General features: G+C 44.9%; 7 protein-coding genes across 13 annotated transcripts in view; 3 read left to right on the top strand and 4 right to left on the bottom strand.

Annotated features, from left to right (window-relative positions):
* LOC135549555 (sorting nexin-13-like) overlaps positions 1–752 on the top strand; it is a 71,421-nt gene extending 70,669 nt beyond the window's left edge. For all 6 annotated transcript variants that reach the window (XM_064979626.1, XM_064979622.1, XM_064979620.1 and 3 more), the window contains one exon: positions 1–752. This exon is cut by the window's left edge and continues 2,853 nt beyond it. The gene's annotated coding sequence lies outside the window, so the exon portion shown is untranslated.
* A 10,909-nt stretch (positions 753–11,661) lies between these two features.
* LOC135549554 (biotinidase-like) lies at positions 11,662–30,241 on the bottom strand. The gene is made up of 7 exons (XM_064979619.1): positions 29,680–30,241; positions 29,303–29,452; positions 22,998–23,143; positions 22,364–22,541; positions 21,048–21,371; positions 19,986–20,294; positions 11,662–12,776 (listed from the first exon to the last, which is right to left on the bottom strand). The coding sequence occupies exons 1-7, from the start codon at positions 29,923–29,925 to the stop codon at positions 12,510–12,512; spliced, it is 1,620 nt and encodes a 539-aa protein (XP_064835691.1). The 5' UTR covers positions 29,926–30,241; the 3' UTR covers positions 11,662–12,509.
* Positions 30,242–38,288: 8,047 nt separating this feature from the next.
* Positions 38,289–74,610, bottom strand: LOC135549553 (SH3 domain-binding protein 5-like). 2 transcript variants are annotated; one of them, XM_064979617.1, is made up of 9 exons: positions 74,217–74,610; positions 67,472–67,534; positions 56,589–56,717; positions 45,312–45,476; positions 44,987–45,117; positions 43,993–44,035; positions 43,697–43,913; positions 42,577–42,888; positions 38,289–41,833 (listed from the first exon to the last, which is right to left on the bottom strand). In XM_064979617.1, the coding sequence occupies exons 1-9, from the start codon at positions 74,295–74,297 to the stop codon at positions 41,694–41,696; spliced, it is 1,281 nt and encodes a 426-aa protein (XP_064835689.1). In that variant the 5' UTR covers positions 74,298–74,610; the 3' UTR covers positions 38,289–41,693. The 2 variants fall into 2 exon arrangements, with proteins under 2 accessions (XP_064835689.1, XP_064835690.1); XM_064979618.1 differs by lacking the exon at positions 67,472–67,534.
* A 7,898-nt stretch (positions 74,611–82,508) lies between these two features.
* Positions 82,509–87,154, top strand: LOC135549032 (maturin-like). Its single transcript, XM_064979102.1, has 3 exons — positions 82,509–83,032; positions 84,958–85,080; positions 85,515–87,154. The coding sequence occupies exons 1-3, from the start codon at positions 82,862–82,864 to the stop codon at positions 85,620–85,622; spliced, it is 402 nt and encodes a 133-aa protein (XP_064835174.1). The 5' UTR covers positions 82,509–82,861; the 3' UTR covers positions 85,623–87,154.
* A 2,225-nt stretch (positions 87,155–89,379) lies between these two features.
* On the top strand, positions 89,380–93,746 carry LOC135549552 (E3 ubiquitin-protein ligase znrf2-like). Its single transcript, XM_064979616.1, has 5 exons — positions 89,380–90,284; positions 90,661–90,802; positions 92,140–92,235; positions 92,363–92,468; positions 92,549–93,746. Exons 1-5 carry the CDS (start codon positions 89,892–89,894, stop codon positions 92,604–92,606), a joined length of 795 nt encoding a protein of 264 aa, XP_064835688.1. The 5' UTR covers positions 89,380–89,891; the 3' UTR covers positions 92,607–93,746.
* Positions 93,747–97,041: 3,295 nt separating this feature from the next.
* Positions 97,042–103,393, bottom strand: LOC135549551 (small nuclear ribonucleoprotein Sm D1). Its single transcript, XM_064979615.1, has 4 exons — positions 103,262–103,393; positions 102,290–102,366; positions 101,801–101,992; positions 97,042–97,276 (listed from the first exon to the last, which is right to left on the bottom strand). Exons 1-4 carry the CDS (start codon positions 103,273–103,275, stop codon positions 97,200–97,202), a joined length of 360 nt encoding a protein of 119 aa, XP_064835687.1. The 5' UTR covers positions 103,276–103,393; the 3' UTR covers positions 97,042–97,199.
* A 6,490-nt stretch (positions 103,394–109,883) lies between these two features.
* LOC135549031 (receptor-transporting protein 3-like) overlaps positions 109,884–110,000 on the bottom strand; it is a 1,878-nt gene continuing 1,761 nt past the window's right edge. Inside the window, exon 3 of the mRNA XM_064979101.1 lies at positions 109,884–110,000. This exon is cut by the window's right edge and continues 592 nt beyond it. The gene's annotated coding sequence lies outside the window, so the exon portion shown is untranslated.

The raw sequence follows: 110,000 nt of genomic DNA, 5'->3' as shown, positions 1-110,000 counted from the left end.
AACTCTCAAGGCTCTGGAGCCAGAGAACTCTCAAGGCTCTGGAGCCAGAGAACTCTCAAGGCTCTGGAGCCAGAGAACTCTCAAGGCTCTGGAGCCAGAGAACTCTCAAGGCTCTGGAGCCAGAGAACTCTCAAGGCTCTGGAGCCAGAGAACTCTCAAGGCTCTGGAGCCAGAGAACTCTAAATGCTCTGGAGCCAGAGAACTCTCAAGGCTCTGGAGCCAGAGAACTCTCAAGGCTCTGGAGCCAGAGAACTCTCAAGGCTCTGGAGCCAGAGAACTCTAAAGACTCTGGAGCCAGAGAACTCTAAAGACTCTGGAGCCAGAGAACTCTAAATGCTCTGGAGCCAGAGAACTCTAAATGCTCTGGAGCCAGAGAACTCTAAATGCTCTGGAGCCAGAGAACTCTAAATGCTCTGGAGCCAGAGAACTCTCAAGGCTCTGGAGCCAGAGAACTCTCAAGGCTCAAGAAGCTGGGGTGGTCAACCCTCCTTCTGGAGAACTTTTTCTCCAACCCTGCTCTATTCTAACACACCCAATTTAACCAATCAAGGTGTTGAGGAGGAGGAGCAGCAGCTGTTTAGCAGGACCAGGTGTGTTAGAGCAGAATCCTGCTCAGGATGGGTAGCTCTCCAGTTGGAGACTCCTGTTCTGGGGTCTTTTTTTTTTTTTTTTTGCATCATGGTTATCAAACTATTCATTTGGAAACGCTGAACTCAGATCAGTATAACACTAATAATAAAATGGTAACTGACCACTGTGTGGTGTGTGGCGCATGTTGTTCTTCAGCAATCTCTCTCTCTCTTTCACCAGTCTCTCTTTTCAATTTCAATTGAAGGGCTTTAATGGCATGGGAAACATATGTAAACATTGCCAAAGCAAGTGAGGTAGATAATGAACAGTAAAAACAAAAGAATACAGACAAAATACAGACAAAAGAATAAAAACTATTTAAATGTCAAATTTGCCCCTTCCTCAGTCTTCATCTCCCTCTCTCCAGTTAGCGTCAGCAGGGGCTTCTGTTAGCAGCTTTAACATGGTTTAGGACAGGGTTCCCCAACTGGTGGCTCACGGGCCATTTTTATTTGCCCTCCCCCAAGTTTTTTGAACAAAACATTAGTTATATGTTTTATTGTTGGACATACGACTGTAAAAACACCAGCAAAACAGCTCCAAGTTATTTTAATTGTGAATGTCTGTTTCAAAGTATTGCTAAAAGAGCAATACACTGTATGTGATCGAATACAAACGTAAGCAAGATTTGAAAATGTTTTAGTAAAATATTTTAGGGATTTTTGTGGTCCATTTGCAGTCTACAAATGTGCAATTATGTTCCGGCCCCCTGACCATCCGCGGCTGAATCTAGTTGATGATCCCTGGCTTTGGAGATGTATACCCACATTAACTCTCCCACGCCACCTAATACCAGCCTAGCCATTAATACTCCCACACCACCTAATACCAGCCTAGCCGTTAATACTCCCACACCACCTAATACCAGCCTAGTCATTCACACTCCCACACCACCTAATACCAGCCTAGCCATTAATACTCCCACACCACCTAATACCAGCCTAGCCATTAATACTCCCACACCACCTAATACCAGCCTAGCCATTAATACTCCCACACCACCTAATACCAGCCTAGCCGTTAATACTCCCACACCACCTAATACCAGCCTAGCCATTAATACTCCCACACCACCACCTAATACCAGCCTAGCCATTAATACTCCCACACCACCTAATACCAACCTAGCCATTAATACTCCCACACCACCTAATACCAACCTAGCCATTAATACTCCCACACCACCTAATACCAGCCTAGCCGTTAATACTCCCACACCACCTAATACCAGCCTAGCCGTTAATACTCCCACACCACCTCCTAATACCAGCCTAGCCGTTAATACTCCCACACCACCTAATACCAGCCTAGCCGTTAATACTCCCACACCACCTAATACCAGCCTAGCCGTTAATACTCCCACACCACCTCCTAATACCAGCCTAGCCGTTAATACTCCCACACCACCTAATACCAGCCTAGCCGTTAATACTCCCACACCACCTAATACCAGCCTAGCCATTAATACTCCCACACCACCTAATACCAGCCTAGCCATTAATACTCCCACACCACCTAATACCAGCCTAGCCGTTAATACTCCCACACCACCTAATACCAGCCTAGCCATTCACACTCCCACACCACCTAATACCAACCTAGCCAATAACACTCCCACACCACCTAATACCAACCTAGCCAATAACACTCCCACACCACCTAATACCAGCCTGGCCAATAACACTCCCACACCACCTAATACCAACCTAGCCAATAACACTCCCACACCACCTAATACCAGCCTAGCCATTCACACTCCCACACCACCTAATACCAACCTAGCCAATAACACTCCCACACCACCTAATACCAACCTAGCCAATAACACTCCCACACCACCTAATACCAACCTAGCCAATAACACTCCCACACCACCTAATACCAACCTAGCCAATAACACTCCCACACCACCTAATACCAACCTAGCCAATAACACTCCCACACCACCTAATACCAGCCTAGCCAATAACACTCCCACACCACCTCCTAATACCAACCTAGCCATTAATACTCCCACACCACCTCCTAATACCAACCTAGCCGTTAATACTCCCACGCCACCTAATACCAGCCTAGCCATTAATACTCCCACGCCACCTAATACCAGCCTAGCCGTTAATACTCCCACACCTCCTAATACCAGCCTAGCCGTTAATACTCCCACACCTCCTAATACCAGCCTAGCCAATAACACTCCCACACCACCTCCTAATACCAACCTAGCCATTAATACTCCCACACCACCTCCTAATACCAACCTAGCCGTTAATACTCCCACGCCACCTAATACCAGCCTAGCCATTAATACTCCCACGCCACCTAATACCAGCCTAGCCGTTAATACTCCCACACCACCTAATACCAGCCTAGCCATTAATACTCCCACACCACCTAATACCAGCCTAGCCGTTAATACTCCCACACCTCCTAATACCAGCCTAGCCAATAACACTCCCACACCACCTCCTAATACCAACCTAGCCATTAATACTCCCACACCACCTCCTAATACCAACCTAGCCGTTAATACTCCCACGCCACCTAATACCAGCCTAGCCATTAATACTCCCACGCCACCTAATACCAGCCTAGCCATTAATACTCCCACACCTCCTAATACCAGCCTAGCCATTAATACTCCCACACCACCTAATACCAACCTAGCCGTTAATACTCCCACACCACCTAATACCAACCTAGCCGTTAATACTCCCACACCACCTAATACCAGCCTAGCCATTAATACTCCCACACCACCTAATACCAGCCTAGCCATTAATACTCCCACACCACCTAATACCAGCCTAGCCGTTAATACTCCCACACCACCTAATACCAGCCTAGCCATTAATACTCCCACACCACCTAATACCAGCCTAGCCAATAACACTCCCACACCACCTAATACCAGCCTAGCCAATAACCCTCCCACACCACCTAATACCAACCTAGCCAATAACACTCCCACACCACCTAATACCAGCCTAGCCATTAATACTCCCACACCACCTAATACCAGCCTAGCCGTTAATACTCCTGCACCACCTAATACCAGCCTAGCCGTTAATACTCCCACACCACCTAATACCAGCCTAGCCGTTAATACTCCTGCACCACCTAATACCAGCCTAGCCGTTAATACTCCCACACCACCACCTAATACCAGCCTAGCCATTAATACTCCCACACCACCTAATACCAGCCTAGCCATTAATACTCCCACACCACCTAATACCAGCCTAGCCGTTAATACTCCTGCACCACCTAATACCAGCCTAGCCGTTAATACTCCCACACCACCTAATACCAGCCTAGCCGTTAATACTCCCACACCACCTAATACCAGCCTAGCCGTTAATACTCCCACACCACCTAATACCAGCCTAGCCATTAATACTCCCACACCACCTAATACCAGCCTAGCCATTAATACTCCCACACCTCCTAATACCAGCCTAGCCGTTAATACTCCCACACCTCCTAATACCAACCTAGCCAATAACCCTCCCACACCTCCTAATACCAGCCTAGCCATTAATACTCCCACACCACCTAATACCAGCCTAGCCATTAATACTCCCACACCACCTAATACCAGCCTAGCCGTTAATACTCCCACACCTCCTAATACCAGCCTAGCCGTTAATACTCCCACACCACCTAATACCAGCCTAGCCGTTAATACTCCCACACCACCTAATACCAGCCTAGCCATTAATACTCCCACGCCACCTAATACCAGCCTAGCTGTTAATACTCCCACACCTCCTAATACCAGCCTAGCCGTTAATACTCCCACACCACCTAATACCAGCCTAGCCATTAATACTCCCACACCTCCTAATACCAGCCTAGCCGTTAATACTCCCACACCTCCTAATACCAGCCTAGCCGTTAATACTCCCACACCACCTAATACCAGCCTAGCCGTTAATACTCCCACACCTCCTAATACCAGCCTAGCCGTTAATACTCCCACACCACCTAATACCAGCCTAGCCAATAACCCTCCCACACCACCTAATACCAGCCTAGCAATTCACACTCCTGCACCAGCCCGTCAGCACCTAGCACCTGGTTAGAGCATTGGAGCCAGCTGTTCTGCAGTGTTTTTGATGTCAGAAATGTGGTCGTGTCAGTTTGTATGAAGGGAGCAACCTAGATGTGGAAGGGCTGTTATGTTTTTGTGCCAGTCGGTCCTTGGAAGGAGAGTAGCTGGTGCAAACAGAACTATACCGGGCTTTAACCCTCAGGAGCCAACTAGCTAGATGCACTAGTGAGAGCCACCAGCGAACCAAGAAACATGTTGTTTATGAAGATTCGGGGACCAGGTAAGTTCAGGGCTGGATGAATGCAGGGGGCTTACTGGGGCTGAAGCTCCTGGGCCCAAGAGGCAAAACAAATGTATATTTTTTACGTTTAAAAAATAAATTACGGAAATATATGTTGTATATACAGTGCCTTCAGAAAGTATTCAGACCCCTTGACTTTTTCCACATTTTGTTACATTACAGCCTTATTCTAAAATAAATATAAAATCCCCAGCAATCTACACACAACACTCCGTAATAACAAAGTGAAAACAGGTTTGTAAATTTTTTTGCAAATCTATTACAAATTTTAAAAACATACCTATATTAACTTAAGTATTCAGTCCCTTTGCTATGAGACTCGACATTGAGCTCAGGTGCATCCTGTTTCCTATGGTCATCCTTGATGTTGATGATTTGGTAAGGCACACACCTGTCTATATAAGGTCCCACAGTTGACAGTGCATGTCAGAGCAAAACCAAGCCATGAGGACAAAGGAATTGTCCGTAGAGCTCAGAGACAGGATTGTGTCGAGGGACAGATCTGGGGAAGGGTACCAAAACATTTCTACAGCAATGGAGGTCCCCAAGAACACAGTGGCCTCCATCATTCTTCAATGGAAGATGTTTGGAACCACCAAAATTCTTCCTAGAACTGGCAGCCCAGCCAAACTGAGCAATCAGGGGAGAAGGGCCTTGGTCAGGGAGGTGACCAAGAACCTGATGGTCACTCTGACAGAGCTCCAGAGTTCCTCTGTGGAGATGGGAGAACCTTCCAGAAGGACAACAATCTCTGCAGCACTCCACCAATCAGGCCTTTATGGTAGAATGGCCAGCGGAAGACACTCAGTAAAAGGCACATGACAGCCCGCTTGGAGTTTGCAAAAGGCACCTAAAGACTCAGACCATAAAAAACAAAATGCTCTGGTCTGATGAAACCAATATTTAACTCTTTGGCCTGAATGCCAAGCGTCAAGTCCGGATGAAACCTGGCACCATCCCTACGGTGAAGCATGGTGGTGGCAGCATTACGTTATGGGGATGTTTTTCAACGGCAGGGACTAGGAGACTAGTCAGGATCGAGGGAAAGATGAACGGAGCAAAATACAGAGAGATTCTTGATAACCTGCTACAGAGTGCTCAGGACCTCAGATTGGGGCGAAGGTTCAACTTCCAACAGTACAACCACCCTCAAGCACACAGCCAAGACAACGTAGGTGTGGCTTCGGGACAAGTCTCTGAATGTCCTTGAGTGGCCCAGCCAGAGCCTGAACCCGATATAACATCTCTGCAGAGACCTGAAAATAGCTGTATCGCGACGCTCCCCAGTCTGAGGTTCTCAAAACATTCACACACATCGTGTTTTGAAAGAACCAATAGTATGGTGTTTGGCGTGTTGTTGGACCATCAGGAGTCTGTGGCGGTTGGGGATGTGGCCCATCACCTTTTTTGAATGACAGCCTTAGAATGCCAAGTGTGCAAAGCTGTCATCAAGGCAAAGGCTGACTACTTTTGAAGAATCTCAAATATAAAATAATAAAAGTAACCCCTTTTTTGGTTACTGTGTTATTTCATAGCTTTGATGTCTTCATTATTATTCTACAATGTAGAAAATAGTAAAAATAAAAACCCTTTAATGAGTAGGTGTCCAAACTTTTGACTCTTACTGAATGTGTTTTCTGTTTAATTTGTTTTTGAGCCAAATAGATTGGAGAAGTGGTTTATCCACACATCTCCAGTTTAGATAACTCTTCATGTTTGTTTTGACATATTCACACATACACACGCCACAGACGCACTCATACTGTCTCTCTCCCTAGGTTATACTGTCCTGTGCTCCTAACAGAGATGTTGCCAACTGTCTCTCTCTCATCCTCAATTCCATGCTGCCGCCTCAACCCATGGTCTCCATGGCAACTCTTCCTGCTTCCCAACGGGTCACCATGGCATTCCTTCAATATGTTAATCACTACTCCAACCACCAAATAAAAGGAGTGGTCTTTGAGTCCCCTCCCCCTTTGAGGCCTAACCCGCCTACTACTCTGCTTCGCCCCACTTTGACCATAACAAGCTTAAATGCATGCTTTTCAACCGTTCGCTGCCTGCACCCGCACGCCTGACTAGTATCACCACCCTGGATGGTTCCGACCTTGAATATGTGGACATCTATAAGTACCTAGGTGTCTGGCTAGACTGTAAACTCTCCTTCCAGACTCATATCAAACATCTCCAATCGAAAATCAAATCTAGAGTCAGCTTTCTATTCCGCAACAAAGCCTCCTTCACTCACGCCGCCAAACTTACCCTAGTAAAACTGACTATCCTACCGATCCTCGACTTCGGCGACGTCATCTACAAAATAGCTTCCAACACTCTACTCAGCAAACTGGATGCAGTTTATCACAGTGCCATCCGTTTTGTCACTAAAGCACCTTATACCACCCACCACTGCGACTTGTATGCTCTCGTCGGCTGGCCCTCGCTACATATTCGTTGCCAGACCCACTGGCTCCAGGTCATCTACAAGTCCATGCTAGGTAAAGCTCCGCCTTATCTCAGTTCACTGGTCACGATGGCAACACCCACCCGTAGCACGCGCTCCAGCAGGTGTATCTCACTGATCATCCCTAAAGCCAACACCTCATTTCCCGCCTTTAGTTCCAGTTCTCTGCTGCCTGTGACTGGAACGAATTGCAAAAATCTCCGAAGTTGGAGACTTTTATCTCCCTCACCAACTTCAAACATCTGCTATCTGAGAAGCTAACCGTTCGCTGCAGCTGTCTATCGGTAAATAGCCCACCCAATTTTACCTACCTCATCCCCATACTGTTTTTATTTATTTACTTTTCTGCTCTTTTGCACACCAATATCTCTACCTGTACATGACCATCTGATCATGTATCACTCCAGTGTTAATCTGCAAAATTGTAATTATTCGCCTACCTCCTCATGCCTTTTGCACACAATGTATATAGACTCTCTTTTTTTTCTACTGTTATTGACTTGTTAATTGTTTACTCCATGTGTAACTGTGTTGTCTGTTCACACTGCTATGCTTTATCTTGGCCAGGTTGCAGTTGCAAATGAGAACTTGTTCTCAACTAGCCTACCTGGTTAAATAAAGGTGAAATAAAAATAAAATAAATTTAAAAACCCCACTGATTCTGAGACGACCTGAATACACTACTTTGGCTGTTTCAGACCACTCTGAACCACTCACTCCACCACAAGGAGAGGTTTAATACTAAAGGAAAACCTGGACTGGACTGGGTGCCAATAGCGGATAGCTCCAGTCCTCTAGGATCGGTCCCTGCTACCAAACCTCTGCCCTATGACAATGAGAGAGTTGTGGCTGTATGTATGGAGAGAGCAGAGGGACAATCCTAGCCAATGGGACCAACAGAATCTACAGCTCTACTTCCTCTGTATCTCTAGGTCTCTTCCTTTAGGGGTTTTATTCTAGCCTGTGTGCCAGTCTGGTTCTAGGGTAGCCTGGGTACCAGTCTGGTTCTAGGGTAGCCTGGGTACCAGTCTGGTTCTAGGGTAGCCTGGGTGCCAGTCTGGTTCTAGGGTAGCCTGGGTACCAGTCTGGTTCTAGGGTAGCCTGGGTGCCAGTCTGGTTCTAGGGTAGCCTGGGTGCCAGTATGGTGCTAGGGTAGCCTGGGTGCCAGTCTGGTGCTAGGGTAGCCTGGGTAACAGTCTGATTCATAGAGTTGATTCCTCCAGGAGAGTTATAATACTAGTTACTACTGTCTGATTCATAGAGTTGATTCCTCCAGGAGAGTTATAATACTAGTTACTACTGTCTGATTCATAGAGTTGATTCCTCCAGGAGAGTTATAATACTAGTTACTACTGTCTGATTCATAGAGTTGATTCCTCCAGGAGAGTTATAATACTAGTTACTACTGTCTGATTCAGAGTTGATTCCTCCAGGAGAGTTATAATACTAGTTACTACTGTCTGATTCATAGAGTTGATTCCTCCAGGAGAGTTATAATACTAGTTACTACTGTCTGATTCATAGAGTTGATTCCTCCAGGAGAGTAATAATTAAGCAATAAGCCCCGAGGAGGTGTGGTATATGGCCAATATACCACGGCTAAGGGCTGTTCTTAGGCATGACGCAAAGCTGAAACAGGAAGTGTGTGTGTGTGAGAAACGTTGCCTTTTTCAGGTGAGAGAAGTTTAAAGGCAGACTTAATATGGTTCAATGTTCTTAATAATGACTGATATGAAATAACGATAGTTTCTTTTGTAATGCCGGCGTCGTTCTCCAGACTGGTAAGAAGAGATTTTGTGCACTACATAAGGAATAGGAGGTGCATCCCAATCTCTCATTTCTTCCTAACTGTGCACTTGTTCACTTCCCTTCATTGATTTGAAAGGAAATGACTGGCACATGGCCCATGCCTACACCAAATCCAATGCTTTTCAATTTGTGTAGTAGTGCACACTTTGGGAGGAAGTAGAGATTATTAGGGGCGGTAGGTAGCCTAGTGGTTAGAGCGAATGGCTGCTAGATCGAATCCCCGAGCTGACAATGTTAAAAAAATGCCGTTCTGCCCCTGAACAAGGCAGTTAACCCACTGTTCCTAGGCCGTCATTATAAATAAGAATTTGCTCTCAACTGATTTGCCTAGTTAAATAAAGGTTAAATAAATAAATATAAATACTGCCCGCGAGACAGGGTGTCATATAATGCACTCTATGGGGAATATGGTATCATGATGTCTTCCACTAGGGAAGTAGGGAAGTGGTTCCCAAACTGTTTATAGTCCCGTACCCCTTCAAACATTCAACCTCCAGCTGTGTACCCCCTCTAGCAGCAGGGTCAGCGCACTCTGAAATGTTGTTGTTTTTTGCCATCATTGTAAGCCTGCCACACACACACACTATACGATACATTTATTAAACATAAGAATGAGTGTATTTCACAACCCGTCTCGCGGGCAGTGACAAGCTCTTATAGGACCAGGCACAATTAATAATAATCAATCATTTTGCTCTTTATTTAGCCATATTACATATAAAACCTTAGTAGTTAATCTATAATGGTGAATAACTCACAACAGGTTAATGAGAAGAATGGGCTGTAAAGGAGGCACATAACTCTGTACTGTTGGGATGTATTAGAGAGTCTCAGTCTTAAATCATGTTCCACACACTGTCTGTACTTAGTTTTCATGCTAGTGAGGGCTGAGAATCCACTCTCACATAGGTACGTGGTTGCAAAGGGCATCAGTGTCTTAACAGCGCGATTTGCCAAGGCAGGATACTCTTGAGTGCAGCCCGATCCAGAAATCTGCCAGTGGCTTCTGATGAATTCAATTCACGCAGAACCGCTTGTTGAAATTTCGACAAGGCTCTCTAGTTCAGATATCGGTAAGTGGACTGGAGGCAGGGCATGAAAGGGATAACGAATCCAGTTGTTTGTGTCATCCGTTTGGGGAATGTACCTGCGTAATTGCACACCCAACTCACTCAGGTGCTTCGCTATATCACATTCGACATTGTCCGTAAGCTTGAGTTCATTTGCACACAAAAAAATCATGCAATGATGGAAAGAAAGACCTGTGTGTTGTCCTTGTTGATGCAGACCGAGAAGAGATCCAACTTATTAATCATGGCCTCAATTTTGTCCCGCACATTGAATATAGTTGCAAATAGTCCCTGTAATCCTGGATTCAGATCATTTAGGTGAGAAACTCGTCATCATGCAAGCGGTCGGACAAGTGAAATTATGGTCAATAAAGAAAACGTTAAGCTCGTCTCTCAATTTTAAAAAGTGTCAATATTTTGCCCCTTGACAACCAGCGCACTTCTGTATGTTGTAAAAGCGTTACATGGTCGCTGCCCATATCATTGCATAATGCAGAAAATACACGAGAATTCAGGGGCCTTGCTTTAACAAAGTTAACCATTTTCATTGTAGTGTCCAAAATGTATTTCAAGCTGTCAGGCATTCTCTTGGCAGCAAGAGCCTCTCGGTGGATGCTGCAGTGTAGCTAAGAGCCTCTCGGTGGATGCTGCAGTGTAGCTAAGAGCCTCTCGGTGGATGCTGCAGTGTAGCTAAGAGCCTCTCGGTGGATGCTGCAGTGTAGCTAAGAGCCTCTCGGTGGATGCTGCAGTGTAGCTAAGAGCCTCTCGGTGGATGCTGCAGTGTAGCTAAGAGCCTCTCGGGGATGCTGCAGTGTAGCTAAGAGCCTCTCGGTGGATGCTGCAGTGTAGCTAAGAGCCTCTCGGTGGATGCTGCAGTGTAGCTAAGAGCCTCTCGGTGGATGCTGCAGTGTAGCTAAGAGCCTCTCGGTGGATGCTGCAGTGTAGCTAAGAGCCTCTCGGTGGATGCTGCAGTGTAGCTAAGAGCCTCTCGGTGGATGCTGCAGTGTATCCAAGCGGCGTCGGGAGCAACTGCTTGCACGCGCGTTACCACTCCACTATGTCTCCCTGTCATGGCTTTCACGCCATCAGTACAGACACCAACATGAGCAGCAGCTATTTTTGGCTCCATACGGACCGTTAGTGGAATTCCCGCGAGAGAGTAACGGTTAATGTGATTGGATGTTCATTATTTGACGAGCTACTTGTATTTCACATTGTGTTGCTGAACACTAGATGGTTTAATTTTATTTTTGGCAGTGAAACGAGGCTACTCAGGCAAGTAAAAAACCCTCAAACGTATAGCCCCGTTGGAAAATTATAAATATGCTGTTTGAAAATGTGAAAAAAAAATGTATCATATTTTTATTTGGCGTAACCCCGACAACATTGCAGAATAGGGTGTCATGGATACAGTTCAGAAACAGGACGGAGGACAAAAGAGAGCGCTTATTTACTGAGGTAGAAGATTGGTTCACTTTATGGGACCCCACAATCATTTAACCCAAACACACACCCTCTCTCTCCCTGGTTGCGGTCCCAACACTTAAGACGCACCCTATCCCCTCAACCCTCAAATTAAGTGGACACTTCTGATGACGTCTGACGAGTATGCAAGGGAGGAAGGAATGATTTTTAAATGGACCACCCTTGGCTGGAAATTTGTCACTCGTTCATCCGGTAGCTTGTGGCTGCGTTATATGCTCTACAGTCAATTATGAGTGCATGTCTACTTATATTAAATGTATAATTATTAATATACGCCTACTGTATGATCGTTAGTAAATTAATTGGCTAAGTAATGTTAGCCTACCCAGCTGGAACTTCTGAAGAATAATTGTTATTTATTTCTACAATTTCCAAAAGATAACCAAACAAAAACATATTTACTTTTTCCGAGATGTGTTTGTGCCGTCATGTTCATTAGTAGCACAATTTCTAACTTATTTGTATTTGTTTTTACTGTTTTTATGTTGACTTCTCCATTGATGTTGTTTTTAAGTTTTCGCTGACAAGATGTACAATCGTGGTGAATTGAATTATGGCGAGTTTCAGGCTTCCCTTGGCTTGGCTAATCATTTGGACCACCCTCCAAGATGGCGACGGGGATTACCCCAAGGGCATAAGGCGAGGGGAAGTGGATGAGGGTGTATCTTGAGTGTTTGGACCGCAACCTCTCTCTCACACACCTTAGTCCTGGTCGTACACCCTGCCGTAGAGACATGCGGTCACTAGTCCGACGGTCGTCCCTGAGTGCTCCATGGCCACGCGACCATCTGCGGTCCTCTTCACCTGGTCAGGTTGTTCTAGAACCATGCCGCTACCTAGCAACGACGGGTAAACGTGACGGGTTCCGAACTTCCCCTCCAATAGGAAGTCAACTCTCGACTCTGCCTCTTCCACTTCCTGTCCACAGGAGCTGACCTCCGACCCCAAACAGCGGACCAACGCGCACACCTGGAGGGGGAGGGGTTAATCATCAATACCATGCATGAACTGTTGTACTACTGCAAGAGGCTTAACTATTGGAAGATCACAGCTGGACATGAGGTAAAAACTCAAGCTTAGGAACTGGTAGACTGTATACTGAGTAGAACTGGTAAACTGTATACTGAGTAGAACTGGTATACTGTATACTGAGTAGAACTGGTAAACTGAGTAGAACTGGTAAACTGTATACTGAGTAGAACTGGTATACTGTATACTGAGGACAACTGGTAGGCTGAGTAGAACTGGTAGACTGAGTAGAACTGGTAGGCTGAGTAGAACTGGTAGGCTGAGTAGAACTGGTAGGCTGAGTAGAACTGGTAGGCTGAGTAGAACTGGTAGGCTGAGTAGAACTGGTAGGCTGAGTAGAACTGGTCGGCTGTATACTCAGTAGAAATAGTCAACTGTATACTTGCAAGTGAAACTAGAAGTTGAATACTAACAAATGCTGCAAGTATACACCGTGCAGGAGTCCTCCAAACAGTTCCAAATGGAAGTTGTAATGTTTACCAGTTCTACTCAGTTTACCAGTTCTACTCAGTATACAGTTTACCAGTTCTACTCAGTATACAGTTTACCAGTTCTACTCAGTTTACCAGTTCTACTCAGTTTACCAGTTCTACTCAGTTTACCAGTTCTACTCAGTTTACCAGTTCTACTCAGTATACAGTTTACCAGTTCTACTCAGTTTACCAGTTCTACTCAGTATACAGTCTACCAGTTCTACTCAGTATACAGTTTACCAGTTCTACTCAGTTTACCAGTTCTACTCAGTATACAGTCTACCAGTTCTACTCAGTTTACCAGTTCTACTCAGTTTACCAGTTCTACTCAGTTTACCAGTTCTACTCAGTTTACCAGTTCTACTCAGTTTACCAGTTCTACTCAGTATACAGTTTACCAGTTCTACTCAGTTTACCAGTTCTACTCAGTTTACCAGTTCTACTCAGTATACAGTTTACCAGTTCTACTCAGTATACAGTTTACCAGTTCTACTCAGTTTACCAGTTCTACTCAGTTTACCAGTTCTACTCAGTTTACCAGTTCTACTCAGTTTACCAGTTCTACTCAGTATACAGTTTACCAGTTCTACTCAGTTTACCAGTTCTACTCAGTTTACCAGTTCTACTCAGTTTACCAGTTCTACTCAGTATACAGTTTACCAGTTCTACTCAGTTTACCAGTTCTACTCAGTTTACCAGTTCTACTCAGTTTACCAGTTCTACTCAGTATACCAGTTCTACTCAGTTTACCAGTTCTACTCAGTATACAGTTTACCAGTTCTACTCAGTATACCAGTTCTACTCAGTATACCAGTTCTACTCAGTATACAGTTTACCAGTTCTACTCAGTATACAGTATACCAGTTCTACTCAGTATACCAGTTCTACTCAGTATACCAGTTCTACTCAGTATACAGTTTACCAGTTCTACTCAGTATACAGTTTACCAGTTCTACTCAGTATACCAGTTCTACTCAGTATACCAGTTCTACTCAGTATACAGTTTACCAGTTCTACTCAGTATACAGTTTACCAGTTCTACTCAGTATACCAGTTCTACTCAGTTTACCAGTTCTACTCAGTTTACAGTCTACCAGTTCTACTCAGTATACAGTTTACCAGTTCTACTCAGTTTACCAGTTCTACTCAGTTTACAGTCTACCAGTTCTACTCAGTATACAGTTTACCAGTTCTACTCAGTATACAGTATACCAGTTCTACTCAGTATACAGTTTACCAGTTCTACTCAGTTTACCAGTTCTACTCAGTTTACCAGTTCTACTCAGTTTACCAGTTCTACTCAGTTTACCAGTTCTACTCAGTTTACCAGTTCTACTCAGTATACAGTTTACCAGTTCTACTCAGTATACAGTTTACCAGTTCTACTCAGTATACCAGTTCTACTCAGTATACAGTTTACCAGTTCTACTCAGTATACAGTTTACCAGTTCTACTCAGTTTACCAGTTCTACTCAGTTTACCAGTTCTACTCAGTTTACCAGTTCTACTCAGTTTACCAGTTCTACTCAGTATACCAGTTCTACTCAGTATACAGTTTACCAGTTCTACTCAGTATACAGTTTACCAGTTCTACTCAGTTTACCAGTTCTACTCAGTTTACCAGTTCTACTCAGTTTACCAGTTCTACTCAGTTTACCAGTTCTACTCAGTTTACCAGTTCTACTCAGTATACAGTTTACCAGTTCTACTCAGTATACAGTTTACCAGTTCTACTCAGTATACCAGTTCTACTCAGTATACAGTTTACCAGTTCTACTCAGTATACAGTTTACCAGTTCTACTCAGTTTACCAGTTCTACTCAGTTTACCAGTTCTACTCAGTTTACCAGTTCTACTCAGTTTACCAGTTCTACTCAGTTTACCAGTTCTACTCAGTTTACCAGTTCTACTCAGTTTACCAGTTCTACTCAGTATACAGTTTACCAGTTCTACTCAGTATACAGTTTACCAGTTCTACTCAGTATACAGTTTACCAGTTCTACTCAGTTTACCAGTTCTACTCAGTATACAGTTTACCAGTTCTACTCAGTTTACCAGTTCTACTCAGTTTACCAGTTCTACTCAGTTTACCAGTTCTACTCAGTTTACCAGTTCTACTCAGTTTACCAGTTCTACTCAGTTTACCAGTTCTACTCAGTATACAGTTTACCAGTTCTACTCAGTATACCAGTTCTACTCAGTATACAGTATACCAGTTCTACTCAGTATACAGTTTACCAGTTCTACTCAGTTTACCAGTTCTACTCAGTTTACCAGTTCTACTCAGTATACAGTTTACCAGTTCTACTCAGTATACAGTATACCAGTTCTACTCAGTATACAGTTTACCAGTTCTACTCAGTATACAGTTTACCAGTTCTACTCAGTATACAGTATACCAGTTCTACTCAGTATACAGTTTACCAGTTCTACTCAGTTTACCAGTTCTACTCAGTTTACCAGTTCTACTCAGTATACCAGTTCTACTCAGTTTACCAGTTCTACTCAGTATACAGTTTACCAGTTCTACTCAGTATACCAGTTCTACTCAGTTTACCAGTTCTACTCAGTATACAGTTTACCAGTTCTACTCAGTATACAGTTTACCAGTTCTACTCAGTTTACCAGTTCTACTCAGTTTACCAGTTCTACTCAGTTTACCAGTTCTACTCAGTTTACCAGTTCTACTCAGTTTACCAGTTCTACTCAGTTTACCAGTTCTACTCAGTTTACCAGTTCTACTCAGTATACAGTTTACCAGTTCTACTCAGTATACCAGTTCTACTCAGTTTACCAGTTCTACTCAGTTTACCAGTTCTACTCAGTTTACCAGTTCTACTCAGTTTACCAGTTCTACTCAGTTTACCAGTTCTACTCAGTTTACCAGTTCTACTCAGTTTACCAGTTCTACTCAGTTTACCAGTTCTACTCAGTTTACCAGTTCTACTCAGTTTACCAGTTCTACTCAGTATACCAGTTCTACTCAGTATACAGTTTACCAGTTCTACTCAGTATACAGTTTACCAGTTCTACTCAGTTTACCAGTTCTACTCAGTTTACCAGTTCTACTCAGTTTACCAGTTCTACTCAGTTTACCAGTTCTACTCAGTATACAGTTTACCAGTTCTACTCAGTTTACCAGTTCTACTCAGTTTACCAGTTCTACTCAGTTTACCAGTTCTACTCAGTATACAGTTTACCAGTTCTACTCAGTTTACCAGTTCTACTCAGTTTACCAGTTCTACTCAGTTTACCAGTTCTACTCAGTATACCAGTTCTACTCAGTTTACCAGTTCTACTCAGTATACCAGTTCTACTCAGTATACCAGTTCTACTCAGTATACAGTTTACCAGTTCTACTCAGTATACAGTTTACCAGTTCTACTCAGTATACAGTTTACCAGTTCTACTCAGTATACCAGTTCTACTCAGTTTACCAGTTCTACTCAGTTTACAGTCTACCAGTTCTACTCAGTATACAGTATACCAGTTCTACTCAGTATACCAGTTCTACTCAGTATACAGTCTACCAGTTCTACTCAGTATACAGTTTACCAGTTCTACTCAGTATACCAGTTCTACTCAGTATACAGTCTACCAGTTCTACTCAGTATACCAGTTCTACTCAGTATACAGTCTACCAGTTCTACTCAGTATACCAGTTCTACTCAGTATACAGTTTACCAGTTCTACTCAGTATACAGTTTACCAGTTCTACTCAGTATACAGTTTACCAGTTCTACTCAGTATACCAGTTCTACTCAGTTTACCAGTTCTACTCAGTTTACAGTCTACCAGTTCTACTCAGTATACAGTTTACCAGTTCTACTCAGTTTACCAGTTCTACTCAGTTTACAGTCTACCAGTTCTACTCAGTATACAGTTTACCAGTTCTACTCAGTATACAGTTTACCAGTTCTACTCAGTTTACCAGTTCTACTCAGTTTACCAGTTCTACTCAGTTTACCAGTTCTACTCAGTTTACCAGTTCTACTCAGTTTACCAGTTCTACTCAGTTTACCAGTTCTACTCAGTTTACCAGTTCTACTCAGTTTACCAGTTCTACTCAGTTTACCAGTTCTACTCAGTATACAGTTTACCAGTTCTACTCAGTTTACCAGTTCTACTCAGTTTACCAGTTCTACTCAGTTTACCAGTTCTACTCAGTTTACCAGTTCTACTCAGTTTACCAGTTCTACTCAGTATACAGTTTACCAGTTCTACTCAGTATACAGTTTACCAGTTCTACTCAGTATACCAGTTCTACTCAGTATACAGTTTACCAGTTCTACTCAGTATACAGTTTACCAGTTCTACTCAGTTTACCAGTTCTACTCAGTTTACCAGTTCTACTCAGTTTACCAGTTCTACTCAGTTTACCAGTTCTACTCAGTTTACCAGTTCTACTCAGTTTACCAGTTCTACTCAGTATACAGTTTACCAGTTCTACTCAGTATACAGTTTACCAGTTCTACTCAGTATACAGTTTACCAGTTCTACTCAGTTTACCAGTTCTACTCAGTTTACCAGTTCTACTCAGTTTACCAGTTCTACTCAGTTTACCAGTTCTACTCAGTTTACCAGTTCTACTCAGTATACAGTTTACCAGTTCTACTCAGTATACCAGTTCTACTCAGTATACAGTATACCAGTTCTACTCAGTATACAGTTTACCAGTTCTACTCAGTTTACCAGTTCTACTCAGTTTACCAGTTCTACTCAGTATACAGTTTACCAGTTCTACTCAGTATACAGTATACCAGTTCTACTCAGTATACAGTTTACCAGTTCTACTCAGTATACAGTTTACCAGTTCTACTCAGTATACAGTATACCAGTTCTACTCAGTATACAGTTTACCAGTTCTACTCAGTTTACCAGTTCTACTCAGTTTACCAGTTCTACTCAGTTTACCAGTTCTACTCAGTATACAGTTTACCAGTTCTACTCAGTATACAGTTTACCAGTTCTACTCAGTATACAGTATACCAGTTCTACTCAGTATACAGTTTACCAGTTCTACTCAGTTTACCAGTTCTACTCAGTATACCAGTTCTACTCAGTTTACCAGTTCTACTCAGTATACCAGTTCTACTCAGTTTACCAGTTCTACTCAGTATACAGTTTACCAGTTCTACTCAGTATACAGTTTACCAGTTCTACTCAGTTTACCAGTTCTACTCAGTATACAGTATACCAGTTCTACTCAGTATACAGTTTACCAGTTCTACTCAGTTTACCAGTTCTACTCAGTATACAGTTTACCAGTTCTACTCAGTATACAGTCTACCAGTTCTACTCAGTTTACCAGTTCTACTCAGTATACCAGTTCTACTCAGTTTACCAGTTCTACTCAGTATACAGTTTACCAGTTCTACTCAGTTTACCAGTTCTACTCAGTATACCAGTTCTACTCAGTTTACCAGTTCTACTCAGTATACCAGTTCTACTCAGTTTACCAGTTCTACTCAGTATACAGTTTACCAGTTCTACTCAGTTTACCAGTTCTACTCAGTATACAGTATACCAGTTCTACTCAGTTTACAGTTTACCAGTTCTACTCAGTATACCAGTTCTACTCAGTTTACCAGTTCTACTCAGTTTACCAGTTCTACTCAGTTTACCAGTTCTACTCAGTTTACCAGTTCTACTCAGTATACCAGTTCTACTCAGTATACCAGTTCTACTCAGTATACAGTATACCAGTTCTACTCAGTATACCAGTTCTACTCAGTATACCAGTTCTACTCAGTATACAGTATACCAGTTCTACTCAGTATACAGTTTACCAGTTCTACTCAGTATACAGTTTACCAGTTCTACTCAGTTTACCAGTTCTACTCAGTATACCAGTTCTACTCAGTATACAGTTTACCAGTTCTACTCAGTATACAGTTTACCAGTTCTACTCAGTATACAGTTTACCAGTTCTACTCAGTATACCAGTTCTACTCAGTATACAGTATACCAGTTCTACTCAGTATACAGTTTACCAGTTCTACTCAGTATACAGTTTACCAGTTCTACTCAGTATACCAGTTCTACTCAGTATACAGTTTACCAGTTCTACTCAGTATACAGTTTACCAGTTCTACTCAGTATACAGTTTACCAGTTCTACTCAGTTTACCAGTTCTACTCAGTATACAGTTTACCAGTTCTACTCAGTATACAGTTTACCAGTTCTACTCAGTTTACCAGTTCTACTCAGTATACAGTATACCAGTTCTACTCAGTATACAGTTTACCAGTTCTACTCAGTATACCAGTTCTACTCAGTTTACCAGTTCTACTCAGTTTACCAGTTCTACTCAGTTTACCAGTTCTACTCAGTTTACCAGTTCTACTCAGTTTACAGTTTACCAGTTCTACTCAGTATACAGTTTACCAGTTCTACTCAGTTTACCAGTTCTACTCAGTTTACCAGTTCTACTCAGTTTACCAGTTCTACTCAGTATACAGTTTACCAGTTCTACTCAGTATACAGTTTACCAGTTCTACTCAGTTTACCAGTTCTACTCAGTTTACAGTTTACCAGTTCTACTCAGTTTACCAGTTCTACTCAGTTTACCAGTTCTACTCAGTTTACCAGTTCTACTCAGTATACAGTTTACCAGTTCTACTCAGTATACAGAATACCAGTTCTAATCAGTATAAATTTAAACGTTGCTCCCTACCTGTACATTGTAGCGTCCGTTAACCGTGTGAGTGCCAGAGAACGCTCCTAGAGCATAGAGCTCCGTATTGCCCCCCTGTGGGGAGCGTCGGTACTGCAGGTGGCAGCAGAAACGACCGTCACACACAGTCAGCTGGCCCTCTGAACCACTCAGCAGGAGGAAGGAGAAGGGATCATACATCATAGAGGAGGTGAAAGGAAAGGGGGATGAGGGAGAGGCAGGAGGAGAGGTAGAGAGAGAAGCCTCCTTGCAGTGTTGGCTCTCCTGTAGACAGAACCCAGAGTTGCCCTCCCTCTGTCCAGACAGAGGCTTATGTGACCTGGTATAAGCAGTCTGTCCTCCTGCCTCCCCCTCTCCCCTTGCAGTCTCTCCTCCTGCCTCCCCCTCTCCTCTTGCAGTCTGTCCTTGTGCCTCCCCCTCTCCCCTTGCAGTCTCTCCTCCTGCCTCCCCCTCTCCTCCTGCCTTCCCCTCTCCTCTTGCAGTCTGTCCTCCTGCCTCTCCCTCTCCTCTTGCAGTCTCTCCTCCTGCCTCCCCCTCTCCTCTTGCAGTCTCTCCTCCTGCCTCCCCCTCTCCTCTTGCAGTCTCTCCTCCTGCCTCCCCCTCTCCTCCTGCCTCCCCCTCTCCTCCTGCCTCCCCCTCTCCTCCTGCCTCCCCCTCTCCCCTTGCAGTCTCTCCTCCTGCCTCCCCCTCTCCTCTTGCAGTCTCTCCTCCTGCCTCCCCCTCTCCTCTTGCAGTCTCTCCTCCTGCCTCCCCCTCTCCTCTTGCAGTCTTTCCTCCTGCCTCCCCCTCTTGTCTTGCAGTCTCTCCTCGTGCCTCCCCCTCTCCTCTTGCAGTCTCTCCTCCTGCCTCCCCCTCTCCTCTTGCAGTCTCTCCTCCTGCCTCCCCCTCTCGTCTTGCAGTCTCTCCTCGTGCCTCCCCCTCTCCTCTTGCAGTCTCTCCTCCTGCCTCCCCCTCTCCTCTTGCAGTCTCTCCTCCTGCCTCCCCCTCTCCTCTTGCAGTCTCTCCTCCTGCCTCCCCCTCTCCTCTTGCAGTCTTTCCTCCTGCCTCCCCCTCTCCTCTTGCAGTCTTTCCTCCTGCCTCCCCCTCTCCCTCTCCTCCTGCATGCCCCTTGGCCCTCGTCTCTGTTCCCAGCCAGGCAGTGTCCAGTACAGGTATCCTCAGCACCAGCAGCCTCCCCTCCTCTGGCTGTCCAGCCCTGGCATGGTGGTAGATGGCAGTACCAGGGGTGAAGATGCCACTTCCTGTCATACCCAGGCTGTCTGCCCTGATGTTAGCCGCCAGCAGAGTGGTGTTAGCTCCCAGACTGAAGGCTCTCTGGAACTGAATGGCTGACAACAGAGGAAGCTGGTTCATCCAGGCTGTAGGGTAGACCATCTGTCTGACCCCCTGAGGAGAAGTATGAACACAGACACATGGACACAGAGACATGGACACAGAGACATTAACACATTAACACAGACACATTAACACAGAGACATGAACACATTACCACAGACACATGGACACAGACACATGAACACAGAGACATGGACACAGAGACATTAACACATGAACACAGAGACATGGACACAGACACATGAACACAGAGACATGAACACAGAGACATGGACACATTAACACAGAGACATGGACACAGACACATGAACACAGAGACATGAACACAGACACATTAACACATTAACACAGAGACATGAACACAGACACATGAACACAGAGACATGGACACAGACACATGAACACAGACACATGGACACAGACACATGGACACAGAGACATGGACACAGACACATGAACACAGAGACATGAACACAGAGACATGAACACAGAGACATGAACACATTAACACAGAGACATGAACACAGAGACATGGACACAGACACATGAACACAGAGACATGAACACAGACACATTAACACATTAACACAGAGACATGAACACAGAGACATGAACACAGAGACATGAACACAGAGACATGAACACAGAGACATGAACACAGAGACATGAACACAGAGACATTAACACAGACACATTAACACAGACACATTAACACAGACACATTAACACAGACTTGACTTCATTTTGGATGCATAATCAAACATTGTGGGGGAAAAGGTGTGTGTTTGTATAATAATCATTTGGTGAGAGCTTATATTTGTCCTATTACACCTGTGTCTATAAATATACGTGTGTGAATTGTAAAATTTTAACATATCCTACTCTCCCTGATACACCCTCAGAGTGCAGGTCACAGCCAGGGTCTGCCATCGACAACAGCGATGCAGGAGCAATTAGGGTTAAGTATCTTAAAACATTTTGGTTACTGGCCCAACGCTCTAACCACAGGGCTACCTGCCGCCCGCGGAGCTTCCTGTACGTACCTGCTCCAGTAGTCTGACGGTAGGGTCATGGAACAGGATGTCGAAGCAGGTGAACACTCCGAACCGTCCGGCGAACGGCGTGTCAAAGGTCACCACCTCCAGTGTGGGCGGGGCATCGAAGGCCTTCTCAAAGTACAGGTTGTGTTTGTGATAGCGTGCCGCCAGGGAACCATCCCACCTGCAGTGAATGGGAGAACAAACATTTATTTTTCATCTATCTATAACTCAACTCATTGTGTAAAAAAAAATATATATACAATTATTATCAAACATACAGTACATACAGAGAATGGCTGATGGTGGGGGCGCATTTTAAATTAACGCCTCTTAACAATATAGCACAAACATCATCCCTGTATATAAACACAATATAATGTCATTTCCCTATTCCAAGAGCACAAACATCATCCCTGTATATAAACACAACATAATGTCATTTCCCTATTCCAAGAGCACAAACATCATCCCTGTATATAAACACAACATAATGTCATTTCCCTATTCCAAGAGCACAAACATCATCCCTGTATATAAACACAATACAATGTAATTTCCCTGGAGGAACTTCCTGTCCACCATTTAATCTCTAGCGGCACATGAACAACGTGTTCAAAACAGAAGCAACACAGGTCACCTGAAGACTACATCCGTGTTGAACTGCCAGCGCCCATCGGGGGGGCAGGTGGGGTGAGAGGTCAGACGGCAGGGCTGGAGGTCAGCCATGTTGGCCACCAGGTAAAGACGGTGACGTCGAGCCATGCAGCTCAACCTCTGGAGGACCTGAGAGAGAACAGGACAGAATACACATTTGACGATATTTGATCCCCCCCCCCCAAAAAAATATACCAAAAGACACAGTGTACAAAACATTAGGAACACCTGCTCCTTCCCATGACAGACTGACCAGGTGGAAGCAATGACCTCCTTATTGATGTCACTTGTTAAATCCACATTAATTAGTGGAGCTGAAGGGGAGACAGGTTAATGAAGAACTTTTAAGCCTTGAGACAATTGATACATGGATTGTGTACAGAACGTGTGCCATTCAGAGGGTGAATGGGCAAGACAAAAGATGTAGGTGCCTTTGAACAGGATATGGTAGTAGGTGCCTTTGAACAGGATATGGTAGTAGGTGCCTTTGAACAGGGTATGGCAGTAGGTGCCTTTGAACGGGGTATGGTAGTAGGTGCCTTTGAACAGGGTATGGTAGTAGGTGCCTTTGAACGGGGTATGGTAGTAGGTGCCTTTGAACAGGGTATGGTAGTAGGTGCCTTTGAACAGGGTATGGTAGTAGGTGCCTTTGAACAGGATATGGTAGTAGGTGCCTTTGAACAGGGTATGGTAGTAGGTGCCTTTGAACAGGATATGGTAGTAGATGCCTTTGAACGGGGTATGGTAGTAGGTGCCTTTGAACAGGATATGGTAGTAGGTGCCTTTGAACAGGGTATGGTAGTAGGTGCCTTTGAACAGGATATGGTAGTAGGTGCCTTTGAACAGGGTATGGTAGTAGCTGCCTTTGAACAGGATATGGTAGTAGGTGCCAGGCGCACCGGTTTGTTTCCCGTGTGTATCAAGAATGGTCCACCACCAAAAAGACTTCCAACCAACTTGACACAACTGTGGGAAGCATTGGAGTCCACATGGGCCAGCATCCCTGTGGAACGCTTTCGACACCTTGTAGAGTCCATGCCTCGACAAACTGCAACTGAATATTAGGAAGGTGTTCTTAATGTTTTGTACACCAAGTGTAAGTAGGTAGGTGTGTGTGTGTGTGCGTGTGTGTGTGTGTGTGTGTGTGTACACACACAGGTCTGGCTTTATTGGTGTGCCTGGCCCGCCCTTCCGCACCTCCTTGTCCGTCCAAACTAAATATTGATCATTTATTTGAGACGCGCGCCCAGCAGCTAAACGCATCAATCTCAAATAAAGCATGTAACTCTGTGTTGTTGTTTTTGTCACACTGCTTTGCTTTATCTTGGCCAGGTCACAGTTGTAAATGAGAACTTGTTCCCAACTAGCTTACCTGGTTAAATAAAGGTGAAATAAAATACATTTTTAAAAATGCTCTCTGCTGAAACTCTCTCACCGGAGAAGGCATCCGAGTGAGCGAAACAGCGCCCCTCTGTCTCAGTATGTGTAGACCACGTATCTGATGCTGTCTGGACCAAAAGGGTATGAGATGTCATACTATTTCTGTCCAGACAGCATCAGATACATGGGCAACATATTGTAAGACAGAGGGGCGCTGTTTCGCTCACTCGGATGCCTTCTCCGGTGGGAGAGTTTCGGCAGAGAGCATTTTTAAAATTGATTTGACCCCGATAGAGACTGCCGGACAACAGGCCCTCCGATTTGACACACTGAACTCTGTCTGAGAAGTAGTTGGTGAACCAGCCAAGGCAATCACTTGAGAAACCAAGGCTGTTGAGTCTGCCGATAAGAATGTGGTGATTGACAGAGTCGAAAGCCTTGGCCAGGTTGATGAAGACGGCTGCACAGTACTGTCTTTTATCGATGGCGGTTATGATGTCGTTTAGGACCTTGACCAGCTCGAAAACCGGATGAGGTGAGGCAAGAGGGCTCACTCACCAAAATGTGTCCAGAATAAATCCAATGGGCTTAATATGCAGTCCTAAGCTTGTCGCCTGCCTTCGGGACAAAGACTCACATTTTTAGGGCGGAGATATGAGCATTTCGGGGCGGCAGGGTAGCCTAGTGGTTAGAGCGTTGGACTAGGAACTGGAAGGTTGCAAGTTCAAACCCCCAAGCCGACAAGGTACAACTCTGCCCCTGAACAGGCAGTTAACCCACTGTTCCTAGGCCCGTTATTGAAAATAAGAATTTGTTCTTAACTGACTTGCCTGGTTAAATAAAGGTAAAAAAAAAAATATAAAAAAAATTGTCATTATATACAGATCTCTGGTTTCAGTCTCGTGAATTGGAAAGGAAAGTTGGTGGTTGCACAGTTAGGATGCTGGATTCTCCTAAAGTGATGTTTTGCCTAAAATGATATAATTACTCCTGTCTAAATAATATCATTCAAAATACACCAGGTAGCATGTCTTAGCCACAGGATCTTTAGCTTATTTGATTAAAATAACTGTGGATTGTTTCAAATCACTAGTGTGTAGGACTCTGCCTATGGGAAAGCCAGCAGTTTGAGTAGAGCGCGCGGCAACAGGTCTAGTTGATCGGCTGGCAGTGAATAGCTGCAAAGATAATGTGTCTTGAGTATAATTTAAAATGTTGACACAAGAAAAAGGGGAGGTGTGTGGCTAAGATATGGCTTGTCTTTCCCCAGAATGCATCTGTTCAGCTCTCCAGAATGCATCTGTTCAGCTCTCTAGAATGCATCTGTTCAGCTCTCCAGAATGCATCTGTTCAGCTCTCCAGAATGCATCTGTTCAGCTCTCCAGAATGCATCTGTTCAGCTCCCCAGAATGCATCTGTTCAGCTCTCCAGAGTGCATCTGTTCACCTCTCCAGAATGCATCTGTTCAGCTCTCCAGAATGCATCTGTTCAGCTCTCCAGAATGCATCTGTTCAGCTCTCCAGAGTGCATCTGTTCACCTCTCCAGAATGCATCTGTTCAGCTCTCCAGAACGCATCTGTTCACCTCTCCAGAATGCATCTGTTCAGCTCTCCAGAGTGCATCTGTTCAGCTCTCCAGAGTGCATCTGTTCAGCTCTCCAGAACGCATCTGTTCACCTCTCCAGAGTGCATCTGTTCAGCTCTCCAGAATGCATCTGTTCAGCTCTCCAGAATGCATCTGTTCAGCTCTCCAGAACGCATCTGTTCAGCTCTCCAGAATGCATCTGTTCACCTCTCCAGAACGCATCTGTTCAGCTCTCTAGAATGCATCGTTCAGCTCTCCAGAATGCATCTGTTCACCTCTCCAGAATGCATCTGTTCAGCTCTCCAGAATGCATCTGTTCAGCTCTCCAGAATGCATCTGTTCAGCTCTCCAGAACGCATCTGTTCAGCTCTCCAGAACGCATCTGTTCAGCTCTCCAGAATGCATCTGTTCACCTCTCCAGAACGCATCTGTTCAGCTCTCTAGAATGCATCGTTCAGCTCTCCAGAATGCATCTGTTCACCACTCCAGAATGCATCTGTTCACCTCTCCAGAACGCATCTGTTCAGCTCTCTAGAATGCATCGTTCAGCTCTCCAGAATGCATCTGTTCACCTCTCCAGAATGCATCTGTTCAGCTCTCCAGAAGGCATCTGTTCAGCTCTCCAGAGTGCATCTGTTCACCTCTCCAGAATGCATCTGTTCACCTCTCCAGAATGCATCTGTTCAGCTCTCCAGAACGCATCTGTTCACCTCTCCAGAATGCATCTGTTCAGCTCTCCAGAGTGCATCTGTTCAGCTCTCCAGAGTGCATCTGTTCAGCTCTCCAGAATGCATCTGTTCAGCTCTCCAGAATGCATCTGTTCAGCTCTCCAGAACGCATCTGTTCAGCTCTCCAGAACGCATCTGTTCAGCTCTCCAGAATGCATCTCTTCACCTCTCCAGAACGCATCTGTTCAGCTCTCCAGAATGCATCTGTTCAGCTCTCCAGAATGCATCTGTTCAGCTCTCTAGAATGCATCTGTTCAGCTCTCCAGAATGCATCTGTTCAGCTCTCTAGAATGCATCGTTCAGCTCTCCAGAATGCATCTGTTCAGCTCTCCAGAATGCATCTGTTCAGCTCTCCAGAATGCATCTGTTCAGCTCTCCAGAATGCATCTGTTCAGCTCTCCAGAATGCATCTGTTCAGCTCTCTAGAATGCATCGTTCAGCTCTCCAGAATGCATCTGTTCACCTCTCCAGAATGCATCTGTTCAGCACTCCAGAATGCATCTGTTCACCTCTCCAGAGTGCATCTGTTCACCTCTCCAGAACGCATCTGTTCAGCTCTCCAGAATGCATCTGTTCAGCTCTCCAGAATGCATCTGTTCAGCTCTCCAGAATGCATCTGTTCAGCTCTCTAGAATGCATCTGTTCAGCTCTCCAGAATGCATCTGTTCAGCTCTCTAGAATGCATCGTTCAGCTCTCCAGAATGCATCTGTTCAGCTCTCCAGAATGCATCTGTTCAGCTCTCCAGAATGCATCTGTTCAGCTCTCCAGAATGCATCTGTTCAGCTCTCCAGAATGCATCTGTTCAGCTCTCTAGAATGCATCTGTTCAGCTCTCCAGAATGCATCTGTTCAGCTCTCTAGAATGCATCTGTTCAGCTCTCTAGAATGCATCTGTTCAGCTCTCCAGAATGCATCTGTTCAGCTCTCTAGAATGCATCTGTTCAGCTCTCCAGAATGCATCTGTTCAGCTCTCCAGAACGCATCTGTTCAGCTCTCCAGAATGCATCTGTTCACCTCTCCAGAACGCATCTGTTCAGCTCTCCAGAATGCATCTGTTCAGCTCTCCAGAATGCATCTGTTCAGCTCTCCAGAATGCATCTGTTCAGCTCTCCAGAACGCATCTGTTCAGCTCTCCAGAATGCATTTGTTCAGCCAATTCATTGTTTTGTGAATTGTTTGCCCTTTGATTGTTTATTTGTGATCAATTCCCCATTACATGTGTTACTTATAGGCCTAGTAAATGTACTGTAAATCACCCATCATTTGGGTACATTAATACATGTAGCAATCTGAGGGGGATGGTGGGAGGAGCTATAGAAGTATGGGCTTCAATTGGCTGGAATAGAATAAATTAAACATTGTATATTGTTTGACTCCGTTTCATTAATTCCATTCCAGCCATTACAATGAGCCCGTCCTCCTATAGCTCTGCCTACCAGCCCCCACTGGTATTATTCACAGTAATTTACAGTTCTCATTGTTTGCAGAGTTCACAACCCGTTACAGTTGTGAGAAACAGGTTTTGGTTTATTTCATAACCATTGCAAGTTTTGTATTTTATTTATTTATTGTCTTTTGTTTGGAGTGCTCCATGTCAGCAATGAGCATGTCTGGTTTCTCTTCCCTGATAATGGTGAGGGAGCGCGCGTGCCTGAGCACACAGAAGTTGACCTGCTGTGTGGATGTCTGATTTGTGATTTGGATCCATTTGTGGATGTCTGATCCACCACTAATAAACTGAGCTTCTCAGTCATTTCTTCTTCACCTCACACCAAGTCTATTTTTATAAATATCCATCGCGAACGATAGCTCCTCAATATTTTGAAACATCTTTCCAACACTCCCGGACTCGATAATCACCAAGCCTCGGTGTGAATGAACAAAATACCATGATCTGATGACTCGATAATCACCAAGCCTCGGTGTGAATGAACAAAATACCATGATCTGATGACTCGATAATCACCAAGCCTCGGTGTGAATGAACAAAATACCATGATCTGATGATTCCATATATCCAGTGGACTGTCATTAAAAAACAGCTGTGTGTCCCGAGGTCACTGGCGTGGGAAACTCTGCGGGACTAGAATAGGCTAGTTGATAAAATGTTGCATGTTTGCTAGCGACAGCTTCCGGCCAACCCAGTTGATTTGATACGACGTTACACTTCACTAGCTCAAGTCAAGACAGATAGAAAGGGAGGCAGAGATGAATGTGATTGAAAGAACCTGAATTTTCAACAGGATATTTTCTACTGTTATTTGTCAGCTTTTAGACCTATGTATAGACATTAGTTGACTATGGAACTTCTAGGCTTACTGCTGCATTGGCCAGTAGGCTATTAAAGTGTTCCACGAAAATGCGCGTATAAAAAGAATCATAACTGGCACAAAGATCGGTAGAAATGGTAAATTGTAAGCTTCCCCAAACTTGACACTCAAGAGCTGCCTATTGCCTACTATAACACTGTTTAAAAAAACTATTGTGAGCGTTCATGCGCTTGCACACACAGGAGGTCCCCTGAAAAAAACGTACCCGCATATTGAAATCAAAGGCCCGCCCAACTGATTCTTTCTGGATCCGGCTCTGTACATACCTCAGTGTGAGTGTGTCTGTCTGTCTGTGTACAGGGGTTCCAGTCCTCAGACTGTGGGTCAGGGATGGTCTCTAGGTAAGCAGAGATGGACAGACGACTGAAGTTAAATCCCTGAAGACCATCCTCTGGAAATACTATGATCTGAGCCCCCTGAAAGAGAGAGAATTAGGGAAACGGGTGAGACTCGAAAGGGAGAAGAGCTTTAAAGCTAACTTCAGCCCTTAAAGCAAGATTGATGTGTATCCTTCCTGTCAAAGACAAGTGTAGCCCAGTCCTGAAGAGCTTAGCGGCAGTGTGTGCAGGCTTTAGTTCCAGCCCTGCACTAACACATCACATGTTAAATCAAAGAGAAGACCCCCCCCCTAAATGTAGCCAACCTGTGCCGCAGCTCGCGCGGCCTGCTCCTCGTACACATCCAGGTTGCTCATCATGTGCTTGAGCGCCGCGGCCCGGGACAGAGGTACGTGCGGCTCCGGGTTCAGAATAACCCGGTGCTCGTATACCGCAGCCACGTAGGATTGGCCGGGAGTCCCTTCTGACCTGTCCCCAGCCTGGGTTAACGTTACGGGCAACCGACAAAGAACAGCCACCGCCGCCACGGCCTGGAGGACACGGAGGGCCATGGCTGACTGACCAGAGCCCGGGATAGATGGGGAACTCAGAGAGGGAGGACCGGTCAGTACGAGTTCAATGGTCACTCAGTCCAAAGTTCTCAACACTCGTTAAACAAATAAAACCGCGAGTTTGTTTCTAATTCTGACCTGTTTCACAAAAGTATAGCTGTTGATAGAATGGATGCAATATTCACACGTTGTTGTTACATTAACGAGCTACTGTAGCTATATCTAATAAATGTTTGTTGTTGTTTCTACTGCCCTGTCTTCTTCTTCTTTAAGGTTTTATGGCAGACTATTGCTGTATTGCCGGCTCCTACTTACTGTGCGGAGTATGGTTGAAAAGTGCATCTGACATCGTTCCTGCCTTCGGTGATAGGCTGTTGGCTTGTCTGAGGGCGTGTTCTTCAGTCTGAACCCATGCAGCGCTGCGGCATGACCGCTAGGGGGCAGCAGCTCACTGTAAATATACAGTAGCCAAATATATTTTTGTTTTGGCCAGTATTTGTGGATACTAGTGGTTGCCTCAACAGAACAATTGAGCTTTTTTCGTACACCTTATGATATTGTGTGTGTGTGTGTGTGGGGGGGGGGGGTAATTGAAGGGCAGCTCTTGGGGAAATGTAGGGGGGGTTGGAGCTGGCTGGAATCTTGGGCCAGTGACTGATAGGATGCTGGTTCAGGTTACTGTTTTTTGAGCTTGTGGGAGATCTGTCGACGTGCTGTTGAGCACGACGTTGCCCCTGGTTACTTCTGTGTATCCTCTAGATGGGAGTCTGTTAGATGACTGAATGTGATGTAGATGTTGAGCGCCTTCACTGAAAGTAGATTATATTTTTTGTAATATTCCATATAAAAATCTATAAATGTGTATATATAGATGAGAAAGAAAAACAGTCACATCTACAGTGGTTCTTCCTTTAGAAGTTGCGTCAGGCTCCAGCTCAGCTGCTGTGTTAATTTATTTATTTTATGTAACCAATATTGAACTGGGCAAGTCAGTGAGCACCGCCCTGTAGCACATCACGTCAGTAGCCATGAAGTGCTTTGAAAGGCTGGTCATGGCTCACATCAACAGCATCCTCCCATGATACCCTAGACCCACTCTAATTTGCATACCGCCCCAACAGATCCACAGATGAAGCAATCTCAATCACACTCCACACTGCCCTTTCCCACCTGGACAAAAAGGAATACTTATGTGAGAGTGCTGTTCATTGACTACAGCTCAGCGTTCAACACCATAGTGCCCTCAAAGCTCATCACTAAGCTAAGGACCCTGGGACTAAACACCGCCCTCTGCACCTGGATCTTCCTGGACTTCCTGACGGGCCGCCCCCCAGGTGGTAAGGGTAGGCAACAACATGTCTGCCACGCTGATCCTCAACACTGGGGCCCCTCAGGGGTGTGTACTTAGTCTCCTCCTGTACTCTCTGTTCACCCATGACTGCATGGCCAAACACGACTCCCAACGCCATCATTAAGTTTGCTGACGACACAATGTGGTAGGTCTGATCACCAACAACAATGAGACGACCTATAGGGAGGAGGTAAGAGAACTGGCAGTGTGGTGCCATGACAACCTCTCCCTCAATGTGAGCAAGACAAAGGAGCTGATCGTGGACTACAGGAAAAGGCGGGTCGAACAGGCCCCCATTAACATCGAAGGGGCTGTAGTGGAGCGGGTCGAGAGTTTCAAGTTCCTTGGTGTCCACATCACCAACTAACTATCATGGTCCAAACACACTAGGACAGTCGTGACGAGGGCACGACAAAAACCTATTCCCCCTCAGGGGACTGAAAAGACTTGGCATTGGTCCTCAGATCCTAAAAAAGTTATACAGCTGCACCATCGAGAGCATGGTTGCATCATCTGGTATGGGAACTGCTCTGCCTCCGATCGTAAGGCGCTACAGAGGGTAGTGTGGACGGCCCAGTACGTCACTGGGGCCAAGCTTCCTTTCATCCAGGACCTCTATAATAGGCGGTGTCAGAGGAAAGCCCATAAAGTTGTCAGAGACTGAAGTCACCCAAGTCATAGATTGTTCTCTCTGCTACCTCACGGCAAGCGGTACCGGAGCACCAAGTCTAGGACCAAAAGACTCCTTAACAGCTTCTAACCCCCCAAGCCATAAGACTGCTGAACAATTCATCAAATGGCCACCGGACTATTTACATTGACCCCCCCCCCCCCCCATTTGTCATGCTGCTACCCGCTGTTCATTATCTAGGCATAGTCACTTCACCCCTACCTACATGTACAAATGACCTCTAACCTGTACCCCCGCACACTGACTCGGTACTGGTACCCGCTGTATATAGCCTCGTTATTGTTATATCATTGTGCTACTTTTTATCATTTTTAAGTTTATACGTTTATTTGGTCAATATTTTCTTAACTCTTCTTGAACTGGTTAAGGGCTTGTAAGTAAAGCATTTCAGGGTAAGGTCTACACTTGTTGTATTCGGCGCATGTGACAAATAAAGTTTGATTTGATTTAAGAACAAATTCTTATTTACAATGATGGCCTACCAAAAGGCCTCCTGCGGGGGCTGGGATTAAAAATAAAACAAACAACATACACATATATATATATATATATATATACCTGTATATGACCAAACACACATCACAACAAGAGAGACAACACAACGCTACATAAAGAGAGACAACACTACATAAAGAGAGACAACACAACACTACATAAAGAGAGACAACACAACGCTACATAAAGAGAGACAACACAACACTACGTAAAGAGAGACCTAAGGCAACAACATATCAGGGCAGCAACATAACATGACAACAACATGGCAGCAACATAACATATCAACAACATGGTAGCAACACAACATGCCAACAACATGGTAGCAACACAACATGGTAGCAACACAACATGACAACAACATGGTAGCAACACAACATGTCAACAACATGGTAGCAACACAACATGGTAGCAACACAACATGACAACAACACAACATGGCAGCAGCACAAAATATGGTACAAACATTATTGGGCACAGACAACAGCACAAAGGGCAAGAAAGTCGAGACAACAATACTTTATGCAAAGCAACCACAACTGTCAGTAAGAGTGTCCATGATTGAGTCTTTGATTGAGATAAAACTGTCCAGTTTGAGTGTTTGTTGCAGCTCGTTCCAGTCGCTAGCTGCAGCGAACTGAAAAGAGGAGCGACCCAGGGATGTGTGTGCTTTGGGGACCTTTAACAGAATATGACTGGCAGAACGGTGCTGTATGTGGAGGATGAGGGCTGCAGTAGATATCTCAGATAGGGGGGAGTGAGGCCTAAGAGGGTTTTATAAATAAGCATCAACCAGCGACAGGTATACAGACATGACCAGTACAAATGCACTTGTAGGTAGCTAGCTAACGGCCATGGAGGAGGGTGAAAGGATAGCAGCAACAACTGTCAGTGAGAGAGGAGGCTGTTCTGTACAGGGCGGGTACTTGTGTAGTTCCAGTCACTAGAAGTGAGGACATAGATAATAATAATAACATAATATTCAGTACGTTCATATTTGAGTATAATGAAGTCTGTTTCTTGTGAGATTTTCTGTCCTCAGATACAGAGAGCTGTGAAAGCCTTCTGCAGATGAAGAGGTCCCAACGAAGAGCAGTGGTTCCCAGTCCTGGTTCTGGGGACTCAAAGAGGGGGACATAGTTGTTTTTATCTCAGCACTACACAGCTGATTCAAATGAACAAACTCGTCATCAAGCTTCAAGTGGTATTCATGCATTCATTTCTGATGCTATCCTTGATATGATTCTGCTGTTGTCACATGCTACACGTGCACATGCATCAATCTATCCAAGCTTCCATATTCCTACAGATACCTTGTAACCGGAGATTCCTTCAAAACGGTTGCCTAGTTACCGTGTAGGACACTGCAAGGTCGGGTGACCAGGGACATCTGGGACTACCTCCCGGAGGAACTCAGGTGTGTGAAGGCTACCTGTGTCCTGCGTAACTTCATGAGGATGGACACGAGGACCAGGAGGGGATCTGCAGCTCGCCGCCGTGTGCCAGAGGAGAAGTCTGCTGCTCTGCAGGATGTTTCAAGGATGGGGTCCAACAACACAGCATGGGAGGTAATCTGTGTGCGGGAGATCTTCACCTCCTACTCCTTCGAAGAAGGTGCTGTTTCCTGGCAACACCATAGACTACACTATGCACAACCAAATGCTATTTACGGAGCCATCCACATTGCAATAAGAGAGTTCTTCTATTTATTGAGCTATGTCAACTGCAGTTATTAACAACCCAGTTTCTCTCCTTTTGATTTCTACGTCTCAGGTGAGGGTGCTGTTTAGGTGAGGGTGCTGTTTAGGTGAGGGTGCTGTTTAGGTGAGGGTGCTGTTTAGGTGAGGGTGCTGTTTAGGTGAGGGTGCTGTTTAGGTAAAGGGTGCTGTTTAGGTGAGGGTGCTGTTTAGGTGAGGGTGCTGTTTAGGTGAGGGTGCTGTTTAGGTGAGGGTGCTGTTTAGGTGAGGGTGCTGTTTAGGTAAAGGGTGCTGTTTAGGTGAGGGTGCTGTTTAGGTGAGGGTGCTGTTTAGGTGAGGGTGCTGTTTAGGTAAAGGGTGCTGTTTAGGTGAGGGTGCTGTTTAGGTGAGGGTGCTGTTTAGGTAAAGGGTGCTGTTTAGGTAAGGGTGCTGTTTAGGTAAAGGGTGCTGTTTAGGTAAAGGGTGCTGTTTAGGTAAAGGGTGCTGTTTAGGTAAAGGGTGCTGTTTAGGTGAGGGTGCTGTTTAGGTAAAGGGTGCTGTTTAGGTGAGGGTGCTGTTTAGGTAAAGGGTGCTGTTTAGGTAAGGGTGCTGTTTAGGTAAAGGGTGCTGTTTAGGTGAGGGTGCTGTTTAGGTAAAGGGTGCTGTTTAGGTAAGGGTGCTGTTTAGGTAAAGGGTGCTGTTTAGGTAAAGGGTGCTGTTTAGGTAAAGGGTGCTGTTTAGGTGAGGGTGCTGTTTAGGTAAAGGGTGCTGTTTAGGTGAGGGTGCTGTTTAGGTAAAGGGTGCTGTTTAGGTGAGGGTGCTGTTTAGGTAAAGGGTGCTGTTTAGGTAAGGGTGCTGTTTAGGTAAAGGGTGCTGTTTAGGTGAGGGTGCTGTTTAGGTAAAGGGTGCTGTTTAGGTAAGGGTGCTGTTTAGGTAAAGGGTGCTGTTTAGGTAAAGGATGCTGTTTAGGTAAAGGGTGCTGTTTAGGTGAGGGTGCTGTTTAGGTAAAGGGTGCTGTTTAGGTGAGGGTGCTGTTTAGGTAAAGGGTGCTGTTTAGGTGAGGGTGCTGTTTAGGTGAGGGTGCTGTTTAGGTAAAGGGTGCTGTTTAGGTGAGGGTGCTGTTTAGGTGAGGGTGCTGTTTAGGTAAAGGATGCTGTTTAGGTGAGGGTGCTGTTTAGGTGAGGGTGCTGTTTAGGTAAAGGGTGCTGTTTAGGTGAGGGTGCTGTTTAGGTGAGGGTGCTGTTTAGGTAAAGGGTGCTGTTTAGGTGAGGGTGCTGTTTAGGTGAGGGTGCTGTTTAGGTGAGGGTGCTGTTTAGGTAAAGGGTGCTGTTTAGGTGAGGGTGCTGTTTAGGTGAGGGTGCTGTTTAGGTAAAGGGTGCTGTTTAGGTAAAGGGTGCTGTTTAGGTGAGGGTGCTGTTTAGGTAAAGGGTGCTGTTTAGGTGAGGGTGCTGTTTAGGTGAGGGTGCTGTTTAGGTGAGGGTGCTGTTTAGGTAAAGGGTGCTGTTTAGGTGAGGGTGCTGTTTAGGTGAGGGTGCTGTTTAGGTAAAGGGTGCTGTTTAGGTAAAGGGTGCTGTTTAGGTGAGGGTGCTGTTTAGGTAAAGGGTGCTGTTTAGGTGAGGGTGCTGTTTAGGTGAGGGTGCTGTTTAGGTGAGGGTGCTGTTTAGGTGAGGGTGCTGTTTAGGTAAAGGGTGCTGTTTAGGTGAGGGTGCTGTTTAGGTGAGGGTGCTGTTTAGGTGAGGGTGTGATGCCTGTACAAAAACAAAACAGGCTGTTTTAAGAGTCATGCATATATACTTTTTTTTAAACAATTAGACACCCTATAAGCCACACCCACACACTCCTGTATCAATCTGATTGATGGATTGTGTTGTCCAGTAAGCTGGCTCAAGTGTATAACTGTGGCTCCTTCCACCTTCAAAGAATAGGTAAGAGGGCCAACCATGGAGGAACAGGGTTGGAGTTAAAACCGACAGGATGGTCTCTCTCCAGGAACAGGGTTGGAGTTAAAACCTACAGCAGGGTCTCTCTCCAGGAACAGGGTTGGAGTTTAAACCTACAGGAGGGTTTCTCTCCAGGAACAGGGTTGGAGTTTAAACCTACAGGAGGGTTTCTCTCCAGGAACAGGGTTGGAGTTTAAACCTACAGGAGGGTTTCTCTCCAGGAACAGGGTTGGAGTTAAAACCTCAGGAGGGTCTCTCTCCAGGAACAGGGTTGGAGTTAAAACCTACAGGAACAGGGTTGGAGTTAAAACCTACAGGAACAGGGTTGGAGAGCTCTGCTCTAGGTTATATCAGCTGTGTCGGTGAACCCCTCCCTCATTTGAACTGGCTGACACATAGAGGGCACAGCACGATCAGAGGTGAGAGGTCACTTGGTAGGGTCAACAGGAAGTATTATTTATTACAAAGATGCTTTACATTGAAATACAGACAGAGGTGTAGTAGTCCCAGAGTTAATGATCCCAGGTCAGTTTATATTATACAGGAAGTATTATTGCAGAGATATTTTACATTGAAATACAGACAGAGGTGTAGTAGTCCCAGAGTTAATGATCCCAGGTCAGTTTATATTATACAGGAAGTATTATTGCAGAGATATTTTACATTGAAATACAGACAGAGGTGTAGTAGTCCCAGAGTTAATGATCCCGGGTCAGTTTATATTATACAGGAAGTATTACTGAAGAGATGTAGTAGTCCCAGAGTTAATGATCCCAGGTCAGTTTTGCATTTCACCTCCTGATGATTATGACAGTATTAGCATGATTACGCCTCTCCATCTGTCTCTACTCTGCAGGTATGTTTTGATGTGAGAGAGGATGCCAACCCCCATCTCACCCACTCTTGAGAGAACATTCCGGGCAACTGGGGGCCCAAGGCTGGTTAGGAGACACCACTAGAGACACTATTATGTAATTGGGATGAGCTGAGAGAATATTAGGGTTGTACTGTGGTTCATTAATCATATACTGTCTAACCTGCTTCTCTGTTCTGACCTCTTTCCCTTCCTGTCCTTCTCACCCTTCTTCCTTCCTCTGTTTTTATAGTGCACACCAGATGGGCATTGACGTACAGATTGAACTTGTATTTATCATTTAATATTACAATTTTTTAATGAATTAATATTTCTAATGCATGTATTATGTATTTATAACACTTGGATAATGAACTTCTTTCAAGAAAGTGTTTCACATTTTCTACTAGTTGAAATGAAGTCTCTCATTTGATGAAATACTACACCTGTGCTATGTCCTCAGATCAATGCAGATGAAGGGAGTTCGACATGGAGATTAACCGGTAATAGAGTATTTACATGGTGCACAAGAAGTGTAGTGTCCTGTTTTTTTAAATTCTATTTCTGTATACGTATATGAATAAAGTAATCCTTCTCACCCCCCCCCCCCCCTTAAATGATTTAGATGCACTATTGTAAAGTGGCTGTTCCACTGGATGTCAGAAGGTGAATTCACTAATTTGTAAGTCGCTCTGGATAAGAGCGTCTGCTAAATGACTTGAATGTAAATGTAAATGTAATGAATTACAAATCAGCCTGTAACTACTTAAATCACGTGTCTAGTCTATTACATAGTTACAATGTGTAACCATTGAACCATTGTCCCAGGACCAGGATTGGTAAACACGGTTGAAGTGTTTAATTGTAATACATACATGCAGACACAGCATCATTCAAAGATTGGAGTTTGATACACCTGGTATTGGATATGACTGAACTGCACGTGTATTTGTCAAGGTAGAGTACATGATCAGTGAATATATTCAATGTACAGGCTACAATGTGGGGGATCTCATGCTTGGTAATAACTACATGTATATTGGCCTTGCAACCTTGGCCTAATAAAGTTATATTATATTCTACTCAATCCATAGGCTTCATTCATGTCATTCAGACTGTTGTGAAGTCAATACAACAAGCTATGATAGCTGAGGTTAATAGCTAGGTTCTGAACTAATATTTATTCCAAACGTTTTAGGGTCCATACACAGATCAGCTACATAGCTATCTACAGTGCCTTGCGAAAGTATTCGGCCCCCTTGAACTTTGCGACCTTTTGCCACATTTCAGGCTTCAAACATAAAGATATATAACTGTATTTTTTTATGAAGTATCAACAACAAGTGGGACACAATCATGAAGTGGAACGACATTTATTGGATATTTCAAACTTTTTTAACAAATCAAAAACTGAAAAATTGGGCGTGCAAAATTATTCAACCCCCTTAAGCAGATTGTTTGTCTATTGTTGTGACCTAGATGAAGATCAGATCACATTTTATGACCAATTTATGCAGAAATCCAGGTATTTCCAAAGGGTTCACATACTTTTCTTGCCACTGTATATACAGTACCAGTCAAAAGTTTGGACACACCTACTCATTCAAGGGTTTTCTTTATTTTAACTATTTTCTACATAGTAGAAAAATAGTGATGACATCAAAACTACGAAATAACACATATGGAATCATGTAGTAACCAAAATAGTGTTACACAAATCTAAATATATTTTATATTTGAGATTCTTTAAAGTAGCCACCATTTGCCTTGATGACAGCTTTGCAAACTCTTGGCATTCTCTCAACCTGCTTCACCTGGAATGATTTTACAACAGTCTTGAAGGAGTTCCCACATATGCTGATCACTTGTTGGCTGCTTTTCCTTCACTCTGCGTTCCAACTCATCCCAAAGTTTTTATGTCTTCACTATTATTCTACAATATAGAAAATAGTACAAATAAAGAAAAACCCTTGAACGAGAAGGTGTGTCCAAACTTTTGACTGGTACTGTATATATATATATATATATATATATATATATAAGAAAATTTACAGAACATTAACCATGTGTGTTCTTTTGTTTTGTTCTGTTCTGTAGTTTCGACCCAATGATTGTCTGACAAACAAAGAACGTTGTGTGCTGCAGGCCCAGGCATGGATCGAAGCTGGCGAGGCATTCAATAACGTCATCTTCACGGAATAATCAACCGTGGCCCTTGAGCAATTTCCTCAAAATTGCTACAGAAAAAAGGAAGAAGATCAAGCAAGCCGAGTCCCGAGCATCCCCTCAAACTCCATTTGTGGGGAGCAATTTCTCGCCAGGGACCAGGCCCATATTTGATTTTTGATGGTAGGTTTAGCTATTTACAAAGCAAACAGTTACATCAAATATTATAGCCGACACCTTACAGACTGTAATGTGTTCCACAATAATTCACTGTTGCCTCCTTATTCAGGCATCATGGCTCGAGAGTTCTTTGAGGAAGAAATCAAGAGATGTACTGGACCCTATGTCAGAGACAGTGGTGTAAAGTACTTAAGTAAAAATACTTTAAAGTTCTAAGTCGTTTTATTGGGTGTCTGTACTTTCACAATTTATATTTTTGCCAACTTTTACTTCTACTTCACTACATTCCTAAAGAAAATAATGTACTTTTTACTACCTAATACCCAAATGTACTTGTTACATTTTAACAGGAAAAAAAAAAAATAAAAATAAAAATATCCCATTTAGCAGACGCTTTTATCCAAAGCGACTTACAAGTCGGCTGGGGCCACTACTTTTTACATATGGGTGGCCCCAGCGGGAATCGAACCCACGGCGCTTGGCGTTGCAAGCGCCATGCTCTACCGACTGAGCCACACAGGACCCCTTTTATTTAACAGGAAAATGGTCCAATTCACACACTTATCAAGAGAACGTCCCTTAAAATTTGCTCATTAATCCCTCCCTTCCTCTGCCCAGTAACTATTCCTCAGGTCGTTGCTGTAAATGAGAACGTGTTCTCAGTCAACTTCCCTGGTAAAATAAGGGTTAATGAAAAAACTAGCTCAGGACTTGGGAAACCTTTTACCCTCCCGATCCTCACTGGACTCTCTTTCATTCAGTTTCTTCTTCACATCAGCAAAGAAGGACTCTGTGTTTCAGAAACTCTATATAGAGGGGCTATCAGCCTTTCACACTGTGGTAAATAAAGCCAGTTTGTTATTTAGAATTATTTCTATCTGTTTTTAGAGGGAGAGAAATCAAAATCAGCACTCTAACTCCCCCTTGTGATAGTGTGGTGCAATGACAGAATGATGCAATTTACCACAACCTGCCACCATCTACCACAAAAGGTTCCGGCATAAACTTGAAACTTTTAATTGAGGAACCACACGTGCTGTGGGATCAAGGGTCATAAGTCCAGGGTTCAGTGGTGTGATGTCACAGTGTGTCTGTCCTTCTGTTGTCCCCTCTAGGGAATCCTCACTGAGACCACATTAACCTCTGCCTCACATCCCCACTGAGACCACATTAACCTCTGCCTCACATCCCCACTGAGACCACATTAACCTCTGCCTCACATCCCCACTGAGACCACATTAACCTCTGCCTCACATCCCCACTGAGACCACATTAACCTCTGCCTCACATCCCCACTGAGACCACATTAACCTCTGCCTCACATCCCCACTGAGACCACATTAACCTCTGCCTCACATCCCCACTGAGACCACAAGTCAACAGTCAACATCTCTCTCCAGGGTTATTCCAACAATTAACAATAGTGGAAACTCCCTTCCGGTTTACACAATCCATTGTTTTGAAGTCAGTGACAGGATGTGTGGAAGTGTACCCTATGTGACAGGATGTGTGGAAGTACACCCTTTGTGACAGCATGTGTGGAAGTACACCCTTTGTGACAGCATGTGTAGAAGTGCTCCCTTTGTGACAGGATGTGTGGAAGTACACCCTTTGTGACAGCATGTGTAGAAGTACACCCTTTGTGACAGCATGTGTAGAAGTGCTCCCTTTGTGACAGGAAGTGTACCCTTTGTGACAGGATGTGTGGCCCTTTGTGACAGGAAGTGTACCCTTTGTGACAGGATGTGTGGAAGTGCACCCTTTGTGACAGGATGTGTGGAAGTGTACCCTTTGTGACAGGAAGTGTACCCTTTGTGACAGGAAGTGTGGCCCTTTGTGACAGGATGTGTGGCCCTTTGTGACAGGATGTAACCATAGCAATGTCTCTTTCACACCCTTCCTTCGAATCCTTTAAGGAGTTTGACCACCGACTGGGCTGGCGATGCTCCCCCACAATCCCCAGGTATCCATCATGTTGACTTCCCCTTCCAGATTCCTCCCGATCAGTTCTGGACAAGATCCAAAATGGCACCCTATTTCCACCAGTGGAGGCTGGTGGGAGTAGCTATAGGAGGACGGGCTCATTGTAATGGCTGGAATGAAATGGAACGGTATCAAACATGAAAACCACATGTTTGACTCTGTTCCATTCATTCCATTCCAGCCATTACAACGAGCCCATCCTCCTATAGCTACTCCCACCAGCCTCCACTGATTTCCACTATTCCTTATTTCCTATGTATGGAATAGGGGCTGATTTCAGATTTCCCTCTGGGGTGAACATAAACACTTAAGTCCACAGAAAGCCTCATAGTTCAGAGTTCAGGTTTAAAGGTCATGAGTCAATGATACGATGTGAGAGGTGAAGTCTTCTGTCCGTTATTCGCTGTTGGTCAGGAGGATGATGGGAGCGGGGCTATGGGTTGTGGGGTGTGGGGCTAGAGGTCATCTTAGGGTCCCCGTTGGGGTCATCCTCCCCGGGATGCAGTGGGTGTGTTATGGTCAGGGTCAGCTTACCCAGACCTGACTTCTGCTCTGCTCCCTCTGCTCTGTCCCCTGCGCGCGCACACACACACACACACACACACACACACACACACACACACACACACACACACACACACACACACACACACACACACACACACACACAAAGCAGGGTAAAGGGTGAATAAGCTTGTTTTCTAAAATGCAATCCTTTAACTACAATGAACAAAAATATAAACGCAACATGAAAAGTGTTGGTCCCATGTTTCATAAGCTGAAATAAAAGATCCTATACATTTTCCATACGCACAAAAAGCTTATTTCTCTCAAGTTTTGTGCTTACATGTGTTTACATCCCTGTTAGTGAGCATTTCTCCTTTGCCAAGATAATCTATCCACCTGACAGGTGTGGCATATCAAGAAGCTGATTAAACAGAATGATCATTACACAGGTGCACCTTGTGCTGGGGACAATAAAAGGCCACTCTAAAATGTGTAGTTTTGTCACACAACACAATGCCACAGATGCCTCAAGTTTTGAGGGAGCGTGCAATTGGCATGCTGAGTACAGGAATGTCCACCAGGGCTGTTGTCAGATAATTTAATGTTCATTTATCTACCATAAGTATATTGAGCATGTTTGGGATGCTCTGTGTCGAAGTGTACGACAGCGTGTTCCAGTTCCTACCAATATAGTAAAATCTTTGAAATTATTGCATTTTGTGTTTATATTTTTGTTCAGTAAAGTAACCCAATAATCCAAACAATAATCACGTTTGTAGACAGTCACTGGAACACAGGCACACACAGACCTCTCTCTTGGTCGCAGTCTGGGTCTGGGGAGGAGGCCCCACTGCACTGGGAACGGGGGCCGAGGTGAGGACAGTCATGCCCTGAACCACACCTCGACTCTGGGCTTAGCCAGCCGCCAGGACTGGGTCCCTCCATGGTACTGGGACAGGACGAGGAGAGGAGAGAGGGGGCAGAGGAGAGGTAGGCAGAGGGGGTGAAGAAGGAGGAGGAGGGATGATGGGAGGAGGAGGTCATGTCGAGGGGAGCGGAAGTGGAGTGTGATTCTGTCTCTTCCTCTGATCCTCCTTCTTCATCAAACGTCACAGACACCACTGGAAAACATACACACACATTAAAACACACACAGATATACACATTAAAACACACAGATATACACGTTAAAACACACAGATATACACATTAAAACACACACAGAAACACACATTAAAACACACACAGATATACACGTTAAAACACACACAGATATACACATTAAAACACACAGATATACACATTAAAACACACACAGAAACACACATTAAAACACACACAGATATACACATTAAAACACACACAGATATACACATTAAAACACACACAGATATACACATTAAAACACACACAGATATACACATTAAAACACACACAGATATACACATTAAAACACACACAGATATACACATTAAAACACACACAGATATACACATTAAAACACACACAGATATACACATTAAAACACACACAGATATACACATTAAAACACACACAGATACACACATTAAAACACACACAGATATACACATTAAAACACACAGATATACACATTAAAACACACACAGATATACACATTAAAACACACACAGATATACACATTAAAACACACACAGATATACACATTAAAACACACACAGATATACACATTAAAACACACACAGATACACACATTAAAACACACACAGATATACACATTAAAACACACAGATATACACATTAAAACACACACAGATATACACATTAAAACACACACAGATATACACATTAAAACACACACAGATATACACATTAAAACACACACAGATATACACATTAAAACACACACAGATACACACATTAAAACACACACATATGTGTGTCACTCACTGGACAGTCCGTCTGACTCCATCTTGAAGTTGGTAATGTCCTCATGGCCTCCCTCGCCCTCGGCCCCCACGCCCCTCCCTCTGGTTCCCATAGGGATGGAGCGTCGCCGGGCGTGGATCTCCTCGGAGATGGTCTCTAGGTTGCGCAGCGCTGTGCGGTAGTCTGCCTTGGCGACGGTCAGTTTTGCCTGATGCTCGTCTACGCAACGTTTTAGTTGCTGAGAGAGAGAAGAAAGTAGGGGTGTTACACACACAAACAAGCTACTGTCTATTCGGAACAATGAGCACTGTACATACCTCCAGTTTTAGGTAGTATTTCGCCTTCAGTTCAAAATATGGCCTGTAGGTGGAGAGAGAGAGAGAGAGAGAGAGAGAGAGAGAGAGAGAGAGATTTGAGTCGGTAATTCTGACATGGTGCTGTGGAGTTGTCATAGCAACCATGAACCTCTGTAAAAAAAATAACACTGCATTTCCAAGAGCTGCTACATTCCACACACACACACACACACACACACACACACACACACACACACACACACACACACACACACACACACACACACACACACACACACACACACACACAGCGCCCAAACTCACATATATATATATAAACATACACTCACTCACTACGCCCAAACTTACACACCACAGCACAGGCATACTCGGCTAACATCTGGAAGACATCACACACATCGAGCAACGAGAGGCCCGAGAGGGGTGGCTGAACCGGGGGATCCATTCCTCTCTCTTCTCGGCAATCAGTTACAGGAACAGGACCAAAACTCACACACAGCCTCACACACACACACACACACACACACACACACAGACACACACACACACACACACACACACACACACACACACACACACACACACACACACACACACACACACACACACACACACACACACACACACACACACACACAGACAATCAGTTACAGGAACAGGACCAAAACTCACACACAGCCTCACACACACACACACACAGACACACACACACACACACACACACACACACACACACACACACACACACACACACACACACACACACACACACACACACACACACACACACACACACACACACACACACAGACACACACACACACACACACACAGACACACACACACACACAGACACACACAAACACACATACAGACACACACACACACACACACACACACACACACACACACACACACACACACACACACACACAGACAGACAGACAGACACACATACACACATACACACACACACACACACACACACACACACCTAGACTTGTTGATGGTGCGTTTGAGTTTCTTCTCGAGCTGTCTCATATGACTGATGCAGGCGTTGTAGTGGTTCGCCGTCTTTCTGTGCTCTAATTCGCTACGAGTCCTCGTCATCTCCGCCTCCATCACCTGCAACAGCCAATAAGGTGACAGAGTCAGTCTGTAGTGTATGTGCTTTGATCTCGTCCAACAAAATGAAGCTAATACTACTAATGATGTCTAATCAGCATCAGCACACGCTGTGGCTTTCCAGGACCAAGAGTTACCCAGCCTTGTAGTAAGATCATGTTTTTACTTAGTCCTAAGGATAATTCCATCAGTACCCTGTTGGTGGCGTGGTTGAGCATCTCCTGCCAGGCTGAGTCAAACTGTCTGCTGTCCTCCTCCAGGAGTCTCTCCTCTGCCAGGGCGATGGTCTCTTTAGCCGCCCCCAGGATCTCCACCGCACGCTGGAACTCACCTGTCGCCCTCTGGGCCTCCAGCTGGGCCTGCGAAGAGAATGATTGACTGTCCTTTAATGAATACTTTCATGATTCAAGGGAAATTTGCTAACCAGCATCCCATTGACTGACCAGCATCCCATTGACTGACCAGCATCCCATCGACTGACCAGCATCCCATTGACTGACCAGCATCCCATCGACTGACCAGCATCCCATCGACTGACCAGCATCCCATCGACTGACCAGCATCCCATTGACTGACCAGCATCCCATCGACTGACCAGCATCCCATCGACTGACCAGCATCCCATTGACTGACCAGCATCCCATTGACTGACCAGCATCCCATTGACTGACCAGCATCCCATTGACTGACCAGCATCCCATCGACTGACCAGCATCCCATCGACTGACCAGCATCCCATCGACTGACCAGCATCCCCAACTAGCCAAAATCTAAAACTGACCCTTACCTAACCTTAAAAGTGCACTATGCAGAAATCCCTCCACCATTTCCTGGTTTGCTCAAATTAGAATAGCTCGCCTAATTTCAGTTTATGTGACAAAATAAGCAGTCGTTGTGTAGAGAATTATTGTACCATCTAAACCGCTGTGAAATATTTTATCCATAACCACAAATATAGTATTTTCAGCTGTTTGAAGCTGGTGTACAAAACTTAACGTAAAAGACGCAAAAAAAATAAACTTAAGAACGAGAAACATAGAAATAGCGCACATAGAACAGATCTACCGCCTCTTAGACTGGCTTTCAACGCGAATGACAGATCTATAACTCGCATTTCTATGTGAATATGGTCAGGTCGCCCCAAAAACCAAACCCTTGACCCTAACATTAATGTTAGCCACGTACCCTTCCTTTTTCTTGGGAGGAGGGGGTAAAGGAGAGATGGAGACAGGGAATTGGATGGAGGAGAGGTAGAAGATGAGGAAGGGGGAGGAGGTGGGTGATGAGGAGGGAGGGCGAGGAGGTGGGGGAGGAGGAGAAAAGGGGGGAGGAAGGGGGAGGAGGAAAAAGGGGGAGGAGGAAAAAGGGGGAGGAGGAGGAAGGGGGAAGGGGGAGAAAAGAGAAGAGAAGACAGTTCAAAGCGAGCAGCTTCACTATGCGGCTGCTGAAATATGAATAGCTATATTAGGCTTATACACACACACACATGCATACACACAAACACACTGAGCCGAGAAGTTTCTCATGGTTGTTTAAATCCCTTTATCTCTCCCTGAATGCAAGACAGGATAGAGAGAGAGAGAGAGAGGGAGAGAGAGATAGATAGAGAGAGAGAGGGAGAGAGAGAGAGGGAGAATGATGGATAGAGAGAGAGAGAGAGACAGAGAGAGAGAGAGAGTGGGAGAGGGAGAGGGAGAGAGAGAGGGAGAGAGAATGATGGATAGAGAGTGTGAGTGATTAAACTGATTATTCAACAAACAAATATGATGCTCAAACTCAAAAACAAACAGATTTCCATCACAAAGACCTGTCTTCACCCCCCTTCATTTCTTTCTGTAATTTATTCCTCCCACTCTATTCTTCCATCAATCTCTTTGTGTCTGTATGTGTGTACATACTGTATACACTGAGTGGACAAAACATTTTTAAGAACACCTTTCTAATATTGAGTTGCCCTCAGAACAGCCTCAGCTCGTCGGGGCTGTGGACTCTACAAGGTGTTGAAAGCGTTCCACACGGATGCTGGCCCATGTTCACTCCAGTGCTTCCCACAGTTGTGTCAAGTTGGATGTCCTTCGGGTGGTGGACCATTCTTGATATACACACGGGAAACTCTTGAGAGAGTGAAAAAACCCAGCAGCTTTGCAGTTCTTGACATACAGTGCCTTGCGAAAGTATTCGGCCCCCTTGAACTTTGCGACCTTTTGCCACATTTCAGGCTTCAAACATAAAGATATAAAACTGTATTTTTTTGTGAAGAATCAACAACAAGTGGGACACAATCATGAAGTGGAACAACATTTATTGGATATTTTAAACTTTTTTAACAAATCAAAAACTGAAAAATTGGGCGTGCAAAATTATTCAGCCCCCTTAAGTTAATACTTTGTAGCGCCACCTTTTGCTGCGATTACAGCTGTAAGTCGCTTGGGGTATGTCTCTATCAGTTTTGCACATCGAGAGACTGACATTTTTTCCCATTCCTCCTTGCAAAACAGCTCGAGCTCAGTGAGGTTGGATGGAGAGCATTTGTGAACAGCAGTTTTCAGTTCTTTCCACAGATTCTCGATTGGATTCAGGTCTGGACTTTGACTTGGCCATTCTAACACCTGGATATGTTTATTTTTGAACCATTCCATTGTAGATTTTGCTTTATGTTTTGGATCATTGGCTTGTTGGAAGACAAATCTCCGTCCCAGTCTCAGGTCTTTTGCAGACTCCATCAGGTTTTCTTCCAGAATGGTCCTGTATTTGGCTCCATCCAGCTTCCCATCAATTTTAACCAACTTCCCCATTTTCTGTCTTGCCCATTCACCCTCTGAATGGCACAGATACACAATCCATGTCTCAATTGTCTCAAGGCTTAAACATCCTTCTTTAACCGGTCTCCTCCCCTTCATCTCCACTGATTGAAGAGGATTTAAAAGGTGACATCAATAAGGGGTCATCGACTGACCAGGTGAATCCCGGTGAAAGCTGTGACATGGAAAGAGCAGGTGTTCCTAATATTGTGTACACTCAGTGTATGTGTGTTTCTGTCTGACAGCTGATTTGTTAAATAGCAGCACTGTCTGCCCACCAGCCAGCTCCCTTTGTCCAGTACATAACAACAGCAGGGTTTCATAGTCCAGGGAGTAGGCAGGAGATATGAAGTGAGGGAATGAGATAGGCATTTTACCATTACTGTGACCAAACCACCTACAACAAACACTGCCTCTATCAAACAGACAAACAGCCTTTGTTGGTGTAGGCTGCAGATCCATTCTTAGTGGTGTCTCAATTGTCTTTGGGTGCTGACCGTCTCATATTCACTGTGTCATTCACATTCAATTGTCTGCTTCGGAGGCCCTGTTTATACCTGGTTCTAACATGTGTCCTTTGTACTGATCTTGTTCACATTCTGATTGTGCCCATATTTGTAGATGATTAAAAGACACCCCTCCTGACCGCCTCCGGAGGTAGTCATGAACGCATTGTGTCTGAATATCTAGACGGATCTGGTCGGTGAAACCATTTTATACATCCTGATCCAGTCCTCCAAAATCACTACTGACTAATAGCATCAACATGTGTCTTAATATAAATAAATACATATTATTTTTGAAAGAATATCTGTCAAATCATTTGCATACAGGGAGAGTCCAGGAAATCTAGTCACAATTTGGACACGGTGAACTGATAAAAGACACATTTGAATAATATCAAATCAGAATGTGGACAAGATCATGACACAGGACAAATGTTAGCGGCAGGTATAAACGAGGCCTTGAGTCACAGGCTGAGGGCCCTAATGAAGTGTTCAATATAAACCCCCAGCAGGCTGAGGGCCCTAATGAAGTGTTCATATATAAACCCCCAGCAGGCTGAGGGCCCTAATGAAGTGTTCATATATAAACCCCCAGCAGACTGAGGGCCCTAATGAAGTGTTCAATATAAACCCCCAGCAGGCTGAGGGCCCTAATTAAGTGTTCATACATCAACCCCCAGCAGGCTGAGGGCCCTAATGAAGTGTTCATATATAAACCCCCAGCAGGTTGAGGGCCCTAATGAAGTGTTCATACATCAACCCCCAGCAGGCTGAGGGCCCTAATGAAGTGTTCATATATAAACCCCCAGCAGGCTGAGAGCCCTAATGAAGTGTTCTTCACATATATACTATATGAGTGAGTGTTTAATCAGTTCTATAGTGTGATAGCAGTTCTACAGTGTGTGAGTGCTAGGGGCTTTATCATAAACAGAGCTTTCAAAGGTCAGAGGTTATCCAAACAGATAGCTGAGGAGAGCCGTGAGCACACCTACTGCCTAAGGGGGAACCTCTGGTTCTCATCTCCAGCACTACCCAAACCCAGCCTCTCATCCCAATCCTCTATAGCCCAAACCCAGCCTCTCTCCCTGTCCTCTATAGCCCAAACCCAGCCTCTCATCCCCATCCTCTATAGCCCAAACCCAGCCTCTCTCCCTGTCCTCTATAGCCCAAACCCAGCCTCTCATCCCCATCCTCTATAGCCCAAACCCAGCCTCTCTCCCTGTCCTCTATAGCCCAAACCCAGCCTCTCTCTCCCTGTCCTCTATAGCCCAAACCAAGCCTCTCTCTCCCTGTCCTCTATAGCCCAAACCCAGCCTCTCTCTCCCCGTCCTCAAGAGCCCAAACCCAGCCTCTCTCTCCCCGTCCTCTATAGCCCAAACCCAGACTCTCTCTCCCCGTCCTCTATAGCCCAAAGTGGAGGGGGGGGGTTATGGAAGTCGAGGAATGGAGGTTGGAGGGAGAGGGAAGTGGTGGGAGGGATATGTGGAAGTGGATTGAGAGGGGTGGAGGGTGAGGGAAGTGGAGGGAGTGAGATGTGGAAGTGGAGGAATGGAGGGTGGAGGGAGGGAGATGTGGAAGTGGAGGGAGAGGGGTGGAGGGAGGGAGCTGTTTTTCTCCTCTTGTCCGTTGTAATCTCTTTGACAGACAAGCAGAAGTTGACTCCTCTCGCTCTCTCTCTACCTTTCTCCATATCTTTCTTCTTCTCTCTCCCTGACACTTCACTCTTCTCTCTCTCTCCCTGATACCTCCCTCTTCTCTCTCCTTCTCTCTCCCTGATTCCTCCTCTCCTCTCTCCCTGATACATCCCTCTTCTCTCTCCTTCTCTCTCCCTGATTCATCCTCTCCTCTCTCCCTGATTCCTACTCTCTTTCCTCATCTCTCCCTGATTCCTTCTCTTCTCTCTCCCTGATTCCTCCTCTCTCTCTCCCTGATTCCTCCTCTTATCTCCTCCTCTCTCCCTGATTCATCCCCTCTCTCTCCTCCCTCCCTGATTCCTCCTCTCTCTCCTTCTCTCTCGCAGATTCCTCCTTCTTCACTCTCCTCTCTCCCCGATTCCTCCCTCTTCTCTCTCCTCTCTCCCTGATTCCTCCCTCTTCTCTCTCTCCTCTCTCCCTGATTCCTCCTCTTCTCTCTCTCCTCTCTCCCTGATTCCTCCTCTTCTCTCTCTCTCCTCTCCCCCTGATTCCTCCTCTTCTCTCTCTCCTCTCTCCCTGATTCCTCCTCTTCTCTCTCTCCTCTCTCCCTGATTCCTCCCTCTTCTCTCTCCTCTCTCCCTGATTCCTCCCTCTTCTCTCCCCTCTCTCCCTGATTCCACCTCTCTCTCTTCCCCTCTCTCATGTGTGTGTGTAGTACAGCAAAAGGAAAACATTATTTCTCTGAACCACTGAAACCACTGACCAAATTTGACCTCCATCTAAAATGGACACACAGACACACGTATCTCCCAGCACAGGCACAGAAAGGCGCCAGCAATTCCCGTCTCTCTTGCTCATACCGCAGGAAGTGTTTTGTTTGTGTGTGTGTGTGTGTGTGTGTGTGTGTGTGTGTGTGTGTGTGTGTGTGTGTGTGTGTGTGTGTGTGTGTGTGTGTGTGTGTGTGTGTGTGTGTGTGTTCGTACACTACCCCCGTACTATGTGAAGTAGGGTAAAGTAGTGTAGAGTAGAGTAGAGTAGAGTAGAGTAGAGTAGAGTAGAGTAGAGTAGAGTAGAGTAGAGTAGATTAGGGTAGAGTAGAGTAGAGTAGAGTAGGGCAGAGTAAGGTAGAGTAGGGTAGAGTAGAGTAGGGTAGAGTAGAGTAGAGTAGAGTAGAGTAGAGTAGGGTAAAATAGGGTAGAGTAGGGTAAAATAGGGTAGAGTAGGGTAGAGTAGACTAGGTTAAAGTAGGGTAGAGTAGAGTAGGTTAAAGTAGGGTAGAGTAGAGTAGAGTAGGGTACGGTAGAGTAGAGTAGAGTAGAGTAGAGTAGAGTAGAGTAGAGTAGGGTAGGGTAGAGTAGAGTAGGGCAGAGTAGAATAGGGTAGAGTAGGTCAGAGTAGAGTAGGGTAGAGTAGGGTAGAGTAGGATAGAGTATAGTAGGTTAGAGTAGGGTAAAATAGGGTAGAGTAGGGTCAAATAGGGTAGAATAGGGTAGAGTAGACTAGGGTAGAGTACGGTAGAGTAGGGTAAAGTAGGGTAGAGTAGAGTAGGGTACGGTAGAGTAGAGTAGAGTAGAGTAGAGTAGAGTAGGGTAGAGTAGAGTAGAGTAGAGTAGAGGAGAGTAGAGGAGAGTAGGGTAGAGTAGAGTAGGGTAGAATATGGTAGAGTAGAGTAGAGTAGAGTAGAGTAGAGTAGAGTAGAGTAGGGTAGAGTAGAATAGGGTAGGGTAGATTAGAGTAGGTTAGAGTAGAGTAGAGGAGAGTAGGGTAGAGTAGACTAGGGTAGAGTACGGTAGAGTAGAGTAGGGTAAAGTAAGGTTGAGTAGGGTACGGTAGAGTAGAGTAGAGTAGAGTAGAGTAGAGTAGAGTAGAGTAGGGTAAAATAGGGTAGAGTAGTGTAGAGTAGAGTAGGGTGAGAAAGGTAGAGTAAAGTAGGGTAGAGTAGAGTAGGGTCAAATAGTGTAGAGTAGGGTAGAGTAGGGTAAAATAGGGTAGAGTAGGGTAGAGTATACTAGGGTAGAGTACGGTAGAGTAGAGTAGGGTAAAGTGGGGTAGAGTGTAGTAGGGTACGGTAGAGTAGAGTAGAGTAGAGTAGAGTAGAGTAGAGTAGAGTAGAGTAGAGTAGAGTAGAGGAGAGGAGAGGAGAGTAGGGTAGAGTAGAGTAGACTAGGGCAGAGTATGGTAGAGTAGAGTAGGGTAAAGTAGGGTAGAGTAGAGTAGGGTACGGTAGAGTAGAGTAGAGGAAAGTAGAGTAGAGTAGAGTAGAGTAGAGTAGAGTAGAGTAGAGTAGGGAAGAGTAGAGTAGAGTAGGGGAGAGTAGGGTAAAATAGGGTAGAGTAGGGTCAAATAGGGTAGAATAGGGTAGAGTAGACTAGGGTAGAGTACGGTAGAGTAGGGTAAAGTAGGGTCGAGTAGAGTAGGGTACGGTAGAGTAGAGTAGAGTAGAGGAGAGTAGGGTAGAGTAGAGTAGGGTAGGGTAGAGGAGAGTAGGGTAGAGTGGGGTAGAGTCTAGTAGAGTACGGTAGAGTAGAGTAGAGTAGGATAGAGTAGAGTAGTGCAGAGTAGAGTAGAGTAGAGTAGATTAGGGTAGAGTAGAGTAGGGTAGGGTAGAGTAGGGTTGAGTAGAGTAGAGGAGAGTAGAGGAGAGTAGGGTAGGGTAGGGTAGGGTAGAGTAGAGTAGGGTAGGGTAGAGTAGACTAGGGTAGAGTACGGTAGAGTAGAGTAGGGTAAAGTAGAGTAGGGTACGGTAGAGTAGAGTAGCGTAGAGTAGAGTAGAGGAGAGTAGGGTAGGGTAGAGTAGAGTAGGGTAGAGTGGGGTAGAGTAGAGTACGATAGAGTAGAGTTGGGTGAGAAGGGTAGAGTAGAGTAGGGTAGAGTAGGGTAGGGTAGAGTAGGGTAGAGGAGAGTAGGGTAGAGTAGACTAGGGTAGAGTAAAGTAGGGTACGGTAGAGTAGAGTAGAGTAGAGTAGAGTAGAGTAGAGTAGAGTAGAGTAGAGTAGAGTAGAGTGGAGTAGGGTAGAGTAGGGTAGAGTAGAGTAGGGTAGAGTAGAGTGGAGTAGGGTAGAGTAGGGTAGAGTAGAGTAGGGTAGAGTATGGTAGAGTAGAGTAGGGTAGAGTATGGTAGAGTAGAGTAGGGTAGAGTAGAGTAGAGTGGAGTAGGGTAGAGTAGAGTAGAGTAGAGTAGAGTAGAGTAGAGTAGAGTAGAGTAGAGTAGAGTAGAGTAGAGTAGAATATGTTTACTGTTCATTTTATTGTTTATTTCACTTTTGTTAATTATCTATTTCACTTGCTATGGCAAAGTTAACATATGTTTCCCATTTCAATAAAGCCCTTAAATTGAATTGAGAAGGAGAGACAGATAGACAGCTTCCTGAGAAGAGCTATGGTCCTAAACCTCCCTCTCCTCTCCTCTCCTCTCCTCTCCTCTCCTCTCCTCTCCTCTCCTCTCCTCTCCTCTCCTCTCCTCTCCTCTCCTCTCCTCCTCTCCTCTCCTCTCCTCTCCTCTCCCCTCCTCTTAGTCTCAGCATTGGAATGTCATTGGAGAGACAGAGGGGGAGAGAGCGAGGGAGTGAGGGTCAGAGGGAGAGAAGGAGGGAGGGAGAGAGGGAGAGAGAGGATAAGTTGTAGATAAATAGCTCTTGGATCAGGCTCTAGAAATGAGGTCATGAAAAATGTCAAATTCAGACATGAATCATAAGTAAACAATAGAAGGGTTAGCTAGATAGGACTGCTAGCTAGATAGGACTTCTAGCTAGATAGGGGCTGCTAGCTAGATAGGGGCTGCTAGATAGATAGGAGTTGCTTGCTAGCTAGGGGCTGCTAGAATTATTTTTTTTTAACCTTTATTTAACCAGGTAAGTCAGTTAAGAACAAATTCTTATTTTCAATGACGGCCTAGGAACAGTGGGTTAACTGCCTGTTCAGGGGCAGAACGACAGATGTGTACCTTGTCAGCTCGGGGGTTTGAACTTTCCGGTCACTAGTCCAACGCTCTAACCACTAGGCTACCCTGCCGCCCCAATAGATAGAACTGCTAGCTAGATAGGGACTGTTAGCTAGATAGGAGCTGCTAGCTAGATAGGACTGCTAGCTAGATATGACTGCTAGCTAGATAGGAGCTGCTAGCTAGATAGGAGCTGCTAGCTAGTTAGGACTGCTAGCTAGATAGGACTGCTAGCTAGGACTGCTTCCTAGCTAGGACTGTTAGCTAGATAGGAGCTGCTAGCTAGATAGGACTGCTAGCTAGATAGAACTGGGCTCACTGGGGCGGCTAGCTAGAAAGGACTGGGCTCACTGGGGGTGGCTAGCTAGATAGGGGATGCTAGCTAGATAGGAGCTGCTAGCTAGATAGGACTGCTAGCTAGGACTGTTAGCTAGATAGGAGCTGCTAGCTAGATAGGACTGCTAGCTAGGACTGCTAGCTAGATAGGACTGCTAGCTAGATAGGGGCTGCTAGCTAGATAGGGGCTGCTAGCTATGACTGCTAGCTAGATAGGAGCTGCTAGCTAGACAGGGCCGCTAGCTAGATATGACTGCTAGCTAGATATGACTGCTAGCTAGATAGGAGCTGCTAGCTAGATAGGACTGCTAGCTAGATAGAACTGCTAGCTAGGACTGCTAGCTAGATAGGAGCTGCTAGCTAGATAGGACTGGGCTCACTGGGGGCTGCTAGCTAGATAGGGGCTGTAATCCTGCCACTCGCGTGTTGAAGTTGGCATCTACATACCCCCTATATACTGTAGACTGGCCAGCTATGTAGACACAGTGGACCTAGGACACTCAGTCTCTGTCCGCTTGTACCCTTTCCCATCAAAGCGTAGACAGGTCAGCTCATATTTTTTTGTTGGCAGACACACACGCTAGTCATTTGTTGAATGACTGAAATGATGCTCTCTCATAGGCTGTTGCCAGGGTTGATGGACCAAGCCCCCTTGGGTGTCTGTGAATAGGAGCCAATCAGAGCAGCTGTAGAAGGTGGGCAGGGGCAGGGGGTGGCAGAGGACACACACCGGATTAGAGAGGTTAAATAAAGGAGGGATTAAACACCTGAGACTCATCTCTCTAGTGACAGGGACAGAGGGAGTGTGTGTGTGTGTGTGTGTGTGTGTGTGTGTGTGTGTGTGTGTGTGTGTGTGTGTGTGTGTGTGTGTGTGTGTGTGTGTGTGTGTGTGTGTGTGTGTGTGTGTGTGTGTGTGTGTGTGTGATTTAGAGAGTGGGAGTGTGACAGAGTTATAAATAGATGCATGATGAAATACACATCTTAGAATCAACTGGGGCGGCAGGGTAGCCTAGTGGTTAGAGTGTAGAGGCGGTAGGGTAGCCTAGTGGTTAGAGTGTAGGGGCGGCAGGGTAGCCTAGTGGTTAGAGTGTAGGGGCGGCAGGGTAGCCTAGTGGTTAGAGTGTAGGGGCGGCAGGTAGCCTAGTGGTTAGAGTGTAGGGACGGCAGGTAGCCTAGTGGTTAGAGTGTAGGGGCGGCAGGGTAGCCTAGTGGTTAGAGTGTAGGGGCGGCAGGTAGCCTAGTGGTTAGAGTGTAGGGCGGCAGGTAGCCTAGTGGTTAGAGTGTAGGGGCGGCAGGTAGCCTAGTGGTTAGAGTGTAGGGGCGGCAGGTAGCCTAGTGGTTAGAGTGTAGGGGCGGCAGGTAGCCTAGTGGTTAGAGTGTAGGGGCGGCAGGTAGCCTAGTGGTTAGAGTGTAGGGGCGGCAGGTAGCCTAGTGGTTAGAGTGTAGGGGCGGCAGGTAGCCTAGTGGTTAGAGTGTAGGGGCGGCAGGTAGCCTAGTGGTTAGAGTGTAGGGGCGGCAGGTAGCCTAGTGGTTAGAGTGTAGGGGCGGCAGGTAGCCTAGTGGTTAGAGCGTTGGACTGGTAACCGGAAGGTTGCAAGTTCAAACCCCCGAGCTGACAAGGTACAAATCTGTCGTTCTGCCCCTGAACAGGCAGTTAACCCACTGTTCCCAGGCCGTCATTGAAAATAAGAATTTGTTCTTAACTGACTTGCCTGGTTAAATAAAGGTAAAAAAAAAAATACCAGAACCTACTGGATTCTCCAATGACATTTAATGAACTACAGGACAAAATACAAACCCTCCAACCCAAAAATGCCTGTGGGGTTGATGGTATCCTACATGAAATGATAAAATATACAGAGCACAAATTCCAATTGGCTATACTAAAACTCCTTAATAACATCATCCTTAGCTCTGATATCTTCCCCGAGCAGGGATTAAACACCTGACACACTCATCTCTCTATCTACCCTACTCACAACTAGCTGACAGAGAAACTGTGTGTGTGTGTGTGTGAGTAGCAGTGTGTGATCAGTCTGATTTAGAGGTGGTGTGACAGAGTTATAAATAGAATCAATGTGACTTCTCCTCTGGCTTTAAAATCCTTGAGTGTGTGTGTGTGTGTTCTCTTTAAAATGTTCCTCTCATGTAGCCTGTATAACCCCGGCCTGCCCCGGTTCTTTGGCCTCTTCGAAAAGGGTTCTACATGGAACTCAAAAGGGTTCTACCTGTGTGTGTGTGTGTGTGTGTGTACCTGTCTGGCCACTCTCCTGGCCTCCCAGTAAGGTTTGGAGTCTTCTACAGCTCTGCCGATCCTCTTCACCTGCTCATCCAGCTTCACCGTGGCTTCCACCAGCACCGCGCGGAACCTCTGACGGCAGTCCTACAGACAGACAGACAGATAGACACACACACACCGTTAGTAAAACACCAACAAATCTCCAGGAACCTTATATGGGTCACATTCTATCCTGTTCTATTGTCACCATGACAACAGACAGAGTGTTAATCTATACACGGTGTCATGTTATATTGTCACCGTGACAACAGACAGGGTGTTCGTCAGAGTGTATTGACACTGTGTGAGTGTCTATGTAGCCATGTCTGCGCTGTTTTGTTTAGGAAAGTGTTTTCTCCACTCCATCCCGATTCACAGAACTGAGATAGTCAGGCTTTTTCCTCAAAAGAGCTGTGTCAAACTCAATACAACACGAACTCACTTAACCAAGCATGGTAACTTTACATGAATCTGATTCACAAAGTTGGCACCACACACACACACACACACACACACACACACACACACACACACACACACACACACACACACACACACACACACACACACACACACACACACCCAAGCATGACACACGACACACACACACACACACACCCAAGCATGACACACGACACACACACACACACACACACACACACACACACACACACACACACACCCAAGCATGACACACGACACACACACACACACACACACGACACACACACACACACACACACACACACACACACCCAGGCATGACACACGACACACACACACACACACCCAAGCATGACACACGACACACACACACACACACACGACACACACACACACACACCCAAGCATGACACACGACACAGACACACACACACACACACACACACACACACACACACACACACACACACACACCCAGGCATGACACACGACACACACACACACACACACACACACACACACACACACACACACCCCCAGTCTGCTAACAGGAACATGACCCCTATGCTGTTACATATCCGTGGAAATATTACAGGGGAGAATCCCTTTTCTCGGTTCCTGCGTCACAATGTCTAAAATTAGGGGCTGAGAACTGTCTCTCTCCCTGTCAAAGAGGAGTGTGTGTGTGTGTGTGTGTGTGTGTGTGTGTGTGTGTGTGTGTGTGTGTGTGTGTGTGTGTGTGTGTGTGTGTGTGTGTGTGTGTGTGTGTGTGGCGCCAACTTTGTGAATCAGATTATTGTAAAGTTACCACATGTCCCTGATTGTGATGGACAGTCCCACATTTTGTCCCGCCTCCAGTAAATAGTTTTTTTTCCTGTAGGCTACTAATCTGTTCCTCGAAATCATCCTGTTGTCCCGCATTTGGGTATCTTAAATGTGGTCACCCTAGATTTAAGGGCTGTAACACCTGCATCTTGTCCCCAGAAAGGGAGGGGGTAGGAAGAGAGGAGGAAAAATGGAGGGGAAAAGAGAGGGGGAGAGATGGAGGGGAGAAGAGAGGGGGAGATGGAAGGGAAAAGAGAGGGGGAGATGGAGGGGAGAAGAGAGGGGGAGATGGAGGGGAGAAGAGAGGGGGAGATGGAGGGGAGAAGAGAGGGGGAGATGGAAGGGAAAAGAGAGGGGGAGATGGAGGGGAGAAGAGAGGGGGAGATGGAGGGGAGAAGAGAGGGGGAGATGGAGGGGAGAAGAGAGGGGGAGATGGAGGGGAGAAGAGAGGGGGAGATGGAGGGGGAGAAGAGAGGGGGAGATGGAGGGGAGAAGAGAGGGGGAGATGGAAGGGAAAAGAGAGGGGGAGATGGAGGGAAAAGAGAGGGGGAGATGGAGGGGAGAAGAGAGGGGGAGATGGAGGGGAGAAGAGAGGGGGAGATGGAGGGGAGAAGAGAGGGGGAGATGGAGGGGAGAAGAGAGGGGGAGATGGAGGGGAGACGAGAGGGGGAGATGGAGGGGAGAAGAGAGGGGGAGATGGAGGGGAGAAGAGAGGGGGAGATGGAGGGGAGAAGAGAGGGGGAGATGGAGGGGAGAAGAGAGGGGGAGATGGAGGGGAGAAGAGAGGGGGAGATGGAGGGGAGAAGAGAGGGGGAGATGGAGGGGAGAAGAGAGGGGGAGAGATGGAGGGGAAAAGAGAGGGGGGGAGATGGAGGGGAGAAGAGAGAGGGGGAGATGGAGTGGAGAAGAGAGAGGGAGAGATGGAGGGGAAAAGAGAGGGGGAGAGATGGAGGGAAGAAGAGAGGGGGAGAGATGGAGGGAAGAAGAGAGGGGGAGAGAAGAGAGGGGGACAGATGGAGGGGAAAAGAGAGGAGGAGAGATGGAGGGGAGAAGAGAGGGGGAGAGATGGAGGGGAGAAGAGAGGGGGAGAGAAGAGAGGGGGACAGATGGAGGGGAGAAGAGAGGGGGACAGATGGAGGGGAAAAGAGAGGGGGAGAGATGGAGGGGAGAAGAGAGAGGGGGAGATGGAGTGGAGAAGAGAGGGGGACAGATGGAGGGGAAAAGAGAGGGGGAGAGATGGAGGGGAAAAGAGAGGGGGAGAGAAGATAGGGGGACAGATGGAGGGGAAAAGAGAGGGGGAGAGATGGAGGGGAGAAGATAGGGGGAGAGAAGAAAGGGAGAAGAGAGGGGGAGAGAGGGGGGAGAAGGGGGCATTAAGGGGAAACTAGCTTCCTGTGACATCGTCACACTTCCTCAATGGTTTCTGCGGTTTCACGTTTCAATCAAGTTTCACGTTTTAATGTCACATGCACAAGTACAGTGAAATGCCTTTCTTGCAAACTCTAACCCCAACAATACAATAATGAATAACAATATAACACAAAAAATAATAACACACAAGATATAACAACAAGAGGAACATGATAAAGTAATCATACTATATACAGGGTCAATCAGGTCCAGTGTCATATTGACAATGCGCAGGGATACTGGATCGATAGAGGTAGATATGTAGAGGGGTAAGGGGACAGGGATACTGGATCGATAGAGGTAGATATGTAGAGGGGTAAGGGGACAGGGATACTGGATCGATAGAGGTAGATATGTAGAGGGGTAAGGGGACAGGGATACTGGATCGATAGAGGTAGATATATAGAGGGGGAAGGGGACAGGGATACTGGATCGATAGAGGTAGATATGTAGAGGGGTAAGGGGACAGGGATACTGGATCGATAGAGGTAGATATGTAGAGGGGTAAGGGGACAGGGATACTGGATCGATAGAGGTAGATATGTAGAGGGGTAAAGGGACAGGGATACTGGATCGATAGAGGTAGATATGTAGAGGGGTAAGGGGACAGGGATACTGGATCGATAGAGGTAGATATGTAGAGGGGTAAAGGGACAGGGATACTGGATCGATAGAGGTAGATATATAGAGGGGTAAGGGGACAGGGATACTGGATCGATAGAGGTAGATATATAGAGGGGTAAGGGGACAGGGATACTGGATCGATAGAGGTAGATATGTAGAGGGGTAAGGGGACAGGGATACTGGATCGATAGAGGTAGATATGTAGAGGGGTAAGGGGACAGGGATACTGGATCGATAGAGGTAGATATGTAGAGGGGTAAGGGGACAGGGATACTGGATCGATAGAGGTAGATATGTAGAGGGGTAAGGGGACAGGGATACTGGATCGATAGAGGTAGATATATAGAGGGGTAAGGGGACAGGGATACTGGATCGATAGAGGTAGATATATAGAGGGGTAAGGGGACAGGGATACTGGATCGATAGAGGTAGATATATAGAGGGGTAAGGGGACAGGGATACTGGATCGATAGAGGTAGATATATAGAGGGGTAAGGGGACAGGGATACTGGAGTGATGGTGGTAGATATGTATAGAGGTAAGGGGACTATATACAGGGTCACTACCACATTAACAATGTACAGGGATACTGGAGTGATGGAGGTAGATATGTATAGTGGAGTGATGGAGGTAGATATGATATAGTGGAGTGATGGAGGTAGATATGTATAGTGGAGTGATGGAGGTAGATATGTATAGTGGGAGTGATGGAGGTAGATATGTATAGTGGAGTGATGGAGGTAGATATGTATAGTGGGAGTGATGGAGGTTGATATGTATAGTGGAGTGATGGAGGTAGATATGATATAGTGGAGTGATGGAGGTAGATATGTATAGTGGAGTGATGGAGGTAGATATGTATAGTGGGAGTGATGGAGGTAGATATGTATAGTGGAGTGATGGAGGTAGATATGTATAGTGGAGTGATGGATGTCGATATGTATAGTGGAGTGATGGAGGTAGATATGTATAGTGGAGTGATGGAGGTAGATATGTATAGTGGAGTGATGGAGGTAGATATGTATAGTGGGAGTGATGGAGGTAGATATGTATAGTGGAGTGATGGAGGTAGATATGTATAGTGGAGTGATGGAGGTAGATATGTATAGGGGAGTGATGGAGGTAGATATGTATAGTGGGAGTGATGGAGGTAGATATGTATAGTGGAGTGATGGAGGTAGATATGATATAGTGGAGTGATGGAGGTAGATATGATATAGTGGATTGATGGAGGTAGATATGTATAGTGGAGTGATGGATGTAGATATGTATAGTGGAGTGATGGAGGTAGATATGTATAGTGGGAGTGATGGAGGTAGATATGTATAGTGGAGTGATGGTGGTAGATATGTATAGTGGGAGTGATGGAGGTAGATATGTATAGTGGGAGTGATGGAGGTAGATATGTATAGTGGAGTGATGGAGGTAGATATGTATAGTGGGAGTGATGGAGGTAGATATGTATAGTGGGAGTGATGGAGGTAGATATGTATAGTGGAGTGATGGAGGTAGATATGTATAGTGGGAGTGATGGAGGTAGATATGTATAGTGGAGTGATGGAGGTAGATATGTATAGTGGGAGTGATGGAGGTAGATATGTATAGTGGAGTGATGGAGGTAGATATGTATAGTGGGAGTGATGGAGGTAGATATGTATAGGGGAGTGATGGAGGTAGATATGTATAGTGGGAGTGATGGAGGTAGATATGTATAGTGGAGTGATGGAGGTAGATATGTATAGTGGGAGTGATGGAGGTAGATATGTATAGTGGGAGTGATGGAGGTAGATATGTATAGTGGAGTGATGGAGGTAGATATGTATAGTGGGAGTGATGGAGGTAGATATGTATAGTGGAGTGATGGAGGTAGATATGTATAGTGGGAGTGATGGAGGTAGATATGTATAGTGGAGTGATGGAGGTAGATATGTATAGTGGGAGTGATGGAGGTAGATATGTATAGTGGAGTGATGGAGGTAGATATGTATAGTGGGAGTGATGGAGGTAGATATGTATAGTGGAGTGATGGAGGTAGATATGTATAGTGGGAGTGATGGAGGTAGATATGTATAGTGGAGTGATGGAGGTAGATATGATATAGTGGAGTGATGGAGGTAGATATGTATAGGGGAGTGATGGAGGTAGATATGTATAGTGGGAGTGATGGAGGTAGATATGTATAGTGGAGTGATGGAGGTAGATATGATATAGTGGAGTGATGGAGGTAGATATGATATAGTGGAGTGATGGAGGTAGATATGTATAGTGGAGTGATGGATGTAGATCTGTATAGTGGAGTGATGGAGGTAGATATGATATAGTGGAGTGATGGAGGTAGATATGATATAGTGGAGTGATGGAGGTAGATATGTATAGTGGGAGTGATGGAGGTAGATATGTATAGTGGAGTGATGGAGGTAGATATGTGTAGTGGGAGTGATGGAGGTAGATATGTATAGTGGAGTGATGGAGGTAGATATGTATAGTGGAGTGATGGAGGTAGATATGTATAGTGGAGTGATGGAGGTAGATATGTATAGCAGAGTGATGGAGGTAGATATGTATAGTGGGAGTGATGGAGGTAGATATGTATAGTGGAATGATGGAGGTAGATATGTATAGGAGACAGGGATACTGGAGTGATGGAGGTAGATATGTATAGTGGAGTGATGGAGGTAGATATGTGTAGTGGGAGTGATGGAGGTAGATATGTATAGTGGAGTGATGGAGGTAGATATGTAAGGTGAATAGGCATCAGGATATATGATAAACAGAGTAGCAGCAGCGTATATGATGATTGTATGTGAGTGGGTGTGTGTGTGCAGAGTCAGTGTCAATGTATGTTCCTATTATGTGTGTGTGTTGAGCGAATGATGGAGTGAGTGTTTGTATGTGTGTGAGTGTGTAGGGCCCTGTGAGTGTGTAGGGCCCTGTGAGTGTGTAGGGCCCTGTGAGTGTGTAGGGCCCTGTGAGTGTGTAGGGCCCTGTGAGTGTGTATTGAGACAGTGCAAAAATACAAAGGTCAACCCCAGATAGTCCATGAAGCCATTTTGTTAGCTAATTAGTTAGCTATTTAGTTCTATTTAGTTAGCTATTTATTTCTATTTAGTTAGCTATTTAGTTATATTTAGTTAGCTATTTAGTTCTATTTAGTTAGCTATTTAGTTCTATTTAGTTAGCTATTTAGTTCTATTTAGTTAGCTATTTAGTTTTATTTAGTTAGCTATTTTGTTAGCTATTTCATTTTATTTAGTTAGCTATTTAGTTCTATTTAGTTAGCTATTTCGTTCTATTTAGTTAGCGATTTCGTTCTATTTAGTTAGCTATTTAGTTCTATTTAGTTAGCTATTAAGTTCTATTTAGTTAGCTATTTAGTTAGCTATTTAGTTAGATATTTAGTTAGCTATTTAGTTAGCTATTTAGTAGTCTCATGGCATGGGGATAGAAGCTGTTCAGGAGCCTGTTTTGGTGTCAGACTTGATGCAACGTCACCATTTGCCGTGCGGAAGCAGAGAAAGCAATCTATGGGTTGGTTGGAGTCTTTAATGATTTTCTTGGTCTTCCTTTCACACCTCCTGATATAGAGAGGTCCTAGATGGCAAGGAGCTCGTCCCCGGTGATGTACTGGGCTGTCCGCACCACACTCTGTAGCTCCATGCTATCCAGAGCGGTACTATTCCCATACCAAGCGGTGTTGCAGCCAGTCAAGGCTCTCAGCCGTACAGCTGTAGAACGTTTTTGAGGATTTGAAGGGCCCATGCCAAACCTTTTCAACCTCCTGAGGGGGAAAAGGTGGTGCCGGGCCTTCTTCACAACTATGCTTGTTTGTGTAGACCATTTTAAGTTCTTAGTGATTTGGACACAGAGGAACTAACTATTTAGCAGTCTCATGGCTTGGGGGTAGAAGCTGTTCAGGGTCCTGTTGGTTCCAGACTTGGTGCATCGGTACCAATATTCCTTGTGGTAGCAGAGAGAACTGCCTGATTTGGTAGCTGGAGTCCTTGACACTTTTTAGGGCCTTGCTCTTTTTAGGGCCTTGCTCTTTTTAGGGCCTTGCTCTTTTTAGGGCCTTGCTCTTTTTAGGGCCTTGCTTTCTACCTGCTCCACTGCAGCCCCGTCGATGTGGATGGGGGTGTGCTCGACCCTCTGTTTCCTGTAGTCCACGATCAGCTCATTGGTCTTACTGACGTTGAGGGAGAGGTTGTTGTCCTGGCACCACACTGTCAGGTCATTGACCTCCTCCCTATAGGCTGTCTCATCATTGTCAGTGATCAGGCCTTACCACCGTAGTGTCGTCAGCAAACTTAATGATGGCGTTGGAATCGAGATCTGGCCACGCAGTCTTGGGTGGATAGGGAGTACAGGAGGGGACTAAACGCGCATCCCTGTGGGACCCCCGTGTTGAGGGTCAGCGTGGCGAGGGGATGTTGCCTACCCTCACCACCTGGGGTCGGCTCATCAGGAAGTGCAGGATCCAGTTTCAGAGGGAGGGGTTCAGTCCCATGATCCTAAACTTGGTGACGAGCTTGGAGGGGACAATGGTGTTGATCGCTGAGCTGTAGTCAATGAACAGCATTCTCACATAGGTGTTCCTCATATCTAGGTGGGTGAGGACAGTGTGGAGTACAATTGAGATTGCATCGTCTGTGGATCTCTTGGGGCGGTTATGCAAGTTGGAGTGGGTCCAGGATGTCTGGGACGATGAAGTGGATGTGTGCCATAACCAGCCTCTCAAAACACTTCCTGGGTGACGGAGGTATGAGGTATCTGTGACATCCACTGAAGAGCAATGTTTACAATAAACATGCTGACAGTTTGTCTCTCTGGAAAAGAACACCTATTAAATCAGTGATCTGAAACATGTTTAACCCAATACTGACCAATGAACTCCTGATGTTGAAACGGAGCTTCCTGAAGTTGTTTTTGTGTTCCACCAAGCCAATATCTCGAACCACAGTCCCTGACCCCTGGCCCCTGACCCCTGGTCCCTGACCCCTGGTCCCTGTCCCCTGGCCCCTGACCCCTGGTCCCTGTCCCCTGACCCCTGGTCCCTGTCCCCTGTTCCCTGACCGCCGTCCCCTGGCCCCTGACCCCTGTCCCCTGGTCCCTGTCCCCTGTCCCCTGGTCCCCTGACCCCTGGCCCCTGTCCCCCTGACCCCTAGCCCCTGACCCAGTCTTAAAACAGGACCCAACAATACTGTGCTTCCTAACAGTAATCCAAATGTCTTTCTAATAGCTGCTGCTCAGAGAGAGAGAGTAGACCTAGGGTTTAAAGGTCAGACGGCAAGACAGAGAGAGAGAGTAGACCTAGGGTTTAAAGGTCAGATGGCAAGACAGAGTGAGAGAGTAGACCTAGGGTTTAAAGGTCAGACGGCAAGACAGAGTGAGAGAGTAGACCTAGGGTTTAAAGGTCAGACGGCAAGACAGAGTGAGAGAGTAGACCTAGGGTTTAAAGGTCAGATGGCAAGACAGAGTGAGAGAGTAGACCTAGGGTTTAAAGGTCAGACGGTAAGACAGAGTGAGAGAGTAGACCTAGGGTTTAATGGTCAGACAGCAAGACAGAGTGAGAGAGAGGCCACACAGGCCCGTCTACCCTACAGGGGGATCTAGGGGGGCTCAGAGTCACCTTTTGTTAATAACGTAAACAACTTGACATACTTCGCATACCTTCCTTTCAGCCATTCTCTTTCTCTGAATTAGCTTCCTGGAAATATACAACAACATAATATATGTGTATAATACAGGTATTACATGTGTATGTGTATAACAAGATTTTCTTCCTGAAATACAAGGAATATGCTGACGTTTACCCCAAGTACTCAACCTTTTCAGTAAACTGGCTCTCTTCTTCTCTCTCTCTCCCTCTCCCCCTTCTCTCTCTCCCTCTTCCCTCTCTCCCCCTACCCTCTCTCCCTCTTCCCTCTCTCCCCCTACCCTCTCTCCCTCTTCCCTCTCTCCCCCTACCCTCTCTCCCTCTTCCCTCTCTCCCTCTTCCCTCTCTCCCTCTTCCCTCTCTCCCTCTTCCCTCTCTCCCTCTCTCCCTCTTCCCTCTTTCCCTCTCTCCCCTTCCCTCTCTCCCTCTTCCCTCTCTCTCCCTCTCCCCCTTCTCTCTCTCCCTCTTCCCTCTCTCCCCCTACCCTCTCTCCCTCTTCCCTCTCTCCCCCTACCCTCTCTCCCTCTTCCCTCTCTCCCCCTACCCTCTCTCCCTCTTCCCTCTCTCCCTCTTCCCTCTCTCCCTCTCTCCCTCTTCCCTCTTTCCCTCTCTCCCCTTCCCTCTCTCCCTCTTCCCTCTCTCTCCCTCTCCCCCTTCTCTCTCTCCCTCTTCCCTCTCTCCCCCTACCCTCTCTCCCTCTCTCCCCCTTCCTCCCCCTTCCCTCTCTCCCTCTTCCCTCTCTCCCCCTTTCCTCTCTCCCTCTCTCCCCCTTCCTCCCCTTCCTCCCCCTTCCCTCTCTCCCTCTTCCCTCTCTCCCTCTCTCCCCCTTCCCTCTCCCTCTTTCCCCCTCTCTAGCATATTTCAAATCAAATCAAATCACATTTTATCTGGTCACATGCACAAGCCCTTAACCAACAATGCGGTTTTAAGAAAAATACATGTTAAGTAAAAAATAAGAAATTAAAGTAACAAATAATTACAGAGCAGCCATAAATAACAATAGCGAGGCTATAAACAGGGGGTACTGGTACAGAGTCAATGTGCGGGGGCACCGGTTAATCGAGGTAATTGAGGTAATATGTACATGTAAGTAGAGTTAAAGGGACTATGCATAGATAATAAACAGAGAGTAGCAGCAGTGTAAAAGGGGGGGGGGTCAACACAAATAGTCTGGGTAGCCATTTGATTAGCTATTCAGGAGTCTTATGGCTTTGGGGGTAGAAGCTGTTGAGAAGACTTCTGGAACGAGACTTGGCTATTCTAGACTATTTCCAACGAAACCCAGAATAGGAGAGGAGGTGGTTTAGAGGAGGAAAAGAGCGTATTTTTAATGTAACCCAGAAGAGGAGAGGAGGTGGTTTAGAGGAGGAAAAGAGCGTATTTGTAATGTAACCCAGAAGAGGAGAGGAGGTGGTTTAGAGGAGGAAAAGAGCGTATTTGTAATGTAACCCAGAATAGGAGAGGAGGTGGTTTAGAGGAGGAAAAGAGTGTATTTGTAATGTAACCCAGAAGAGGAGAGGAGGTGGTTTAGAGGAGGAAAAGAGCGTATTTGTAATGTAACCCAGAAGAGGAGAGGAGGTGGTTTAGAGGAGGAAAAGTGTGTATTTGTAATGTAACCAAGAAGAGGAGAGGAGGTTGTTTAGAGGAGGAAAAGAGTGTATTTGTAATGTAACCCAGAAGAGGAGAGGAGAGGAGGTGGTTTAGAGGAGGAAAAGAGCGTATTTGTAATGTAACCCAGAAGAGGAGATGGTTTAAGGGGTAAATGAAGATGTCAGATTTGGGATTGGCTGCTATTTGATTTGATTGGAATGAAAGGCTTTGGGCCAGTAACAGAAAGGGTCACTGGTTGGAATAGCCAAGAAAGTGACAAGTCTGTTCTTGTCACAGACGCACACAGGCCCACCTCCAGCTCCGTCTCCCAGCGGTTGATGTCCTCTGTAGACTGGTTCAACTTGTCCAACTCCCCCTGTTTACACACAACACACAGGAGACAGGGAGGAGGCAAGGAGGGAAGGATAGAAGAGAGAAAAATGAAGAAGGAAAAGAGAGAAGATAGAGAGCAAAAAGAAAGTGTTGCAGAATTACATGAAATGTGTTTATAAAAGGCCAAAATGCTCCTGTGCTGAGAAAGGACAAGGAATCTGATCTAGCCTATATAGGTATCTGATCTAGCCTATATAGGTATCTGATCTAGCCTATATAGGTATCTGATCTAGCCTATATAGGTATCTGATCTAGCCTATATAGGTATCTGATCTAGCCTATATAGGTATCTGATCTAGCCTATATGGGTATCTGATCTAGCCTATATAGGTATCTGATCTAGCCTATATAGGTATCTGATCTAGCCTATATAGGTATCTGATCTAGCCTATATAGGAATCTGATCTAGCCTATATAGGTATCTGATCTAGCCTATATAGGTATCTGATCTAGCCTATATAGGTATCTGATCTAGCCTATATAGGTATCTGATCTAGCCTATATGGGTATCTGATCTAGCCTATATGGGTATCTGATCTAGCCTATATAGGTATCTGATCTAGCCTATATAGGTATCTGATCTAGCCTATATAGGTATCTGATCTAGCCTATATAGGTATCTGATCTAGCCTATATAGGAATCTGATCTAGCCTATATGGGTATCTGATCTAGCCTATATAGGTATCTGATCTAGCCTATATAGGTATCTGATCTAGCCTAAATAGGTTTCTGATCTAGCCTATATAGGTATCTGATCTAGCCTATATAGGTATCTGACCTAGCCTATATAGGTATCTGATCTAGCCTATATAGGTATCTGATCTAGCCTATATAGGTATCTGATCTAGCCTATATAGGTATCTAATCTAGCCTATAGCCTAGGTCTACGCCACTATGCACTGCATTGAACATTCCATTTTGTGAATAGTGATTGTTATATTGTTGTTTTAAATTACGACTATCCCAATCTAATCATTGCATTAGGAATAGTAGGCTATCTTACACATAGTACCAGTCAAAAGTTTGGACACCTACTCATTCAAGGGTTTTTCTTTATTTTTACTATTTTCTACCTTGTAGAAAAATACTGAAGCCATCAAAACTATGAAATAACACATATGGAATCATGTAATAACCCCCCCAAAAAAGTGTTAAACAAATCAAAATATATTTTATATATATATATATTTTATATATATATATATATATATATATATATATTTTATATATGTGATACTTCAAAGTAGCCACCCTGTGCCTTGATCACAGCTTTGCACACTCTTGGCATTCTCTCAACCAGCTTCATGAGGTAGTCACGGAAAGCAATGGATTGCCATTGACTAGTGATGTATATATTGAATTTAAATGTTGATTAGCTGGGCATACTGGGCAATATGGATGCACATCCCTCAGTAAATAATAACCATCAAGTATTCAACTAAGCCACAGTATAAATAATATTTTATATTTCAAAATGTATAAAAGGAAATCTGGGGGAGCCATTTTGAATGGCGCTGATGCAGCCAATAAAATTAATAAAAGTATTGTCATCTATAATTTACAGGTGCTATACTTGTCAGTAGAGGAGATGCTGGATAATCAACCAGTACAAGCACAGACTCAGTTGATCCACATCCAGCCTCAGCAAATACTAACACAGACCCAATACAGTCGTCTTCAGCAAATACTAACACAGACCCAATACAGTCGTCTTCAGCAAATACTAACACAGGCCCAATACAGTCGTCTTCAGCAAATACTAACACAGACCCAATACAGTCGTCTTCAGCAAATACTAACACAGACCCAATACAGTCTTCTTCAGCAAATACTAACACAGACCCAATACAGTCGTCTTCAGCAAATACTCACACAGACCCAATACAGTCTTCTTCAGCAAATACTAACACAGACCCAATACAGTCATCTTCAGCAAGCACACAGACCCAGGTGAAGTGCAGGCAGCCTCAGCCAGTACTAGTATAACCAGAGGTGTACAGCCAGCATCAGATACCAGCAGCTCAGACCCTAATAGAACAGTTGCTGCTCCACCAAATGACCCAGCAGATTGGCCCCCAGTCTTAACAGACTTTATGAGGACTGAGTTGGTGCGCGGACGTCCATTCAAATCAGGACTGGATTTCTCTGACCCAAAGAGAAGTCTAGAAGAGGTTTCCTTCAGGCTTATTACAGAGACAGGTGGCTAAATGGGGAAAAGTTTACCAAGAGCTGGCTAAATGGGGAAAAGATGACCAGGAGATGGCTAAATGGGGAAAAGATGACCAGGAGATGGCTAAATGGGGAAAAGATGACCAGGAGCTGGCTAAATGGGGAAAAGATGACCAGGAGATGGCTAAATGGGGAAAAGATGACCAGGAGCTGGCTAAATGGGGAAAAGATGACCAGGAGCTGTCTAAATGGGGAAAAGATGACCAGGAGCTGGCTAAATGGAGAAAAGATGACCAGGAGCTGTCTAAATGGGGAAAAGATGACCAGGAGCTGTCTAAATGGGGAAAAGATGACCAGGAGCTGGCTAAATGGGGGAAAGTTTACCAGGAGCTGGCTAAATGGGGGAAAGTTTACCAGGAGCTGGCTAAATGGGGGAAAGTTTACCAGGAGCTGGCTAAATGGGGGAAAGTTTACCAGGAGCTGGCTAAATGGGGAAAAGATGACCAGGAGATGGCTAAATGGGGAAAAGATGACCAGGAGCTGGCTAAATGGGGAAAAGATGACCAGGAGATGGCTAAATGGGGAAAAGATGACCAGGAGCTGGCTAAATGGGGAAAAGATGACCAGGAGCTGTCTAAATGGGGAAAAGATGACCAGGAGCTGGCTAAATGGAGAAAAGATGACCAGGAGCTGTCTAAATGGGGAAAAGATGACCAGGAGCTGTCTAAATGGGGAAAAGATGACCAGGAGCTGGCTAAATGGGGGAAAGTTTACCAGGAGCTGGCTAAATGGGGGAAAGTTTACCAGGAGCTGGCTAAATGGGGGAAAGTTTACCAGGAGCTGGCTAAATGGGGGAAAGTTTACCAGGAGCTGGCTAAATGGGGAAAAGATGACCAGGAGCTGGCTAAATGGGGGAAAGATGACCAGGAGCTGGCTAAATGGGGGAAAGTTTACCAGGAGCTGGCTTTCATAATCAATCAAAAACAACACTGTCTATTGTTTTTGCTGTAAGCTCTTTTCTACAGAAGACTACAACATAATAAATGAAGGCGTGAATGACCGGTCAAATATCAACGCCGTTCTGAAACACCACGAGGGTCGTCCTGAACACACAGATAATATGATTAAGTGGAGAGAACTTGATCTGCTCCTAAATCGGGGACAGAGTCTGGAGCAGATATTTATTTTAAACTGCACTGTCGGTTAGGGGCTTGTAAGTGAGCATCACACTGAAAGGTGTATTCGGCGCATGTGACTAATAACATTTGATTTGATTTGATACAAATGACAATTTTGTAGTCTGAAAGAAAGAGATGGCGGGATGCCCTTACACGTTTAATAAGTATCACCCAGTCCCTGGCTGATAGAAACCTAGCATTCAGGGGTTCATCAGACAAACTCTTCCAACCAGATAACGGAAACTTCCTAGAAGACGTTGAATTACTGGCAAAATGTAACCCAGTTATGCAAAATCATCTCAGCAAAAATTAAAAATGGAGAGACACGTACTCATTACCTTGGGAAGCGCACACAGAATGAGCTGATACAGATTGTGAGTGACAAGATTCTAGAAGCAATAGTGACTCAAGTAAGAGACTCAAAGTACTTCCCCATTATCTTGGACTGTACACCTGACATTAGTCACCAAGAGCAAATGTCCATTATTCTGAGAAGCTTGGCTTTAAAAAGAAAGCCAGAGATCAAGGAGCACTTCCTCGACTTTGTGAATGTTGAGGTTACAACAGGCTTGAATCTGTCCACTGTCATCTTAGATAAGCTGAACGAGCTGAAGATTCCATTTAAAGATCGCAGAGGGCAAGCTTATGATAATGGGGTCAACATGAAGGGCAAGCACCAAGGGGTACAAGCCAGACTGCTCCAAAAACATCCCAGAGCCGTGTTCATCCCATGTGGTGCACATACTCTAAACCTTGTCATGCAGATGCTGCCAAATCTTCAAAAGATGCAGTTGGGTTTTTTGGACACGTGTAAAAGCTCTTCACCTTCTTTTCATCTGGCACACAAAGATGGAGTGTTTTGAAGAAACACCTGAACATAACTGTGAAGTCATGGAGTGACACAAGATGGGAGAGTAGGCTTCAAAGTGTTCATGCAATCAGGTATCTGTCAGATCCTTTTTATTCTCTATTTTGGTTAGGTCAGGGTGTGACTAGGGTGGGCAATCTATGTGTTCTATTTCTTTGTTGGCCAGGTATGTTTCCCAATCAGAGTCTATCGTTGTCTCTGATTGGGGATCATACTTAGGCAGCCTGTTTTCCACCTGAGTTTGTGGGATCTTGTTTTTGCACAGTAGCTGTATAGCCCTGCAGAACTTTATGTTCGGTGTTGTATTTTTTTAATAATTTTTTTTTAGTGTTAATTTGAAATAAAAGTAAGAAGTTCACCAACCATGATGCAACTTGGTCTAATTCATCTCTAAACAATCGTAACAGTATCAGGCTTCTGAGGCTCGGGAGGCGTTCCTGGAAGCCAGACAGACGATCAACGATCCTGTGGTCAAAGTGGAGGCACAAGCACTTGCAGAGGAAGTTGGATCCTACCGCTTCTTGATTTGCTGTGTCGTATGGTGTGAGATACTGACAATGACAAACAAGGTGAACAAGCTCCTCCAATCCGCCTCAATGCAGTCGAATATCATAGTGAATTTAATCTCAAATGCAAAGGCCTCCCTCACTACATACTGGGAAAGTTGATTCTCTGAGGCCCAGAGAGCAGCCAAAGGCATTTGTGAAGAAATGAATGTGAAGGCTGTTCTGAAAGAGAAGAGACTGAGTCGTTTTGAGCTATGAGGCTCCTGATGAACCACTGACTGACGCACTGAAAAACCTTCAAGTCGACGACTTCAACATTGTGGTCGACTCTGCTGCGACATCCATGGATGAGAGATTTGAAACACTCAACCGTGTGAAAACCAAATATGGAGCACTGCCTCTCAAATGTCCAGGGAATCTTTTAAAGGCTCACTGCATGGAAGTTGAAAACACTCTTAACCTTCAGAGATGACTGTGACATCAGTGGAATGGATCTGGAACACGAGATTCAAAATTTAACTGATCTGCCATCAGACAAGATGGCTGCCTTTGAGCTGCTTTCCTATCTCTGTGAGAACAACCTGGAGGAACTCTCTCCTAACCTCTGGATGGCCCTAAGAACTGCAGTCATCCTACCAGTAACAGTAGCATCAGCAGAGAGGAGATTTTCAAAATGAAAGCTCATCGAAAGCTATCTGAGGTCTTCCATGTCACAGGAACGTTTGAGTGGTCTGGCCATCGGGAGCATAAATCATAACGTGGGGAAACATGTCCTACGATGACATCATTGTGGTGATTTTTGCCTCAAGAAAGTACAGAAGGGGAATATGTTGATGGTAAGATTTTAATTCAAATGTTTACACACTTAGTAACATGTAAGATTCTATGGCAGAAGTGCATTTGTGTAGATGACTGCTTAACTACGTGACATAGGTTCTCCATTTCTTCCAGACAGACCCATGCTGATGCTGGAAATGCCCAGACTGTAGAGGGAACCAACGTGAATCACACAGCTGTAGCGGTTTTGCTTTACTATTTTGAGACGTATCGCTGCAGTCATGGCCTATAGGCTTATGTTTACATTGTATAGACAATGATAATTGTATATTATTGTGAGGACTGGACTAATTACCAGGCAGCAGAGCCAAAGCTCTGTTTTATATTTTATTATTTTCTACATTTTATATTCTACAATTTCTTATTTATGTTAATATTCACTTAAGATTCTATAGAAAATATTATATTCAATGAATATTGTTGTTTTATACCTCATTCTGTTCTGTATAGGTCTACTTATTCTTAGACCGACAGACGGTCAAACTGTTTTAAAGGAAGGAGGCTTGTAGTGGGAGCACTAGGGTATCAGGTGTGACTGTGTGGCAATGGCAAATTGTTTACATTGCTCACGGGTCAGGTAGGAGGGCCCCTTAGGAGAATTTTGCTTAGGGCCCCAGAGAGGTCACGACCGGCTCTGGTAGGAACTCCTTCAAGATTGTTGGAAAAGCATTCCAGGTGAAGCTGGTTGAGAGAATGCCAAGAGTGTGCAAAGCTGTCATCAACACAAAGGATGCCTAATTTGAAGAATCTAAAATATAAACTACATTTTGATTTGTTTAACACTTTTTTGGTTACTACATGATTCCATATGTGTTATTTCATAGTCGTGATGTCTTCACTATTCCACAATGTAGAAAATATAAAGAAACCATTGAATGTACTTCTGCAAATGCGAGGATGCTTTATTATAAAGGTGCATTTTTGGGGGGTGAAAATGAGCTTTCCCAAACTTGAAACCCATGCGCAGCATATGTTAAAAGGTGATATGGCAAATCTTTACTAAGTCTAGTATTTTTTAAGACCACAGAGATCATATATGAAATGAAAAGGGATTATATATGTTTGGGTGTCTATCTAAAATTATAACTGTCGGCTAATCACTGTACCTGGATCCGGGGGTCAACCACTTCGTCCTCGGGAGATTCACACTCTTCCACTGGCTTGATTCCCTTCTCTAACTTCTCCATTTTGTGGGGGTTCTCAGAACCAGGGTCCTCCGTTAAACACAAAACAAGACCCCCACCGAGATGAGACTTTAGCGGCTAATTGAGTTCAGGCGGTCCGCCGCCTCTTTCTTCACAGGGAGAAGATTCGAGTGTATTCCGTTATAATAGAATAAACACACAGCAGGCTCGCAAACACACGAATATACTGCAGACGTCCGGGATAGACAGAAAACAGCAGGAAAGCGTGTCTGTTTGTAGCTCACCACTGAAATGAATCCCAACAGGCGGTTTTGCTGAAAGCAACCTTCCCGGACAGAGACAGCGACCGGGAGAGTGAGTGAGTTTAATGAGAGGAGAGAGCGCGAAACAACTGTGGAATGAGAGCTCGGATAAAACGAGAGTTGGGTTTAGTGCGTCCTCTGCTGACTACCAAGATGAATGCAGATGTAGTGCGAGTGACCCAGAGAGCACGGATTTGTTGTGTTATCATACAGGAGTAATGAACAAAAGACCTCAAGCTAAATATCTAATGTATGTACAAGTTGAGAATAAACCAGCTATGTAATAACGTTTATGTAAGGAGCTTGTTAGCATTTTGTTACAGAAGAACAACAGAATAGCTGATAGTTGTCTGTCAATGAACTGACATTATTTTCTGTATTTACTGATGAAACACCATCTGCAGCCTGCTGAAAAACACGCAGCCGTGTGATGAATGTCGGTGGTGGACGGACACAGTGTGGGTAACGGGTCACTTTATGTGTGTGTCCTACGTAACAACGCATTGGAGTGTTGTCACATTAATTGATGAGGTGTCACAGTTGGCTCATGCCAAACATACACACACGCGCGCACTAACACATAGGCAATACACATTTCATGAGGGGTCACAGCCTTCTCTCAATGTTCTCTGAACTGTATGGATGACACTGACAAATGCTGTGACGTGTATATCTACTCACCCCTGAATGAAATAAATACTAAAAAGAAACCTATGATCTCCAATTTTGAAATTCTATAAAATGTTGGTCGACGCACCTGTTCCTGAACGCATTGGGCACAATAACTCCATGGTTTAATTTAAGTCAAGACTAAGTTAATTCTACTTAAATTAATCAACTTTTTTTTGTTGTAAATGGCTTCCTGGCAAATTGCTTAACTCCAGATGAATTTGTTCTAGACTAGGGAGTCTCAGAGTAAGGTAATGTGAGGACTAACCATTTCATCTTTGTGAAGCCAAATTAGATGAACTATGTGTATTTCGTACTGACCTGAGGATGCTTTAAAGAACAGGGATGGGACACTAATACAAAAGCATTGATTGGAATTGGAGCAAGTAACCTGAACCAAACAATGGACGGAGGTCAAAGAAAACATTCAAAGAATTTTAATGACTTTGAAAAAAAAACTCTTGAAGCGAGTTGTGTCAAAACACCAAAACAAGAAAAAAGAATGCCTTTGTTACCTGGCGACAGTACACTCAGCACAGGACACAAACTCATTTGAGGTTGTTTATTATTTCGAAGCTTAAATTAAAAAATATATAATGTAGGATAAAAATCCCTGCAAGGTGAAGTCCCCATAAAGTAACATTCAGTCTAAAACACCATCAAGTGAAATAAATATATTAGTAAAGTGTATAAAAACAATATGAGTACAATAACTACAAAGTGAAATGCATAAACGGTTGTTTTTGTAGTGGCTCTGCTTTAAACATACTGTCCACGTGATACCCATCCAGGACTGGGCAACTCCAGTCCTCGGGGCCTGATTGGTACCACACTTTTCCCCCATCCCTAGCAAACACACCTGATTTAAACTAATTGCATTCAAAACTGAAGATCATGATTAGTTGATTATTGGAGTCAGGTGTGTTAGCTGGGGCTTGGGGCCAAAGTGTGACACCAATCAGGCCCCCGAGAACTGGAGTTGCCCAGGCCTACAAGGAACACTAGATCCTTATCTCACCCATACAGCAGCTCCAAATGATGTTATCAACTCCACAAGGAACACTAGATCCTTATTTCACCCATACAGCAGCTCCAAATGATGTTATCAACTCCACAAGGAACACTAGATCCTTATCTCACCCATACAGCAGCTCCAAATGATGTTATCAACTCCACAAGGAACACTAGATCCTTATCTCACCCATACAGCAGCTCCAAATGATGTTATCAACTCCACAAGGAACACTAGATCCTTATCTCACCCATACAGCAGCTCCAAATGATGTTATCAACTCCACAAGGAACACTAGATCCTTATTTCACCCATACAGCAGCTCCAAATGATGTTATCAACTCCACATGGAACACTAGGTCCTTATCTCACCCATACAGCAGCTCCAAATGATGTTATCAACTCCACATGGAACACTAGGTCCTTATCTCACCCATACAGCAGCTCCAAATGATGTTATCAACTCCACATGGAACACTAGATCCTTATCTCACCCATACAGCAGCTCCAAATGATGTTATCAACTCCACATGGAACACCTGATCCCTATCTCACCCATACAGCAGCTCCAAATGATGTTATCAACTCCACATGGAACACTAGATCCTTATCTCACCCATACAGCAGCTCCAAATGATGTTATCAACTCCACATGGAACACTAGATCCTTATCTCACCAATACAGCAGCTCCAAATGATGTTATCAACTCCACATGGAACACTAGATCCTTATCTCACCCATACAGCAGCTCCAAATGATGTTATCAACTCCACATGGAACACTAGATCCTTATCTCACCCATACAGCAGTTTCAAATGATGTTATCATTGACTCTACAACGTGGTTCTGAGAGCACTGTTGTTCAGCTAGCAAGAAGCTAACATCCTCATGTCAATCAATCTAAAGTAAAGTTGGACTCGTGATGGATGTCAACAGCTCTCCAGTGTAATTGCTTGCTCTTACTCTTACACACTGCGCACGCACTATCCCATAAGCGTTTGCACACATTATTTCTGTATCTTTTAAAGGGACAGTGCCATCTAGTGGATATAACGGAATACAGCTACGTGCTTTTACTACCTGGCTACACCTGGACTAGAGTTTGTAATGAATTCAACCCAAATTTAAAAAAGTAAACAAAAGGACGCTACAACAACTTCCGGTAAGATACTTCATTTATTGTTACAAATCCGAGTCACATTGAAATGTTTGTTTTCTTGTTGTAACACAACACAGTGGGGTCTAAGTGTATTTGTGTGACAGAAATGTAACACAAACAATATCCTACATAATTACTAATATAATTTCTTTATTGTCTTGACATTCTAAGGTCCCGTGGAAAAACATAAAAATGAACTTAAAGAAGACAAAAAGGCTCTTGCTTGTGGGCAGTGTTTCAAGGCTGGTGGCGGACCCCCAGTAAGACCAGAGACGGATGAGCTGGGGGACTTTTTGACCGAGATCATTGATAGCCAGCAACCCCTGGAAGGTATCGCCGACGACGAACATTTGGACAGTTCAGATAGGGGACCGTTCATATCTTCATTTGGTAGGACACATTCAGTCAACATGTGCCATCCCCGGACTGCAGGGAATATGTCATGTTGTCAGTCATCTCTTGACTCCCATAAGAAAAAATTATGTAATAAACTTAACTCTTGAACATATAATGTTCTCAGCCTTCAGTATTTATGCTGCAGTAGTTTATGTGTCGGGGGGCTGGGGTCAGTTTGTTATATCTGGAGTACTTCTCCTGTCCAATTCGGTGTCCTGTGTGAATCTAAGTGTGCGTTCTCTAATTCTCTCCTTCTCTCTCTCGGAGGACCTGAGCCCTAGGACCATGCCCCAGGACTACCTGACATGATGACTCCTTGCTGTCCCCAGTCCACCTGGCCGTGCTGCTGCTCCAGTTTCAACTGAACCGCGGCCCTAGGACCATGCCCCAGGACTACTTGACATGATGACTCCTTGCTGTCCCCAGTCCACCTGGCCGTGCTGCTGCTCCAGTTTCAACTGTTCTGCCTTATTATTATTCGACCATGCTGGTCATTTATGAACATTTGAACATCTTGGCCATGTTCTGTTATAATCTCTACCCGGCACAGCCAGAAGAGGACTGGCCACCCCACATAGCCTGGTTCCTCTCTAGGTTTCTTCCTAGGTTTTGGCTTTTCTAGGGAGTTTTTCCTAGCCACCGTGCTTCTACACCTGCATTGCTTGCTGTTTGGGGTTTTAGGCTGGGTTTCTGTACAGCACTTTGAGATATCAGCTGATGTACGAAGGGCTATATAAATAAATTTGATTTGATTTGATCTAGTGCAGCAATGTAATCATTTTCTAGAGGTAGATGATCACCATAGCTTGATCACCATAGCTTGATCACCATAGCTTGATTACCATAGCTTGATTACCATAGCTCGATTACCATAGCTTGATTACCATAGCTTGATCACCATAGCTTGATTACCATAGCTTGATCACCATAGCTTGATTACCATAGCTTGATTACCATAGCTTGATCACCATAGCTTGATTACCATAGCTTGATTACCATAGCTCGATTACCATAGCTTGATTACCATAGCTTGATCACCATAGCTCGATTACCATAGCTTGATTACCATAGCTTGATTACCATAGCTTGATCTCCATGGATCTCCATGGATCGATTACCATAGCTTGATCACCATCATCCTCCTCCAATGTGAGGATCTTGGCAGCCATGCTGTTTGAGGTCATTGTGAAGCACTGGGAAGCCATGCTGTTTGAGGTCATTGTGAAGCACTGGGAAGCCATGCTGTTTGAGGTCATTGTGAAGCACTGGGCAGCCATGCTGTTTGAGGTCATAGTGAAGCCCTGGGCAGCCATGCTGTTTGAGGTCATTGTGAAGCCCTGGGCAGCCATGCTGTTTGAGGTCATTGTGAAGAACTGGGAAGCCATGCTGTTTGAGGTCATTGTGAAGCACTGGGCAGCCATGCTGTTTGAGGTCATTGTGAAGCACTGGGCAGCCATGCTGTTTGAGGTCATTGTGAAGCACTGGGCAGCCATGCTGTTTGAGGTCATTGTGAAGCACTGGGAAGCCATGCTGTTTGAGGTCATTGTGAAGCACTGGGCAGCCATGCTGTTTGAGGTCATAGTGAAGCCCTGGGCAGCCATGCTGTTTGAGGTCATTGTGAAGCCCTGGGCAGCCATGCTGTTTGAGGTCATTGTGAAGCACTGGGAAGCCATGCTGTTTGAGGTCATTGTGAAGCACTGGGCAGCCATGCTGTTTGAGGTCATTGTGAAGCACTGGGCAGCCATGCTGTTTGAGGTCATTGTGAAGCACTGGGCAGCCATGCTGTTTGAGGTCATTGTGAAGCACTGGGAAGCCATGCTGTTTGAGGTCATTGTGAAGCACTGGGCAGCCATGCTGTTTGAGGTCATTGTGAAGCACTGGGCAGCCATGCTGTTTGAGGTCATTGTGAAGCACTGGGCAGCCATGCTGTTTGAGGTCATTGTGAAGCACTGGGCAGCCATGCTGTTTGAGGTCATTGTGAAGCACTGGGCAGCCATGATGTTTGGGGTCATTGTGAAGCACTGGGAAGCCATGCTGTTTGAGGTCATTGTGAAGCCCTGGGAAGCCATGCTGTTTGGGGTCATTGTGAAGCCCTGGGAAGCCATGCTGTTTGGGGTCATTGTGAAGGAAAGGGCAGCCATGCTGTTTGAGGTCATTGTGAAGGAAAGGGCAGCCATGCTGTTTGAGGTCATTGTGAAGGAAAGGGCAGCCATGCTGTTTAAGGTCATTGTGAAGGAAAGGGCAGCCATGCTGTTTAAGGTCATTGTGAAGGAAAGGGCAGCCATGCTGTTTAAGGTCATTGTGAAGGAAAGGGCAGCCATGCTGTTTGAGGTCATTGTGAAGCACTGGGAAGCCATGCTGTTTGAGGTCATTGTGAAGGAAAGGGCAGCCATGCTGTTTAAGGTCATTGTGAAGGAAAGGGCAGCCATGCTGTTTGAGGTCATTGTGAAGGAAAGGGCAGCCATGCTGTTTGAGGTCATTGTGAAGGAAAGGGCAGCCATGCTGTTTAAGGTCATTGTGAAGGAAAGGGCAGCCATGCTGTTTGAGGTCATTGTGAAGCACTGGGAAGCCATGCTGTTTGAGGTCATTGTGAAGGAAAGGGCAGCCATGCTGTTTAAGGTCATTGTGAAGCCCTGGGAAGCCATGCTGTTTGAGGTCATTGTGAAGCACTGGGAAGCCATGCTGTTTGAGGTCATTGTGAAGCACTGGGAAGCCATGCTGTTTGAGGTCATTGTGAAGCACTGGGAAGCCATGCTGTTTGAGGTCATTGTGAAGCACTGGGAAGCCATGCTGTTTGAGGTCATTGTGAAGCACTGGGAAGCCATGCTGTTTGAGGTCATTGTGAAGCCCTGGGCAGCCATGCTTTTTGAGGTCATTGTGAAGCACTGCTCTTGCAATTATGACAATGCAGCATCTTCTTGGTTGAAAGTGCAATGTGTTTCTGAGACACTGGAAATGACTCTGGTGAAATGACTCCCACCTCTGGTGCGGATATGAGCTTGGTTGTACCGTTGTTGCTTAGCTCCTATTGCATGAAGATGAGGTGAACAAGAAGTTGGTCTGTGCGTACCCACTGTCACCATGGATACCCACTGTCACCATGGATACCCACTGTCACCAAGTATGATTCCACTATGTTGTCCTCCTTCAAGCTGAGCATACAAAGAGGAATGTTGGAAAACCCTTGAGTCATGAGTTGCGCCTTTCCAACGCGCAACAATGTTGGAGATGTGCAAAATTGGGAGTGCACACATGTTGTACATTTATTGAGAACCAGTTTTTACTCCTTTACTCCTCAGCATCTGCTGTAGATGGACACTTGATTGGAATATGACATTCATCTATAAAGCCGACGACTCCTGGGATGTTCCCATATTCATAGAACTCTACCTTGTAGTTGGTCTGGGCAGCAGCATCAGGAAATGTTATGTAATTCTGCATACATCCTGTTCACTTACACTACACACATCTCTTGTTTTCACGATGGAAGGTTCCAGATGCCAAAAACCTCAAGGTGATCAGTACTTCTAAGGAAGGAGGGATGGGTCTTCCCCTAAGAGAGTCAGATAAAAGCCTTGGCTCAAGGTGATCAGTACATGTAGGGGAGGGAGGGGCCTTCCCCTACAAGAACCAGATGAAAGCCTTGGCTTATGGTGATCAGTTCTTGTAGGGAAGGAGTCTAGGATTAGGCTTAATCTATGTCTGTGAAATCTACCCATAGAGTTCAGTTTTCAGGGTGCCATATCTATGATCTCATGATTTAACGGTGGACCAGTAAATCATTTCACCAGAGAGGGGCAATATAGATTGGGTGCTGCTGTCACCTAGCGGTCAGAAACGGTACTGGCTATGTCAGGTCCACACTGTACAGCAGGGATCATCAACTACTAGATTCAGCCTAGATTATTTTTTGTTGAGTTGATGGTGGCGGGCCGGAACATAATTACAAATAATTTGTAGATTGCAAATTGACGAAAGAATCCCTAACAGATATTGACTAAAACATAATAATTTCAAACCTTGTTTATATTCGTATACAATCACGTGTCTCTCTATTATGCGTGGGAATATTTGGGAACAGATTTCTTAAATTAAAAATCACTTGGAGCTGATTTCCTGGTGTTTTTACAATATTTTATATCCAACAATGAAAATAAATATATATTTAAAAAAAAGTTTTTTTGTGGGTTTTTTTGCTCCAAAAACTTGGGGGGCTAAATGAGACCACCACAGTCGGGGAACACTGCTGTACAAAATGTATTTATGGTAGCCTACACACCCATATTCTGTCGGCTTTATGAACTGAAAAGCATCCCTCATTCATTCAGATGGCAAGAGGTTGTGGAAATAACCTTCAGTAGCCTAAACAACATTGGCAAAAGGTGTTAGTTAGCCTATTATTAAAATACGAAGCAATAAGCAGCCTAGCATAGGCTACAGCTTTTAGCCTACTTGTTGTGATTACACTTACTTTTCGGTATTATGACATTTATAGACAGTGCCTATAAAATACAATTGGGCATATAGGCATATATAGGATACAATTAATGTATTATTGGGAATGCATCTGAAACGACACACTAGGCTATTCCCATGCTCTGTTGAGAATAAAAGCACAGAATCTATTGATGACAGCCCGGTGCTGCATCTCAGCCTGTCGTCATCGCGTTGAATCGTTAACGGACGTATTCACGTTCCAGGCCCTGTGCGTGTGTAAGCTATGCAGACCCAGAACCGACAGCGTCCCGCTGATCTCATCGGTTAACGGACTAAAGAAAGGATGAGGGCTTGAGAAAACACCGTATCGTTACCGAATACCGTGACGGAAGTGTAATGCAACAGTGAAGATATCTTGTCGCTCTCGCCATGCGGATGGCGCGTTAGGTGAAACTGTAAGCTAATGTATGTCCGGTCAGCTGTTTTTATTCACCGAGAGACAGCAGCATCACCGGGACGTGTGCACGAGACCACAGACTAGCCTATACCGGCGATCCGGACCCCCACAAACGGGCAGGACTAACGGAGAGGAGGACGCAGAGAGAGAAAATAAGAGTGTGAGAGAGAGAGATGGAGTTTAAGCAGCTGGTGGAGGTGGCGGAGAAGTGGTGTTCGTCGGTTCCGTTCGATCTGATCTTCGCGGAGGAGGATGATGAGAGAAGACTGGACTTCTACGCAGAACCGGGAATCTCTTTCTATGTCCTTTGTCCGGATAACATGACGGGAGGGATTGAGCATTTCGTAAGTGTGTGTTCGCGCGCGCACGCGTACGCATGTGTGGTTTCGGTGTTTTGAGGTTTGCCTCTCGGATCCCCCGGTGCAGTGTGTGTCTGTGTGTGCGCAACGGGAATGATGTCACTGCACCTGACAATAGCACGCATGTTGTTTTGGCAGCATTATTTAGGCCGCCTGTCCTGCGCATGGACACAAGCCTGCAATAGCAGTGCTGTTGTTGTTTTGTTAGAGAAGCGTCTACTGCTCTCTAGTCCCCACTCTCCATCAGCCCGCCGGGGTCAGAGGGCAGGGACCACAGTTCTCCTGGCCCGGCGCCAGGCGTAAAAATAGGCAGCAGCCACGGTACCAGAAGGTCTCAGAGCCATGCATCCCTCCTTAGCAACTGGCAGTAATACTTCATGTTGTATACATTTTATATGCAAATATGTAATGCAAGTAAAGCGTCACTCAGCTCCTCCCCTCTCTGGTCTGTCTGTGAATGTTTACTGCACTAGGCCCCATCCTACCCTTCCCCCTCGCCCCCACTTTCTCACCCTCCCTCTCTCTATCTCACTATCACTCTTTCTCTCTCAGACCTCCATCTTCATGTATCTGGACAGACTTCCTGTTACAACCCCTGTATCTGGACTGACTTCCTGTTACAACCCCTGTATCTGGATAGACTTCCTGTTACAACCCCTTATCAGGACAGACTTCCTGTTACAACCCCTGTATCTGGACAGACTTCCTGTTACAACCCCGGTATCTGGACAGACTTCCTGTTATAGCCATATATCTGGAAATACTTCCTGTTATTTCTGGACAGACTTCCTGTTATTTCTGGACAGATTTCCTGTTATAGTCCTGTATCAGGAATCTAGAAAATAAAGAAACGCACCTATTTAGGCGAGGTGTTGGCTAGCGGAATAGAAAACTTGGAAATAAAAGAGAGCCACACACTAGGAGCTCAGAGCTAGGAGCTCTGTCTTTATCAGGGTATAACTTCCTTCATCAGGACAGACTTCCTGTTAAAGCCCTGTATCTGGACAAACAGGTCTGATGGATCCATCTATCACTGGTTCTCTGTTCAGACACTCTCCTATAGCCGTCCATAGCACAGCTATAGGTGGCCCCCTCCCTGATATTCAATATCCCAACTAACAAACCCATTTCACCCATCTCCCACACACACACAGATGAGATTCTGTTACCATGCCGATCAATACTGCTATCAGGGGGGGGGGTCCTGGTAAGCTCATCTGTGTGTCAAGGCTTTAGTTCAGGAGGCTAACACAGGTTCAGTTACACATGCGTGATTCACTTACGTCCATGTTTGTCTGAAGTTGTTATCTCTCTCTCTCTGTGTTCTACTGATCTGAAGTTGTTATCTCTCTCTCTGTGTTCTACTGATCTGAAGGCGTTATCTCTCTCTCTGTGTTCTACTGATCTGAAAGTGTTATCTCTCTCTCTGTGTTCTACTGATCTGAAGGTGTTATCTCTCTCTCTGTGTTCTACTGATCTGAAGTTGTTATCTCTCTCTCTCTGTGTTCTACTGATCTGAAGTTGTTATCTCTCTCTCTCTGTGTTCTACTGATCTGAAGGCGTTATCTCTCTCTCTGTGTTCTACTGATCTGAAGGTGTTATCTCTCTCTCTGTGTTCTACTGATCTGAAGGTGTTATCTCTCTCTGTGTTCTACCTCTAGTGGCTGTTCATCTACCATATACAGTATAATTTAATAATAACATCTAACATATACAGTATAATATAATAATAACATCTACCATATATGGTAATAATGTGGCTATATGGGTCAGGTTAATAACGTGTGTGTGTGTGTGTGTGTGTGTGTGTGTGTGTGTGTGTGTGTGTGTGTGTGTGTGTGTGTGTGTGTGTGTGTGTGTGTGTGTGTGTGTGTGTGTGTGCGCGCGCGTGCGGGTGTGTGTGTCTACAGCATGTATGGAGTGAGAGTGAGGACTGCCTGCCATTCCTCCAGGTAGCTCAGGACTACATCACTTCCTGTGGAAAGAAAACACTTCTAGAGGTCCTGGACAAAGTGTTCACTTCCTTTAGACCTGTAAGTACATGGACAACAACGCTATACACAATATTACAACTACATTACTAAAGAATACAACATAACAACTGTTAAATGTCACCCTCTCCCTCGTGTCTTTACATACATTACTAACTCTTAAGTCCACTGGATAAGAACGTCTGCTAAATGACTCAAATAGGCTGGATACCTTTGGGGGGGGGAGTGGTAGAGTGTCTTCTCTTTCATTTAACATAACCAGATGTGTTAGTGCAGGGCTGGAGCTATAGCCTGCACACCCTGCCGCTATAAGCTCTTCAGGACTGGGTTACACTTGTCTTTGACAGGGAGGATACACATCCATCTTGAAGGGCTGGAGTTAGCTTTAAAGCTCTCTTCCCCCTTTCTCTCGAGTCTCACCTCTCTCTCCCTCTCTTATTTTCTCTCTTATTTTCTCTCTCTCTCTCTCTCTCCAGTTGCTGGGTCTACCGGACATAGATGATGAGACGTTTGAGCAGTACCATGCAGGCATGGAGGAGGAACCAGAGGCAGACCACCAGCAAATGGGAGTCAGCCAGCAGTGATGCCCACAGATGAGGTGTCCAGTAGGGCTACAATAACTACCCATTCCCCTGGTCTCATCACCTACAACAACACACAGGCCCAACGCCCCTGTAGCGACGATAAACAGTCATAATGTATACTCACACACACACACACACACACAGGACAGCCTGCTTCTCAAAAGCTTTGCTCCCCAGATTGTGCACTCCCCCCCCCCCCCCCCCCCCCACACACACAGACACACACTAGAGGTTGACCGATTAATCGGAATGGTTTCAAGTTTTCATAACAATCAGAAATCTGTATTTTTGGGCGCCGATTTGCCAATTTAAAAAATATATATTTTATTTATTTATATATACCTTAATTTAACTAGGCAAGTCAGTTAAGAACACATTCTTATTTTCAATGACGGCCTAGGAACAGTGGGTTAACTGCCTCGTGTCCTGCGTTGCATATAACGCAGGACGTAACCGGTGTAACCGAAGTGAAATGGCTAGCTAGTTAGCGGGGTGCGCCATAATAGCGTTTCAAACGTCACTCGGTCTGAGCCTACGGAAGCTATACTGTTACACTGTCAATACTAAAGTGCCTATAAGAACATCCAATAGTCAAAGGTTAATGAAATACAAATGGATTAGAGGGAAATAGTCCTATAATAACTACAACCTAAAACTTCTTACCTGGGAATATTGAAGACATGTTAAAAGGAACCACCAGCTTTCATGTGTTCTCATGTTCTGAACAAGGAACTTAAACGTTAGCTTTTTTACATGGCACATATTGCACTTTTACTTTCTTCAACACTTTGTTTTTGCATTATTTAAACCAAATTGAACATGTTACATTATTTACTTGAGGCTAAATTGATTTTGTTGATGTATTATATTAAGTTAAAATAAGTGTTCATTCAGTATTGTTGTAATTGTCATTATCACAAATACATTTTTCTAAATCGGCCGATTAGTCAGTATCGGCTTTTTTTTGGTCCTCCAATAATCGGTATCGGCGTTGAAAAATCATAATCAGTCGACCTCTAACACACAAACGCGCACACACAGCCTTGCCCCAGCCGTGCCCCAGCCGTGCCCCAGCCGTGCCCCAACCGTGCCCCAGCCGTGCCCCAGCCGTGCCCCAGCCGTGCCCCAGCCGTGCCCCAACCGTGCCCCAGCCGTGCCCCAGCCGTGCCACAGCCGTGCCCCAGCCGTGCCCCAGCCGTGCCCCAGCCGTGCCACAGCCGTGCCCCAGCCGTGCCCCAGCCGTGCCACAGCCGTGCCCCAGCCGTGCCCCAGCCGTGCCCCAGCCGTGCCCCAACCGTGCCCCAGCCGTGCCCCAGCCGTGCCCCAGCCGTGCCACAGCCGTGCCCCAGCCGTGCCCCAGCCGTGCCACAGCCGTGCCACAGCCTTGCCATAGAACTAGACTATTATGACTAATCACAACAGACAGCAGTTATACATATAGTAGACTACAACATGACTAGAGTTACTATTACTAACCACCTGCAGGCTGGTTCTAGCATGGTAAATATATCACTCCCCAAGCCGGCTCAGCACCCCCCCCCCACCCCCAAGCCGGCTCAGCACCCCCCACCCCCAAGCCGACTCAGCACCCCCCCCCCCACGCCGGCTCAGCACCCCCCCCCCCCCCCCCAAGCCGGCTCAGCACCCCCCCCCCCCACACCGGCTCAGCACCCTCCCTACCCCCCCAGCCAGGCCACCAGCCACCAGGACCTACAGAGAACTGTCCGTGTCAACCATGTAACACCGCACCGTAACCATCCACTGTACCACACAATGTTAACCAGCACATTGCTGTGTCCTTGTAACAATGTTAGCGGTGAAAGTGGAGGGAGGAATAGAACAGAATTGTAATCCCCTACGGTAGAAACTGTTTCACGTGTACTGCTGTGAGGTCGGCCAAATGCTGGTGTGTGTGTGTGTGTGTGTGTGTGTGTGTGTGTGTGTGTGTGTGTGTGTGTGTGTGTGTGTGTGTGTGTGTGTGTGTGTGTGTGTGTGTGTGTGTGTGTGTGTGTGTGTGTGTGTGTGTGTGTGTGTGTGTGTGTGTGTGGCACCACCATCAGTGCACTGCTTTGCTTTTACTTTCCCCACGGCCCTGAAGGAGTCGGATGAAGTTGTGATCACAGGGGCAAGGTAAACTGATCCTGGATCTGCATCGACAGGCAACATCTTTCTACCTGTAATCAACATTCTTCCACCACACTGAACCACACACGTATCTACAGAGCCTTCAGAATGTACTCACACCCCTTGACTTATTCCACATTGTGTTGATGTACTCACACCCCTTGACTTATTCCACATTGTGTTGATGTACTCACACCCCTTGACTTATTCCACATTGTGTTGTGTTACAGACTGAATTTCACAATGGATTAAATACACCATCCAAAGTGTAATTAATAATTTCACCAGGCTCAAAGGGATATTCATTGTCTGTTTTTTAACCCCATCTACCAATAGCTGCCCTTCTTTGTGAAACATTGGAAAACCTCTCCATGGGGTTTGTGGTCTAATCTGTGTTTGAAATTCACTGCTCGACTGACGGACCTTACAGATAACTAACTGTATGTGTGGGGTACATAGTCATTCAAATATCACGTTAAACACTATTATTGCACACAGAATTAGTCCTTTCTTAAAAATTAATTAGCAAAACTGTCTAAAAACATTATTCCACTTTAACATTATGGGGCGTTTGGTGAAGGACAGTGACACAACATCTCAATGTGATCTTAAACTCTGGACCTCGAAGCCAGTCCCACTGCATTTTTCAGTGTTCGTCTCTAAACAGGGACTGGTTTAGACCTGGGACACCAGGTGGGTGGTTCCCCTCTAATCAGGGACTTGTTTAGACCTGGGACACCAGGTGAGTGATTCCCCTCTAATCAGGGACTATTTTAGACCTGGGACACCAGGTGGGTGATTCCCCTCTAATCAGGGACTGGTTTAGACCTGGGACACCAGGTGAGTGATTCCCCTCTAATCAGGGACTGGTTTAGACCTGGGACACCAGGTGAGTGATTCCCCTCTAATCAGGGACTGGTTTAGACCTGGGACACCAGGTGGGTGTAATTAATTATCTGTAGAACAGACACCAGCAGGCTACTGACCTCGTAGGGTAAGAATTGAATAGCCCTGCTGTAACAACAAAATGTGGAATATTTCAAGGAGTATGGATACAGTGCGTTCTACTCTAAAGGCACTGTATCTCTGAACATGGCAACTATAATACATTTAACTTGCTCTCTGAATAGTTTAAAGTCTTTACTTTGTCCTATAAACATGTCTCTTGATTTGTATTTAAATGATTTAATACTTTTTTTTGTTCAAGCTAATCTAATGTGTGTTTTCTGTTTGACCTCCAGTGTGTATGAAGGTATTCAATAAAACTGTTTGAGGAAGCAACGAGTCTGACTTTCTATGCAAATATACCGTACATATTAAATATAATCTATATGACATATTTAATGGTCATATCGGACTGGCTTGTTAACACCTACTATGTCTATCCAGGGTTTCCCAAACTCCCTGCATGGTTTGTTTTTTCCCCTATCACTACACCATTCATTCAAATAATAAACTAATCATCAAGCCGTGATCATTTTAATCAGCTGTGTACTGTTCGGGCAAAGACCAACACGTGCACGCACCGCTTGGGTCGAAGAAGACATCGTTTTGGAAACGCTGTGTAATGATCTGTGTCCGTGCAACTGTTGCTCATGGGGTTGACGTCACTTGACCTGTCACACACACACACAAGAGGAAGAGGGCATTAGGGCAGCTCCTGCTTCTCTCTCGTCAACAATCACAGTCAGCAGACTAGATAGACTACAGCAGAGCAGCTCGAACTCAAGAGCGACGCCGCTTTCTTTTAGACACTCGTGAGATTGTAATAGCCTATATTTTAAATTCAGTTTGTAATCGAGAAGTGTGCATATAGTCACTAAAGTGGGACAGTCGCGGTGTCGGAGTTGTTGAGTTGTTGTGCGGCAAACCACCCATGACCAAAGCGCATGGACTATTGGAATACTTCTGCGACGCACGAATACACTTCGAACTGAAGCAGCGAGTTGGGAGTGCATTTTGTCCATCGAAAATAATTCCGTTCTATATTGGAGGTTACGTTTATTGACTTTTCAAACCACTGATATTTCTTTGTCTGTTTCCCTTTGTTTTGGCTGTCTACACGACTGCTGGACTGGACACAGTCATGCGCTCTCTGTCTCTCTATTGTGACATCAAGTTTCCAGCATTTTTCCTAGGCTATTTATGGTTTATTTGAATAGGGACAGATATAATCAAATTGATATAGCGAATCAACAATTATCTGAAACTTTGCAGTGTGTGGGACCATTTTCAACACCTGACCCTCGATGGGATTTTGGAAAGCTTTATGAGGCTAGAGGACTGGCTAGAACTTCTGTTTCACAGACCTTCACACAGACCTTACCGGACTTCATATTTTGTGGACATCAGAACAGGACAGGAGCCATCATGGGTGTCAGGCAGAGTAGCCCCATGGCTGAGAGTCGAACCCGGGCATATTCTAGCCCTGTCCCCTCCTCTGGAGGCAGCACTACCCCAGTGTTCAGATACACAGCTGGGCCTGGTGGGCCCCAAATTCACTACACCGGATGGAACCGACCCAGCTCCTACCACCAGGTGTGTATGAGTGTAATGGAAGTGGTTTGGGACAACAGTTACATGATGAGTAACTGCCTGACACATGAAGATTTGTTTTAGCTCGCCAAGGCTTTAGTTCAGGAGGCTAACACAGTCTTGTTTTAGCTCACCAAGCCAATGCCAAGGCTTTAGTTTAGGAGGCTAACACAGTCTTGTTTTAGCTCACCAAGCCAATGCCAAGGCTTTAGTTCGGGAGGCTAACACAGTCTTGTTTTAGCTCACCAAGCCAATGCCAAGGCTTTAGTTCAGGAGGCTAACACAGTCTTGTGGTACACAGGTTCAAATCATGGTCAGTTATGCCTGTGTAATTCAGTCATATCTATGTCCAGTATCTTGACGTGTGTGTGTCCACCAGATTAATGTAACTCATGGCGGGCGGAGCAGGACGGATGTGTTCGGTAACAGTCTGGACCAGGAGGAGCCAGACTGGGAGAGAGGAGAACACCAGCTGATGATTGGCTCTCTACCACTTCACCTGTCCCCTAACCTACTGGGAGGTACGTGTGTATTCCTGGGCCTGACTGTCTACACCACATCTTATTTCACAACAAGGAATCTGGGCTGTTCTCACCCCCTCGCCTCACTGGGCTGTTCTCACCCCCCTCGCCTCGCTGGGCTGTTCTCACCCCCCTCCCCTCGCTGGGCTGTTCTCACCCCCCTCCCCTCGCTGGGCTGTTCTCACCCCCCTCCCCTCGCTGGGCTGTTCTCACCCCCCTCCCCTCGCTGGGCTGTTCTCACCCCCTCCCCTCGCTGGGCTGTTCTCACCCCCTCCCCTCGCTGGGCTGTTCTCACCCCTCCCTCGCTGGGCTGTTCTCACCCCTCCCCTCGCTGGGCTGTTCTCACCCCCTCCCCTCGCTGGGCTGTTCTCACCCCCCTCCCCTCGCTGGGCTGTTCTCACCACCCCCCCTCCCCTCGCTGGGCTGTTCTCACCACCCCCCTCCCCTCGCTGGGCTGTTCTCACCCCCCCTCGCTGGGCTGTTCTCACCCCCTCCCCTCGCTGGGCTGTTCTCACCCCCTCCCCTCGCTGGGCTGTTCTCACCACCCCCTCCCCTCGCTGGGCTGTTCTCACCACCCCCTCCCTCGCTGGGCTGTTCTCACCACCCCCTCCCCTCGCTGGGCTGTTCTCACCACCCCCTCCCCACGCTGGGCTGTTCTCACCACCCCCTCCCCACGCTGGGCTGTTCTCAACACCCCCCTCCCCTCGCTGGGCTGTTCTCACACCCCCTCCCCTCGCTGGGCTGTTCTCACACCCCCTCCCCTCGCTGGGCTGTTCTCACCCCCTCCCCTCTCTGGGCTGTTCTCACCCCCTCCCCTCTCTGGGCTGTTCTCACCCCCTCCCCTCTCTGGGCTGTTCTCACCCCCTCCCCTCTCTGGGCTGTTCTCACCCCCCTCCCCTCTCTGGGCTGTTCTCACCCCCTCCCCTCTCTGGGCTGTTCTCACCCCCTCCCCTCTCTGGGCTGTTCTCACCCCCTCCCCTCTCTGGGCTGTTCACACCCCCTCCCCTCTCTGGGCTGTTCTCACCCCCCCCCTCCCCTCGCTGGGCTGTTCTCACTCCCCCTCCCCTCGCTGGGCTGTTCTCGCCCCCCCCTCCCCTCGCTGGGCTGTTCTCACCCCCCCTCCCCTCGCTGGGCTGTTCTCACCCCCTCGCTGGGCTGTTCTCACCCCCTCCCTCGCTGGGCTGTTCTCACCCTCCCCACGCTGGGCTGTTCTCACCCCCCCTCCCCTCGCTGGGCAGATAAGAAGAGGACCTTGTGGTCCTCCAATGGTTGACCAATGGTTGACCTATGACCTATTTGTGTGTGAGCGCTGACATGTCCGGTTCTATATTTCCCAGGGTTCCACTGTCCTGTGTGCAGTAAGTTTTTGGTGTCAGATGAGATGGAGATCCACCTGATCATGTGTCTCACCAAGCCACGACTCGCCTACAACGGTCAGTGTGTGACTGTATGCGTGTGTGTGTTATGTCTTGTTAGTCTGCCTGTCCGTCTGGCCTTCTGATTGGCTAGCATGGTAGTGATGTCAGGATGGTGATGATAATGTGGTGTCTTTTGTCCCAGAGGACGTTCTGGAGAAGGATAGTGAGGAGTGTGCCATCTGTCTAGACGAGATGGAGCAGGGAGACACCATCGCTCGACTGCCCTGTCTCTGTATCTACCACAAAGGGTAACCACACACACACACACACACGATCACAGTAAGATGCTGTTACTTTACTCATGGTTCCCTCTCTCTCTGGCTCTCAGGTGTATAGACGAGTGGTTTGAGGTGAATCGTTCGTGTCCAGAGCACCCCTCGGATTAAAGCTTCAGATATCCATGGCATGTCTACTATCTACCTAGTTCATCCAGATCTACGTCTTCATGCTGGCCTATAAATCTACTTTACCTAGATCTACTTCTTCATGACATGCTGGCCTATGAATCTACTTTACCTAGATCTACTTCTTCATGACATGCTGGCCTATGAATCTACTTCATCCATATCTACTTCCTCATGACATGCTGGCCTATGACTCTACTTTACCTAGATCTACTTCTTCATGACATGCTGGCCTATGAATCTACTTCATCCAGATCTACGTCCTCATGACATGCTGGCCCATGAATCTACTTCACCTAGATCTACGGCTGACCTGCTGGTCCGTGAATCTACTCTACTTATATCTACGTCTGACCAGTGTTTGAAGAATGACGACCCTAGCCTGTAAAGTGCAGCCTACTCTTTTGCCTCACCAGGATACCCCTAATATGCCTGGAATGCTCATTTAGAGATGCTCACAATAGACTTGTACTTCAGCTGACTGACAATGAGGACGCTGCTCATGCTTATATAAGACACTGATGAACGATGATGACTTGAGGAACACGGTGGTGCATGGACACACAGCGAGACTTCATATTCCTCTCAGATCTACTCTAGTGGGTAGGGGTGGATACCTTCATTGTTAGTATTACGCTATTATAACAATGGATTAATGGGGTTTGATTTTAACGGTGTAGAATGAGGGTATTTAGACAGCCGTTTCTACTGTAGTAAGACACACGGTCTGAGTGCTGTGGCTGAAACACGCAGTTACTTCTGACCTTCATTTGTACTTATGTCAATTATGAAATCGCATGTTCTGTTGCCCTTCGTTTTGATTTCTGTGGTTGTGTAAAATCAATTTAAAGGGAGCATACAGGTAATTAAAACCTTTTTGATTTACTCCAGACTTCACTGTGAAATGTATATTTTGCATAAGAGCTTGAATTCATCGAATAAAGAACTAAAGCACAAATCAGCTCCAGAATATGTACTGTAAAAATATAGTGAATATATATGTTCACAATATCATTAATGTATGTTTAAATCATGGGTATTACATATGTACTATATTTTAATATTACTGAATCAGAACTTTCTGAGGTTTAAGAAACTAAGAATAAAAATGTATCAAATTGATTTCTGAAGTAACTCATTCACACTCCTTATGTCCTTTTAAATACATTAGTGTCTCCTGTTTCAATTGAACCAGTCATCTCTCCAAGCCCACATCCAATTCATGTCAGTCTTCATGTCTGGGCACCCTAAACCCTACAGAGTGCACTACTTTTGACCAGAACCCAATAGGGATGAACATCTTGGCCATGTTCTGTTATCTCCACCCGGCACAACCAGAAGAGGACTGGCCACCTCATAGCCTGGTTCCTCTCTAGGTTTCTTCCTAGGTTCTGGCCTTTCTAGGGAGTTTGTCCTAGCCACTGTGCTTCTACACCTGCATTGCTTGCTGTTTGGGGTTTTAGGCTGGGTTTCTGTACAGCACTTTGAGATATCCGCTGATGTAAGAAGAGCTTTATAAATACATTTGATTTGGATCATCAACTAGATTCAGCGGCAAACTATTTTCTTGGTCAGGGGAGGAACAGGCAGGGTCAGCAGGTGGCCTAGCGGTTCAAAAAAGCGCTGGGCCAGTAATCGAAACGTCACTGGTACAAATCCCCAAGCCGACGAGGTGAAAACTCTGCAGATGTGCCCTTGAGCAAGGCACTTCATTCAAGGTGTAGTCCTGCAGGGGTTGGGAGAGTGGATGGGGGAGGAATGGGAAACGGAAAGAAAGACCCTTTGTGACAGGCACATTTTTCAAATCACATTTTATTTGTCACGTGCGCTGAATACAACAGGTGCAGACCTTACCGTGAAATGCTTACTTACAAGCCCTTAACCAGCAATGCAGTTAAGAAAATATTGACTAAATAAAAAGTTAAAAGTAATAAAATAACGAAGCTATATACAGGGGGTACCGGGTCAATGTTTGGGGGGTACAGGTTCGTCAAGGCAATTTGTAGTGACTATGCATAGATACACAGCGAGCAGCAGCAACGTGGGGTTTGGGGGGAAATGTAAATAGTCCGGGTAGCCATTTGATTAACTGTTCAGCAGTCTTATGGCTTGGGGTTAGAAGCTGTTAAGGAGCCTTTTGGACCTAGACTTGGCGCTCCGGTGCAGGAAGAAGTCTATGACTAGTGTGGCTGGAGTCTGACCATTTTTCACTGCGTAAGCGAGGAAAATATTATTCCATTTCTATTGTTGTCCCTTCTATTCGTTATATGGACTGGAGAAATTAATATACTCTATGTTATTGTTAAACTCCACGTTACTTGGTGAGCTCCTACAAGCTACCTCAGGAGAGTCTGAAATATTCAAACTAATCGTAGCTCGCCTACTTGTCCATTACCTTCAGTCGGATGGTGCACTGAAATATAGCCGTGTTTCGCAGCTGGAGTCTGGACCAAAACCTTGAGATAGTAAGCAAGTTACCAACCAGGTTCATGCGAGAATGCCAGCCTTGAAACCATATAAATAGAGCTGTTAAAATATGTAAAAGTGAAATAGTGATATAATCATTTACACTTTTACAACCCATCATCGCCCATGCAGTCGGCATTCTTAGTGTGTCCGGCTCATCTCATTGGCTAAAAGGGGCTCATTGAGTTAAGGCATAGTGCATGACTTATGAGTGTTCATGGCTACAGTATACATTATTTGGCCATCGGGAGAAATGTCAGTCACAGCTAGGTTTATAAAATATGTAATACTCAATATCTTAGTTTAATTAAACCTGTTGGTTTTTTGAGCAGTGCTGAAAAAGACTACCAAAATATAAATTGCAACATTTAACAATTTAAAGTCTTTACTGAGGTACAGTTAATTTTAGTCAAATTATTCATTTGAAATCAATTCATTAGGCCCTCATCTATGGATTTCACACGACTGGGAATAGAGATATGCATCGGTTGGTCACAGATACCATAAAAAAAAGGAGCGTGGATCACACCAGTCAGTATCTGGTGTGACCACGATTTTCCTCATGCAGCGTGACAGATCTCCTTCGCATAGAGTTGATCAGGCTGTTAATTGTGGCCTGTGGAATGTTGTCCCACTCTTCAATGGCTGTGCTAAGTTGCTGGATATTGGCGGGAACTGGAAGATGTTGTTGTACACGTCAATTCAGGGCACTCCAAACTGACCCAATGGGTGACATGTCTGGTGAGTATGCAGGCAATTGAATAATTGGGACAATTTCAGCTTCCAGGAATTGTGTACAGATCCTTGCGACACGGGGCCGTGCGTTACCATGCTGAAACATGAGGCGATGGTGGCGGATGATTGGCACGACAATGGGCCTCAGGATCTTGTCAAGCTATCGCTGTGCATTCCAATTGCCATCGATAAAATGCAATTGTTGTCCATACCGTAAGCCCACCTCCACCAGGGGCACGCCGCTCACATCAGCAAACCGCTAACCCACAGTGCTCTGCGGTTGTGTGGCCAGTTGGATGTACTGTCAAATTCTAAAATGGCAGAGGCAGCTTATGGTAGAGAAATCAACATTAAATTCTCTAGCAACAGCTCTGGTGGACATGCCTACAGTCAGCATGCCAATCGCACACTATCAAAAGTTGAGACATCTGTGGTGTTGTCATTGTTAGAGTGGCCTTTTATTGTCCCCAGCACAAAGGAATAATGCTGTTTAATTAATCAGCTTCTTGATATGCACACCTGTCAGTTGGATAGATTATCTTGGCATAGGAGAAATACTCACTAACAGGGATGTACAAAATTGGAGAGAAGCTTTTTGTGCGTATGGAACATTTCTGGTACGTTTCACTTCAGCTCACGAAACATTACATGTTGTGTTTATGTTTTAGTTTCGTGCAAATCCCACTAACGCTATATTATTTCTATATTCCCTTAGTCATATCCTAATTCCCTTTCTAACCCTGAAAAAATGTCATCTAAACAGGGCAACGCATCTCCACACACAGTTCATCGGCATGATACAATAACACGACTGTCTCTATGTCATTCCAAAGACCTGCGGCCCGTTCTGAATTCAACCAAAAAGTGATCCATTGACATCTTTACCATCCTGGCCCAGTATTTACCAGCAGCACTACGGATGGGTTACCAGCTGGTGGTTGTGGTAAACGTGTTATTGATGAACAAAGAATAAAACTAGCCTCATCCACCGTCCTGACCCGGCCTGTAAGCTTCCGAGATCAAGATGGTGGAACGAGGTTAGCACAAAGGATCAAATGTAATGTTTTCACGCAGCTGAAACATTAGCATTCATTTACAAGATTTGATCCAGTCAGCCCGCCCAAAAACATTCCTCTGGAATAAAGCCTCAGACATGTTCTGAACTACACAACGTGCACATCAACTAAAGAAAGCCAATAAAAGCACAGACACCTAATTTGCTGTTCGTGTGAAACATCTTTAATGTACAAAATAAGAAAAAAATAAAAACATGGCTCAGGATTCACAAAAGTTTCCTGAGAGAGAAAAAAAGTGACAAAAAAACGTTGCTGTACAAACAGTAGGACATGACTGACATCTGCGTCGTCATGGCGATCATCTCCTGGGCCCTCCCCTGCCTCGGCCCCTCCCCCTGCCACGCCCTCTTCCTCTGCCCCTTCCACGACCAGCCACTGGAGAGAGATTGAAGAGAGGGGGAGAGAAAGAGCGAGGGAAGAAATTATTAGAGCCGAGTTACACATCCCAAATGTCTAGACTCTCCTATTCCTTTGGGTCTTGTTGGGAGAGGTCGCTGACTGAACAGCATTTGCCTCATCAATACATTAGGCGGGATTGCCAGTTTTGATTTAAGTCTGATGAAGCAAATCTTTTGAAGGAGAGAACTCAGTCATGGCATCATCAGAAGGATGTAAGGCCGACTCCATTTAGTCGACAAGCGGTTGGTAAACCGAGATTCTTTTAGTCAAGCAGTAACCTACACCACACCAGTCTGATTCGCGTCTGTCTGAGTGGACTAATCCATTGTGGAGGCCGCGGGGATGGTACAGTCCATCACTAAGACGTGCAACTGAAATTGTATATGGTTATATTACATAATGGCGCTACACTAATAAAATACAAAAACACTTTTTTTTTTAAATAACAAATGCACTGTCTCCGGTGTTGGATAGGGATTGCTGACCGCGGTTCTGAAACAGTGCGATGTTGAATTGTCGCCTTTTCCTAGTTATGTGCATAATAGCAAGGTAAACCAGCATATCGGCGTTGAGAACAATGCTGTGGAGGCAGCAGTGGAGGTAAGACACGTGAAAACAGTCCTTTCCTTAATTGTCGAAGAATATGGGTGAAATGGCATCTTAAATTAGGCCTATAATCAACAGCCTACCTGTTAAATGTGCCTGGATTTATAAATCATCAATATATACAGTGCCTTCAGAAAGCATTCAGACCACTTGACCTTTTCCACATTTTTGTTAAGATATCTGTTTTAGAATAAGGCTTAAATAAAAACATCCTCAGCAAACAAAAACGGAAACAGGGTAGAATGTTTTTGCAAGTTAATAAAAATAAAACAGAAATACCTTATTTATATTAAGTATTCAGACCCTTTGCTATGAGAATCGAAATGGAGCTCAGATATATCCTGTTTCCATTGATGATCCTTGAGATGTTTCTACAACTTAATTGGAGTCCACATGTGGTAAATTCAATTGATTGGACATGATTTGGAAAGCCACACACCTGTCTACACAAGGTCCCACAGTTGACGGGGCATGTCAGAGCAAAAACCAAGCCATGAAGGTTGAAACAATTCTCCGTAGAGCTCCGAGACATGGTGTCGAGGAACCGATCCGGGGAAGGGAACCAAAACATTTCTACAGCATTGAAGGTCCCCAGGAACAGTGGCCACCATCATTGTTAAATTTTTAAGCAAAATTCAGGAGAAATTGGTGTTCAAATAGCAAAAATATTTTTCTTAAATGACATTAAAAAAAACAACAAAAACAACAAAAAAACATTCTAATCTTGTTCCCATGCCTACCACAGCACAATCCTTAGTTAAAGCAGTAAATTATCTTAGAGCCAACACAGATGCCAAACAAGTCTGGCAAACTCTTGGATTTAAGTGCTGCATTTGACACTGTTGACCATGATGTCCTTCTGGACAGACTGGAGAGGTGGGTTGGGCCTCTCCGGTCCATGTCTAAAATTGGTTTAGAATCTATTTAACAGGTAGTGTGTTTTTGGTCACAATTGGTGAACATCAAGAAAATCCTAAGGACACGAGACGCTCCACAAGGTTTGATTTTGGGTCCGGCACTGTTTATATACACACTGTACCGGTCAGAAGTTTGTACACCTAGTCATTCCAGGGGTTTGCTTTATTGTTTTGTATTCCTACATTGTAGAATAATAGTGACGACATCAAAACTATGAAATAACACATATGGAATCATGTAGTAACCCAAAAAAAAAAAGTGTTAAACAAATCAAAATATTTTATATTTGAGATTCTTTAAAGAAGCCACACTGTGCCGCAATGACAGCTTTGCACTCATAGCATTCTGTCAACCAGCTTCACGAGATAGTCACCTGGAATACATTTCAAGTAACAGGTGTGCCTTCTTAAAATTTAAATTTGTGCAATTTTTTTTCTTCTTAATGCGTTTGAGCCAATCAGTTGTGTTGTGACAAAGTAGGGGTGGTACACAGAAGATAACCCTATTTGGTAAAAGATCAAGTCCATATTGCAAGAACAGCACAAATAAGCAAAGAGGAATGACAGTCCATCATTACTTTAAGACATGAAGGTCAGTCAACACGGAAAATGTCAAGAAAGTTTCTTCAAGTGCAGTCGCAAAAACCATCAAGCGCTATGATGAAACTGGATCTCATGAGGACCTCCACATGAATGGAAGACCCAGTTACCTTTGCTGCTGAGGATAAGTTCATTAGAGTTACCAGCCTTCAGAAAATGCAGCACAAATAAATGCTTCACAGAGTACAGAGACATCAACATCAACTGTTCAGAGGAGACTGCGTAAATCAGGCCTTCATGGTCAAATTGCTGCAAAGAAACCACTACTAAAGGACACCAATAATAAGAAGACTTGCTTGGGCCAAGAAACACGAGCAACTGATAGACCGGTGGAAAATTTGTCCTTTGGTCTGGAGTCCAAATTAGAGATTTTTGGTTCCAACCACCGTGTCTTTGTGAGACGCCGAGTAGGTGAACGGATGATCTCCGCATGTTTGGTTCCCACCGTGAAGCATGGAGGAGGTGGTGGGATGGTGCGTCGCTGGTGTCACCAATTTATTTTGAATTCAATGCACACTTAACCTGCATGGCTACTACAACATTCTGCAGCGATACGCCATTCCATCTGGTTTCGCGCTTAGTGGGACTATCAGGATGTGTCAGGGCGATTTGACCAAGGAGAGTGATGGAGTGCTGCAGCAGATCACCTTGCCACCACAATCACCTGACCTAAACCCAATTTAGATGGTTTGGGATGAGTTGGACAACAGAGGGAAGGAAAAGCAGCCAACAAGTGCTCAGCATTTGTGGGAACTCCTTCAAGACTGTTGGAAAATCATTCCAGGTGAAGCTTGTTGAGAGAATGCCAAGAGTGTACAAAGCTGTCAAAGGCAGGGTGGCTACTTTGAATCTAAAATATATTTCAATTTATTTGACACTTTGGTCACTCGATGATTCCATATGTGTTATTTCATAGTTGATGTCTTTACTATTATTCTCCAATGTAGAAAATAGTAAAAAATAAAGAAAAAACATGAGTAGGTGTGTCCTAACTCTTGACTGACACACACATCCCTGTAGCATTATCAGAAAGCACAGCATTGATCTTCCCTGCTACACAGACGATACACAACTTTTACATTTCTGTGTCAGAGGATTTTAGCGCCACAGATGAATTTAGACTGTATTAGCAATTTAAATACTTTGGATGGGATCACAACTTCATCCAGCTAAATCAAGACAAGTTACTTGTTGTTGGAGCCAAATCACAGAGAGAATCTGTGTAGCACATTTTAATTCACAGGCGATAAAACACCAGGTAAAAAACCTAGGTGTTATTTTAGACTATGAACTAAATTTCTAATCAAATTAGGAATGTGAACAAAAAAGCTTATTATCACTTGAGGAACATTGCCACGGCGTGGCCAGTTCACACTCAGGCTGGTACAGAGAACTCATCCACACAAGCAGACTTGACTGCTGGAATGCTCTCTCGGTTTTAAAGTATCCAAACTAACTGCCTGTGAGTTTTAGAATTCATTTTAAGATTCTTCTATTGGTTTTTAAATCAATCCACAATTGTGCACCACAATACATGTCAGACATGATTTTAAGTTAAGAACCGAAGGGGGGGAGGGGGACTGTGGACATATTAGGTCCCTCAGGTTCTCTGGCCTTTTAAGCCTGGGACCAAGAGGCATGGAGAGCCAGCCTTTAGTTACCATGCCCCCAGCCTCTGGAATAGTCTGCCAGAGAACCGGGGGGGGGGGGGGGGACTGTGGACATATTTAAAAGAGATCTTAAAATAAATATTTGTAGCTTTGCTTTCTAGTTATTCGGTTTTTCAGTCTTTAGTTTTTTTCTAGTAGTAAAATGTTTCAGCTTTTATTTAAATTCCTTTTTCCACGTTGCATTCCATGTCCGAAATTTGGCTGTGTAAATAAAGTTTGATTTGAACTAGTTACAACATACCTCAACTAGTAGTTTAACAGACGTGGTCTTTGCTCTTGGCCCTGAACCGCTGTAGTGAGTACAGGTTTCAGTTACAGCCAAACGACCTAACACCTGACTGAATTCACCAGAAAGTCTTTGGCTAGCCAACTCTGCTGTGTTGGTTCTGGGCTGGCACAAAAGCCTTCAGTCTATACCAGGAGAACTAAACTGATTCTACAAGGGCCAGAACCTGTTGGGTCGCTCTTCTAACTGATAATTCATTGCACACCTGGTAACTCAGTCCCTGATTAGAACAGAACACTGAAAAAAAATGCTGTGGAACTGGCTTTCAAGAACCAGGAATGAGCTGACTTTGGTGGAATCTAAAACGTATTCCTCGATTTTCCTCTGATCCCCAGAGGGAGGCAAGGACAGGAACCTTCGATATTCCACTGATATGTTGACCAGACTCACACCCCTCCTCCCAGGCTCCTTGTGTACTCACCAGCCTCTCTCTTCTTGGACTTGACCTTGGGTTCAATGTCGACCAGCAGGGTGTCCAGTGGCAGACTGTCCGGCAGGATGAAGTATCTGATGTTGTTGCCACGGATACTGAGGCTCTCCAGCTGGGTGGGCTCGCGGTTCTTCAGAGTCATCTTCACCGCCTTCAGGTGAGTGTTCATACTCACGTCCACACCTGAGGCACACAGTTAATGACAATCGTTAATGTTATGGTAATGCACTCTCATTCACATCTACCCTTACTCATAGGTGTCTGACAAAGAGCGCCAACATAAAACATCAACTTTAATCTAACCGTGGAGAGTTTCCTAATAAAAACATCACTTGGGACAACAGGCTACAATAGTAAACATTGTTTGGACTGAGCAGCTACAGCAGCCTAAACTTGACTTTTGTCCTTGTTTGCATCTCAATAGTCCTAAGTGGAGGTGTAGCCATTGTTCAGCCAGACATGAGGGGACATGGTCCCTACCCGTGATCGTCCCATGGACCTGGGTTCCATTCTTCAGCTCAATGGTCACAGTCTCATGGCTGAGTTTCATCAAAAAACTACAGGAGGGGGAAAGAAACAGCTTGGTTATGAGTAGAGATAATGTTACAAGAAATGCTGTTTCATCAAGATGTGAATCTCTTACTAACTTAACCAGCCATTGTTTTGACAGAATCGGGTTTAAAAACACGTTTTTATCCAGGGTCCCTTATTTTTCGCCTGTAGGCCAATCTAGATCACTCAGTAGGGTACCAAGTTCTCCCACTTCTACAGGCGGAAAATGGAAGACCCTGGATAAAAACGTGTTTAAAACGCTTATTTGATAGCTAAGGACACATTGAACCCGACGCGTAAGTATTTTGGTGAAACTGAGTAGTTTAGATTGGGTTGATCAAGTACGCCAGGCTACGGAAGCTCCCGCAACGAGCCATCAGTCTAAACAATGTTGGCTCGTTGCGGGACGAAGCAAGTGGTAAGTAGCTACTTAGTTTACTGTGTGCAATGTCCAAAACTAATGAGAAAGATGAACACCAACCAGAACATTAGACAAGAGCACAACATTGTTATGAACTATTGTTGGTGGGAAACCATCCAGGGCCCTTCCTGCACTGTGGTTTTCTATCTTACTGTTAGCAAGCTAACGTCAATAGCACGTTAGCACATCTGTGGTTAGCAGATAACAGTGGCGTATAGAAAGTCGCCAGGTAGTTCAAAGGCAGTCGTACGATCGTGTTGCATATTATTTTCGCGGTTGAAAGCCCGTTCATTATATAACAAAGAATAACTAAGCTAGTCGCTTTTGCATATCTCTCATGTAATCACATCAACTAACGTTGACTACTTTCAGCGAACAAACTCGCACTCTAAATCTAAATCAATCCAGCTACTCAACCCCATATTTTTCACCTTGCATTGAAGCATAAGACTAAAGATTGATTTTTAGAATATGCTTACCGTACGAGTTTCATGTTGGTGATGGGTTACAGACAAATCCTCCACAGACAAAACAAAATAATTACAGCGTACAAGTGGGATCACAGGCCGCCGCTGTATGAAATACGTTTTCGTTGCAGGATCACCGACGTCATAAAAACGCGACTGAACCAGGAAATGCAAAAAGAAAGATAGGTGAACATTGCCTTCTAGTGGTTAATATAAATGCATGACAGTAAAGATTCAGTCTTTTATTTTTTTTCCGGGGTGGTTTTCAATTTATTTATTTTTTAAATTCATGATACAAAAATCGACTTATATTGCTACATCAAACATGTCTAACAAAACAAAACACAGGTATTAACAAGAAAATACTCAAACATACAAAAAATATCAATAAAATAATACAAAAAAATAAACAATTTTAGTGCAATTGTATTCACTCTGAAAAAATCTTATTATGATTCAGGAAGATGTTATTCTTGTTGTTATTCACTAGGGTTAATGTTTTAATAAGATAGTTGAATTCAATCAGAAAAAATTGTAATTTCAGTATAGAATTTTGGAATTTTTGTTTGTGTATGAAGTACTTGGCAACAAGAATAAAAACAAATAACAATAATTTCAGTGGTCTTGTTATCATTACAATTGTAACATATTATATATTTGAAGTATTTTGCAAGGTTTTCCCAAAATTCTGACAGATTTTTAGATTTAATAAAAACTCAACTCGTCGTGTTTGGAGGACAAAGAATGCTGAGTTGCATCCAAAGAACACCATACCTACTGTGAAGCATTGGGGTGGAAACATCATGCTTTGGGGCTGTTTTTCTGCAAAGGGACCAGGACAACTGATCCGTGTAAAGGAAAGAATAAATGGGGCCATGTATCGTGAGATTTTGAGTGAAAACCTCCTTCCATCAGCAAGGACATTGAAGATGAAACGTGGCTGGGTCTTTCAGCATGACAATGATCCCAAACACACCGCCCGGGCAATGAAGGAGTGGCTTCGTAAGAAGCATTTCAAGGTCCTGGAGTGGCCTAGCCAGTCTCCAGATCTCAACCCCATAGAAAATCTTTGGAGGGAGTTGAAAGTCTGTGTTGCCCAGCAACAGCCCCAAAACATCACTGCTCTAGAGGAGATCTGCATGGAGGAATGGGCCAAAATACCAGCAACAGTGTGTGAAAACCTTGTGAAGACTTACAGAAAACGTTTGACCTCTGTCATTGCCAACAAAGGGTATTTTCCACCATCATTTGCAAATAAATTCATTACAAATCCTACAATGTGATTTTCTGGATTTGTTTTTCTCATTTTGTCTGTCATAGGTGAAGTGATTCCTATGATGAAAATTACAGGCCTCACTCATCTTTTTAAGTGGGAGAACTTAAATACTTTTTTGCCCCACTGTATATAGATTCAATCAATGAGATGTGGGGGGAGATTCTCCATATAGTCAATAAAAGGTTGCCAAATTCTGTAAAATGTCTTTAACTTATTCCTCAAGCAGTAAGTGATTTTCTCCAAAGGGATAGAACTATTAACTTCCGATAGCCACATTGCGACTGGCAGGGTGGAATCCGATTCCCATTTCAAGGCAATACATTTATTGGCAATCGCTCATGATTGCCTTTTCTGTAGGATTTCTAAATCCAATCACTACTTTTATTAAGTAGAACAACATGGCTTATTAGAATTAAATACATTATTTCAGAATTTATATTATAATCTTGTAAAGTGACTAGACAACAGGATAGATAATAGACAGTAACAGCAGTATACTGTAGGTAGGGGTAAAGGACAGATAATAGACAGTAACAGCAGTATACTGTAGGTAGGGGTAAAGGATAGATAATAGACAGTAACAGCAGTATACTGTAGGTAGGGGTAAAGGATAGATAATAAACAGTAACAGCAGTATACTGTAGGTAGGGGTAAAGGATAGATAATAGACAGTAACAGCAGTATACTGTAGGTAGGGGTAAATGATAGATAATAGACAGTAACAGCAGTATACTGTAGGTAGGGGTAAATGATAGATAATAGACAGTAACAGCAGTATACTGTAGGTAGGGGTAAATGATAGATAATAGACAGTAACAGCAGTATACTGTAGGTAGGGGTAAAGGATAGATAATAGACAGTAACAGCAGTATACTGTAGGTAGGGGTAAAGGATAGATAATAGATAGTAACAGCAGTATACTGTAGGTAGGGGTAAAGGATAGATAATAGACAGTAACAGCAGTATACTGTAGGTAGGGGTAAAGGATAGATAATAGATAGTAACAGCAGTGTACTATAGGTAGTGGTAAAGCATAGATAATAGATAGTAACAGGTGCGTGCTTAGTCACCTACTGTACTCCTTGTTCACCCATGACTATGGCGGTTTTAGAGCAGCAACTTCCTTGCTGAGCGGCCTTTCAGGTTATGTCGATATAGGACTAGTTTTACTGTGGATATAGACACTTTTGTACCTGTTTCCTCCAGCATCTTCACAAGGTCCTTTGTTCTGGGATTGATTTGCACTTTTCACACCAAAGTACGTTCATCTCTAGGAGACAGAACGCGTCTCCTTCCTGAGCGGTATGACGGCTGCGTGGTCCCATGGTGTTTATACTTGTGTACTATTGTTTGTACAGGTGAATGTGGTACCTTCGGGCATTTGGAAATTGCTCCCAAGAATGAACCAGACTTGTGGAGGTCTACAATTTATTTTCTGAGGTCTCGGCTGATTTCTTTTGATTTTCCCATGATGTCAAGCAAAGAGGCACTGAGTTTGAAGGTAGACCTTGAAATACATCCACAAGTACACCTCCAATTGACTCAAATGATGTCAATTAGCCTATCAGAAGCTTCTAAAGCCATGACATAATTTTCTGTAATTTTCCAAGCCGATTAAAGGCACAGTCAACTTAGTGTATGTAAACTTCTGACTCACTTGAATTGTGATACAGTGAATTATAAGTGAAATAATCTGTCTGTAAACAATTGATGGAAAAATGACTTGTGTCATGTACAAAGTAGATGTCCTAATCGACTTGCCAAAACTATAGTTTGTTAACAAGAAATGTGTGGAGTGGTTGAAAAACGGGTTTTAATGACTCCAACCTAAGTGTATGTAAACTAGTTTTAATGACTCCAACCTAAGTCTATGTAAACTAGTTTTAATGACTCCAACCTAAGTGTATGTAAACTAGTTTTAATGACTCCAACCTAAGTGTATGTAAACTAGTTTTAATGACTCCAACCTAAGTGGATGTAAACTAGTTTTAATGACTCCAACCTAAGTGTATGTAAACTAGTTTTAATGACTCCAACCTAAGTGGATGTAAACTAGTTTTAATGACTCCAACCTAAGTGTATGTAAACTAGTTTTAATGACTCCAACCTAAGTGTATGTAAACTAGTTTTAATGACTCCAACCTAAGTGTATGTAAACGGGTTTTAATGACTCCAACCTAAGTGTATGTAAACTAGTTTTAATGACTCCAACCTAAGTGTATGTAAACTAGTTTTAATGACTCCAACCTAAGTGTATGTAAACTAGTTCTAATGACTCCAACCTAAGTGTATGTAAACTCAGCTTATGATACTGATTAAGATAGTGTCTTTACAGAAGGTCCCTACACAGACAGTCCCTATTTTGCATTCTTATTCTCTCAAGATATTGAAATAAATAAATAATATTTCTCCAGTCCTGTTCCCGAATCAAAATGTACATTTGGTGTATCATATTACTGCAATAAATGTTTAATTCAGCAGGAGTCAATTAGACTATGTGAGAGGTTCAGTTCACTTGAAGTGCCATATTTAAAGTACCCGTCTTGTGACTGTCAAATTTGTATAGTGCCTCACAATCGTCGCACATAACATAGCTTCTATCGTCGTCTTTCACCACTTCACCGAATCTTTCACAAACATTACTTTTTTTTCAACTCTCCATTTCTCAGCTTTTCTCATTCTGAATTAAACTCTGACTTTACCCTTTTTGCCTCAAAGGTCAGACTGCTAAAACACTGGAACTCTCTGTCATCTCCCCCCAGGGGTCAGACTGCTAACACACTGGAACTCTCTGTCATGTCCCCCCAGGGGTCAGACTGCTAACACACTGGAACTCTCTGTCATGTCCCCCCAGACTGCTAACACACTGGAACTCTCTGTCATCTCCCCCCAGGGGTCAGACTGCTAACACACTGGAACTCTCTGTCATCTTCTCCCAGGGGTCAGACTGCTAACACACTAGAACTCTCTCTTCTTCCCTCTCCCTTTGTCACTCCACACTGTCTCCCTGGAGCATATCACGGTGTGTGTGTGTGTGCACCTGAGCTCAATTTCGAGACTCATAGCAAATTGTCTGCATAGTTATGTAAATAAAGTATTTATGTTTTTAATTTTTAATACATTTACAACAGAGGGGGGGGGGGGTACTGATAGTTAACAGGTCACGCTGTCTGCTCTACTCTCAGCTCCACACAGGTTCAGTTGATTCCAGCACACACTTCACCACCCTCTCCCCTTCTCCCTTTCTCTCCATCTCCCTCTCCCCTTCTCTCCATCTCCCCTTCTCTCCATCTCCCTCTCCCCATCTCCCCTTCTCTCCCTCTCCCCTTCTCTCCATCTCCCCTTCTCTCCCTCTCCCCTTCTCTCCCTCTCCCCTTCTCTCCATCTTCCTCTCCTCTCCATCTCCCCTTCTCTCCATCTCCCTATCTCCCCTTCTCTCCCTCTCCCCTTCTCTCCATCTCCCCTTCTCTCCCTCTCCCCTTCTCTCCCTCTCCCCTTCTCTCCCTCTCCCCTTCTCTCCATCTCCATCTCCCCTTCTCTCCATCTCCCCTTCTCTCCCTCTCCCCCTCCCCATCTCCCCTTCTCTCCCTCTCCCCTTCTCTCCATCTCCCCCTCCCCTTCTCTCCCTCTCCCCTTCTCTCCCCTCCCCTTCTCTCCTTCTCTCCCTCTCCCCCTCCCCATCTCCCCTTCTCTCCCTCTCCCCTTCTCTCCCTCTCTCTCCCCATCTCCCTCTCCCCTTCTCTCCCTCTCCCCTTCTCTCCTTCTCTCCCTCTCCCCTTCTCTCCCTCTCCCCTTCTCTCCCTCTCCCCTTCTCTCCATCTCCCTCTCCCCTTCTCTCCATCTCCTTTTCTCTCCATCTCCCTCTCCTTTTCTCTCCATCTCCTGCTCCCCTTCTCTCCATCTCCCGCTCCTCTTCTCTCCATCTCCCGCTCCTCTTCTCTCCCCTTCTCCCTCTCCTTTTCTCTTCATCTCCCCTTCTCTCCATCTCCCTCTCCCCTTCTCTCCACCTCCCTCTCCTCTCTACCTCCCTCTTCTCATGTCAACAGCATTACAACATCCTGACATGGATTCAAAGCAAATCACAGTTTACAATTGCCAAAAATGATCAACCATAACAACCACTTGCTTTTGGTGGCATGGTGTACATAGCTTACAAGTGTTCATAACATAGCATTTATAACACAGTGCTCATAAGCTTATCATGGTGAAGTTGGCCCAACACACGTAGCTACTTCAATTTTCACACCATGGATGAAATCCCAAGAACGATACACAGTGTGCTAAGTGTCAGACTCTATAAAGAAATAAAGAAAGTCGCAGACTCTAATTATGTTCCCAAAAGTTTAATGGGTATAGCAACCAACGTTTCGGCAACGCAGTGCCTTCTCCAGGGTTGAGGTTTAAGGATCAGGCTCAACATAAGGGTTAGCTAGCTAGCTAAAAACCACAAAGACCCTGTCTGATCGTGTATATGGTTGTGTCCAGGCAACACACCATGTAGCTGAATAAACTCCACTCCCCCATGTAGCCTAGCCTGGCTAATTGCTTTATTCCTTGGTCTCTGGCTCTTTCAACAGGCTAGCACTTGTTGGCTAGTGACTAACTAAGAATTATAATCATAGCCGGAGCCATGTATTTCTGTCTATATGCCGTTGGTCATCGTTAGCTAGCTACATAGCTAGCTAGTTACCCACCGCCGTTCTGCTACATAACTGGCTGATGTGGATATCTGGATGTGATGCCAAGTTAGGCTGGTTCAAGCTGATGCCAGGACTGTTTATTTTTGGGGCATTTTTTGTTGTTGTTGTATGGTTTAAATGGTAAGAGCTAGGTAGCTAGATACATAGAGAGTACATCGTTGTTGGCCTCTCCATTTAGTGTTGTTAAATCATTAAAACTACCTAGCTACAACTGTCTAAAACAGCTAACGTTAGCTAACAAGCTAGCTAATGATACAGCATCTAGCTGATAGAATCTAACGTTAATTAGCTAGCTATCAATCTACTACTTACACCACCATCGATTCACTTGGTCACCAGTCGGACATCCAAACATTCACACTGGCAGAATATTATTTCATTATTTTCCTTCTCGACTACCCACCATCCTTCCTTTCTTTCTCTCCAACCAAGTTATTCTGAGTGATGATTCGCGATGCTGCTGTTTCTGTTGTTATTGATCCAGGAAGAGCCATCATGCGCATGCGCAGCACAAGCTGTCTCTGGCCACTTGCACCTGATTGGTCAATAAATGTCTTCGTCTCCGTGTACTCTGTCTCAAAGACTGTTTAGAAAGGTTGCTAAACGTGCCTCAAATTTGGCCAAATCATTGACATAAAAAACACTCGAAACACAGGAAAGTCTTCCCATTCTGTATGTTTATTACACATAATAAATGTTTACTAAACACATAATTCATGTTTACCACACAACTCCAAAGTACAAGTAAGTTATGGATAAAATATTAGGTCATTGC

This window comes from Oncorhynchus masou, chromosome 12, assembly GCF_036934945.1.
Source record: "Oncorhynchus masou masou isolate Uvic2021 chromosome 12, UVic_Omas_1.1, whole genome shotgun sequence".
In the NCBI taxonomy this organism is placed as follows: domain Eukaryota; kingdom Metazoa; phylum Chordata; class Actinopteri; order Salmoniformes; family Salmonidae; genus Oncorhynchus; species Oncorhynchus masou.
This window is presented reverse-complemented; position numbering and strand designations above follow the sequence as displayed.

What these genes read in the sequence shown, in the direction of transcription:
- LOC135549554 (XM_064979619.1), bottom strand. Translation starts at nt 29,925, where the DNA reads ATGGCCCTCCGTGTCCTCCAGGCCGTGGCGGCGGTGGCTGTTCTTTGT. An exon ending in CCGTCAGACTACTGGAGCAG is followed by an intron (nt 21,372 to 22,363) that starts GTACGTACAGGA and finishes ACTTCTCCTCAG; the next exon opens with GGGGTCAGACAGATGGTCTA. An exon ending in GGGAGGCAGGAGGAAAGACT is followed by an intron (nt 20,295 to 21,047) that starts GCAAGAGGAGAG and finishes AGGTCACATAAG; the next exon opens with CCTCTGTCTGGACAGAGGGA.
- LOC135549553 (XM_064979617.1), bottom strand. Translation starts at nt 74,297, where the DNA reads ATGGAGAAGTTAGAGAAGGGAATCAAGCCAGTGGAAGAGTGTGAATCT. An exon ending in GGAGTCAGACGGACTGTCCA is followed by an intron (nt 42,889 to 43,696) that starts GTGAGTGACACA and finishes TATGTTTTCCAG; the next exon opens with TGGTGTCTGTGACGTTTGAT. An exon ending in AGACTGCGACCAAGAGAGAG is followed by an intron (nt 41,834 to 42,576) that starts GTCTGTGTGTGC and finishes GTGCGCGCGCAG; the next exon opens with GGGACAGAGCAGAGGGAGCA.
- LOC135549032 (XM_064979102.1), top strand. Translation starts at nt 82,862, where the DNA reads ATGGAGTTTAAGCAGCTGGTGGAGGTGGCGGAGAAGTGGTGTTCGTCG. An exon ending in CGGGAGGGATTGAGCATTTC is followed by an intron (nt 83,033 to 84,957) that starts GTAAGTGTGTGT and finishes GTGTGTCTACAG; the next exon opens with CATGTATGGAGTGAGAGTGA. An exon ending in TGTTCACTTCCTTTAGACCT is followed by an intron (nt 85,081 to 85,514) that starts GTAAGTACATGG and finishes CTCTCTCTCCAG; the next exon opens with TTGCTGGGTCTACCGGACAT.
- LOC135549552 (XM_064979616.1), top strand. Translation starts at nt 89,892, where the DNA reads ATGGTTTATTTGAATAGGGACAGATATAATCAAATTGATATAGCGAAT. An exon ending in GACCCAGCTCCTACCACCAG is followed by an intron (nt 90,285 to 90,660) that starts GTGTGTATGAGT and finishes TGTGTCCACCAG; the next exon opens with ATTAATGTAACTCATGGCGG. An exon ending in GCCACGACTCGCCTACAACG is followed by an intron (nt 92,236 to 92,362) that starts GTCAGTGTGTGA and finishes CTTTTGTCCCAG; the next exon opens with AGGACGTTCTGGAGAAGGAT.
- LOC135549551 (XM_064979615.1), bottom strand. An exon ending in GGTCCATGGGACGATCACGG is followed by an intron (nt 101,993 to 102,289) that starts GTAGGGACCATG and finishes TGTGTGCCTCAG; the next exon opens with GTGTGGACGTGAGTATGAAC. An exon ending in GTCCAAGAAGAGAGAGGCTG is followed by an intron (nt 97,277 to 101,800) that starts GTGAGTACACAA and finishes ATCTCTCTCCAG; the next exon opens with TGGCTGGTCGTGGAAGGGGC.